The 144,179-nt window shown below is 39.4% G+C and overlaps 8 protein-coding genes across 11 annotated transcripts in view; 4 read left to right on the top strand and 4 right to left on the bottom strand.

Moving 5' to 3' along the window:
- LOC134646710 (plexin-C1-like) overlaps positions 1-3,694 on the bottom strand; it is an 11,411-nt gene extending 7,717 nt beyond the window's left edge. The window contains exons 1-7 of the mRNA XM_063500566.1: positions 2,690-3,694; positions 2,014-2,136; positions 1,023-1,157; positions 848-948; positions 666-771; positions 421-586; positions 58-160 (exon numbers count right to left, since the gene is read on the bottom strand). Coding sequence (XP_063356636.1) covers positions 58-160; positions 421-586; positions 666-771; positions 848-948; positions 1,023-1,157; positions 2,014-2,136; positions 2,690-3,694 — 1,739 coding nt within the window. The remainder of the gene's footprint in view (positions 1-57; positions 161-420; positions 587-665; positions 772-847; positions 949-1,022; positions 1,158-2,013; positions 2,137-2,689) is intronic.
- A 5,689-nt stretch (positions 3,695-9,383) lies between these two features.
- On the top strand, positions 9,384-13,231 carry LOC134647133 (uncharacterized). The gene is made up of 7 exons (XM_063501327.1): positions 9,384-9,701; positions 9,950-10,620; positions 10,713-10,758; positions 11,171-11,262; positions 11,630-11,740; positions 11,862-12,138; positions 13,009-13,231. Exons 1-7 carry the CDS (start codon positions 9,660-9,662, stop codon positions 13,216-13,218), a joined length of 1,449 nt encoding a protein of 482 aa, XP_063357397.1. The 5' UTR covers positions 9,384-9,659; the 3' UTR covers positions 13,219-13,231.
- Positions 13,232-13,537: 306 nt separating this feature from the next.
- LOC134646709 (uncharacterized) lies at positions 13,538-16,778 on the bottom strand. Its single transcript, XM_063500565.1, has 5 exons — positions 16,737-16,778; positions 15,174-15,196; positions 14,940-15,084; positions 14,011-14,131; positions 13,538-13,842 (listed from the first exon to the last, which is right to left on the bottom strand). Exons 1-5 carry the CDS (start codon positions 16,776-16,778, stop codon positions 13,538-13,540), a joined length of 636 nt encoding a protein of 211 aa, XP_063356635.1.
- An 8,120-nt stretch (positions 16,779-24,898) lies between these two features.
- On the top strand, positions 24,899-26,990 carry LOC134647140 (C-C motif chemokine 20-like). Its single transcript, XM_063501333.1, has 4 exons — positions 24,899-25,019; positions 26,124-26,235; positions 26,382-26,470; positions 26,558-26,990. Exons 1-4 carry the CDS (start codon positions 24,956-24,958, stop codon positions 26,563-26,565), a joined length of 273 nt encoding a protein of 90 aa, XP_063357403.1. The 5' UTR covers positions 24,899-24,955; the 3' UTR covers positions 26,566-26,990.
- Positions 26,991-41,451: 14,461 nt separating this feature from the next.
- LOC134646708 (macrophage mannose receptor 1-like) lies at positions 41,452-43,769 on the top strand. The gene is made up of 4 exons (XM_063500564.1): positions 41,452-41,455; positions 41,652-41,927; positions 42,509-42,736; positions 43,423-43,769. Exons 1-4 carry the CDS (start codon positions 41,452-41,454, stop codon positions 43,767-43,769), a joined length of 855 nt encoding a protein of 284 aa, XP_063356634.1.
- A 17,323-nt stretch (positions 43,770-61,092) lies between these two features.
- On the bottom strand, positions 61,093-67,930 carry ttc22 (tetratricopeptide repeat domain 22). Its single transcript, XM_063500563.1, has 8 exons — positions 67,659-67,930; positions 64,241-64,541; positions 63,774-63,829; positions 63,586-63,701; positions 62,735-62,853; positions 61,998-62,159; positions 61,715-61,867; positions 61,093-61,632 (listed from the first exon to the last, which is right to left on the bottom strand). The coding sequence occupies exons 1-8, from the start codon at positions 67,928-67,930 to the stop codon at positions 61,093-61,095; spliced, it is 1,719 nt and encodes a 572-aa protein (XP_063356633.1).
- Positions 67,931-73,981: 6,051 nt separating this feature from the next.
- Positions 73,982-93,253, top strand: lurap1 (leucine rich adaptor protein 1). The gene is made up of 2 exons (XM_063460164.1): positions 73,982-74,687; positions 85,811-93,253. Exons 1-2 carry the CDS (start codon positions 74,469-74,471, stop codon positions 86,681-86,683), a joined length of 1,092 nt encoding a protein of 363 aa, XP_063316234.1. The 5' UTR covers positions 73,982-74,468; the 3' UTR covers positions 86,684-93,253.
- Positions 93,254-107,479: 14,226 nt separating this feature from the next.
- On the bottom strand, positions 107,480-135,573 carry lepr (leptin receptor). Of its 4 annotated transcripts, none has more exons than XM_063460158.1 (21): positions 135,512-135,573; positions 129,959-130,016; positions 128,412-128,464; positions 124,328-124,558; positions 122,958-123,075; positions 122,338-122,513; positions 120,542-120,687; positions 119,813-119,954; positions 117,992-118,152; positions 117,769-117,868; positions 117,397-117,496; positions 116,469-116,677; positions 116,210-116,364; positions 115,557-115,710; positions 115,288-115,370; positions 113,761-113,974; positions 111,589-111,783; positions 111,409-111,492; positions 111,217-111,310; positions 110,572-110,647; positions 107,480-109,413 (listed from the first exon to the last, which is right to left on the bottom strand). In XM_063460158.1, exons 2-21 carry the CDS (start codon positions 129,970-129,972, stop codon positions 108,502-108,504), a joined length of 3,417 nt encoding a protein of 1,138 aa, XP_063316228.1. In that variant the 5' UTR covers positions 129,973-130,016; positions 135,512-135,573; the 3' UTR covers positions 107,480-108,501. The 4 variants fall into 4 exon arrangements, with proteins under 4 accessions (XP_063316228.1, XP_063316227.1, XP_063316230.1 ...); XM_063460157.1 differs by lacking the exon at positions 135,512-135,573 and adding an exon at positions 132,439-132,619; XM_063460160.1 differs by lacking the exon at positions 135,512-135,573 and adding an exon at positions 132,439-132,619 and having other exon boundaries at positions 124,328-124,555.
- Positions 135,574-144,179: the final 8,606 nt, after the last annotated feature.

The following is a 144,179-nucleotide window of genomic DNA, read 5'->3' as shown; positions in this document are numbered from 1 at the left end:
ACTTCAGTCTGTCCACAGTCTGAGTCGTTGAATAATTTCTGGTATTTATGGACTTACAACATGAAACTTGGTGGTCCACTCATGTTAGAGCAGTCGTTTAACCTCAGCTGTTGTGACAGTTGTGATGTCCCAAGTCTGAATTTTACTGTGACATGCAGACCTGTACATTAAAAAAAAAAACCCTTATAATAAGTGTCAAAGTCTCTACTATTACAAATATATATGTTTGAATGAGCTGCGCCACTATAATAATAAACAGGTAGAATTTGTCAGCTGGTAAAGAATATTTCATCTGTCAGAGTAGCTCTGTCATTAATATTTCTGATTCAGTTTTCTTGTTTTGGCAAATACTCCAAATGAATAAATAACTTTTGTTGTGAAGTATTTAATTCCTGGAATTATTTATGAAAAGTCACTGACCATCAGCAGGAAGTGTACGATCAGACAGGATGCAGGTGCATTGTGGGAAATGTGGAGGAGGGTTATTCGAAGCACAAATCGAGCTGGACCTTGCAGCGAACTGACAGGCAAAGTTAGACGGCCCTTCCTGGCCCACAGTCAGGTGTGTGTGGATTTTTAGTAAAATCTGAAAATGAAGATCATAAGTGAACTATATTTGAAAACCAGAAATGATTACAGTCCCGAGTGTGTTTGTGAAGCTGTACCTGTCCGTTTGTGTCCTTTTCAACTTTGTGGGAAATCATTTTGTGTTGGGACTCATCAGGAATGGACAGCCAGTCTGAATCTGTGCAGTCATCTTCAAATGTGCAGCTAGGAGAAGAAGAAGAAATGATCACCAAGTTCAGAATTGTTTGGAGACGTCAGCTGTAGATGTTGTTTCTCTCACCTGCTTTTAGAGCCACACCAACCACAGTATGGATCCTGTGCAGACCAACACTCCTGCACATTTGTGTACGTGCTGCAGTTTGACACAGGAACTCGCTTCATCTAGAACAACAACCACTTTAAAATGCAGCACAGGTACATGTGACATTAAGATAATTAGTAAATAATATAAGTACCTGGTTTCTAAATGGCACATACACATGTTTACGATCCACTGGATCCAGATGTAATTTGGGAAACACTTTGCGGTCATCACTGGTCCTGTAGAGCACCGTGGGACAGGCAGCGTGAAAGTTCCTGTCCACAGACAGCTGACAACAAGAAGGAGAGACTGTACTGGTTGTTTATGTCAGATCAGAAGCAGTGAGAGTGATCAATCTAGTTACAACCTTGCTTTCAAAAACATGGGACTCTAGCAAGAATGTAAAAAAGAATAAAGCTGATAATCATATAATTAAGATCACAAGTGTTGCAAAGACAATGAATAAAAATTTTAATGTTAGAATTTACACTAAAAACAAAACTATACAGCCTTTACAACCCCCCCACCCCCACCCCCACCCCCTTACCCCCCAATTATTTATTTTTAGGCATCTTTGAGATGTTTTCAGCCAGGTCTAATCTGGTCTTCCTGTGCCCGAATATAAACAATGGTTTCCGTATATACATTCCTGAAGGTGTCTCTTGAGCTCACAGTTTGATAAAGGACAACAAAACTACTTCTCCAAGGGTGTTCTTGGGATTCCAAGGTGCTCTGTAGCTGTAAACTAATAAAACACTGCTGCAAACATCCACATCGGTTGTCTTCTGTACTTGTTCAGACTCGTTGGATGTTCTTAACCTGGAATGTTGATTTGGCTTCTCCTACAGGCTCTGCTCTCTGTCTGCTTTCTTTTGCTTGTTCAGCCTTGACTCTTCTTTGGTGCCTAATACGTTGACTTCCAGCGAAATGTTGCGACATAACGAAATTAGGCCTCAACTGACTGTGAAAATGGCAGCCTGCGTATAAAAATGGCTGTAATTCCCAAACAGTTAATGCAATAAATTTGTTTAGTTAACAGGTTACTCAATAGACACCCTACTGCTACTAGATGGCCTCTGAAATACTGAGCATTAGCTTTATTTCTTTCTGTTAATAATAACTGATGTATGATAATTTATACAAACCTTAATGAGCTGCCCGTCTCCTATCCCAATATAGAAAACCATCCAGCCTCTCTGCCTCAGTGCCAGCACTGAGGTCATGTAGCTCTGCCTGAAAATCACTGCCTTCGGTTTGAGGATCTTTGGCTGAGAAACAGGAAAACATCAGAATTAACTGACCTGAAGAACTGAACATCAGAAGTACTGAAAATACTGAAGCCTCACTGAAGCATGTCTGTTGCTGCATTGTCATCAAAGTCAGTTGAATTTCTTGATTTTGTCATTTTAGTTTGAAATATGAGGTTCAGAGATGAAGTGTGGCCATTAGGACATCCCACAGTTGGCTTAATAGTTAAACTGGCTCATAGATAACACATTGTTTTGTTATAGTATGTGTGGAGAAACAAATATATGGATTATTTTATCACCAATTGTACAAAAGTCTTACACTGCTCTCTCATCTTTCTTCAGTCTATGATGCTCAAACATGACAAGATTTTTCAAGCAGCTGAAATGATATTACAAAAATAACTCTATTAAGACACTCAAAAGAACAAAACTTTCTTTTTGTTGTAGTTAAAATGTATATTTTAGTTCTTTTATTCTTTTTTAAAGGGATATTTAGCTAACTTTGCATGACCAGAGGATACTGGAGCCATTAAATTAACAACCATTAAATCAGAGTTTAAAAAGCTCTCACCGTCACTTCTGATGGCACAGAGGTGTAGAAGTCTGGATCTCTGTCGGCATCACTGCTGTAATCAGGGCTGATGTCAAACACCATCAGCTGGGTGTCGGTGTCTCCTCCATCCACACTGAACACACCGCTCCAAAGCACCGGCTGCTCCCCCGGGATGACCGAGGAGGCCACGAGTCTGCTGCTTTCACCGTCAGAGACACTGAGAGTCGCGCCCCGCAGAGACTTGAGTGTGTCAGTTTTGCTTTTTTCGCCTTCGAGCCAAATGAGACGGACTCTGTTTGTTTGAGCTGAGAGCGCGTTGGAGAACAGATAGATGGTTGAATTGATCTGAAACGCATCAACAAACTCCACATCACCTTTACTTTTGATCCCAGGTGTGCCTGAAGCGCCATCGGTTAGAGAAAATATACCTCCACCCTGTTTGTTATCTGTATCTTGAAGGTTGACAGTCTGCTGATTAATACCACACTTGTTGTTTTCGGGCTTTTCTTTGTTTTGTTGGATCGCGGTCAGAATGTAAGTGTCAGTCTGAGTTTTCTTCTTCACATCCACCAGAAAGCTGACTGACCTGCTGCTGCGCTTCAGAGGCCCCACCTGGATGTGTTCTCTGTGCAGAAGTTTGGAGATGTTCTTCAGGTCCAGAACCTCGCAGTAACTGCAGTCATTGTCAGTCACACCGCAGCTGATCAGAGAGTCATTCTTTGTGAAAGGCAACAACACGTTGATGCTGAAAGTTGCGTTCCACTCAGCTGTGTCAGAAACCCGGTAAAACTGCACATCATCCTGCTGGTTTCCGGTCTTTAAGATTCCTCTCTGGGTCAGACTGTTGATCAGAGTCAGGTCGTGGCTCAGCTGGTACAGCCTCTCTTCTGTGGCGATATAAAGCATGTTGGGAGTCACGTCGACTTGGCGGATGTCTCCATCAAAGGTGAAGCCTCCATCCTCCTTCAGACACAGACCCAGTTCTCCAGAGAGAACAGAAAGCAGAGCGAGCAGCAGGATCATCTTATAATAACAATAATTCTAACTGGGACACGCTCACACAGCGATGCTCTGCGTGGCACTCTGCTCTCTGCGTCTCTAAACTGGTGTGTAAAGCGCAGCGCGCGCAGCGCGCGCAGCTGAAAAGAGAACTGCTGGAAGCAGGAGGGCTGGAGCGTGCCAAGCGAAAGTGAAAATATTTGAACATTTTCACTCAGCTGCTTTAGTCTCATTTTCACCCCGTACCTCTGTACAGGCCAATGTTACAAAAAAAAAAGCCGGATATAGTGCGTCCCTAAGCAAAATCACCGCAATTACAGCCCTCAGCTGTATTAAGGCGTTTTCTTTAAACCTTTCATAAATGTTAGTGTAAAGTCAGATTTGGCTTAAATCAATGGAAACATATGACCTCAGAAATGATTCTGACACAAAAGCCATTCAGTCCCGAGTTCAGGAATGTAACGGAAACTCTCAGCTAGGGACACACTTAGGAGCTGAGACGTTGTTAACAAAGACACAATACTGTGCGGTGTATCTGGATCTAATGATCTTTCCATTAGTTTTGAACAAAGTATCATATGTTCTAACAGGAGGACAACAATGGTGACATCTAGTGTCAGCTCTGGGGTCTCTATCATACATTAAATGTCACTGACCAAAAAGAAAGATTTTAAAAACTTTTTACTGTTTATCCTCCTGAAACATGTCCTCCTACGTAGGCAAAAGTTAAACAAAGACACACTTTTTCCTCCGGTTCCCAGGAGGACATTCAGACAGCATCCAGCATGAAGTTCAGTGAGACCCACTAAATCCAAGTACAAACACACTTTTAGTTTTAATCTTTGCTGCATTTCTATTCTTCTTATTGTTGTATGTCTCATTGTCTGTGTTATAAATGTCTTTCCTTTACAATACATGTCTTGAGGTGACTGTTGTTGGGATTTGGTGCTACATAAGTAAAAGCTGAATAGAAAATTCTGAATAAAGCGATAATCATCAAGTGACATGTCTCCCACAGAGCTTTTGTTTCTGTGGCTCCCAGACTCTGGAACTCTCTTCCATTGAGTTTGAGATCTGTAGACTCTGTCAGTTCTTTTAAAAAACTGTTAAAAACCCATCTTTTTAAACTTGCCTTTGGTTGATGTTGTTTTATGTTCCAGCTTCTGTGAAGCAGTCTGTGATTTTATCTTAAAAGGTGCTGTATAAATAAAATTTTACTTTTACTTTACTTTACTACTGTATGGAGTAGAAAGAAAGAAAAGTCGCTGTGCTTGACCCTGAAACCAGAACCACAGGTTATTCATTCTAAACAAAGGCCTAAAGACAAATTAATGAAGTGCTATTATGTTTTTAAAAAAAACAATACCAGATCCCTCAGTAAACAAACCAGATGAGCTGCAATCAGTGATTTACTACAACTGCTTTTTCAGCGAGTGTTGTTTGTAGCTGAATCCTGGCTTCGTCCAAACATCCCCGATGCGTCGGTCGAGGTACCGGGCCAGACTTTACACTGCCATGACGACAACAAAGTCTCTAAGGGAAGGGGCCTAGAGCTCTGTGCTTATGTGCTTCAGGGTTGGTGCCATAACAGTAGAATTATAGACAGTCACTGCTCACCGGTCTTAGAGGCCAATGTGGAGGGCGTCCATATTGTTCCTGAGGACTTTAATCAGGTATGTTTGAAATCTGTACTCCCCAAATTCTACCAACATGGTAGTGTCCTACCAGGGGAAACAGGACACTGGACCATTTGTACAGTAACATCAAGTATGCCTACAGAGTGACATCTCTCGCCCAACTGGGACAATTTGACCACCTCTCTCTGCTCCCCATTCTCCCAACTCCAGGCCTCAAGGGCCGGTGTCCTGCAGGGCTAAATTACCTCCTCAACATGTCTTGAAGTTCTCCAGAGTCCTGGTAATGAACTAATCATTTGATTCAGGTGTGTTGACCCAGGTGATATATAAAACCTGCAGGACACTGGCCCTTGCGGCCTGGAGCTTCCCACCCCTGTAATACACATTTTGAGACAAAGAGGTAACTTTTTCTCAGTCACCACCAGTCATACAGCAAATTCCCTGCTGACTCGGCCTCAGGATGTCTATAGGAAAGAATCAAGCGCACCCATAGGCAATGAGTGCATCAGTGGTCATGTGCGCAGCACGCAGAGGGAGAGTGAGAGACCGAAGGAGCAGCAGCAGAGCATCACAGTTGTAACACGGTTTTGTGTGATGACGTGTGCGTCAATGAACCTACATCCAAGCTCATATTCATATATACTGTATCTTCTACAACTAGTTCATGTATGGCTGCACCACATTTGGATTACACATGGCAAGCTCTGATGTAACCAATTCTTCTGTGGAGCTTAATTAAAGACAGTGAACTCAACTCCTGGACTGCTGCAGTCTCTGTGACTGAAGACTTAGGCCAGACTTGTATATCCAGCACTTCTAGTATTATAGGTTATAGTATTATATATTCTATATATAGTCTACTGGCCTGGTTATAGAATATAACCAGGCAGCAGTCAGAGCTTATTCATTTCAGTTGTGAATGTCTTCTGCCAAAGTAAGATAACCACCAACACTGAAAGACAAAGAGCAGCTTATATAAACACAGCAGAAAACTAAAACATCATCAATAAAGTTGAGTAGAAAAAATGAACTACATATCTGCTACGTTTAATTTTCTGAAAAGAGTTGTTTGAAATGTAAGATCAATTTAAAACAACATTTTATTTGATTCAGGTTTAGGGTACAACATAAAAAGCAGACAGAATCAAATCACTTACCAACAATAACACGAGGCATCAGGAGGAAACGCTGTATTTGAAGGACCTTGTGTAAAGAAGACTGCGGCCCAAGTCTTATTGTCCTGCCACCATACTTTATCTAGAAAGAAGTTAAAGGAATGTCATAGAGGTCAGCAGAGCAATGGGTGAAAATATTTACTGCATGTATGAATACTATTAATACTAAAAAAAAAACTTAGACAAAGTTTATTTTCCCCATCATGTGTATTGCCTCTTATGAACACATTAGATTAAGAGCTCTGTGGTTATTAGAGATACTAATTTCATTGGGGTTTTTGTTTTCTGTTATTTGCACTTTCTGCAAAGTCCTTTGACTAAAAACAATGTGTCATATTTTAACTTCTCGTGCTGCACTTCAATTCAATTCAATTCAATTTTATTTATAATACTTATAATGCTTCCTATTTCCCAAGTGTGTCAGTTTATATAAACTGTCTGTGGCCCTACCCTCTTCTTGTGTTCTCCCTGCTTTTTAAGATATTTAGTTTCTTGATGTTCTTCACATTGTAATTTCTGTGTCTACAAGTCCTCAGGACCCTGGAATATCTTTGGATGTCTGTGTTTCTTTGGGGGACCGTGGTGAGGTACAGTCCACATCATGCCTTCCCAAAAGTGTTGGTGAGGTAAGTTATTTACAGTTGTGTGAAAAAGTATTTGCACCCTTCCTGATTTCCTATTTTTTCTTGTATGTTTGTCGCACTTAAATGTTTCAGGTCATCAAGTAAATGCAACTATTAGACAAAGATTACACAAGTAAACACAAAATTCAGTTTCTAAATTATAGTGTTTATTATTGGGGGGGGGGGGGGGGGGATCCAAACGTACACGGTCCTGTGTGAAAAAGGTTGGCTCGTCCTTAGCAGCAACAACTGCAATCAAACATTTGTGATAAATCTTTTACCTCACTGTGGAGGAATTTTGGCCCACTCATCTTTGCAGAATTGTTGTAATTCAGCCACATTGGAGGGTTTTCCTGTATGAACCACAGCAACTCAATCACATTTACACCGGGACTTTGACTAAGTCACTCCAAAGTCTTCATTTTGGGGTGTCTGTAGCTCAGGTGGTAGAGCAGGTCACCTACCTACTCACCGGAAGGTTGGTTGTTCGATACCTTACTCCACTCTGCATGCCAAATATCCTTGGTCAAGATACAAACCCCATATTGCTCTCTGATGCAGCCATCATACTGTGAATGTTAGATAGAAGGTGCTTAGAGCCTAGAAAAAGTCCTTGGGTGAATGAGACAAGTTGTGTAAAGCGCTCAGAGTAGAAAAGCACTATATAAAAACCAGTCCATTTACCATTTTGTTTTTCTTAAGTCATTCACAGGTGGACTTGCTGGTGTGTTCTGGATTATTGGCATGCTACAGAACCGTGCTTCAGCTTGAGGTCATGAACAGATGGCCGGATATTCTCCTTCAGGACATTTTGGTAGAAAGCAGAATTCATGGTTCCATTTACCACAGCAAGTCTTCCAGGTCCTGAGGCAGCAAAACAGACCCCGACCATCACACTACCACCACCTTATTTTACTGTTTGTATGATGCTCCTTTTCTGTAATGCTGTGTTACTTTTACGCCAGATGAAACGGGACTCAAACCTTTCTAAAAGGTAAACCTTTGTCTCATCAGTCAACAGAGCATTTTTTCAAAAGTCTTGGTGATCAAGAAGATGTTTTTTTTGTGGCGAAACTGGCATGAGCCATCATGTTCCTTTTGCTCAGCAGTGGTTTTTGTCTTATAACTGTGCCATGGACACCATTTTTGCCCAGTTTCTTTCTTTTCGTGGAGTCATGAACTCTGACCTTAACTGAGACATGGGAAGTCTGCATGCAGGTTTGGATTTATTTAGAAACTGCATTTTTTGTTTGCTTGTATTGTCTAATATTTACATTTTTTAATGATCTGAAACATTTAAGTGTGGCACTGCTTTCCACTCTGGATGTCTGTTTATGTTAAGCCTTAATTATAAAAGAGTCCCTTCTCCAACCTGTTCTATTTTTAAGGTGTTGAATATAAACATTATTTTGTGCTGATATTGCACTTCTTTTTTCAGAACCAAAGAGTTTTTGAAATCTGCATAAAATTGCATTTTAAATTACTTTTTGAATATTACTTGAAATACTTTATTTGTTTTTTTAAAGTTCAGCTAAAAGTTTAAATTAAAAGATAAGTTTTGCTGAACTGCAAAATATTTTGGGTGCAGTGCGTTTTTTGCATACAGGTATAATAGAATAGCTTAAGTGTTTTGTTTTTAAAAAACTTGAGTATAAACTTCTACAAAATGCAGCAAGACATTAAATAAAAACAGTTATTCATTATGTATTGGATTCATATAGATATCGGCAGATATCCAAATTTATGATATCAGCAGTGTTGGGTGTAACGCGTTACTGTAATTAAATTACTTTTCCACTGAAAAAGTAGAGTAACTAAGTACTGTTCATTTTTAGGTATTTTAATTACAGTTACTTACAATGCACTTGTGTTACCATTGTAAAATAATTAAACTCGCTGAATATCATTATTTAATTTTATGGAGTTTGAAATCAAAAATATGTAAACTGAAAGCAAAAGTCACATTTTTAGAGTGAACTTTGAAAAAGAAAGAGTTGGATTTAAAATTTTCAGATTCAGATCTTTTAAATTAATGTACAAAAAAAAATTCTTCAGGTTCGGATTTTTCTCTCAGCTTCAATTTTTTTTTCACTTTCAAAAAAAATTCTTCAGGTTCGGATTTTTCTCTCAGCTTCAATTTTTTTTTTTCACTTTCAGATCTCTATTTTTCAGTTACAGACTTTTGGCCCTGTTTTGACCTGGTGGGCGTGGCTACACAGAGAGGGGCGGGGAATCATTAGTGACAGCAGACCGCTGCAGGTTCAAGATGGTCCATTTTTCATGTTGCCTTCAGGAAACCTGGGAATGAACATAATTTATCAAACACCTCCTGCACTGTATTATTTGATAATGTTTAGAAAACATGTCATGCATAACTGCTAAAACTCAGTTACTAAAGCTCTTTCAAGCAGTAATGTGTACAAATTACGCCGTAACTGATCAATTATGAGACGTTTTCCCAGCCACTACGTGAGAAGTGGTCATTTCCCATGCTCTCAAAGTAGCGCGCATTGTATCGGGTGGGGGCTGCTGTTAACTTGTCCCTCAGTGAACGATGGCGTCGTCTTCCAACAACACTGCTGGCACGAACAATCAGGTGAGTGTTTAAATTTGGAACAATTACACTGCAGTCTGTGAATACTACGAATTTAAGAAGTGGCTATTGTTACGGTTAATTTTTCGGCTATTCTATTTTTTTATTTTATAACGTTTTTTGCTGAAATGCTAGCTCAACAGAAACGCCTCGCTATCATTTTCGGCTGAAACTTACGTCCTAGTTGATCTGTAAGCTTGGAGAACAACAAAGTTAGTGAAGTAACGTAAAATTCTTTGTATTTAATTTAGGAGCAGCTAAAAAGAGAGATGCTTCAGCGACTACTGCATAAAGTTTCCCAGGTCATGCACAGACAACCCCTCGATGTGGACTATTTGCAGTTTGTTATCGACCATGAGATGGTCCTTTTAAGATCTTTGTCCGATCAGGTTGAGATCCCTCAAAGTATTATAAATGCTCTGATAGAGCTGTCAACTGTGCTCAGTATGGAGGACGTCAATGAACAAACCCCCTCTCAGATGTCAGTGTCAGAAGGAAAGCTGGGACGTCCAAATTACAATGTATCGCCTGTACAGCTCCAGATACTGACAGAAATGTTCTTATCAATCACCCAAATTGCAAAACGTCTTGGAATATCTGTGAGGACAGTGAAACGTCGTTTGCATGAATATGGCATTTCCATAAAGCAGTGCTACAGTACAACAAGTGATGAAGAGCTGGACAATTTAGTAAGATCTATAAAGACAAGAACACCTCATGTTGGATACAGGATGATGAAAGGGATGCTTCAAGCCATGGGCCACCATGTACAGTGGAAGAGAGTGTACTCGTCGATGCACCGTGTGGACTCTGCTGGTATTTTCTCAAGAATGACAAGGCTGGGATTTGTGGTCCGAAGGACATATTCAGTGCAAGGTCCTCTTTACTTGATGCATATAGACACAAACCATAAACTAATAAGGTAGGATGAAGTCTGACAATACTGCTAAATACTGAATTATGTTTTATACCTGTTAATGCCCTAGTTGTTGTTTTTTGTTGTTCTTTTTACAGATTTGGCCTGGTGATATTCGGAGGGATAGATGGGTACTCAAGAAAGGTGATTTTTCACTTTCAAAATTGAGCTGAATGAGATGTTAATTGAAAAGTGAAATACTTGTGTTTTGGTCTACCATAAAACTTACCATATACTGTAATATAGAGATCCTTCTGTAGAACAAAATGTTCCTAATCTGTTTATGTTTGTCAGTATTTGGTGACTATAAATGCTTGGTAAACTAATTCTTCAAGTTGCTAAAAGGATTTTTTTTTTGGGTGAATAGTTGATTACAAGTACTGCTACATCTCATGGCAGCTTGCTACCTTGGGAATTATGTAGCCTGCTTTTTTTCTTGTACTTATAAATATAAAATAAATGTACCAAGCTACAATACCTGATAAACATGTTTCTATCTTTAATTATAGTAACTTGACTTGACCAAGTTTCCACTTAATGACATTTACATCTCTAGATCATGTACCTGGGTGCTGCTGCCAACAACAGAGCATCAACTGCACTTGCTTTCTTCTTGGAGGCTGTACAAAAGTATGGCTTTCCATTGAGGTAAAATCTACACAAAATTAATTTTCACAATGATTGTGCAAATGTGTAAATATGATTCCCCCCCCCCCCCCCCCCCCCCCGATTAGCAGTGTAATTATTTTGACATGCAATATGTAAACTGTAGCCTATATGATCAGTTGTTTATACAGCCCCATACAGTTGTTTAAATGGTTCAAACATTTAGAATTCTTGAAAGGTGTGCTTATACAGAGCTGCACACTGTTGAATGACCAAAACAATAAACTTCAAATAACCAGTCTAAAGTAAAACTATATTAAAAACACAAAGGCTGCAATAAATTTTAAGAGTGACATGTTTTTTTTAGATTTAAAACAAATTGTACTGTCGATGTTTAATTTTGTTTCAGAGTTCAAGGGGATCAAGGAGTGGAAAATGTTGGAATAGCAAGATGCATGTTCACCATCTGGGGCTGTGGAAGAGGAAGCTTTCTGTCAGGCAAGAGTGTTCACAACCAAAGGTATGTGTAGTATTTGTATAAATGTCCCATGGAAATAAGAAAAATGTTCTTATATATTTTTCAATTCAGTGAATTTCTGGGTAAAATTCTGAAAACGTTGCCATATTTTGATGTTGAACAGAATAGAGCGCTTGTGGCGAGATGTGTGGATGGCTGTTTCAAGCGTGCACTATGAAACCCTTCACAACCTCGAGGATGAAGGCCTTCTGGATCCAACTGATGGTGTCCACATGTTTTGTGCCCAACATACATTTCTTCCACGTCTGCAGAGGGATCTGGATGTCTTTAGACAGGGTTGGGATAACCACCCTCTAAGGGCAGAGAGGAATCTGTCCCCACAACAACTGTGGACACTGGGACTCCACCAGAATCCAGTTGATACTCCAGACACAGTGGAGGTACTAAAACAAATCTAAATTATACAATCCCTCTTTAATCAAGTTTCAAAAAGTGCACTTGGAGATGTTGAAAAAAACACGGTGTGCTGTCACTGCAGACTATCAGCTTTAAGTTGAGGGTATTTGCATCCAAATCAGTTAAAAGTTGTAGGAGTTACAACAGTCTGCATGTGTACCCCCCACTTGTTAAGTTACCAAAAGTAATGAGACAGAACATTAATCATAACTGAAACTGGATCGCAGAGACTTCAGCAGATGTTGGGCTTCATACCTGCTGATGCTCTGTCAGGCCTCTACTGCAACTGTCTTCACTTCCAGCTATTATTGAGGCATTTGCCCTTCAATTTTGTCTTCAGCAATGAAACACTGCTCCGTCAGATTCAGGTCAAGTGATTGACGTGGCCACTGCATAACATTCCACTTCTTTTAACTATTTGTTTTTTTTCTGCAGAATGCTTTAAGTGATTGTCCATCTGGACCATCAAGTGCTGCCTCATGAGTTTCGAAGCATTTGGCTGAATATGAGCAGATATATTGCCCAAAACACTTCAAAATTTATCCTGCTGTTTTTGTCAGTTGCTTCACTAAATAAAAGAATATCACATCCCTGGCCATGGAACATCAGAGAAGCCAATTGTTCCATTACTTTTGGTCCCTTAAGTGAAAGGCACATATGAAAACAGTTCAAATACCTCTGCAGTTATAGCCAATCGTGTTAGTTTCATTTCAAATCCATTGCGTGGCATATAGAGCCAAAAGTAGAATTCCCATGTTCCAATATTTATGGAGCTGACTGTTTGTCTTGAATTTCCCAACACTGTTTTTGAATTGTCATTTGAAATATCTTTTTTTTTTTTTAAATCATCACAGGAAATCGAGGATGCGTACTTGGATGTCAACTCTATTGGTGAGCTGGATGGGAGCAATCCTGGAGTAATTCTTCCATCTGTTGAATGTCCTCTATCTGAGGAGGACATGGCAAGACTAAGAGACACTGTCAATGTAACAAGGCCCTCTCAGTCACATGGCCGAGACATTTATTTGGATGTACTTAACTTTGTACTAACTCACCGTTCCTAGGCGGCAACATTTTTATTTTGAATTTTCAACCCAGAGAAGGTTCATGAATAGCTCAGACTTTTATTTGATGTGATATACATGTAAAATGAACCTGCCAGGAAATTTTTATGTGAACACTCAAACATCACATTACAAACTATTTTTTTTGTCTCTGGCACATTTTTCAACAGTAAACCTGTATGTTTTTGTGTGCTTCATGCCACTCATTAAAGAACTCTGGCTGTCAATCTCCAACTTTGAAATGTGCTTCCTGAACATTAAATGGAAGGAGCAGCATTTTGAGTTACACCTCAAAACCATTGATAGACAATGCTATGCTTTACACATTGTTAAATTCCTGGCCAAGATGAAAAGCCTCCAGCAGAACCATTCTGAATTGACTATAGGACTTCATATGTTTCACAGGCAGGACAATGGTCTTAGCACAGGATGACACAACAGGATAGCAGATGCTGTGATTTCCAAAGTCAGCTTCACAATTGTGATTAAATTTTACCACCACAGCAAAGTCCTTCTTTTCTGAGGGGAGGAGAGGAACATGGCCTTGACCGGTGATCCATTGCAGAAACCTGGCAGGTGTGATAGATCTTGGGCCATCTTCGTCAGCTACATGTTCTTGACCTTCTGTTAGGATAAGAGTGAATTTTAAGACGTTTTGAAGAACCCTGGCCTTTTGGACAAAAAAAATATCTAAATATTTGAATTCGATACAAGTGTAACTTTTGTCACAAAAACCTTAGAATATAATTTTGGAATGTGACAACTATAAACTAGACAAAAATAACCATTTACCTTCTGACTCATAAAGCAAGTCCTGAATGAAGTTAACCAGGTCCAGCTCAACCTGATGCTTGGAGGTTCCCTTCTCACTCAGCTGAGGGTGAATGGACGCCATGACAAACTCGGCATTAACCTATGATGATATTAGAAAGCAAAGCAACCCAACGGCTTGATTACTTCAGGGCTGCAGTATTCGGGCCCTAGAACTTTTCCACAGTTTGTCACATTATAGCCACAAACATGAATATATTTTATTGGAATTCAACATAAAAGATCAATAAAAAGTGGTAAACAATTGAGAATTGTAACAAAATTCATCCATGATTCCAAACATTTTTTTTACAAATAACTGAAAAGTGTGGTGTGTGTAATTATTCAGCCCCCTCAGTCAATACTTTTTAGAAACACCTTTTGCTGCAATTACAGCTGCCAGTCTTTTAGGGTATTTTTCTACCAGCTTTGCACATTTACAGACTGACATTCTTGCTCATTCTTCTTTGCCAAACTGCTCCAGCTCAGTCAGATTAGATAGACAGCATTTGTGAACAGCAGTTTTCAGATCTTGCCACAGATTCTGGATTGGATTTAGATCTGGACTTTGACTGGGCCATTCTAACACATGGAAATGTTTTGTTTTTCTATTGTTGCCCTGGCTTTACTGTATGTTTAGCAATCATCAGGAAATGTCTATGGGCAACTGACTACACTGAGACCAAAGGGGGCTGAATAATTACACACACCACACTTTTCAGTTATTTATTTGTAATAAATATTTGGCATCATGTATGATTTTTGTTCCACTTCTCTAATGTACACCACTTTGTGTAGGTGTTTCATTTAGAGTTCAAATAAAATAGATTCATATTTGTGTCTGTAATGTAACAAAATGTGTAAATGTATGTAATACATACATGTAAAACTGAAAATACGTTTGTACTCACTTTCACATCTCCCCCAAGGACGAAGAGAGGCTGGCAGATTTCTGGGTATTGCTTAATCAGCAGGTGGAGGCCATACAGCTGCAAACCCTCCTTGAGTTGTTCCAACATTGGCTGCAATCTAAGCACAGCATGGAGTGTAATGGCTCTGTGGGTACAAAAAAGAGATTAAACAACATCTTCAGATGCTATTTTTCTTACATTCATATAGAAAAACGAAAACATGTCACAGCATACCGGACAATCGGTTCCTTGTTTTTCTGTAAAATCATATGACTATGTGACTGTAACTTGTAAATTTAAATCATGTTTTTATTAAGTACTCGGTATCGGCATCAGCGTGTACTGAAATGCAAGTACTCATACCCGTACTCGTTTTCCAAAAAAGTGGTATCGGTGCATCCCTAGTTAAACATAAATAAGTATGCATCAGCATGATAGTGTATAATGCTAGCACAAACAAAAATCTGGGAGACACTCAAGAATGTTTGCTTCCACTTAATTAATTCTTGTTTTTAATGGCCTTTCATTTTCTATGTGATGACCAGTGAATCACCAGTGCTGTTTTCACATGCTCTAAAGTAATAATTGCAAATAACATGTTGACACATCATCAAAAAAATTAATTGTATTAACAATAAATGTAAGTATATAGGGCTTGGCATTACGCTTTGAATTCTGGTATGTGGGAGCCATGTTAATTGTGTAAGAAATGTAAATAAACCATAGAAACAAACAGTACATCAGAGAAACAGCCAATTTAGAAGAGGGAAGGTAAAAACAACATATTAAAATTCCCAAAAGTATGCTGCATATGAATACGTGAACGAGGGAAGCCTGGAATTTGTATGTGGACAAAAATCTGCATTATGTACAGGTTGGATCTATATGAAACAGCCAATAATGAGCACATAGACAGAAGAAAAACTTCTTGCCACCGCAGTTTGCTCTCTCTCTCTGTTACGTACTAAATTGTAAACTCCTTTAGTAGTGCCTTTATTACTTAATTATTTTTATTTTTATTATTATTATCATCATTTATTGTTATTTACTTAAACATGACACATAGTTTAGGGAAGATTTTGCAGTTGTGTCATTTCAACTGGAATCATTCAGCTGCACATTACTTGGGGGAAAAAAGGCCTTCTGAAAAAGATCTCTTACTTCTTGCTTTAGAACATGATACTATTATTGCTTTTTATCTATAACTCACGCATATGTATATTGTAGGAAAACCGTGAAAATTTGACACGTTTTTCCCTCGTGATAATTTGTAGCATCGCAAAGGCGTACATTATTGAGTAATAACAAATCAAATGATTGATTTGATTAGATTTAAGCATCAAGACCGAGAATGACCAGCACACTGTTTGAAGAAACAAGGATTCCTCCTGAGGAGCAGGCTAAAGTGGCTGGGGAGAGGGTAGTCTGGGTCTATTTACTGAAGCTGCTGGCCCTGCCAGCGGAGCCCGGAACCAGATAATGGATGGATGAGAGTCTTGCAACATTGCCGTAGCGCAGGTGATGAAGACTGCATCCCAAGCCCGATTAGTTATGGAGTCTTTTAAAATGTTTTCCATATTTTTGGGGAAGGATCAAATTGTTAATATTACTTTACCTTTCGAAGTAAGTTTCAGCCGAAAATGATAGCGAGGCGTTTCTGTTGAGCTAGCATTTCAGCAAAAAACGTTATAAAATAAAAAAATAGAATAGCCGAAAAATTAACCGTAACAATAGCCACTTCTTAAATTCGTAGTATTCACAGACTGCAGTGTAATTGTTCCAAACTTAAACACTCACCTGATTGTTCGCGCCAGCAGTGTTGTTGGAAGACGACGCCATCGTTCACTGAGGGACAAGTTAACAGCAGCCCCCACCCGATACAATGCGCGCTACTTTGAGAGCATGGGAAATGACCACTTCTCACGTAGTGGCTGGGAAAACGTCTCATAATTGATCAGTTACGGCGTAATTTGTACACATTACTGCTTGAAAGAGCTTTAGTAACTGAGTTTTAGCAGTTATGCATGACATGTTTTCTAAACATTATCAAATAATACAGTGCAGGAGGTGTTTGATAAATTATGTTCATTCCCAGGTTTCCTGAAGGCAACATGAAAAATGGACCATCTTGAACCTGCAGCGGTCTGCTGTCACTCATGATTCCCCGCCCCTCTCTGTGTAGCCACGCCCACCAGGTCAAAACAGGGCCAAAAGTCTGTAACTGAAAAATAGAGATCTGAAAGTGAAAAAAAAAAATTGAAGCTGAGAGAAAAATCCGAACCTGAAGAATTTTTTTTTGAAAGTGAAAAAAAAAATTGAAGCTGAGAGAAAAATCCGAACCTGAAGAATTTTTTTTTGAAAGTGAAAAAAAAAAATTGAAGCTGAGAGAAAAATCCGAACCTGAAGAATTTTTTTTTGAAAGTGAAAAAAAAAATTGAAGCTGAGAGAAAAATCCGAACCTGAAGAATTTTTTTTTGAAAGTGAAAAAAAAAATTGAAGCTGAGAGAAAAATCCGAACCTGAAGAATTTTTTTTTGTACATTAATTTAAAAGATCTGAATCTGAAAATTTTAAATCCAACTCTTTCTTTTTCAAAGTTCACTCTAAAAATGTGACTTTTGCTTTCAGTTTACATATTTTCGATTTCAAATTTTTCTTTTAACTAACAAACATTTTGGCCCTGATTTAACTCCATACAAAACGTGATTTTACTTCAGCAGCACAGAAAGCGTCTGAAGGTGAGCTTAAAAAATGACTGCAGGCTACATCGCTGGACTGGCCATCGGGCATACCGGGCATTTGCCCGGTGGGCCGATGGTGATTTTTCGTTTTTATGGGCCAATGGGGGTTTTTTTCTTCGTTTTTTTCCGTAGCGGTATAAACACTGAAAGGTGGTGGATTGGCCAGATGAAGGGAGATGTGTAAAAATAACTCAGTTGTTTGGTGGTGGCTATTGCGGAGCTTCTACAGATTCAGTAACATTAGCAAGTGGTGGAGGCCAGCAGATGCAAGACGCTGGCAGGTGGATGACGGAAAGGCAGGAGGAGCAGAGACCCGAGGCGGTGAACTGAACTTCAGGTAAGAAGTTATGACCTGCAGTCAGGGCTGGACTGGGACAAAGAATCAGCCCGGGCATTTTGACTAGTGACCGGCCCACCATTGTATTATAGGAAAAGCCATAAAGCCTTTATAATAAACTTAAACCTACACCATCCTCCCTATTCTGGTATTCTAAACAGTACTTAGCAAAAATATGAAAACAACCTAATTTATAATTACATATACCTAACTAATAGGGTTGCCAACTCCCAGCAAAAAAAGAAAAGAAAAAAAATAGGGAACCACTCCCCCACCCTCTGCCTCAAGATGCTTAACTGACAAAACCGATTTTAATTTAATGCATGTATAAAACAAATGCACAGAAATCTATTATTTTTCTCCAGTAATTAAATAGATTCAACATCTTTCTTCAACAGAATTGCAGACTGCACAGATGGTACCTTAACAAAGGAAAGAATACTATAACTTACTTGGGTATATACTAGACTTAATATTTACTGAATACAATAATGGATTTCTATACATTATACATCAGATGGAAACTTTGGTTGTAAGATTCAGATAATTGTTTATTAAAAGCTAGACATTTTAAATAAGAATAAGAAAGAAAAGTATTTCTTTGTGCCCCCCCTTTCCCTGTTAATGCCCCCCTGGCAAAACTTTGCTAGACCCGCCCCTGCACAGTTACCAGCTGTCAGCTACGTAAAAAAAGGATCCTGGTGTTATTTGTCTCTCAGAAACAGTTTATAACTTCCCTTCAACTCATTCATGTCACCTAAAAGGTAAACCTGTTTCTCCATCACCTGTTCAGCGCTGATGATTCAGTAAGGACATCTCCTGGTTTCATCTTCATGTTTCCCTCTCACCACATATACAAACGGTTATCATGACCAGCAGCTTTACAGCTGTGGCTCCAGCAAACATCAGCTGATACTAGAAAGTAATATTAAATAAATTCTAACAACAGCTGATCAAGCTTAAACGTGCTGCTGTTTAGCGCGACCTCCGCTGGTTTCCTCTTTCTGGCGCAAAGTGGGCGATAAACAAACAAGAGAGAAAAGCCGATCAGCTGATCATTGATCAGTTTCATGATTGAATTAGCAACTTTCTAGCTGAAGTAGTACGGGACAAATCGCGTTCCTTTTCAACTCAACTTTAAAGTTCGACCTCCTCGGCTGTAATTGGTCCAGCCCAGAGTCGATCATGACCAACTGGCCAATCCACCACCATTCATTTATACCGTTAAAAAAAAGAAGAGAAATAAAACCCCATCGGCCCATAAAAACGAAAAATCACGAGCGGCCCACCGGGCAAATGCCCGGTATGCCCGATGGCCAGTCCAGCCCTGCCTGCAGTCTATCTGGGTCAGATATAAACCAAGTTTAGGTGGAGTTCATTTTCGTTATGCTGACTTTTTACAGTCAGTTACAATAACTCGTTTCTATACTGCTGGGCGGGTCCTATGATATTGATGTTGAACTTGTTTTATCTTATTTATAAGCTTAGTTATTAGAGTTTCCAACGGTCCCGTAAAAAACGGAATCCTCTCGTATGCAGAGAAAATATTGCGCGTTTCGTATTGAGGTGAAAAGGAACACAGTTTGTCCCGTATTTCAGCTACAATGAAAAAGACATAAAGCTGGAGTTATTCTGTGTCTTTGCTGCACAGCTGCCTCTTCTCCTCTCATTCTCTCCCCCTCCCTCTCCTGTTTCTACTTCAATCATGAAACTGATCAGTGATCAGCTGATCGGCTTTTCTCTCTTGTTTGTTTATCGCTCTGAATCTTACAACAAACGTTTTCATCTGATGTAAAATGTATAGAAATCCATTATTGTACATAGTATTTTTTTAGGGTCCCATCATAATTTCTTCAGAAGTAGCTAAGTACTGTATATGATGCCAGCATTTTCCCACATTTTCTAGATACTGTACCAGTACTGTATGTAAAATGCCATCAAAAAGTCAATTAAGTTTTTCTTTCTCATCTGTCTCTCTGTCTCCTTTCACTTTTTAAAGGTTGCCATGTTAGAAAAAATATTTTGCCCTGCCATGCTGTTTATTGATGTGGTAAATGAATGGTTTATGAAAATATATCTAAATCTGTCATCAGTAATCAGTAATGATCATGTCTCACCTCTAGTCTTCTCTGTCTTAATTTCAGGTTTTCACCATGTGTTGTAGATAGTTCAGGAGGTTAACTCGACCAAGCAGTCTACTTTCGGGTACTGTTTAGAATACCAGAATAGGGAGGATGGTGAAGGTTTAAGTTTATTAGACTGATACATATATACCAACAAGACAGTGTACATCACTGTGACAACAGTGTTTGTTTTCATTCAAAGGCTTTATGGTTTTTCCTATAATACCTGGTGGGCCGGTCTCTAGTCAAAATGCCCGGGCCGATTTTTTTGTCCCAGTCCAGCCCTGCCAGGCTACATTGTGGAACAGATGCTACCGCTGCGTACTGTAGAGTGTCCGTCTTTAAAAAAGTGTATTTATTATTTAAAGAGTTTAATTTCTATTGTTTGTCCACTCAAGGTTTATATGGATTTTAAGAAGTATTTAGTTAAATACTTATGTAGTACTTAAGTTACTTTTCTGACACAGTAATTAGATAAGTATTTTAAATACAATATTGAAGTAATTAGTAATAGTAATTAATTACTTTTTTAAAGTAACTTACCCAACACTGGATATCGGTATCGGTATTGGACATAAAAAGGTGGTATCGTGCCATCTCTAATTATTATCACTGATTATCAGGGTTTCCACATGGATCATTCTGTGCTCTCATCCTGCAAACCTGCTAAAACTGGGCACACTTGTGTCTCGCCATGAACTTTGTGTGACAGAGAAAGAAATGCAGACCGGTTACCTCCACTCTTGCATTGGCAACGGACACAACAAGAAAAGCGATCCTGTACCTGTGTATCTGTCTCCTTAATGCTCTGTGTGTTAGTGTAACAAGAGCTGAAAAAAATCCCTTCAATGACATTTTCGATCCTCCACTGTGACTGACCTGGGCTGGGGAGTCACGAGTAGGATTTAGGTGAGTACTCAGGCTTCTCTGAGGCTCCTGTTTGTCTTTCCCTAATGAATTTAGTTATAAGAAAGCTTCAGATGAGGCCCATTTTTTCCACATGGCGACAATATCATATACTGGTGCACAAGCTGTTTTTTCTTGATGCAAAAGCTTTATTTTTTTAGTTATGTAACTAAAATATCTCTTTTTGACTTGACATATGAATTGATGAAGCATTCGTCATTTTACTTTGAGAAAAAAAAGTGCTCATTAAAAATGCTGTTGGATGGCTGCGTGAGGTGTCCTGTATTATAGCACCTTGCTGCTTCACTGTCCTCTCTGCTAGGAAAGGCAGATATTGCACAGTCCAGACAAATTACAATAAACAGAGGTGGAGTCATTCATTTTGTTTTAAAGATCATTCTTTGCATTGCAATGCCGAGAATGCATCTTGAAAGAAAAAACTAAAGTTGTTGGGGATTTAATGATCAGGAGGTATTTGCAGTAGAGTTTATGTAGTTCCATGTCATACCAGAAGGTGACACCAGAGCCAAAGACATGATGTAGAGGTAGAAAAAAGAAGAAAAAAAGTGCAACACTTAGGAGAGCTAGAATAGCTGTGTCCGGTGCATTTTGCTGCTGAATCCTTTTCAGAATTTCTGAATATAAAACTTTTTACTGCCTTTGATAGTGTTTCACTTGCAGGCCCTGAGTACTTTCTCTCAAACTGAAAACTCTTGAATGATAAAATTATTTTAACATTACTTAATAAGACTGATTCAGGAAAGATAATTAGTAATTTTAAACATTTGTAGCAGTCCTTCACGAAGGAGGAACAGTCTGTCTACTCTCTGCAACTCTCAGCTGGTGCTGGTTCTTCCTCACACACTGCTGAGTTTGTCCTGGTGGATCATCGGGGTGCAAAGCCTCACAGATGATGTGCAGCAGTGGGTTCCTCAGTCTGTCCTCACTCTGGACACTTGCAGTTGTCACACATGGAAATCAAATGTGTGATAAGCTGCAGGATTCAAACACAAGTGTAACTTATAAATACATGTTCATACTTTTATTAAACAATCAGAGAGAAAGAAAAAGAGAAAGAGAGTGCAGGACAGACAGACAGGTGACAGGCTCGGGCTCAGCTCGTTAAAACAATGGTTAAAGTCTGTTTGGCTCGACGCCACCGAACAGATGCAGCAAAATAACAGTGGAGTGAATCCGTTTTGTGGCGTGATATTCGGGACTGAAAACCAGGCAGCCTTTACAGACTTTCAGCTTGTTCTATTAGTGGATGGTAAATGGTAAATGGACTGATTCTTATGTAGCGCTTTTCTACTCTCACGGAGTACTCAAAGCGCTCTATACAACAATATATATGGATATATTACTAACTTTAATTATCCATAAAATTGCCACATTCTCTTCAATATTAAGGTCAACTATTGAACGGTGTATATTTTAAAGTTCTCCCAATGGCGTTCTCTGTTGGCCATCGGGGGCGGGGGGCCGGTAGCTGGAGTTGGCCGTCTGGTCGGGGTCTGAGATGCTGGGCCTCCCTGCTGCTGCAGGGCCAGGGGCAGTCTGCTTGTTTCCACTCCAGTGCAATGGGCAACATCTTCTGGTATCTGGACCTGGGGGTATGAAGTATGTTTGGGGAGTGTGAGTGTGTGTACAGTGTTCATTTCTGTTTGTCTCCATGTTGGGTGAGTGCTGAGTATTTGTATGTGTGCATGAGGGTGGAATGCATGTTTGTGTCTGTGTGTGCCTGTTTGTCTATGTCTCTGTGTCAGGTCTCAGACTCCACCTCTCTGGGAACGTCTCAAAAGTAAAAAGTAAAATGTTCTGTTTCTGATCCTGTTTAACAGTGGTTCCCTGTTTTCTATCAATGTGTTAAATTTGCATAGATGGGCTTCTTTTAGGTGAAAAAGTAAGCAGACTGATTATGAAATTAGGATTCAAAATATTAAAATCTTAAACTATTTACATTTTCAAACAGAAAGGGATATCTGATGCCAGTTAAGGAAAACCGGACTTGAGAACACACTAGATCTGAATCTAATTCAGATCTACTTGTACTCTCTTGTACTCTAATTCTTCTTCTTCTATCAGTAAGAAACTTGTACAGATGATCAAGATCATTTTCCGCAAGAAGTAATTCACACCAACACTAGATGGCGCACTTGAGCCGTTCGAGATTCAAGATTCTTTATTTGTCACACGCAACACGCAGTGAAATGTATCCTGACACGCTCCTCGACTGTGCAAAAGGGGAGAGAAGAACATTATATACATTAAATGAATATATACAAGGGGGACATTATGTGCAGCAAGTAGGTGAATTATGTACATTAAATTAATTAAATAAATGAATTAAATAAAATCCACTGAATGCATCATGTTGCCATGTGTCTTTTACGTATAAAATCAGTAATTACGATCATTATAGCTGTGAACATATGTTGGACAATTTTTAAGGAATAAAATAATATATAAATAAATAATTATATCATTTACAAACATTTGCATTCATAGACCAGCGTAAAACCTTTATTATATCACTGTTCACTGTGTGAGCTGTTGAGTAAGTAAACCATTAATAGGAGAGCAGACGAGGCTTAAATCCTCCAAGTATTAAAAACTTTCATACTTGGATGGAAACATAATATTTAAAATGATGTTTATCCAGTTACCTTTGAGTTCCATGCTGAAGAGTCGAAAGGGAAAAGAGAGAAGTCTGACAACAATGCCACATATATTGACAAGTACGTATGTGTGGCTGGAAAGCTCTAATGAGTGGCTGGATGTCGGTTGTTCTAATGAACATTCATTGTTTAGCGTTTGGTTTTGGAGAAATCCATAACTGCCATCAGACCCAGACTACAGGTACTGCCAGACAAGTTCTTTAATGTGTGAACTGGATTTTCTCTCTGCTGAAACCCTTTTTGATCACTATGACTTAAAAATTAATTTTATTGAATAATTATTTAAATAAGGATTTAAATGGAAACAGTTTGTACATACAAATAAGATAAAAAGGTGAAAAGATTTAGATGGAGCTCAGAATGTAACTTTCTCAGTTTATGTGGGACAAGCCACAGATTTCCACAGCCACAGTTACTGTATGTTCTGTCTTTTTATGTAGTATAATCTGTGACTCTAAATGTTTGTCTAAGTATTAAAGTTAATAGTGTTAACGGTTGTTCTAGTGCTACTGGCTCTTCTCCGAATCCCCAAAGATTGCAGCTCAAAGGCTTCCCCAATATTTTACACTGATGTCTTTTGATTAATGGCTGGATCTCATGTTGGCTTCCTCTCACACTCCAAATGCATGTTAGGTTAACTGGCAGCCGTGTAAATGTGAACAAGAATGTTTGTGTCTCTCTATGTTAGCCCCGACCTTTCCAGGGTCTACCTAAGCTTCGGTCCCTCTGCGTGCCTGAAATAGATACACTATTACAAAAATGGATGGAAAAATAAATAAATAAGATACAATATTTTACATTGAAAAAATGTCCCTCAATTTAATTCATCATCCTCGCACGACTCCAGTATCATGTTTATGACCTTTGATGATGACCTTTGGTCATATTTCCTCTTTTAAAACAATTGAGCTAGCCTTTCACATGAAAGCTAGATTATCCTCAGTTTTTAAAGGGGACACTTGCTGATATAAATATTTTTTATAAATTTTTTTTAGCTAATAACTCTTTCTTTATGTATGTCAAACTGTGTTATCTTTGGGATTTTTTTGTGTTGATTCAGCTAAAGAAACAAAAAGTAATCCCTCCCTCTGTGCTCTTTCATAATAGCACTGAGGGAGGGATTTGAGGAAAAAAAACTATATATTTGCCCAACATTTTCAAGACAGTGGGGGTGATAGATTCTGCCTCTGACGTTCTGTGCAGTGAGCAACACAAGAACAGCAGCAGCAACCATGAAGTTTCATGCTTTTGTTTTCATGCTGCTCTTCCTCTGCACGTACCTGAGTCTGGCACAAGGTAAGTGAAACAGAATTGTCTGGTTTCAAATCACTACTTTAACATTTCCACTTAAAAATGTATTTTTAAGAGAATTCACAGAAGTTTAACCATGCAGCTCTTCGTGGTATCTCAAAAGCATTTTTCTGGACAAAGCAAATTACTGAAAATATTCACCTGAGTTCTTCTTTTTATGCCCTGTCTTCGTTTAACCACAGCTCCTGAAGCCACATCTCTTTGAAACTGTGAGGACAATTTTTCAGTGAATGAGATTCTGTTCAAAGCCGTTTATCACAACTCTTTAAATGCACATGTATTCAGTCATCTTGCTTTTATAGATCACTTAAATGTGGCAATCTGCAGAATTTTAAAAAGGACATAAGGACAGCTGTCACGTGTACATAGGCCTTAAATAATAAATGAAATTCTAAAAACGTTCCTTAAACAATTAAATTAATAAGTTAGACTAAAACAAAATTATTTCATTAAGTACTGTATGTTTATGTCTAAAATGATTGTTTCTTTGATGCAGCTGCAACGTTCAAGGGACACAGACATTAATCATGAACCAGTAATGTGGGTATGATTTTGAAATGAGTACTGCTTATCTGACTAAATACTATTGATACCTTTATACTGTAGTATTGCTACTTTGATTAAAGTAAAGATTCCTAAAGGATCCAAATACTTTTCATGTAAAACCAGCCCTTTCATGTTCAAGTGCTTTCACTTTTTTCTGTGCATGCTGTGAAATTATTTGCAGCTGCTGCCAAGTGCAACAGGTCTACACACATCATATTATCTCAGTATTTGTGTAAGCTGGCTTTGTTCAGAGGAATTCTCAATCAGCAGCATCAGTTCAGGCAGAGATGGTGAGGTTAAGGTGAAGTCAGCTAAAAACAACAATAAAACCAAGGAGAGGGGTGAGCGGTGGAGCGGTGGAGCGAGAGAAATTTGCTGAAATAGATCCTGAAATAGATGCCCTAGTAAGGGGATGTGGGAATCTTCCTGGACTGCTCTGGCAGGCGTTCAAATTTATTCAAATCGTCAAAATGGTCAAATTCCAGTGAGATTCTGAAGTGGGCTGGTTTATTTGATCATAATTCTCTTCAACTTTCTCTCCAGGCTCGTATGCCAACTGCTGCCTCGGCTACGTTAATGAGATAAAAAAGAAGAGATACCTTGTCAGTTACACTATGCAGGAAACAGATGGGGACTGCAACATCAGAGCAGTTTTGTGAGTATCAACTGTGAAGTCCTTTGCTTTTGGCACATTTTGTTTCCCACACTGTCAAATTCCATCATAATGACTTGGCACAGACCGAGGAAGTGACTGATCCCCATTTATCCACAGATTTTTAATAACGATACTCATATGTGTAGGTTTAAGTTGAAGAAGAGGGAACAACCTGTGTGTGCCAATCCAAATGATCACTGGGTCCAGAGGGAGATGAGGAGGCTGGATTTATTAAGTAAGAAGTTACACAACATGCTCTTAAAATTGCATACACTTTCACAGGTTATGTACATGAATCATCATAACTCCTGCCTCTTTACAGACCGCTAAGCGAGAAAAGGAAGATCAGAGAGGACAGCGGACGCTTCAACGAACTGTCAGACATCGTATATCATCCTTTAGTCATGTGCACAGTTTACCAATACAGAAAAATACTGTATCCTAATCCTTTTAAAGGCTGAACCATAAATAACTGTCAGAAAATTCTAATTATTTTTTGACACCCACGTATATATCAGATAAGTTACTTTTTCATTAAGACGTTAATGTTGGAACCGTTGTGGGAAAAATGAATGTATATAAAACATATATGATATTGTACTATTCAGCTTTGAATCATGAGGGAGTACAAAGTGCATCTCTGAGAGAAACATACACTTTGTGTTTTTTTTCATTATATACAACAGGTTTGGTAATTTTTGTATCAGCACTATAATTGTACTTTGTGTTTTTCTATTGCCAATAAAAAGCAAATCCATACAAAACCTCTGTTGTCCTATAAAAGTTTGTTATTAATCAGAAAAGCCTGGATCTGTTTTAAATATCTAATCCCTGTTCTGGTGTTTTCTAGAAGGCCCAGATGAAGTAAAGCAACCAGCCTTTGATTCAGTAATCTCTGACATATTCTTTTGGCAGAGATTTGAGCTGTTAATTGTCTATGTGCTACAACTGTAAAATACATTAAACAAGGTATTTGTTCTACTGTACACTTAATCCAACATTCAGAGTTGAGTTAAAAGTGAATGTGTTGCCTTAACTAATCAATCCAGTTGGGATTAAAGGACAGATTCAACATATTTCACATCTGTCTTAAAGCAACAGTCACATGCACACATTAAAACTGGTTCTGTTAGCTGCCAGTGCTCCATTATAAATGTGTTTCCAACATTAGTCATGTGTCCACATTACTCACAGTACTCCTACGAAAATGTATTTATTACATTTTATATTACATTCCTACATACTTGGTACATTTTCCACATAATGTATATCAGAAACTTTTCCAAAAGTTTCTTTTGGAGATTTACTTTCCTGGATGATTGAGAATGCATCAAGACATCAGAAACTTTTGACCTGCTGGGATTTTCCACACGGCCATACAGAGAGTGAAAAACAGAAAATATCAGCAGTTCTTTGTGTGACTTTGTTGATGTCAGAAGTCAGAGGAGAATGGCCAGACTTCTCTAAGCTCATATGAAAGCAACAGTAACTCATATAAACACTCACTACAACCAACTTATGCAGAAGAGTCTTTCTAAATGCACCAAATATGGAACTTTAAAGCAGATGAGCAACAGCAGCAGAAGACCACACTGTGTGCAGCTGGGTGTTCTGTCAGCTAAGAACAGGAAACTGAGGCTACAGTTCACACAGTCTCACCAAAATTGGACATTAGTAGAGTGGGTAAACATTGTCTGGTCTGATGAGTCTCAATTTCTGCTGCAAAATTCAAAAGTAGGGTCAGAATTTGGGATAAAAAAATATGACAGCATGGATCCATGCTTCCTGATGGTGGTGGGGATGCAATGGTATAGGGCAGCAGTCTCCAACCCCCGGAGTCGTTTGGCACCGGGCTGCGAGAGTTGAGGCTCGGGTGTGAAATTTATGGTTTTCTGTGTTTTTATTGGTTTTTACCGTTATTTTATTTTTTATTATTTTTTATCGTTAACTCGTTTTCCCTGGGTCTTTTCCTGTGTGTTATGAATAAATCTTCTTTTTTTGGTACCAGTACTAGTTTTATTTTGTTGTATTTATCCACGACACCTTTAAGGCCAGTCCGCGAAAACATTTTTATAATATATTGGCATAAACCGTTCCGTGGCGCAAATAAGGTTGGGGACCGCTGGTGTAGGGGATATCTCAGATTATACCAAATTGGTTTCCAGAACAATGGTCTCCACAGTCATCAGATTCCAGTCCAACAGAGCACCTTGAGGATTTACTGAAATAAAAGATTCACATCATGGATGTGCAGCCAACAACTCTCCACCAACTGTGCGATAACCAGAATGTCTGAGGATTGTTTCCAGCACCTTGTTGAGTCTGTGCCATGGCCAAATGTGTGCCAAATGAGCACTGCACCTGGCCAGGTGAATCTGGAAGTTCGGATGTTCATCCCTCACACATCACAATGCCACTCATTTATTAGAACATGACAGATGTACCGTGAAAAGCCCTCAGATGTCAGCAACAACTACAGGGTATACTGGTAGTCTAAAGGCAAAGACGTGGCCCATCAAAACAACATGTCCTTGATTGATATTGCAGCCAAGAACCTTTTCATCAGCTTCTTAATCCTCCCAAACCCGCACCCTTAACTGGCTGTTTTTTTAATGTGCAAAAGAATTTGTGCTGCAGTGTGTGTGCAGCCATGTTTTGCATAGATTTACAACAAAACAGGACAAAAAGAAAAGCTCTGATTGTTAAACTGTTACAGTAAGCAGCAGCATTTTTCTCCAAAACCATCATACTGATTTCCCCTCTGCCTGGTCTCTGTGTATTTCTTCAGGTCTGATGCATACAAGCAACAGTTTAGATAGTTTAATTTCTTCCAGCTGGGTGAAACTCCTCCATCTCCTCTGTTCACTCCAGTGCAGGATACAAAGGATTGAAAACTGTTTTTGGTGTAAATCTTTCCCAGTGTGTCAGTCTTGTTGGTTTTGTCATCCTGCCTACAGCTTAGTTTCAGAGTGCACATTGTTGCCCTCTAAGGTTAGCTTGCTCACTAGCTTCACTAACTAAAGTGGGTGTGTGAGCAGCAAGCCACTAGTTGCTGGTCCTTTCGTTTGTGGACTTCTTACAGCTTTCCTGCACTATCTCAGGGATTACATTTCAGCTGATTTAGGTATACAGACGCAGGTGGGGAGGTTTTTGGCTCAGAGGAAGCTGTTGGTTTCTGAGTTTTTTTTGCAAAGAGAACATTATTCTTTGCATCTTTGAAAAGTTTAATGAATAATTGCGCAGAAAGTTGTGAAGATTACAACTTTCTCAAGTGGAAACGATAACAGAGACACTTCAAGCAGTGATATTGAGCAAGAACAGGATTCCTACACAATCAGCAAGTTAAGACGCATTCTTGGCACTTATTCCAACGTTAATAACCCCTCTTTATGTTTGCTCTTGCCCACACAATGTGTTCACATTCTTGTGCAAACAGGCTGCGGGCTTAAAACCCTTATTGCAAAATATTAAGTTATAGTGCCAAACTCTCATAAGAAACAGAGCCAGTGTGTGCACATGGACACTGCCAGGTTGTGTCACGCACAACACTGACTCCTAGTTCAGAAAGACTTTTGCATCCTAAGTGTAAGTGACGGGAAACTTGCACTTTTTGGTGTGAAATGACATGTTACACAAACACAAAGTTTTCATCATTTTCATGAAAGTGTTTGATTTGATTCCAAAATCAATTCCCGGGAACTGACTCAACATTCACTAATTTGGAGAAACGGTTCAAAACTGTGAAAATATCTATTCTGTTCAGTAAATCTGGCCTTACTCGTTGTAATAATTACTGACACAGAGTGGCTTTAAGAGCTTTTAATCACGCAAATGCCTGTGATCACCTTGTTAAGAGCCACTATTTAATTGAGCAGCTGATCTTCAGTCAGTGCTGGGTTGCTGTATTACTGCAGTGAGTGAAATCACGGCTCCTTTTATTACCTGCCACAAAACGTACCTGCTCTTTCTTGTTTGCAGGAATCTGTGGATCAGCGGTGTGGATGCTGTGGTGAGAAATCAGAAATACTGAGTGAGTGCAAATAAATCTAATGTTTTGAAGAAGTTCTGTGCCTGGTGTAGAAGATATTTGCTGAAAAAGTTCAAAGTTCAGATTTAAGTTCAGATTTAATGCTGACCGACAAAGAACTCCTCAGTTTAACTGAGCATTTATTGGATGTAGCAATACTGCTTCGCTTCCTCTCGTTATAAGTTACTGATACACTGGTTTTAGAGAGATTTTTTTTATTTAAATTGGACCTCTTCTGTTCATTTCCTGTTTCATATGTTGTTATTCTTGGACTCTACTAAAGTAGCTTTGCATGATTCACAGCTTAAAACAATTCTTGTTTATCACACTTGGATTTAAAACAGAGCAAAAGAAGTGAGATCAAGATTTAATGAAAGAGTACCATCCCTCCATAACTGGGAGAGCCTACAAGCTTTAATATCATCCAGATCTGAACTCCAACTGGAAAAACAGAAAGACTAACCTTCATCTCTGAATTTAACCACTGTCATCAGCAGCTTAACAATATGAACTGCAGACACTGGCACACTCTAGAGGCTGAAGCATTGCTGAGTGCTGATACTGGAGCAACTTCCCGTCTTATTACTTTAAGGAGCTCAGACAGTTTGGGATCATCTTGTCAATACTGTTCAGCCAAATAAGCTGAACGATGCTTCAGATGTTTTTTACTCATCCACACAGTGGAAAGACGTCACCTGTTAAACAGTTCACAAACTGCAACACAACATCAGTTATCTGTGTGCTCAAATACCCCGGTGGTCAAGCTTGTACTGGACACACAAAGAGAGCACTTAAACAAACAATGAGTATGCCATAGCCAAACACTATTATGAGGCTAAACACGGCTCTCCTCGCACCCTGCATTTTACTGGTATTGAGCATTAGACTTCCCACTCTTAGGGGAAGTCTATCTAAGGTGTTTTCTCAGAGAGAGACGTGTGGGATTTCAGATTTAAGCGTGTATGACATATACGAAAATACAGAATGCTTATGATAAAACTCACACTCTCAGCGCACTACTCTGTTTTAAGATTCATAATTTTTCTTATATCATTAAGATGATGGATATGAGATTAATGAGAGATTTTTACCATGTGATTCCTTTAAACCAATCATAGATTGCTTCACGGCGTGATGAAGGCCACACGGCTGAAATGAGAGCATTTTTGTGTTTGTGTGTGCTTGTTTCAGAAGGTCTAATGCTGTAGCATAGCAGGCTAGTTGTAGTAGCTGAAGGGGACTTTTGCCACCATGTAATACTCCTTTAGCTTATTAGACACCAGGCATGACTCTCTGAAGCAGGTCCATGAAGGAGGTGAGACAGATGGCAGAGTGTGGATCAGCAGCATCTGAAACAGACACTGGATGAGATCTAAATCAAAGTAATATGCAGGATATTTCTGCTGCTGTAGACAACCCCACACTCAGTAGTACAATCACACACCTGTAATGGAATATCAGACTCAAGTAGCACTATCTTCTCACTCCAGGAAGTAAACCTCAAGTCAATGAAATGGTTAATGAGTCTTTTATGAATGAAACATCAAAGATCTCATCCTTTTGGACCCCAAGCAGCTAAATTTAGAATAATAGTTAAAAACCATCATTATATATTATAATAATATGAATGGTGAATATGTAGCCACATTTAAACAGAGTTAGATAATTATGCTCTCCATAACCCCATACACAGAAAAAGATAAAGCAGATGTTATCGAGTTCTCTGGTAGCTTGAGCATTGTCCTCAATCAGCAATCAACAGGTTGTCCAATAACAAGCACAGTTTTGATGCCATATGCCATTTCTGCTAAATATGTGGAAGCAACAATTCATTTATAGCTGAGAAACTTAAGTGTGAACGACAGCTTTTATTAGTGACCCGATACAAGTATAATTCTGTTCTTCACGTCTGCTTTGGGTCACGCAAGATTCCAGTTCCAGAGCACAGAGCTGCAGTAGCAGGACTGGCCACAAGAGGGCACAAAGGTACACCCAAAGGGCCGGGAAGAACAGCAGGGCTGGCACATAAACACAAAAAGGTCCAAGCTGTCACAATTAACTTTGAAAAAGAATATAATTACTGGACCAATGAAAGTTCTTGACATTGTTAAAGAGGATTAAGTGTAAATGATTTCTCAAAACCACACACTGAATTTAGTGAAGTTTTTTTTTTTTTTTAAACAGAGAACTCTGCACACCTGAATCAATGACAGGTGCACAGAGGAAAAAACTGTAGAGAAATACATATAATCTGCAAACATTTTTATTCAGTTTTAACATTTCGTCTGTGTGACTTTCATCAGGTGCAAAGAAACAGTGTTCATGCACATTTGCACATATACACACACATTCAGTAAGATTCAGGCAACTAAGAATTTCTGGCTATTAGACATCTCAAACGTGTGCTCTATCAGTCAGGTAATGAGTAAACTTAAAATGTCAATGCTGTCATCACAACTGCAAATAACATTTAACATCATCACCTGATCCCAAAGCCGGACCATTCATATCTCCTATATTTTTTAATATTATCACTTAGATCCATAAATTACCACAGGTATGAAACCAATTCACAACAAATGTATAGTGATGTATAATGTTTTAAAATGCCAACATTGCAATATATACAACTTACATGTGGATGAAAGATTTCCATATACATGTAGAAACTGTTCTCACTGAAACAGAAAATACGTGAACACAAAAGTGCGATTATCCAGTGGCGGCTCACTTTAATGATATCAAACATGATTTTGTATCTTAAGATTTTGTGGCATTGAACATGTTCCATGACTCCCATGACTTACTACTGAAGAGAGGAGAGGCCTTCTGGATATTGGCTAATTCTGGATATTTGTCACCTTAAGGACTGAATGATGAACTTTTACTCGATAATTGTAGTTTCTTAATGACAAACAAACTGTTTTGGATGTTTTGGGTTTGATGTGTGATTTCTATATATTGTGATGTTCAAATTTTAAAACATTGTACATTACTGATTTGACTTAAACATGAATATATTTTCATTTTCAGTCAAACCCTCAGACTCAAACTGAGGCAAACATCATGCAAATACATAGGATATAAATTTAAGGAAAGTTTCTTCCTCCTCTGCTGCAACTTCTGAATCATGCCGTTTCTGCTCAGACTTAAAAACTTAGTGGTCAATGTGAAATCGAATGACTGCTTAGAATTTGTCGACAATATGTCAAGTGGGTCCAACTACATTTGTGAGTAAATTTGATTTGTTGAAAGGGTATTGGGAGGTCCCGCTCTCTATGTGTGCATGTGGAATCTCTGTATTTGTTGTTTCATGTGGGCTGAATAATTATACGATCAGTATTTTTTTTATAACCTTCCAAAGAACCTCCAAAATACATCCCCAATAGTAAAGACATGCAGTTAGTTTAGTTTCATTATAAGGTTTGTTATATATACGTACCCCTGAGAGAAGGAAGCATGTTGTTAAAGTAAATTATTTCAAATAACACCATCTGTTTGTTTGACATTATGTAAATATTAATATTATATTACCTCTTTTATGACCATCATGTTGGAATATTTAAATGCGTACCATAGAATGATCTTTGTTGAAGTGCAGTTTTCTTTAACACAACACGCAGAGGCATCGGACTGAAGCGAGGAAAGAAGAATAATCAGATGTAAGTTAAAACTTTAGTCTCAATATAAATTTTTACCTCAGCACTGGCTTTACATTAAACTTAAAGTATTTATTCTTTCTTTCTGCTGATTTTTAAAAGACTCAAAAACATTTTTAAAGTAGCTATCCCCTCATGTGTAATGTATTTTTTTTACAGTGCAAAAGAAACTGGATGTTTTCTTACTCAGATATTACCTTACCTATATTACCCTATTATCTGTGAAAGTGGTGCAGTTATATTAACTTTGACGGTTGTTTCTCTGTCTTTTAAATCTTAGTTTCATCAAACAGAGGAAATATGCACCAGAGGCTTTTTCTGCTCATTCTGATGGGTGAGTCGATCATTTTACTTCTAAAAACTGCACATTTGCATAACTTCAGATGAGTGCAGGATTTCTGTGAACTGCTCAAAAAAATGCCATCAGTAGATTTCTGAATAACCTGTGTTTTTTTTGTTTTGTTGTTTTTAGGTCAGTGCTCCTTGATTTTATGCCAGCGCTATGAGTACTATTTTATTAAAGAGCCTAAAAGTTGGGACGAAGCTCAGCACTACTGTAGAGACAGATATAAAGACCTGGCCACAGTGCCTAACATGAAATATATGGAGACACTGTACACAGATTCTACAGAGAATCAAGGACACGCCTGGATTGGGCTGTACAGCATCTCAGGAAAAGAAAACAGGAGGTGGCACTGGTCTCTGCCAGGAGTGGAGTTCAATGATAAAGACATGAAATGGAGAGCAGGTGAACCTAATGATGGAGGCGGACATCTTGAGAACTGTGCAGTGATTGACAGCTCTGATGGGTTGATGGATCTTAGTTGTTCTAATAATATCCCCTTTATCTGCTATAATGGTGAGAATATGTGACAATAATTGTGTTAATTAAACAAAGTGTTTATATTTAAACATATCTACAGCTCATCTCTAATGAAAATGAGAAGATGTGATAACTTGGCTGCTGGTGTTTTAGCCACTGTGTGCTATCCTGTTCATTTGAATACCCGTCCTCCCACAGTGCTTTCTCTGCCTCTCATGTTACACCAGGACACTGTTCATTTGCTTTGCTGCACCATCTCGTGGTGCCAAATGTCATTACACAAAATTTCATACCAGACCTTTGATCAGAAAACTGTTTCTCTGCCACACAGAGCAAAGTCATCCTGAGCATAATGTCACAGCAGTGGTTATTCCCATAATGTTGATAGTTTGGTTTTGAAGGTTTTGAGCTACTTAAAGTTGTGTCTTTAGAAAATCAATTTAAAGAAACATTTAAAGATAGAAATGTACATTTCTTATGAGTCTTGTCTTTCTCTTTATTCCACAGAACAAAGCAAATCACTCCATTTCATTGACTCTCAAAAAGTATGGCGTGAGGCTCAGAGCTACTGCAGAGAGCACCACACAGACCTGGCCAGTGGAGCAGAACAGTTAAAGGAAGCAGTCAGTAAATTTAAGAGTTCTGATAAAACACGATCATGGATCGGCCTGTTCAGAGACACCTGGAGGTGGTCAGATGGGAGTAATTACTCTTATAGACACTGGAGAGATGTTGGTGAGTTACTTGAAGAGATGTCTAAAACTGACAACGGCACCAGGAAATGTGCGATGACTGAATTAAACAAAGAAGGAAAATGGAAAGCTGATGATTGTAACACCAAGAAACCGTTCTTCTGCTATGATGATGGTGAGATTTGCAAAACTTCATTTTTCACATCTGGTTTCTGTCAGTTTTCTTACTGAAGGAATAAATGTTAAAACTAAACTATTATATTTCTTTTCTCACTTAAAAAGTGTACATGAAGGGGCTGGTATATGTTTCATCATCAGGCTACATAATGCAAGCTGTTATGAAGATAGAGCTACACCCCAGACACATAATGCAGCCTCCTTATAGGAACCTGAGTCACAGGGGTCATATTAGTTTCTAATAATACTTGTTTCTGAATTCTTCAGGGTTTTCTTTTCCTTTTTTTTTAAAGGCTCACTTATACACAAAAGATTTTAGGTAATAGGACTTTAATAAAGCAAATTAGGAAAAGTTAAAATTCTAAATTGGAAAAACTTACAGCAGGAAAGTAAAAAATATGTCCAACTCTTATTATTACTTATAACACCAATAAACCTTTCTTCTGCTATGATGGTGAGATTTGCAAGAATTCATCTTTCACATCTGGTTTCTGTCAGTTTTCTTACTGAAAGAATAAATGTTCAAGCTAAACTAATCTTTGTTATTCTTATTGAAAAAAGTGTACATGAGAAACACTAGTATATGTTTCAGAGAAGTCATCATCAAAGCTAAATAATGCAAGCCAATATGGAGATAAAGTTATACCCCAGACGCTTAATGCAGACTTCTTTTGTAAGGAACTTAAGACACATTAGTCACATTAGTTTCTGTCAGTGAGGGCCTGTAATGCAACTTACATGTAAATAATTCTTAAGAAAGAAAGAAATCTTCTTGATAACTTGTGGTGGTCGGGGTATATTCTGGGTAAGAAGTCATATGACATTAATGATTTTACCACAGGTAAATCAAGAGGAGTAAAGATTTGAAACAGAAAACACTTAAATTCTAAAAATACTGATGAAAGCTCAGTTGCTAAACTCGTATGTTTACTTATTGTTGTTAAAATGTTTTTCTTTTGTTTTTGTCCTGATTTGTTTCCTTTTAACCGACCATCCTGTGTTTATTCATGCCAGAAAAATTCATTCTGATCAAAGAAAACAAAAAATGGGATGAGGCCTTAACTTACTGCCAGCAGCACCATCACGATCTGGTCTCTATCACAAATAATGAAGAGGAAGAATTAGTGAAGGAGAAAGTGAAGAACGCCACCACACCGTATGTCTGGCTGGGACTGCGCTTCAGCTGTGTTTTTCAACTGTGGCTGTGGGTCAATGACCGGGTTGTCTGTTATGAGAACTGGGCCAATGAGGAACACACTGGACGGTGTGGCATGTCTGTAGCCATGGAGACAGGAGGAGAGCATAAATGGTTCACAAAAGATGATGAACAGGAGTTTAATTTCATCTGTTCAGTGTGATAGGCTTTTAAACCAGTCTAAATGATTGCTTATAGAGTTGATGTTTCTCATAATTATGAAGTAAAAAAATAAAAATATGTCAAAACTAGAAGCAGATAACATATAACAGTGATAATTTCTCTTTGTGTTTATTCTTAAGGGGTTTTTTTTTTGGGGGGGGGGGGGGGTTGCATATTGTTTACTACTACTTACTACAGAATAAGAATCCATGTTTTGCTTTTTTCAAACTTAAAAATGTTTTATTTGTTGAAAAAGGTCAGGTCACAGCTTTCTGGGTGTTTACAGCAAAGTACACCACAGCATTTATATGCTTATAATAGCTAATGTGTCTCAAAACCACATATATGTAATTATTAGTTTGGTGTCTAATATGAAGGGTTTATGATTCTGTTTCTGTCTACTTTTATTTATTTTTTTTTCTATTTTTTTTCTTGAACACTAGATGGTGCATTCGAGTCAGCCAAGCCACTGAAAAATGTCTAAAAAGTCGTGTGCTTGTACTTAAATGATTCATGTTACCCAGTTTGGTCTTTTTGTGTAAATCAACAATAAACAGTAGCTCTGAAATTATGTTGGACTATGCTCTTGTTTTAACAAATATGAAAAACTGAATATACTTTTCATAAAGTTTTGTATTCTTAGACAGTTTAAACTTCATTTTTATGCTTTTCAGAGAGAAATAGACAAATATATTACAATCATATAGTAAAAACCAGGAGGGCTTTGTGACTGAGCTCCCATCTTTTTGTTTCCTTTTGAGTTATTTTCAATTGATGTCCATGTTAAACCCTAGAAGGTCTTTTTCTTTCTTTTCAATGTTGATGGTGGTTAAATTTATGATAAAAATCTAAGAACATGAAATGTAAAATAGAAAAATGCAAAACTATTGTAAATAAGAGATTAATGCTGCAGTCACTTGCAAATGTAGCGACAGCTTAGAGAATGGTAAAATTTAAAAAAAAAACTGAACTGATTTTAAACTGAAAACTTGAACACACAACCTGCTCTCAACCAGGTTGTGTGTTCACCATAGGTTGCCATGGTGATTTAGCCAGGTATTACGAGCAAGTTTCATGACACAGAACAATTTCTTTTCCCCTAACTATGATTTTTAAATATAAAATCCAGTGTGAGCATTTTAGTTTATCTCCTACAGAAGCGTCTTTCTGTAATGTGACACTTTCTATATTTATTTCCTGGACAGCCAACAGTGCATGTTTCACTTCTTCCTCTTTTCCATCATTTAGTTTTTTAAGAAGTGACACGAGCTGTCACATTTCACTGTGTCAGTGAGGAGGACCGACACTGCACACGCAGGAGGAAGAGACTGCAACAAAAACCAAGTTTAAAACAAACAAACCAGATATACTTCCAGTAAACACAAAGTCCCAATGTTAAACCAAAAATAGGAAGAAGGAAGAGATGTAAAATGAATGGAGAAAAATGGTTGAGCTACTAGGAACCTTAGTTAACCTTTGACTCAGAACTCAGAATCTTTAAATGCAGTAATCACACAGTGTGCAGGAAAGTCGAGTAGACTTTTGTTTTCTCTTTTTGTATTTTTTGTGCGAATCAGCCACATTTTGAGTTTATGTTCTGCTTCCGATACAGACTGATGAGCACATACAGGCCTATTAATTGGCTCTTTCCTTTAACCTCTCCTCTGAGTCGCTGCAGTGGTGAATCAGCTCCCCACTGTTGCTTCAGCACACCAGCACACCAGCCTCTGCAGTGGCCCTGCTTCCCCACTACTTGAGTCCCTTGTGATGTGAGTGGGTTGGCCCAGTCTTTGTCTGATGTTTCACTCACCAATCCGTGAGCCAGCCAGTTCTTTGTCACCATTACCGCCAGAGATGGGCAGTACAAGTAACGCGTTACTGTAATCCGATTACTTTTTTCAAGTAACGAGTAAAGTAAGGGATTACTATCGCAAAAAAGGTAATTAGATTACTGTTACTTTCCCGTAAGCACGCTGCGTTACTGCGTTACTAAAACCGTGATTTTTTTGTGAGTGTCTCATCACAATGACATAAACGAGTGCGACGTTCGTGGCAACAGCTGTGTGCAGATCAAGAATGGATAATATATCGAGTGCGGGAGAGAGTATGAGCGTGCAGCGTTTAAAGCGTGGAAGTACTGACCTTACTTTGAGTTTGATTCCGTAAAAAGTGACAAAAACATTAGCGTCCGCTGTTCACTGTGTGGGAAGAAAACTTCTTTTTACAGCGAAAAAAACCCTAAACTTCCGAGCAAGCACCGAGTACGCTACCACGGAATGGGAAATTCACAGACACACTCGCAGATTCTTCCACTGACCGCTGCGGCACACCTGCACCAGGGCAAACCTCCGCCTGCCCCACTCCTGCTATACAGGTGAAAATAGAGCAACAGGACCGCTAGTCTTTGATTTTATTTATTTTCTGCTGTGTTTTACTTGCATCTATTTGATAGACTGAGTGTAAACACAAAAACATATTTTATTTTATGTGCAGGAATGTGCAGAAAATAGGTTTAAATGTTAAACAAATTTCTTCCAGTCAGAGAATGTTGCATATAATTTAATTTTTCTTGATGCATAAAGTTAAAAGATTAAAACTAATAAAACAAATTTTAAAAAGAGACTTTTTCCATTTGATTACATTTTATATGATGGATTATGCAGAATGTAGAATTGGGCTGAAAGATCTATTGCTTTATCACCTATTCAGGTTGTAAATCATGTTTTTAAAAAGTAACTAAGTAACTAATTACTTTTGAAAATAAAGAATCCGTAAAGTAACAGGATTACTTTTTTGGGGAAGTAATCAGTAATTAGTTACTGATTACTTTTTTCAAGTAACTTGACCAACACTGATTACCGCTCAGCACCACGCGTCTGAGAGCGTGACTCTCCAGGCCGCCTCCATCCAAATTACTTCTTTAGTCACTTCGATGGAGATGAAACTTTTCCCACTAAAAAAAAGTTACTTCCAGATGAACTGAATCAACTTTTTGGGGAAACAGTAAAATAGTTAAAATTGTCTAATGTTTACACACTCATACCTAAAACTGGAACAAGTTCCCAATGATGACTTCACAAAGCCATTTGTTCATCTTTTAAAGTCTGCAAGTTAAATCGACTGTGAGAGCTGCAAGTCCTTCTATAATGTATTCTGTGAGGACGCGGCAGAAAAGCAGAAAGCCTTCTCTCCGAGCTCTGAGCGAATGGAACGGTGACTTTAATAAAGAGACTGCAGACTATGACTTTGCGTGTTTGTGGTTAATGTAATTTGATAAATAAGAGGGGAGCAAACCACAAACAGATTTTTAGATAAAATGATACCAATGAACCATCCTGCATAAGGCCAATGAGGACCATAAATAGAATATAAAGTACAGTCATTGTTTACGTTTACAGCCAGTTATAAATCTTAATGGAGGCCATAAGTCCAACAGATGGAGAGAATGAGCAGAGTCAGTTCATGTAAATGATATCATCATAATCCAGGATGGGTAAAAAGATGGTAGCAACAAGCCTTTTCCTTCCAGTGAAAGGCTGCAAAATGCTGCCTGTTTCTGTAACAGGTTTTTAAAATGTGACTTAAAGGGAAAATTACCATCAGTCACAATATCTGATTGTATGAGGCCATAGTTTCAATAGAAATACTTTGAGCAGATACAAGAAAGAGAAGTGCTGCATGGACCCATTTTTATTTGAGAACTACATGTCCTTGGATTCTGCATTTCTACATTTAAAACCAGTCTGAGCTGACACAGCTTTGACTGCCTGCTATCAACAGCTTTAATTGTTCAAAAACCCTGAAGAAGTCCCAACAGCAGGAAGGTTTTTCTTTTTTTATATATATTTTGCATCCAAAGTACACCAACTGTTTGCCCTGCATGCATAATATAATGTAAACATATTATTTTTTATGGCTCATATGACCCGCTTGTACGTCGTGTTTGAATATTTAAATGCGTACCACAGAATTCTCTTTGTTGAAGCAGAGTGGGATATTTTATTAAGTGCAGTCTTCTTTAGTGCAACGCACAGACGCATCGGAGCGAAACACAGAAGAATAACCAGATGTAAGTTGAAACTTTGTAATTGAAATTAAAAATTTTACCTACAATATTTATTTCTTCCTCATTTACTGCTTAATATTAAAGCACAATCGCATTTTTAAACATTTTTAGTTTTAGAATGAAAATGACTAGAATTTTTTAAAGTAGGAATTCCCTTAATTTTTAATAATAATCTTTTTTTTAACGTAAAAGAAACTAGATCGAACCTTTAATTTCTTTTTCATATTATTTAGAATTGTCCTGCTTGTCGTGGTTTCTGTTTACAGTTCGATTTTTTTATCCCTCTTTTACTGGTCTTGCTTAGAACTCATCGAACTCAAACATCTAACTATATTAACTCAAAATCAACACAATTAAAATCTTAGTTTCATCAAACAGAGGAAATATGCACAGGAGGCTTTTTCTGCTCATCCTAATGGGTAAGTCGATCATTTTAACAGTAAAAACAGTGAACTGCTAACAAAACCTGTCAGATAACAACATCCAAAACACAATTTCTGTGAACAACCATGTGTGAGCAGTCTATATGTGACCTCTGACCTCCGGATATAATTTTATTAACAACATTTTTGCCATCAGTAGATTTCTGAATAACTTGTGTTTTGTTGTTTTTAGGTCAGTGCTCCTTGATTTTATGCCAGCGCTATGAGTACTATTTTATTAAAGAGCCTAAAACTTGGGACGAAGCTCAGCACTACTGTAGAGACAGATATAAAGACCTGGCCACAGTGCCTAACATGAAATATTTGGAGACACTGTACACAGATTCTACAGAGTATCAAGGAAACGCCTGGATTGGGCTGTACAGCATCTCAGGAAAAGAAAACAGGAGGTGGCACTGGTCTCTGCCAGGAGTGGAGTTCAATGATAAAGACATGAAATGGAGAGCAGGTGAACCTAATGATGGAGGCGGACATCTTGAGAACTGTGCAGCGATTAACGGCTCTGATGGGTTGATGGATTTTGGTTGTTCTAATAATTTCCCCTTTATCTGCTATAATGGTGAGAATATGTGACAATAATTGTATTAATTAAACAAAGTGTTTATATTTAAACATATCTACAGCTCATCTCTAATGAAAATGAGAAGATGTGATAACTTGGCTGCTGGTGTTTTAGCCGCTGTGTGCTATCCTGTTCATTTGAATACCCGTCCTCCCACAGTGCTTTCTCTGCCTCTCATGTTACACCAGGACACTGTTCTTTGCTTTGCTGCACCATCTGGTGGTGCCAAATGTCATTACACAAAATTTCATACCAGAACTTTGATCAGAAAACTGTTTCTCTGCCACACAGAGCAAAGTCATCCTGAGCATAATGTCACAGCAGTGGTTATTCCCATAATGTTGATAGTTTAGTTTCGAAGGTTTTGAGCTACTTAAAGTTGTGTCTTTAGAAAATCAATTTAAAGAAACATTTAAAGATAGAAATGTACATTTCTTATGAGTCTTGTCTTTCTCTTTATTCCACAGAACAAAGCAAATCACTCCATTTCATTGACTCTCAAAAAGTATGGCGTGAGGCTCAGAGCTACTGCAGAGAGCACCACACAGACCTGGCCAGTGGAGCAGAACAGTTAAAGGAAGCAGTCAGTAAATTTAAGAGTTCTGATAAAACACGATCATGGATCGGCCTGTTCAGAGACACCTGGAGGTGGTCAGATGGGAGTAATTACTCTTATAGACACTGGAGAGATGTTGGTGAGTTACTTGAAGAGATGTCTAAAACTGACAACGGCACCAGGAAATGTGCGATGACTGAATTAAACAAAGAAGGAAAATGGAAAGCTGATGATTGTAACACCAAGAAACCTTTCTTCTGCTACGGTGATGGTGAGATTTACAAATTCTTACTGAAGGAATGAATGTTCAAACTAAATTAATCTTTCTGTTCTCACTGAAAAGCTGTACACAAAGAGGCTGGTATATTTTTCATCATCAAGCTTAATAATGCAAGCTGTTATGGAGATAGAGCCCAGACACATAATGCAGCCTCCTTTCATTAGGAACCTGAGTCACAGGGGTCATAATAGTTTCTGACTGTGGGTATCGCTACTGTTTCTAATAGGTCCTAGATTTACAGCTATAATGAGAAATAATCCTTGTTTTTAAATCCTCCAGATTAAAAGAAAATTAAATATAAAAAAGGCTCACTCCAATTTAAATAATAAGACTTTAGTAAAGTAAATTAAGAAAAGTGAAAATTCTAAATTGGAAAAAACGTATAGCAGGAAAGTAAATAATATGTCCAACTCTTATTTTCATGAAATTTGTGACTTGTTTTGTTGTTTGTTTTTTCTTTTATTTGCTCCTCACATTTTTTTATTTGAAAATCTTGCAACCTGATTTAATTTAATTTGAACTGAACATGTGTTTGTTCATGGCAGAAAAGTTGATCCTGATCAATGAAAGCAAAAATTGGGAAGAGGCTGTAAATTACTGCAGAAAGCACCATCTTGACCTGGTCTCCATCACAAGCCTTGAACAGCAGGAACTGGTGCAAGAGAGAGCCAAGAATGCCAGCACATCCCACATCTGGCTGGGACTGCGCTACAGCTGTGCTCTTGATCTGTGGTTCTGGGTTAATGACCAGCTTGTCTGCTATAAGAACTGGGCCGATGAGACAGACACTGGAGACTGTAACCTGGCTGTAGCCATGGAGACAAGAGGAGAACATAAATGGTTCAAGAAAAATGACACAGACATGTTTAACTTTATCTGTTCTTTATCATAGGCTTTGAAACCATGCTAAATTAATTGTTTTAAATCTTATATTTCTAATAAGTGTTGCAGTCACACTTAATATATTATTCCTTTATCCAGTTTAGAGATTGATGGGATATAACAACAAGAAGCACTCTGAGTGCAAACCTCCACTCTGGACAGGATTTTTGTTTTATAGAATATCACTGGATTTTGCATGTATTCAGTAATATATATATATATATATATATATATATATATATATATATATATATATATATATATATATATATATATTTATATATATATATATATATACGTTGTGTCCTATTTTAAATACATCTATTTTGTGATACTTTTGAACTCTGATTGAAAGTGCGCCACATAAACTACAACAATAAACTGGATTGTAAACTCGATATTTGCTGAATTATGCTACTTTATTGAAACTGTCAACTGTGTGAAATGTGAGAAAAAAAAATAAAAATAAGCAAGAACAATGAGTTAATTCATTGGATACATTCACTATTGCCAAATTCCTTACTCGGATTTTAAAGCCAGCGTAAAATAAAAGTGACTAATGTGTTTGTACCACTTTAGTATTCACACAGCAGAGAGTCAAAAAGTGAACATTTTTACTAGTAATAAAAGCTGTCGGATGAACATTAGGTATCATTTGAAAATAAATTAGCAAAGATCATTGTTTATTCTGAAGGAATAAAAATTGTTTATGTTTATGTACCTATTGTAGTTTCATTATATGTAGCCTCAACAGAAGAAATGACTGTTTTTTTTTTGTTTTTTTGTTTTTTTTGGGGGGGGGGGGGGGGGGGGTTGATCCAAAGTACACCATTGTGTTTGCCCTGCATTCAATGATATGATGCAAATATTGTTATTATAGCACTGTTTGTCTGATGATATCCAAATGCACACAATAAAATCCTCTTTACTGGAGCAGAATGGAATATTTTACCGAGTGCAGACTTCATTAGCATAGCACACAGAGACACATCATGAGCGCCTCTGTGTGCTCATCAGAGTTTTTGAGTTAAACCACATTGACATTTTTTTCTATGAACTGACTGAACATTTGTGTAAATGGTGCCTCTTCTGAGTGGAAAAGGGTGACCACTATGATATTATTGGGTTAAAAAAGTTTACCTCTTAAAGATTTCCAGCAACAGCTGTTAGCCATAATTTAACCTTTGACTGCCCATCCACAAAATTTTATTTTTCTCTATATCCTCAAAAGATTGATGACACAAATAAACTCTGTCCAGCGTGTTGGATTGTAAACTTTCCATACGCCTTTAGTTACATGCTACTTTCTGCTACTACTAGTATTTAAACCATAGCATCATTAAGAAGTTTTAGTTAAAATAGATATGAACACATCTAGAACACAGGAAAGTGTTCTAGATTTATGAATATAAAATTAAATATCAGCATGAATTTAGTTTATCTTCTACACGAATACTTTCTTGTTGTTTAACTTATTGGATGGTTTTGCGATTGACCACAACCACAACTACAAAGAAAAACTAATCTCAAGTATTAAAAACATTCAATTAATTTAGTCTTTTACCATTGCTCTAACAGAAAGGATGTTTTTTATTGTGTCTTTCAGCATGTCAAACAGCAGGTTTGGCCTCTTTTCTGTCCTGTTTTCCATTTTATTATGTAAATATTGTTATTATATTGCCCGGCATTTGGCTAGCTTAGAGTTCTTTTTTGCATATTCAAATCCATTCAACAGAGTCTTCTCTGTTGGAGCAGGATGAGAAACTTTATTGAATGCAGCCTTCATTAACACATCAAATAGAGACATCAGAGGGGATGTCCAAATTCATGGGCTGCATCCTCCTGAGGACGCATTTGTAGACCGATTACGTCACAGCGACGCGCCGAAGGCTGTCCAAATTCGTAGACTCCTCCGAATGCAGCCGACAAATGCGTTCTCCTTTTCCCCAAATTTGAAGGATGGGTCGGGTGTGTCCTTCGTGGCCTACCATATCCCAGAATTCATAGGGCCCAGCCAAACTCCAGTTTCCGGCAATGGCGGCTGCTACTAGGTTTTAAAATTACTCTTATCACAAAATAAACTTTTAACATATTTTCAGGCGAGAATGAGGGTGTGTAAACTTCAAATATCTGCTCGGTTTATCAAGATATCGCATATTTGCAAAAGTGCTTCGATGTTTTCAGAGACATCTCTTACCCACCAGCTCGATAGCTAGCCGAGAGAAGGCCGGGTCCTCAGGAGGATGCAGCCAATGAATTTGGACACGACTAGAGAGAAGCAAGGAAACACAAATAATCAAATATACATTGAAATTTTGTATTGCTTTTTAAAATTTATAATATATAGGTTGAAGTTTAAAGTAGTTCTTCTTTCTTTCATTGTTCAAAATTAGAATTTTTTTTCCATATAGTTTCCACAGAGTAAGAGCATTGCAATTAGTCAGTGGTTGTTGAAGCATGTATTCATCTGATCGTCTTTGTTTATACTTAGCTGCATTATTTTCATCCATAATGTTTGTTCTTTTTTGTTTACAGGTTCCATATTTCTGTCATGGTCCTGCATCGGTGACCCAGCGTTTTGTGTTGTTTATTATTAATAGTCTTTGCTTTTGTCTTATTTAGAATCTCTAGTCTTTGGTTTCAGTGTTATTTAGACTGCTTAGTCCTTTGGTTTCTGTCTCTGTGTTCCACGTTTGCTGTGTCCCTTTTCAAGTCTGTGTCTCTGTGTTAGTTTCCTGTTTTACTTCGACAGTCTGTGTCCTGTGTTAGTGTATTCTGCTTTGCTTCCTGTCTTGTAATGTCCGATTAGTCACAACTGTGTCCAGCTTTTATTGATCCATGACAAAAATTACAACAACATTTCCAGTTAACATATTAGTTTCAAAAACATGCAGTGCTGGATTGCCTGCTCATTCTGATGGGTAAGTAGATCATTTTACCAATAAAAATTACATATTTGAATCACCTTAAATTGTGTAGTCAACAGCTCACAAAACCTGTCAGATCTTAACATTTAAACCTCAATTTATAAACTTCAGCTGTAAATTCATCTGTCCATTCTCTTCTGCTTGTCCACTTCAGGGTGGGATGGGGCCTGGAGCCTATCCCAGCTGGGATAGGCTAAATCTGTCACGGGGCTAAGACAGACTGATGACCATTCACACTTACATTCACAACTATGGGCAACTTAGAATCACCAGTTAACCTAACCACACTGACTGTATGTCTCTACCTAAGACCTTCTTGCTGTGAGCCAACATTGGTAACCACAGAGTGACTGTGCTACAGTAAATTCAGTCATGAGATAAATGTATTGCTCCAGAAGTGTGTTCCTTTCTCAGATTTACTCATTCATAATTCAGTATGAAATCGAATTTTAGTTTTTAAAGTAAAACATTTTCAAGTGAAATTTTCTGTATTTACTTGCTGGATAGCTAACAAGGAATAGTTTCCTTCTGTTTTCCCTTACTTCCTATATTACAAACATGGAATAGCAATTCACTGAGTGCATTGTTAATTGAGTATAAGGACCACTGATGCTGATATGGCAGGCAGAGATTCCTACAAAACTTAGGTTACGCTCAGTTTCTAGTACATGTAGTAGTCCATAGTTCCAGCCCAAATGATAAACCAAAAACACAGAGAGATACTGTTTATTTGTTTATTGTGTCTGATTGAGCGATACTTACATGCACACGTTATTAGCCATAAGATTTATAGCCAGGTAGATGAGTAACAGTCATAATATTAACTTTGTACCCAAACATAATTCAGCAGTGCAGTACAATTTTCAAATAGTTGAATCATAATTACATTACATCGTATTTTTATTGTTTTGAATAAAAATGTTTGTTTGGACAACAGAAAGTCACTAAAACTCTTTATTGTAACAGAAAGTAAGAGAAAGGGAAATACGTAAGTACATGAGGTGCATCTATTTTAATTTTATACTTTTTGGTTACAATTACTTTCCACCAGTGGCTCCAGGTTGTGTAGTCACAGGATTCTGAGATAGCACAGTAGAGCTACTCTTACGACGTTTTAGCTCACGATCAATCTGACACCAGACACATAGGTTGCAGAAACAAGTGTGTATGATGTCTCTCTGGAGAGTGCCCTATGGAGGAAGTAGCTGTTTGTTATTTCTATCCTTTAATTATAACATAATATTTGCATTATAGATAACTGCACTTAGTTTTGCAATATCACATTAAAGGTGGTTTTTTTTCACATAGTTGGTTATTTATTAAAATTATTTTGTGTAAAGATTTTTATAAATCTGCATTTCTAGATGAAGAAATGCATCTTATAAATGGTATCTGTTAAAAAATTGAAAATTGTTTTATTGGTGTCATACCTCAATTCCATATTTCTTTCTCATGGTAATCCTGAATGACAAGGCTACGGGAGCAATAAACAATGGTATCCCGAGGATAGATAGTGCCCCAGGGGAGCACATGTCCAAAATCGGGAGAAAAGGGTTCTCTCCAAGTAATTTTGAAATGGTGATCGCATAGCATGGCCAGCACCAAAAAGCATAGCAACCTGAAAATCATGACACAAATAGTAAAATTTTGGCATCTTTTACACGTATCAAAAATACAAATTAAAGTCCAGTATTGATTCTTACAAGACAACTTGTCTTCCATGCAGTCAAAGAGGCCAGAGCCCCACTCTGCTGATGACGGCTCTGTCATTGGGCTGCTGATGATGACCCGATTAGATCTGAAAACCGTGCTGTATATGTTAACTATAAAAAAAATTAGAATAAAGAACAAACACACAAATATAAAACACTCTCCATGCTCCATGTTTCTAAATATCATAAATATGGTTTCATGTAAATCAGGTTTGCCACTGTGGATCCTTCAAGAAGATATAACATTGTACAAAATGAAATCAGTTTACTGTGAATGTATCCATATGGAAATTCTCTGTTGGTAAGTAAAATTCATTTATAAAGCGCTGTGCACAGAAAGAGTAGACTTGATAAGAGCATGATGTTCCACAATAGCCAGTAAAAATACAATAGACTCAATAAAATGAACAGGTTGTTTTTAAATAAATAATAATTCAGTAAAATGTGGAAACAGAAAGCCTGTTTACATTTTTAAAAAGCAGCTACGTTCCAAGTCCTTCATTTTAAAGGTACACTATATAAGGTTTTTAAAAAGGCAGGGACAAAATTTGCTGTAGTGCATTCTGACTCATATGTGTGCATTTATTAATATTTTAATAGGGATAAATCCCTTCATCATACTTATTTATCCTCCAATCCAAACTATAGCAATTTAAATAACTTTGAAACTGAAAAATAATAAATTAAAAAAGAACTTTTTTTCCTTATTAAAAAACACTTTTTGGATAAATATCTATCATTACTTATAATATATAAACATATATATACTTAAACTATAAATAAGTTGACATGTAAAATTTTAGTTTGTCGTACCTGATGTAGATGGAAGTGTTGTTGTCACCTCTTAGGCTGCGAGAGAATTAAACAGTGTACTCTGAGGAGCGGTACTTAAAGCAAATTTCCTCAGTTATCAACTATCATCAACATTTTTTTGTAGACCCACAAAAATGTTGACAGAAGTCAATATAGAGGGAAACAAAAAGCTGTCAAAAATATTTCTATGGAACTGAAACAAATGAAGCTGGGTCATTCACTTTGTTCTCACCTTACACACCTGTAAAGATGTCTTACTGTTGTGTTGCCAAAGTCTGTCCGTGAGCACACAAGATAGTGAGAGACCGCTGCCGCAGTGCTCAGAACCATGATGGCCCCAACGCTGGTGGAAATGTGCATGTGCTTTTGCAAAAACTGTACAAGGGGGAATTGTTGTATACCTTAAAGTTATGCATAACCTGCAAAAAAATCCAAAATACTGGCTTGACACTACGTAGATGTTACATGAATATACACACATACTTCTTGTGGTTACCTGACAGATGTGTTTCTCTTTCAGTTGATATGAACACATCCATTCTCTAAAATGTCATCAAACACCATTAAGCTGGAAGCCTTGTGTTTATCTCCACAGCTGTGAAAACACTAAAGTGTTATCGGTTACACAGACATGCTGCAAAACCCAAATCCACAGACAAAATGAAATAATGAGTAACTGTTAGATGACTCGTTATGCTCTACTACATTTCCAGTTTACCCTCAGGTCTTTTAAAAAGAGAAAAAAAGATAAGAAATATGTTCTAAATTATACTTCAAAATAATGAACATTCATGTATATACCACACTTATTAAAAATCTTTTACGCATCCATAACTCTGCACAATTTGAAATCTCCCTACATTTTCAACATTCAATTACTTTATGCTTAAACAACTTTTGTTTGAATGATCAACTTTAAGGGTGCATTATTTTTCTTCAATTTTATTAGAGTATTTAGTGTAAAGCTTAAATATGCAGTCTTGGTTTTATATTACTTACTCGGCTTTCCTAACCTACAGTGCAATGGTTTGAAAGCATAAAGGCCAAAAAGATGAAAATAATAAAGGTTAAGAAATCTGAAAAAATAAGACATTCTGCTGACTTACATGATTATGGAGTTTAATCCCCAGTAAAAGGTAAATGGACTGCTCCTTATATAGTGTTTTTCTACTCTACCTGAGCCTTCAAAGCACTTTATACAACATTTGTACTCTGATGAATGTATCAGAGTACAAATGTTGGGAATCTTGCCCAATGATACCCGGGCATGCAGACTGGAGATCAGGGCAGCCGATCGATAGATTTCCATCCTCATACTCTTCATGTTTGATAAGATCTGTAAAGTCCAGTTCTTGCTAAATGGCTTTATGTGGAAAATGTGCCACATTAATGTCACATTAAGTTCATCTGTATATCTAGCAGCCTGAGCCTCACACTTTCTCACTTTATTGACTCAGATGTCCGAAACTGCTCTGCTAACACAGCTGAACTCTCTGCTTCCTTTAAATGTGTTGTTTTTGTGTGTTTTTGCAGCGTTTTAATATGTGCTGGTGTTTTCTTAAGTTGCAGTACATTTGAACTCTTGGGACCACCGTACACGGAGGACGATTTTGTTGTGTAACTATTTTGTCTGGGATGGTGTAGTTGTGCAGATCCTATGCACAGCTTTGCAGACTGTCCATCAACACACAACATTTGTACAGAATAAGCTGACATGAAGCCAAAAACAATGAAAATTCACACTGTAGCCGCTTGCTTGATCAGTTTCTGTGCTTTTTTCCCTTTTTTCACACTTCTTCCCTTTGTTGTGAATTCTTGTTTGTCCCTTTTGTGTTGAGGCCTATTTTTCAACCACTCAGAATAAGACCTGCTTCTGTGTTGTTGCATGCACAACAAAGGACTGTGCAAATTTTCCATAACAAAAAAAGAGATACAAAGTCTTTACATCTGTCTCACGCTCCAAAGACAGGATTTAAGCAGTTGTGAGAATGATATCTAAACATGAAGTGGGTGTATCACATCACTCCCTCTTTCTTACACCACACCCTGGTGTTTAAACTGCAGTTATAAACTCTGCTAACCACTCACTGCTTCTGTCAAGTTCATCGATTTACACTGATTGCAAAATTATGGTAGCTCATAACTGCTTCCATATAAGGAAACTAAAACTATATGATATTGCATCTTGCGCCATTGTGATGCTGTTGCATAAAACATATCGTGGCCTCCTGCAGCTGCTTTAAATGCATTCATTTTTGTGGTGAAGAAATATTTTCAATGCAATCAAACACCATTACACTGGAAGTTTATCTGTGTTTATTTTGATGCTGTCTCTCCTTGTCTGTGACACAGATATGCTGCAAAACCTGAGTTCAAGGACAATGAAATGAAAAATAATTGTCAGGAGTGTTATGTTTCAAAAGTGTCGTGCATACTTTCAGGTGTATGACTGCTGAACTAAAACAAATGCTGCCTTTAAAAATAAACAGGTATAATTGTGCCTTCGTAACAGTGTAAGCTAGTTTTTCTCAGCAACAGAAGATTGTCATTGATTATAATGTTGAATGGTTACTACTGAAAATACTTGTTTTTCAGTAGGAACCAAAAACATTAGATTGATGCTTCTATTTCCAAGCTTTATCCTGAGTTTAGTTTTATAAGGAAAATATTTTAGCACAGTTTAGCAAATATGTGTAGTGTTAGCTTGCTTGGCTAGTATTTTTTACATTACCAAAGTAAACACTTGGACAGATTTTTCATTATGTATGTTCGACCAGCTGAGCCATACTTGGGTGCATAAACAAATGACAGACATTTACTTTCATCATTGCAGTGTGACTCTGTTGAGTTGCTGTCATATAATATTTTGTTGATTTTAAACAGATTCTTCACAGGAGCATCAGTCTGGTCTGGTTCTGCTTTAGCGGGCCTGCCACAGCTAATTTTTTAGTTTTGTTTTGGTAGCATCTTTGTTATACAAAACAAATTTCTTTCACAAAATAGTAAAAAAAAAAAGGTTCCTAAAAAGTTTTTACTATATAGTTTGCTTTATCTTCTCTGTAACCTCAAATTTTTCCTTTCTTCTTCTACTACCCACCCATGAGTTTTTTTGCTACAGAAAATTACATGCTAAATTTATGGGACAAACACCATAAGTCGAGGGCTGTGTTATGAAGTGTTACCAAGGCCTCTTACAATCCTAACAGCGCAGTGCTTTCTTGGCATACACCAATACAAATATAGGGATCCAGTTTCCCCAGGCCCAGGCTTAAAGCCAAAACCCAAAGCAAGGAGCTGGTCACTGCCATGAGTCTGTTATCTCAGGTGGCCTCAGCAGAGAGGTAATGGTTGTAATCCATTTGAAATCAGCTGTGTTTCTGCTCCTAGGCTCTTAGAGACATGTCAAACACAAAGATTCATTTGGTTTGTGAATGAATGGACATCTGTGTACCACGAATCTTTCTCAATACAATTGTATAACTGTGTTAAACCATTTAAACATTCTTAATGACAGCTGAGAAATGTATTGTTTATAGAATACACCTCCAAAATACAAAGATTCAATCATTGACTTTTCTGACCTTTGGTCTGTTATTTTGCTGTTTGCTGTTGCTTTTCTGGATGATTGTAACGTGTACTTGGGCCAGTCCCTAGGATGCCTCTGTCCCTGCAGCAGACCTCAGTCTCGCCCAGCGGTCAGGTAGACCTCCAGAACTGTTTTTGGACCTTCAGTGCTTCACGGCTTGTCTTGCTCTCTCGTCACTGTTCCCACGTTCTTCTCTATGTTTCATCCTTTGTCTCCCCAGTCTGTCGTGTGTTTCCATGTTTGTTTATCCGCATCTTAGCTTCAAGCTCGCATGTCCTTACCTGAGTCTCAGTGTTCGTGCTACTTCTTCTTTTATTTTGTTAGTCCTAGTCTCATGTGCATCGTGTTCAGTTTCGCTTCCCGTGCCTTGTTAATGTCCAATTTTGTTCCTTCCGTGTTCCCTCAGTGTATATATTATCTTTTGTCATTTGTCAGAGCATCTGTTTGTCTTCCTGTGTCTCTCAGGTTGCGTGTGTCCAATGTTTCTCAGGTTCTCCCATTTTCCCCAGTTTAGCTTTTCTGTGTAGTTCCTCATTTCAGTTCGGTTTTCTTATTTTGTACTGTTTTGAATAAACAGCTCGCCTTTTGTTAACGTTCTGTTCCTGCCTACGTTGTCATTTGGGTTGAATGTCTTCTTGTCCATGTCCACTATAGCTCTACTTTAATCATTTAGCTTTAATGATATTAGTTCCTAACATATTTAAGAACAGCTGTGCTTGACTAAAAATATCAAAAACGTCTGTTCCATGTTATGGACTTTTTCATGACAGGAGATCCATATGCTGAAACAGTTATCATTATCATGAGGATCACAGAACATTTAGCGTTTCTGCTAAACTGTAAAAACATATTAAAGCATATTGCTGACTGTAGCTTGGAAAATAATATGATAAATCTAATTTCTTCGCCTGTGAAAGATTATTTCATAAGTAACCATCCAAACCATCAATAATATCATAATTAATTACAATTAAATAAATAACACAACACAAATTACCAACAAATTTACCCTACAATTCATAACCAGCATTGGTCTGTTTCCTAGCTAGTTAGTTTAAACTAAAATTTACACATTTACATTCTGTTTCTGCTCCACACCAAGAAACAAACAATGGAAAAGCAGGTTGTTAAAGGGTTAAGAGAAGTTGTTTTGTTTTTTTTTTAAACTAAGCTGTCATACATCTGACGGTATGCTTTCTTGGAACATAGCACAGTTATTTTTATTTCACTTTGTCTTTGGCTCAACGTCTTAAAGATGCAAAGATAAACACAAGGCTTCCATGTAAATGTTTGATGGTATTCTGAGATGGATAACTTACACTCACAAAGAACACAAACTGAGTTTTCAAAAACGGGCAAAACATTATTCAAATGAAGTTTCTGAACATCTTTTAAATCAAATTATATGTTACAGTAATAGATGAATAAATTTCTTAATTCATCTAATAATTCCTCACTTTATACTACTTAATGTGCTCATCTGTGGGAGCCCAACAAGCAAGTAGCAAACGATTGCAATACCAGGAGCTCCGTTTTCAGGTGTGTTTACACACAATGTCTGTTTTCTGAAAAGGTTTTGCTCACAAAATGATGTCACAAAGATGGTGCAGTACGATAAGGTTTTAGTTTTCTTCTCTATGAAACCAATTCTCTTTGGGGTTACTATCATTTTAAATGGGCAAACAGGCATATTTTCATCAGTAAATCAAAGTGCAAAGAACTTATGTGCTAGAAAGCCTGACAGAAAAAAGTAACAGGCTGACATAGTTTAACAAATGTTAAATAACAGAACAAGGGAAGATGTTAATTCAGTCCTCTACTCTAACACAGGAATCCACCATCACCTTACAAAAAGAGCTGGAACAGTCACAGAAGCTCAAATCCTTCTATTGCTGTTAAAAAGCTTCTGTTTTAAAAAAGAGGTACAGTGTCAGTTTTTTGACTGAAAGTTGTGAATAGGGGTATTTATTTTTACTGTACTTTACTGCAAATCTCAGCTGAAAAAATTCCTGTCTTATGCCTGTTGTTGTTGTGATAGTTGCTATTTTGAGGGGAGAGGTTATCAGAATGAGTGCATAACTGGCTGTTTGGATGGCTCAGTGAGTCGTGAGCTTAGTGTCACATATTTGTCCACGTGAACATGTTTGTGTATTCAATTCAATTTTTTAAATTCAATTCAATTCACTTTTGTTTACATAGCATCAAATCACAACAACAGTCGCCTCAAGGAGCTTTATATTGTAAGGTTGACCCTTAGCTGGTTCCATGGAAGAGGGGCCTGAAAACTGAAGGCTCTCCCTCCCATTCCACTTTTAAAATACTGCAAGAACAACAAGTAAGCCTGCAGTGTGAGAGCGAAGTGCTCTAGTTGGGTGATATGGTACTACAAGGTCATTAAGATAAGATGGGGCCTGATTATTTAAGACCTTGTATGTGAGGAGCAGGATTTTGAATTCAATTCTGGATTTAACAGGAAACCAATGAAGGGAAGCCAATACTGGAGAAATCTGCTCTCTCTTTCTAGCTGCAGCATTTTGGATTAATTGAAGGCTTTTCAGGGAGTTTTTAGGACACCCTGATAATAATGAATTACAGTAGTCCAGCCTGGAAGTAATAAATGGATGAAGCTTGCCATCACCAGTGTGTGAATGTGTGTGTGAATGGGTGGATGACTGGATGTGTAAAGCGCTTTGGGGTCCTTAGGGACTAGTAAAGCGCTGTACAAATACAGGCCATTTACCATTTTAATTGTTCGGCTACAGTATGTGTTGTCACTTAAATCATGTATTACAACGTAAAACTGCAGATGTTTTCAGGCTGCTATGGTTTCTGGTGCTGCCTTGCCTTGCCTGCACAGTTGTAGGACAGATGGGAGACCACCGCTGTGTCCCATTATGCGACATGTTCAGCACAGCTGTGATCTCAGCCATTGGGATACCAATTGTTGTACCTCCTGCTGCCTTGGCCGTTAGGGTTGGGATTCGATATAAATACGGCATCAAGGTAAATTTGTCAAAGAAATTCTTGTTAAAAATTTCTGCTGTTTTTTACATTCCCACAGTCAGAAATAAAGAGAATCTGATGCTCAAGTATTAGTAATAGTTCAGTTCAGTAATAGCTAATTCAATCCAATCTTTTTAAAGGCACTTTATTTTTTTAAGGTAAAGACCCTATAATAATAGAGAGAAAATGTCAACAATCAAATGACCCCCTTTGAGCAAGCATTTGGCGACAGTGGGCATGGATTTCTTTTTAACAGAAAGGAGTTAGCAAAGAAAAGCGTCTGGACTTCTTAAAGTTGCTTGAAGACATTTCACCTCTCATCCGAGAAGCTTCTTCAGTTCTAAGGTCAAATGGCCGAGAGTCCCAGATTTAAGAGTCGAGAGTCAGAAAACGACTACAAGAAGACAGCTCCTTGGAAGACAGGACCAACTTCACACCCGATCAGATCTGCACACTGTTAGACCTCTGCCTTACCACAACATACTTCAAACACAACGAAGGCTTCTACAGACAAAAACATGGCTGTAAGATAAGATAAGATAAGATAACCTTTATTAGTCCCACACGTGGGAAATTTGTTTTGTCACAGCAGGAAGTGGACAGTGCAAAAGTTATGAAGCAAAAATTAGAATAAAATAAGAATAAATACAGTATACAACTGTACAGAATAGAATAAAATAAAATACTATATACAGTAGAATAAAATAGAATAAAATATGCAATAAGATAAAAATAGAATAGAAGTGCTATATACAACTCAGTAAAAATACAACGATGCCAGAAAAGATTATTGCACATTAGTGTTATTGCACATGTGTGAATGTGTGTGTTGATCAGTTGGAGTCTTTGTTGTGCAGTCTGACAGCAGTGGGGAGGAAAGACCTGCGAAATCTCTCCGTCCCACACCGTGGGTGCCGCAGTCTCCCACTGAAGGAGCTGCTCAGTGCTGTCACAGTCTCATGCATGGGGTGGGAGATGTTGTCCAGCAGGGATGACAGCTTAGCCACCATTCTCCTGTCACTCACCACCTCCACTGGGTCCAGAGGGCATCCTAGAACAGAGCTGGCCCTGCGGATCAGCCTGTTCAGTCTCTTCCTGTCCGCAGAAGAGATGCTGCCGCCCCAGCAGACCACACCATAAAAGATGGCTGAGGCCACCACAGAGTCATAGAAGGTCTTCAGGAGTGGGCCCTCCACTCCAAACGACCTGAGTCTCCGCAGCAGGTACAGCCTGCTCTGCCCTTTCCTGTAGAGGGCGTCTGAGTTATGAGTCCAGTCCAGTTTGCTGTTCAGATGAACACCAAGGTACCTGTAGCTGTCCACAGCCTCAATGTCCATACCTTGGATGTTCAGTGGTTGCAGTGGAGGATGTTTGTGCCTGCGGAAGTCTACCACCAGCTCCTTTGTTTTACTGGCATTGATCTGGAGGTAGTTCAGCTGGCACCAGTCCACAAAGTCCTGAGTCAGTCCTCTGTACTCCTTGTCGTCCCCATCAGTGATGAGGCCGACTATAGCAGAGTCATCAGAGAACTTCTGCAGGAAGCACTGGGTGGAGTTGTGGGAGAAGTCTGCAGTGTGCCATGGGCTCCCCCGTGTCACCGATTGTAGCCAACCTTTACATGGAGGAAGTGGAAAGGAAGGCTCTTGGCTCTTTCAAAAGAAGAGTACCCAGCCACTGGTACAGATATGTAGATGACACCTGGGTCAAAATCAAGACACAAGAAGTGGAATCCTTCACTGCACACATTAACGCCGTGGATAAAAACATCAAGTTCACCAGGGAAGACACAAAGGATAACTGTTTGCCTTTCCTGGACTGCGCTGTGCACATTGAAGAGAATGGCAACCTCAACATCGAAGTTTACCAGAAGCCCACACACACGGACCAGTACCTCCTCTTTGACTCCCATCACCCTCTGGAACACAAACTTGGAGTAATCAGGACCCTACACCACCGGGCAGAACATGTTCCCTCTAAGTCTGAGGGAAAAAGAAGGAACACACACACATAAAGGAAGCACTCAAAACGTGCGGTTATCCTAACTGGGCGTTCATAAAGTCAGCAAAGAGGCACAGAAAAGAAGATCAGACACCAGCGAGGGAGGATAAGAAAGACAGACGCAACAACGTTGTTATCCCCTATGTAGCCGGTGTATCAGAGAAACTCAGGAGAGTTTTCTCCAAGCACGACATCCCAGTGTACTTCAGACCCAGCAACACACTCAGACAGAAACTGGTTCACCCAAAAGACAAAACTCCTAAACACAAACTTAACAATGTTGTGTATGCTGTACAGTGCAGCGAGGAATGCCCAGACCTCTACATTGGAGAGACCAAACAGCCACTTCACAAGCGCATGGCACAACATAGAAGAGCCACCTCCACGGGACAAGACTCAGCAGTCCATCTGCATCTTAAGGATAAAGGTCACTCTTTCGAGGATGCCAATGTTCACATTTTGGACAGAGAGGACAGATGGTTTGAAAGAGGAGTGAAAGAGGCCATCTATGTCCACTGTGAGCGACCATCTTTGAACAGAGGCGGTGGTTTACGACACCAACTGTCTGCCATCTATAATCCAGTTTTGAGTTCCCTCCCCAGACGCCTTAATGCCCACTCACATCCTGGGCCATCTGACCTCAGGAATTCACACGACAAGGTGGGGCCAGGTTTCACAATGAGCACACCCGAAACCCTGGCTGATTAGGTCCCACACCCGCTTTCACACCTTGGCTCATGTGATTAGAGGATCACCAGGGGGTCCTTTGTCCCTCTTTGGGGGGATACTCCCACTGGGTTTAAATCTGGGACTCTCGGCCATTTGACCTTAGAACTGAAGAAGCTTCTCGGATGAGAGGTGAAACGTCTTCAAGCAACTTAAAGAAGTCCAGACGCTTTTCTTTGCTAACTCCTTTGACTACGATGACCTGGATGACTGAGAACCTTCACAGACATATTTTTAACAGAAAGAAATCCATGCTCAGGGAGGGGCAGCTATCTGCCACAACCGATTGGGGTGGTGGGAGGAAGGAGCTATAGCTATAACTACTGACTGGATTAAGTGGTAAAAGTGTATAATTACCAAATATTTCTCTACAGGGCTCTATCTGTAAGGATATCATGAGTTCCTGTTTCTGTGTGCGGTGCTCTTGGTGTCAGATGCACCGTGAGTTAAAAATTCGCAAGAAAAGCAAAAGTGTCATCAACATGCAGCCTGCACCAGTTACGTCCGCCAGGCAAAAATGAGAGTCTGTTATGGCTTCATGCCATGGTTGCTTTTCATTGGTGTGCTCTGTCTTTAAAAAGGCATTTGACTGAGTTTAACTATGTTTGGTGTGACAAAGTGAACTGGTATTTAGGTACTTTTTTTTTTAAAGACCTGGTAAGTGGTTTGCTTTGATGAGCTAAAGACAAGAACAATATGTTTTATTCATGCATATTTTTAATTTAATCCCTGTTTTAAAGACCTCTGACTCATCAAACACATTTGCAATAATAAAAACAAGAAAAGGTCAAAGGCCTTACGATGGGGGATCAGACAAATTGTAACACAAATCACTATCACAAATCTAACTTTTAAAGAAAGCAGAGTTAAAGTTTGTCTTTGCCTTAGCTTCACACGTATGTAGGAAAAATGTGTAATCATTACTCATTCAACGTTCAGTCTAGGTTTACTTTGTGACTTTCAGTCTTCTTGTTTATGATTTGATAGAACTAAAAGATTAATAACATTTTGAAATCTTTGTGTAGTTCTGTAACTTTTTTTTCACATTGTTTTTGTACTTCATGTAAGTTTCTCTTTCTGCACCGGCGCTCAACAAAAGCATTTTTCCTTTTATGTAAAAATTTACAATGTGATTTTCCAACGGGGATTGCAATGTTTTATACTTTTGAATGAAATCCGTCCTGAGCATCCTGTTATATGGAAAACAAAATTTTGTAAACAAGTTCTCAGGAGTCCCCAGTGTAGTGGCAGTGAAGTCAGTAGAGACGTCTGAAGTGCGTCACGACAAACTCAAGGCTACGTGAACATATTTGAATAACAATGGAATGGAAATCCATTTTGGCTTCCACAGAAAGGTGGAGACTGCTTCAGCTGCTTTTGCAAATACATAAATACATACAATCACTCACCTTCACACTTGACTCATTTTGATATCTTTGGCAAGGCAAAAAAGAAAAAAAACATATATAAAGGTTTTGCTAATTTGTATCTTAAAAAAAAAAAAAACAACTTTGGCAAAAATTATCTTTCCAATTATCTTCTTTCCAGACTCTTACTTTCATTTTATTTTCACTTTCTACTGTACTTGCTTGTAAGTATTTTTAAGTATAGAAGATTACACCCCTAATTTAGAAATGTACCTTTCAAATATTGGGGGGAAAAAAACCCTTAAACCAGCTGTACTTTCCTTAACGGTAACTGAGGCTTGCGTATATGTTAGTATAAAAAATACAGAGTCCCAACATTTCTGTGTGATTTTATCCTTCAAACTGCAGCAGGATGAAGCAACAGGTTTGCTTTGTATATGTCATCATAACTTATTCATTTAACTACAAATTAATAGACATGTATTTATATTAAGGAAAATATCAACAATTACTGTGTCAACTAAATGCTTGTACCCCCTCAAACCTCTGTCAGTATCATTCTTTTAACATTTGCTTAAACTTGGAGAGTCTCTCCTGCAGCCTCTTGAGCCTTCTTGGTGTTACAAACACTTCTTCTTTTTTTTCATAAGCCTTTTTTTGTAGTGGTGAAGAACTTTGCTTTACGCAGTGGTCCAAAATCTTAGAAAAGTGTTACACAGGATTGAGATTCCACATCTGCAAGAGTTGGTGTATTAAGTGTTCCAAAAGTAATTATTTTATTAAATGCAATTGTAAATGTCCTATAAACACTTACATCACACTTCTCAAAGGCTCACGATACATTGTTGCCAACTCTGTTTTTGGTTCAACAATCTTATGGTATATACCCCCATCTGCAGGTCATTAGTGGTAAAACATCTACTAAATGAGAGGTAGTGGGACAGTGTGTGGGTTTTGCAATAGCTACTCAAATAGCAGTAAGACTGCTTAAGATGTAAAACTACTCAGTTTCCGAAGCACTCTAAAAAATATGATTCTTTACAGCTATTATCTTACAAAAAACAGAACGATAGATTAATCACAGTTTGGAGAAAACATCCTGTAAATGCTGTATAGACAGCATTTAGTAAGAGTTGTTTATTCAAATACATGAAATGATGTTAAGTCATTCTTTAATAACTGTTCAACCCATATCTTGGCTTCATGTTAATGAGACCGACCTAAAGACCAGTGATCTCTTTTTAGCCAGCTGTTTAGGCACCACTGTATCCAGCAGCCTCCTCACTAGGTCCAGGCGTCCTGTCTTGATCAGAACCCTGGATAACTCTGTAACCTCTGCTGTGTGTGTCGTGTAAAGGCACCTCAGCTCAGCCTTCACTATGTCCTGAGAGTACAGCTCCTCTGCCTTGAGCACCCACATTTCCAGCTGAGTGATGACAATCCCAGGGTCAGGGTCTCCCTGCATGAACAGAGTCAGGAGAGCCTGTAAGAGGCAGCGCAGGGCTGTGGTGTCTCTGCTCCCTTGTTTCTCTAACTCCAGAGCTTTTTTGAAGCAGTCTACGGCGTTCTGCTCCTCGCCTTTCACGAGGAGGCAGCGTCCTCTGAGCACATGAAGTTCCGGTAAGCAGTCTCCCAGCTCAAACTTCAGAGCATGAGACAAACTCACCAGGGCACTATTTATTGCACTCTCATCCACCAAAAGGCTCTCCTGGAGTGCATCTACACCCATGTAGTAGTATACCTGAAATGAAAAACATCAACTTGAAAGCCTTGTTGGGACATGAAACACAGAATTTGACCAGCTTTGCACTTTATGCTTTTACCTGTGCCATCTCCAAATGTGTTCGAAGACAGGGGCGTACACCGAGTACTTTGTCTAAGTCTTTTCTAGCTTCAATTAGCTTCTGTCGGTCTGGGATTCCACCATCACCAAGCTTTGCCTTCTCGAGGTCGCCCATGTACAGGATTATATTGATCTATACAGAGAACATGTTGTCCAAATATGTAAACTTTTTACATGTACTAGCCACTTTAAACTAATACAGATATTCTGGCCTTAAAAGGAGTTGTCATAGCAACTGACTTGATTAGTCATAGCTACAGTACCTTGGCACGGGTGCAGTAAGCCTGCCAGTTGAGTTCTGGATCTGGCAGCACATTTAGGGCCATATTGCAGATCCCTGTAGCCATGTCATGTTTACCCAGCAGAGAGAAGACTCTGGCCAGGAGGTTCAGGATGAATGCATCGTCACTGGCCATATTTATAGCCTGGAAACAAAGACAGATCTGTTATTATCTCATCTTAAAAGGGAACAGTGCAGCAATTAGTAAAAATGAGTTAATGACTTGGTCAGGAGTTTTTAGTTGAATAAAAAAACCTTCTGTTGCCCTAGTTAGATACATATTTTTCAATCTTTTGAACTGAAAAGTCTTAAATAAAACACATTTCACTCACTGGCCCTCATTTTAGGTTTGACAGCATTTTAGCAGATAAAGGTGAATGGCTTAAACATGAATTGAGCTGCTGTTTGGGGAAGGCCTCGGAGAGGACTGGCAGCGGCTCCCGGGCCTGGAAGATCACCATGTACTAAATACAAGTGAAGAAGTGAAAGAATTGAAAAGGGAGGGGCACAAAAACGAACAGCTTGTAGAACTGGGGGAACAGATGTAGATAAGAACTGGAAGGAGCGTGCTCGGAGGCGTGGTCCCGCTCCTGAAATTCAGATACTTTATCTCTAACAAAAGTCAGATGACAGGCTGATTGCAGAGGTTTAGTCCTAACAGTTTGAGTGAAAGTAACTGTTTTTGTCCTAGCTTGGTGAGAGGTGCATGAGTTAACTCACAGTTCCATAACAGGACAGAGGATCCGAAGCCGAGAAACCGCAGTCATGTATGGACATGGGCACAGGGGAAAACTCCTTCTTCCTTTCTAACATGATGCCGACATAACACCAAGCTAGAGCTGATGGGAGAGATGAGGAGATGTGGTTTTTCAGCTTTTATTTTTTGTAAATAGCATGTAGTTGAGGAAATAGACAAACGAACTGCCCTGCAGTTTTAACAAAATGATTTCAGCAACAAAAACTAGTAGCTAATTGATATGGATAATACACCTTCACCGACTTACAATCATAAATAAATATATTTATTAATGTAATAATCATAATAATGATAATAATCATAATGAAACTGTTGGGACTGTGTTGAATGTTTTTTCCCTTGTGCAATGATTGACTTTGACTTTCCAAATTGTTTGGGAGTGACCTCTTCAGACTGACACGTAGACAGAATTGGTTGTGTAAGATCATTGTAGACGTTCTTTTAGAAATATATAATGTCATGATCTAATATGTTGTGTGTTGTTGTGTTAATCTGAGACCTTTAAGGACCACATGAGGAACAGATTTGCATTTCTTTTTTCTCTCTGACTCTATGACTGAAAGCATTTATCATGACTGTAATGATCTGTCTTTAGTTAGTTTGTATAATCAGATTTTAAATACAAACACCTGTTTGCAAAATTATGCACAAACTAATACATTTATAATTAATCTCTGATTATTAAAGAGTCTGTACGGCCAGTCTTCATGAGCACCTTTAATTTTGATACTTTTTGCTGTACTGAAACTTGAACATCTGTAAGAACTGGTACATGTAGTGGATTCATTTCAATACAATACTGTCACATGTTTACCTTTGTGCTGTGTTTTCTCAGATTCCAGTGTTTCTTTCAGAAACTTGAGTCCTTTATTGTAGTGCGAAAGTCTGGAGTACTCAGAATCCTCTTTTGTCTTTACTATGTTGTCCAGCCTGCAGACAGAAAATAACTTGAATATTTTCACACTGTGTGGTGATAGTAATCTAAATCGTATCACCCTGTACCTTATGTAGATTGTTGCCATTTTAAAATACCAGCTTCGTTTTTCCTCTATTGGTATCTGAAAAACAGCACCACAAGTTAAGTAATACCCCACCTAAATGCTCTCTACAACGTGAAACAGTAATTTAAGAGCTCTTATCTGCTACTAAATTTGTGATTTTAGACTACAACAAAATAAAATGGCCTCATTGTCTTACTGTGGGTAATCTTTTGAACATTGCAACATTCCTTCAGTTAATTCTTGTGGGAAGAAATGAATCACACAATTAGTCAGCAATGATTTCAAAGCCATCTAATTACCAGTGTTGCTTAGTAAAATACCATCCAGTAGAAAAGCTAGAATGATGTGAATGCTCACCATCTAACCAGTCATTATATCAGTGCTCCACTTTATTTTTACACTCTGCAATGTGATTCTTGGCAGTTAACCACGTGTTGTCTCTTTATTTAAAGTAGTCATATCTCTCACCAGGTCACCCCCATAATGCAGGGCTCTGTTGTAAAAAGACAGTGCAGTGCTGAGTCGCTCTCTCAAGTCGTTGTCGCTGTCCAGCTCTATATCGTAGGGAAAGACGTAGGCCTGCTCGACCAGGCAGCGTGCAGCCATAATCCTGATCTCATCCTGAGATGCCTCACCGCCGTCTAAGCCCATGAGGTTGGACACTTTGTCCACACACTCCCCTGCATCCAGCTCTCTTCCCAGCTTGTCATACACGTAGCCCAGGTTTGCCCAGGCATTCAGATTCCCAGGGTCCTCTTTGCAAATGCTCCTGAAAGGCCAGAACACACAGACGGGGGGCTTAGAAACAGGTCCACATTAACATAAAGAGCTATCAGATCCAGCAGGCACTTAAAAACATTTCACACAGCATCTAACTAAAAAAATAAGAAATGGCAGCTGTGAGTGAAGTTGGAATTTAACTATAGAATTACCAGCTACTGCAGTTATGACTATGTTGCAATGGGATAATTATCTTTTCTTCATTTTCTTGTTTCTTGTACTGTGCAGTAAGAACTGATAATTGTATATAGTGACATATTAAAAAAGGAATACTTGTGGATAGTTATAGTTGAACAATTAAAGTTCAATGTATAAAAATGTATGTATTCATATATTTATTTATATGTGTTTACACTGTATAATCAAAACAGACATGTATGATGAACTAGCTAGGGGTAGGAATTAATAAGCATTTGCTTCCTCCCACTCTTTTTTGAACTGGGAGTGGTCAGCATTTTTTTTTATTAATTTATTTTTTTTCCATGTGAATAGGATGGCTTTTAATGATTTCATCTTTATTAGTTTTTTTGTCCATTATTGTTACTTATATGTTCAAAATATAGATCTGATTGATTCATTACGATAGGGGTGGACACAGACACTAAAACTACCTGGCCAATTGCTGTGCCAGTTGAATGACACCTCCTGTTTAGTCTTTAAGTGAAATTTTACATAGCTTACATGAACAAAGTTCTCATAGTTGCAAAGATATTTATGGATGGATGGATGGATGGAAGGATTTAATGGATGGATGGATGGAAGGATTTAATGGATGGATGGATGGATGGAAGGATGGAAGGATGGATGGATGGATGGAAGGATTTAATGGATGGATGGATGGATGGATGGAAGGATTTAATGGATGGATGGATGGAAGGATTTAATGGATGGATGGATGGATGGAAGGATGGAAGGATGGATGGATGGATGGAAGGATTTAATGGATGGATGGATGGATGGATGGAAGGATTTAATGGATGGATGGATGGATGGATGGAAGGATTTAATGGATGGATGGATGGAAGGGTGGATGGATGGAAGGATGGATGGGTATACACCTTGGTATTATTGACAAAAACTGGCATTTCTGTCACCTGCAGCTGTGAATAACACTGTCAAGCAAATGCTAAGGTGTTAATGTGACAAATGAGTATTTCTGATTTTCATTATTTACCAATCCTTATTAAAGATACTTTTGACTTGTCTCTTGTCACAAAGGGTTATAGCAGCAGCTAATACCACATAGTTTTGTATTTCTGTCTGGAATTAATAATAATAATAATAATAACAATAAACTTTATTTAAAAAGCACACTAAAAAACTAAGGTTATACCAAGGTGCTTGACAAAAAAATAAAATAGGAAAAAGGAGATGGGAGGGAAAAGAGAAAGGACCTGGCACGTATCAATTATAAAACCTTGACAATCATAATACATAAAAGTAGTTAACAAAGCATAACGGATTAAAATGTATCAACGCAAACCAAATACTAACTAGGTGGAAAAGCAAGATTAAATAAATAAGTCTTCAGCCGTGATTTAAACAATGGCATAGAGTCAGACGCCCGGATAGCAACAGGAAGATTGTTCCATAAGACTGGGGCAGCTACAGCAAACGCACGGTCGCCACGAGACTTCAGCCGAGAACGAGGTTGCTCCAGAAGAAGTTGGGTAGCAGATCTAAGTGCTCTGACAGGAGTGTGTAACCTAAGAAGCTCATTGAGGTAGGTCGGCGCCAAATTATTGATAATTTTGTATGTGAAAAGTAGTATTTTAAATTGAATACAGTATTTAACTGGCAGCCAGTGCAAGCCAGCAAGAACAGGAGTGATGGAAGAAAATTTCCTGCTACCTGTCAAAAAGGTGTGCTGCCGCATTCTGGCCAGTCTGCAATCTAAGGAGAAGGGAGGAGGAAAGGCCAATGTAAAGAGAGTTGCAGTAGTCCAACCTGGAAGTCACGAATGCGTGAATAAGTTTTTCCAGGTCATTATGCGGAATATCGCGCTTAGCCTTAGAACTGAGGCGCAGCTGATTAAAACTAGACCTCACTACGGCAGACACTTGCTTGTCAAATTTAAACGAGCTATCCAGTAATATGGCCAAATTACTGGCATAATCAGAAGGGGAGCTAGCAAAAGGCATCAGAGCAGCACACAATTGGTTGCGGGGGATTTTACTATCGAACACCACGATCTCCGTTTTCTTTTCGTTCAGGACAAGAGAATTACTCTTGAACCAGTCTTTAACCTCACCCATGCATTCACGAAAATAGTGAAAAGACATAGCAAGATCGTCAGTAATCTCAAAATAAATCTGTATATCATCAGCATAGCAATGAAAGGCAATATTATACTTCTCAAAAATTGCTCCAAGAGGGAGCAGATATAGTGAGAAGACAATAGGGCCTAATACAGATCCTTGAGTCACACCACAGCGTACAGGTACCGAGGAAGATGAAAAGTTGCCCAAATTAACCGAGAATGACCTGTCAGCAAGGTAAGATTTAAACCAGTTAAGGGCAGTGCCTCTTATACCCACAGTATGCTCAAGTCTTAGTAGAAGAATGTTATGATCCACCATATCAAAAGCAGAGGAAAGGTCCAATAAAACCAGGACCACAGAGCGTCCAGAATCAGTGCTTACAAGAAGGTCATTGAGAACTCTAAGCAAGGCCGTTTCAGTGCTGTGCCGTGGCTTAAAGGCAGACTGAAATTTCTCTGCAATGTTAAACCAGTGTTCTGTTGCTTGCAGAAAAATGGGTTCAACTTGCAGCACCATAAATGTGTCGCTGAATCATACGATAATAAAAGTGTCAATAAATAGTAAAAATTGGACAATCAAGCAGCATTTTAATGTCTGAAGTCTGCAGAGAGCTAAGTTACTTGAATTAAAATAAAAATGTGTATGATGTTTTTACATATATAAACCTTGTCATCTGTCTGATGTTTCTATTCTGCACAAGGCAGCAAAAACAAAAGAAAGAATAGAAAATGCAGTCAAGATCTCTGAAGAAATCATGTATTTACTGTGTATCAAATATCCTTCCTCTGACTCAGTGAATTTTCGGCATATTGTTCCTTAAAAAAAAGATGGCAGTGAATATTCACCTGAATATTTCCTCAGCAGTGTCCAGCTGTTCCAGGTTAAAAGCCAGCAGGCCCAACAGATTTCGCACAGCATATTGCAAATATCCAACTTCTGCTTCTAGCTCACCTCGCAGGCTTTCCTGTCTTAAATAAGTGTCCCGATGTCTCAGCTTCACTGGCCCAGTAGGATCACAGTTAAGATTTAGATCCAGGTGGAAGTGACCAGGGATGTAGTCCATGTCCTCCATGAGAGACTCAATGTCCTCTGTGTTTTCCCTTTCTGTGGCCTCCATCTTCTCTTCTTTAAGAAACGTTAAAAATGCTAAAAAATCATCTTAACCAGGGTAATGGTTAAGGTAGCAGAAGATCCTACCTAAGAACACACCTTGTCCTCTTTAGTCGACTTTCACATAAGTCACTCTTGTGCTCCAGGTTTGGACAGGTTGAACAGGTTAGGCTTGGGAGTGACTGGGAGTGGAAAAGAATGATAATTGAAGATAGTGTGAAGCTATTGAAAAAAATATGTTTGCCCACCTTTTTATTCTTATTGCACAATCAGAATTCTTGAATACATGAAACCATCTATATTCATGTTTATTGTCTGGAAATAAAACTGCCACGCTTGTGAATTGTTCAGCTATGTTTCTTTGCCTAATTTGTATGTGCGAGCGTGCGTCTCTGTGTGTCTATATGTGTCTGTATGATGTGTGTGTGTGCGCGTGTGTGTGCGCGTGTGTGTGTGTAGGTGGGTGGGTGGTAGGGTGTATTAAAAGTCCCTCGTGACAGGATGATTTAATTTCTGACTTGAGTTTTGTCTTTGTTTTGAGAGATATTTGAGATTCTTTAGCCCTCCCTCTAAGCCTGTTTTATCACACACAAGAATGCAAACCATCACGCTCAGAGTGACTGAGGAAACAGTCAAACCCAATCTGTGTTCTTAATCATTATTTGGGTAGTAAGTATGATTTGAAAATAGTATTTTTTTTCAAGGCATAACAAAAAATGTTCAGTTATAAAAACAAAAACAAAAAAGAAAGCGTGTGTATTGGAGATGTGCAAATACCTTCAACAGTTCAACAAAAGCAGTGAATCCCTGTAAATCCTCACCTTATCATTCTGTCTTTGAAAATCAGATAAAGATGTGGTGAGCACTTTCTGTTACTGCGTGCTCCTGCGAACAAAACCAAACTCTTCCACTAGAGGGTAAACTTGCGTTGTGATAAACCGGCCTGATGGTGCAACAAAAGGAGCATGCTGTGTTCAGTGTTACAAGACTTTACTGACACTGAGTGCAACATCACTTTTATCAGAGGAAAAAGTCTTATCATATAACGTAGCTAAAGGAAAAGATCCAAGCTTGAAACAGCACAGGAATGGGTGTCATAGTCTCAGGATTATGTGCTGTGTCTAAAACTTGAATCTTTAGTTAACAAATGTGAGTTTTGGATTTGTGTTTAGGTTTTTCTGTATTTGAATTTTTTTATTTTATTTCATATTTTATAATACTGAGGCTCACTTTTATTATAGTACACGAGTTCTAGCTACAGTTTTTTGTCATACCTTGTGTCAATTTTACTTTCTTCTTTGCAGTTGTCTTGATTATTTTCACCATGTTTCCTAGTTACCCTGTTTCCCATTTCCAGTCAACCCTCAGTGTGTAACTAGTGTATGCTTTTTGTTGTGTTACGTGCCTGTTGTGCCTCCCTGTAGTCTTTGTGATCTCTACTGTTTGTTTAATCCTTTGTACTCTGTTTTGTTGCATCTCTGGTTTTTGTGAAAGTAAATTCCAGTAGTAACAAATCAATATTTAACATGAACAATAAAAATTTAAGACACCCAGGAGGAGCTAAAGTTAAATAAACTTTATGAGTTTATGAGTATTTTTACCATAAACTGAGTTAAGTTTGATAGGATAGCTTTCCAAATTAAGTTTTGAAGGTTTCCCTCCAGATCAGGGGTCACATTTGTGGAAAATGTACTGTACATGTCTGGTGTTGTAATGGTATTTCACCACTCCTCGTAGTGGCCAGTGTTACTGCAAAATAAGCAAACTAACATTAAAATCATTTGCTGTGGTTCTGAATTGCAGCACTTTTGAAAAACAAAGAGGGAGCGTTTACACAAAGGTCAGCGAGCAAACTATCCGCAGTCCTAAACATGCAGATTTTAGTTTGACTGGAAACTTGAGCGCTTGAGGCGAACCCACGCAAATAAAGAGAGAACATTCAAACCCACATGCAAAGGCCTCAGTCAGGTTTGTACAGTGCTGCTGCCTCTGAACGACCTATCAGAAAGTGTTGTATAACATGCATTTGGTACTGTAGATCTCCCTTAGTGGGCAGCCCTTTTTTCCATTTGTACCACGTGGGTGTGCAGAAATCAGAATTTTCTGCTCTCAACAACCGTTGCCATGGCGGTCATCATGGATACCAGGCTGATAGCATGGCAACATAATGATTATAGATGCCTGTTTGTATGACTGTACGCCCTAAAGAAGCAAATTTAAAGGCATTTCTGTCGTAAGTGACCACATGATAGTGATACATTTTGAATTCTCATCTAACAAACACAAAGAGGTTTATAATAGTGACCTGACCCCCCACAACACCCATCTGGCTTTTGTTGTTTACTCCCACCTAAATTGAGATTATAATAGATGTTTCAAATGCAACATGTTTTGCTTGTAGACTAACACCCTGTTAACCTCCTTAATTGTTTTGATGTCAATCTTAACCTCATGCACAGACAGTGTATTATGACTGACATATGCAAAACCAACACTCAGCCTGACAAACAGCATCACATTTTTGCACAAAGCAACATTCATTCGAATATAACATTTTTTGTGAAAGCTGCACCTGTATACATTTGTGTTTACAGGTGTGCAACCATTCCTCTGTGCTTCCGATTAAATGCAGATGAATGGGAAGAAGAGAAACCAAGCAGGAGCCTTTCATTAAGGGTCTTTAAATTCATTTCTGCAGTCGAGTTAGGATGCTTGGAGCCTCCAATGAGATGTGAGACTGAATACACAGGAAAGTGTCATTAAACCAGAGATCTCTCCAAGCTGCTCTCTCCTGAGCCTTTGTTAAACCATTACAATCAGTGCAAAATACCGGTTCTAGACACTGTTACAATCAACGTAGCTTAAATAATGAAAAGTAGACTTAGTCTTACATCCAAGCTTAATCTTCATGCCATTTCAGAAAGAATGAGACAGCCTTAATCCAGCTATTAACCCATTTTTATTTGCTACAAATTTTGCCCTCCCACCTTTCCTAAGTAGAGTCTTCCATTTTGTCCATCTGAGACAGACATGCACAATCACTAGCTGTTAATATTTGGAAACCCCTGCCTTTGCATCTCACTTCATTGCTGTCCGCTACAACTGTATTTCCATTCACAGTCAGCTTCGTCCTGGCAGCCCGAGCAAGTGTTCACAGTGAAAAGCATCTCTTCAGCTCTCCAGAGGCCCTTCCTGACTGCAGATTACGCCACTGAATGTGTCTTTGTGGTGTCTCTGGTTGTGACAGACATTTGTAATAAGAATGAAGCATTTTCAGTAAGTTACAGCAGAAAACAATTACTGAAAAGGATGACTATAATCATTCCTTTCTTTCTTACATTTTTTGATATGTATCTTTATTAGTTAGCGCCTGGAAAACAAAAATCCAGTTATACATCCAAAGCCATAAGGAAAACAAAAACTCGGTGGAAAACCTGTGCCTGCTTTGGATCTTATTGAATTGTCCTTGACAGCAGCATTTAATCTCCTTTGTTCCAAAACATTGACCCACTGGTCTTTTAACCACAAGCTTTAACCTGAGCTCCAGTTCCACATGAGGTGGTCCAGGCCCGTTAAGGAAAAATCTGCCTGGGCTGAGTTTGTGTGGGCTGGGAAAAAGTTGCCATATAGAGACGCAGGGAGTGAGTATGTGTGTTTAGTATATTAAGAGTAAAGTAATCTGGCCTTTGCCACAGACAACTGTTGTATTTCATTACACTGATTAGACTCTTCATTCCTTCTCTTGGGCGGTGACTCATGTTAAAAGCTTCTAAGTTACAGAGGTCTAAATTCTAAAATAAATTATCAAATACATTATTAAACATTTGAACAAATATATTTGATTTAGTTAATTTAATTGAAACCATTTTTTTTTAAATTATGTAATTAGTTCCCATTTTAATTATTTAATGCATCATTAATTATATTTTGAATTCATTCTGGCTCTTGGGGTCCTCCATACATAGGCACACGATCACCTGAATACAGTGTGCAGATTTTAACTGAGGTACTAAAAGTGCTGTGTTCAAAGAAGAGCCTTGCTTTTCTTTTTAGTGCACAATGAACAAAACTATGGGTCCACACCTTTTAATCTTTGAATTCAGGTGTTTTAACTTTATGAAAGCCGTGCAGTCTGTCTTTACAACCATTTGTGAGAGAATGGGTCGCTCTAAAGAGCTCACTGAATTCCAGTGTGGTGCTGTAACGAGATGCTGCCATTACAACAAGTTCATTTGTGAAATTTCTTCCCTCCTAGATATTCCATGATCAACTCTGAGTGGTATTATTACAATGTGGAGACATTTAGAAACCACAGCAACTTAACCATAAAGTGGCAGACCACGTAGAGCAAGGGAGCAGAGTCGACGACGCTCACAGTTGTAAAAGTTGCTAAACCTCTGCTGACTCACTACTGCTGAGTTCCAAACAAAATTAAGCACTGGGAGCATCATGCCATGCGTTTCCATTACTGAGCAGCTCCCTGGGTGTAATGTGTCGATGGCCCACTGCTTTTGTCTTTTTAGAGCATTTCAGATGTTTAGATTAGTCATTTTTAATAGTTTATTAATGCACAACCTCTTAAGCCCCAACGCCCCCTGATACGGGGGCAAAAGGCAGGAGATTAGTTAGGCTTGGGGCTTAAGAGGGTAATTTTTGCATGGAGGAAAAGCTATCAAGTTTTTCACAAAAAGGCAAAAGCAAAAATAACAGCTTCATCTTGTCCTTTTGTCCTGTTGCCTGCATAAATGTGGACAACAGACAGATGGTTACAGACATCACATCTTCACCCCAAGGTCACCCTTCACAGACTATGTTTAGATTATGTCACATATGTTTCTGTTCCATAATGTTCACACACAGTGTTGGGAAGGTTACTTTTAAAATGTATTCCATTACAGATTACAGAATACATGCCCCAAAATGTATTCTGTAACGTATTCCGTTATGTTACTCAATGAGAGTAACGTATTCTGAATACTTTGGATTACTTAATATGTTATCATACTTTTTACAACTACGTGAATGTACTATTGCTGTGATTTATTATTGTTACTGAAGGTCCGCGGCTCCGAACCGTAGTAAAGGGACATCTGGCTAATGCGGCGGGTTCCGTGTCGGGCTCGTTGTCTGGGTCAACTTTGCTTGCGAGAGACAGAGAGAGGCGCTGAAAGGCTGCTCCAACGGAACTTATTGTTTCGGAGGAAAACACGAACACAGCGTACAGTTGAGTCTTAATATCTTACTTACAACTGGGCTCGTCAGACACTCTTCTTGGCTGCAGTGGTTATTATTATATTTACATGCTTCCAGCTCCCGTTTCTGCTCGGTGACAGCTCGGACTTTTCCACTCGCCTTTTTCTCCCTCCTGGCGCTCACAGACACATAAGGAGTATGGCAGTCCATTCTCCCTGCAGCACCGACTACACTGCCCATGATGCTACATTCTTTAGAGCTAAACAACAACAAAAAGGCGCTCTCTCACCCAGGAAACATGCAGAGAGAGAGCGTCACCCTGTAACCATGGCAACCGTAACGCTGCCGCCTGGAACAACAGAACATAGCTGTCAAACAAACCCAAACAGTCCTGACCCGCCACAATATGAAACAGGAAAGTACCTCCGTGTAATCCATTTATTTCAACAAAGTAACTGTATTCTAAATACCACCTTTTTAAACGGTAACTGTAACGGAATACAGTTACTCATATTTTGTATTTTAAATACTTAACGGCGGTACATGTATTCCGTTACTCCCCAACACTGTTCACACATATAACTGGTTGATGTTCACATATATAACTTGATTGGAATATCAATGTTAACAAGCTTATCTTCTTCTTATAAAACTCACAGAAGTCTTTGTGCAGAAAGGAGGATAAAATGACTTTTTTTGTTGTTTTTGTTTTACTTTGTGCTTGTCGTTTTATTTTGGTAGTTCACCTTTTTCTCCAGTACAGAGCTTTCACACAGATTGTATTTTGAAGTTTTCCCGGAAGCTACCGAGGGTTATCGCTGGTGACTTGACGCTATCGGGTCTCCTCTCCCACTCTGCGGTTCCTGATCGCTGTCATCATGCAGGTGGAATCTGCGCAGTGTGGCTCAGCGTACAGATCCCAAACACCAGCCTCACCGAGCTGCAGCTCAGGACTCGGGACTCCGGAGATCAGACTGCATTTACAGCTGTAAAGGAACCAATCAAGGAGGGGAAAGCAACAAATTGGATTTTTTTTCTCCGCTTTCACTTGATGACCATCAGCAGTTTAGATACAGAGGCTTCATTAATTTAACACAACATGATGACAGAGTTAAAATAACCCACATATCGAGGATTTCTCTCTGTATCATACTGCTGGAATAAGCTCACACTGCTGTGTTGATACTGTCAAACAGTTTTCCTTCCCTGGCGCAGTCCAACTCAGCAGCAGTCGCATAGGATGCCATACAAGCCTATAGGAAGTGACTCTCGCAGCTTGACAGGGAACAATCTCCGAGAAACCCGAAGGACGTAATCTTTGTCCTGCGGATCTTATCGGTGTAAAAACACTCATGGCGATGGACGAAGGTACTGTCAGCGAGACCATCCCAGACCTCAAAGACATAGAGGCGAAAATCGGCCGGAAGACCCCCGAGGGTTTGCTCAGGTGGATGCGGGAAGAGTCGTCCTCTCTCCGGGCAGACGCCAAGCTGGCCCTCGCGCACGACACCGGTAAAGAGACCGGGATGAAGAGTTTGGATGAAAAGATAAGAAAACTGAAGATGGAGATGGTAAGAATCCACAGTTCTCATATATGTGCCCGCAGGATGCGTGGCAGACTCTTGTTTTCCAGGATGTGTCATTCATGAAAGTCAGCCAGGTAAAGCGCTGTCATTATGACGATGAATGCTGAGCCCGGCTCGGCTCCGGCAGACAGCGTTGTTTCGAGTACTTGAACATTTATCAGCAGATCGGGTTGTCATTGCTGGGGTGTATCTGAAATTATGTGCAGGTAAAAAAGCCTACACAACACCTGAGACCCCAGAGACCGAGGTACTTAACGTGTTATCTGACTATACAGCATGCCATTTTTAAAATTTCCTTACTTCTCTTTATTAAGTTCATGTTTTCTGTTGAACTCTTTATATTAAAATAACTGAATGTATAATTAACAATCCATAAAGTAGTATAACAGTATAATTTTGACCAGATGAACCTAAGCCACGTCATGTTCACATGACCACTAGCCTAACATTATAAGCTGTAGTGTAACGCTCCACTTGACAGCGGAGAATAAATAAATGACTGTGTTTTATACTCCAAGTCGTCCTTCCTGCTCCCACTGTGCGCTCAGAGCCCACAGTGGGACTCAATGCGAAATGTCAGCATTCTTTAAAATGACCAGAAAATCTTTATTTCAGAAGGTGCTAAATGCCAAAAAAATTCTCTTATCCCGTGCCTCTGGTGATGAATGGTACTTTAGGACAGTGAGATTTAAGGATGCTTTTAGGGCCCCTGCTAATTGTTAGGCCTCTGGTAAGCTCACTAACCTCAGCTTTTTGGATATTCCTTAATTATTGTGTGGGCTCACACATTTAAAGCTATAATAAGTAAGTGTTTTACCTTAATGTTGGGAATAATAACAGCCTCAGCATGATTTCTGAGTTCGCTGACTCGTAACAGCACCAGTAGCATCTCATTTGTTCCCACTCCTTCCCTCAAAAGCGTTGTCTGGCTGTATGTAACTTGGGAGAATGTATACAGTTTTCCAGGAAAGTACATTTCTAAGGAGACACTGAGGGCAGAGCTCGGCAGATTATGCCTACATGACACAAAATCAAGTGGTTTAGCTGCTTGTTAGACACAAAGCAAGAACAGGATTACTTTATTCTAATAACTCTCATGGCTGTTTGTGGCTAAAATTTTCCTAAAGTTAAGCGGATGAAGAGTAAACCAACAAATTCTGTTCCATATCGAGAAGACGATTTTGTGTTTCACGGCACATGGGTGCCCCTCCCTGAGCCTGGTCTGCTGGATGTTTCTTCCTTTTAAAGGGGAGTTTTTCCTTCCCACTGTCTTCAATTCCTTTCATATAGTGGGGTCATCTGATTGTTGGGGTTTTCTGAGAATTATTGTGGGGTCTTTACCTTATGATATAAAGTGCCTTGAAGTTACTTGTATTTTGATTTGGCACTATACAAATGAAACTGAATTGAATTGTTCGTTGCGTGAGCAGCTGCTATGATTTGTTTCACTACAATTCAATACTGGAGCTTAAAAGACTCCAAAGTCCAGAGGCCTTTTATTACCAGTTGAAGCCACAGGGGCTGCTGTTATCACTGAGTAGCAAACGTTACATACGCCTGCTTTAAGAATTATACTTGCCAATGGATGTTTCAGCTTTTGGACAGCTAAATGTTAGCATCAATCTCTCTTTAATGTCTTAGATAACATAATTACTATGTTATCAACATGTCAAAATTAGCCAGTTAGGTCAGTGAAGTATTATGTATTTTGAATCCAGCATAATTAAATTTTACGTTTACACCCAATGCAACACTTGCTGTGTCTTTCTGTACATTTCTCGTATTCTTTGGTAATGTTTTCAATTAGGATCGCCATAGGAGGTAAAATTAAAGATGTGACATTGACTTTGCTGTCGCTGTACGATTGTGACAAAAATGAAGAGTCAAAAATTTGTGGACTAATTCTTATATAGCACTTTTCTACTCTTCCAGAGTACTCAAAGCACTCTATACAACACGCCACGTTAACTTTCCTTAAGCTTAATGCTTTTTCTAACTACATTCACACTCCGATGGATGCATTGGAGAGCAACTTGGGGTTAGCATTTTGCCCAAGGATACTTGACATGCAGATTGGAGGAGCCAGGGATCGAACCACCAACCTCCCGATCAGTAGGTGACCTGCTCTACTTCCTGAGCTACAGCCTCCCCTAACATGTATACAAACTAAATTTTAATATGAACATTGCTCTTATTATTAAGTAGTATAATACTAAGTAGTATAAGAAGAAAATCAGGAGTCTACATTGGACTATTAAAATGAATGATTAATGATGAATTTGATTGTGACTAAATGCAACAGATGTAATTTTACTTTGACTGGACTTGAGTAATAAAATGTGAAGGCCCCTCGTATCCACTCATTCAATAATTCAAGCTGCTCTTCACTCTGCCAGCAGCTGCACTTTGTTTGGAAATAAGTGGAGGTAAAAATGCACACAGGACCATGGTCAAGCCACTCTCTTCCTATTGTCTAGCTGCGCTTGCACAATTTATAGAAAGTAGTTTTTAACATATTGCATACATTTCTATATTCAGTCCACTGGGCTTAGTTTTGGTGTGATACATACTCATATCATACCTCTGAACAAGACTGTTTTTCAGTTTCACTTATTGAATGATTCCATCCCTTGTTTATCCACCGCAGGTCGCTCTGTGTTTCTTCAGAAGTGATTATTTCTTCTACAGCAGAGCTTCCGTCAAACAAATACTTCTCTGTCTTCTTGTTTACATCAACCCCACCTCGCATCAAACTGTGGAGGTCTGTAGTAATAATGCACCACTCTACAGTTGCCCCCCCTCAACCATGCTCATGTATCTGCCACATTCCTGCGGCAGATGCAGGCATGCACCCCGTCTCCCCATCTGTGGTTGTGACACAAGAGCGTGTGCGCTGCCACAACCGAACTTCCAAACCGAACAAGCTGTTTTCTGAAAGAGTCGCTCCAAAACATATTGGTTACATTCAAACATCCAAAAACACATTAGCAGTTTGGTCGCATGGTAGAAATAGAAGCTGATTTCACTCCAGGACTCATGATGGTGGCAGCATGTGTCTTAAGTATGCTTGCTTGGTGTAAACAAAGTTTTCAGAAAGAAACATGATCGGCTGTCATCGTCACATTTGTTTAGTATTTTCTGCCACGTGTCTTTGAGTTTGAATCAGGCTCGTATTCCTTGAGCCTGTGTGTGTGTATATCTTAGTTTAGCTTAAATAGCTGGTGAGTAATGAAACGCTCGCTCTTTGGTTGGTGTATCAGTTCAGGGCTTTTGGTGACGGGTGTGGTCTGAGAACTAACTCACGTAGCGGCTCGTGTGAATCCATTGGAAGATGGATCACAAAACCTTTTTTTATTTTTTCAAAAGTGGTGTGTGAATGACTCAGATTGTTTTTTCCTTTTTTTCCCACAGAAGTCTTAAAAACCCTTTTTCACATCACATCTGGGCCAAGTGCATATGTAGTCCTACATCTGAGTCATATCTGATCTCTGGACATGTTGACCACTATGTCAACGGAAATACGCATACACGGGAGGTTTAGTGTGAACATCACATGGATTCTGTAGTTGCAGCTTGCCTGTCTGTAATTTTGTGACCAGAAAGGCGCATCATAATGGATGTGTTAGCTCTAAAAAGCAAAAAGTCTGAGTTTTAAGGTGTTTTTTAATTTTTTCTTCTCATAATCCATATATGTATTGTAAACATGGCAATATTTAGATATAAATCAGAATATAAATGAATGAATGAGTGTTAGTGGGTTAGAGGGTTAGTGTGTACAGAAAGAAAGCTCAGCTGCTGTTGTAGGTTGTATAGTACCTAACCTAATTGCATATTTAGCCCACATTTGTATTCACAAAGCATCCAGACTGGAAATCTGTTAAGACTATAGAAGCAGGCTGGACTGTTGGTAGTTTTAGTCATTTATCAAGTTTTTTTGCAGAAGCGGGAGGACAGAGAGAGAAGTGATAGTGATGAAGAACCCTTTTCTAACTGTAAGGGAGTGAAACTTTCAGTGCAGCTCCGGGCTGCTCCAGTATGTGTGTGTGCTTGTGTGTGTGTGTGTGCTTGTGTGTGTGTGTGTGTGTGTGTGTGTGTGTGTGTGCGTGCGTGCGTGCGTGCGTGCATGCATGTGCATGCACGTGTGTGTGGTTATTTCATCTGTGTGAGTGGTGCTGTGTAATGAGAGTGCAGAAGAAGAGATGGGAGCATCATCTGAAATCTGCTTAGTAAGATGTGCAGTACTAATGTGTGTGCACAGAGGCTGCAGGAAGATACTAAATGGAAGAGCTCTCTCGTGCACACAGTCGTGCACACAGCCTAGCAAAGTCACCGTGTTGTTTTCTTCCCCAACATTTTCTGTCATGCTGATAAGCTCAAACGAACAGGCGGGATGTTAATGAGTCGGCTATAAACTGCTTCTTTTTCCACTCTGAAAGTGTATGTTTGTGTGGACCCTTCTGTTCCTCATTCATCTGTTACTTTGTATCCATAACCACACTGTGTGGCATTGGTGGGCTGCAGCATCTGCCTGTGTAAGATCAACACTCTGCATATATGTGTGTGTGTGTGTGTGTGTGTGTGTGTGTGTGTGTGTGTGTGTGTGTGTGTGTGTGTGTGTGTGTGTGTGTGTGTACGTTACCACTAATACTGAAGTGTTACTCTTGTTAAATGGCAGGAAAAACAGGAAGTCATGTTGCATTTCTAATACAGTATGTCTTTGATTCAAACAAACATGTTGCATAACTCTCAAGTAAACTTCCAGAAAAACACACTGATTCGATTGGCCTAAAGTACAAAATATAAATCAAAACGAAACTGCAGATCTTTAAAATTAGCCTTTAAAATTGTTCTGGTCATTAACATCCTATTTCCTGTTATTTGGATGATAGACATGGATCATCAGAGACTTTTAAGACAGCCAGCTTAGAGTCACCGAATAGTGACGTAGGATCATTATTCAGGAAAGCGAAAGATACGGACACGTTTCTTTGCCCAAATGATACCCAGCTAGTTCAAAACCTAAAAACAATACAGTTTAACAATTAAGAAATCTGAAAATCACACAAGTGAACCTGAGTTGGCAGTTACTATATTTGTTCAAGAAAACTGTAATACTACAAATAAACGAACAAAGAATTCATCAAATATTTGATGCAGCTGCTCTAAATGATTTATTATACTGTAGCTGTAGTGTGATTACTGACTCTAGCAGAGTAATGTGTTATGTAACTGCTTCCAGACAAATGTGTTCATGTGTTTGCAGTAACGGGTGACTTCAGAACACGTTTGTCGCCGGCTCGGCTCATGACTTGATTTGGTGGGGAAAGAACTGAAGGCAGATAAATGTTGCTGTGAATGATTTTAGTGCTGCTGTTCATCTCTGCGGGAGCAGTTTGAAAGCATCTGTCTTTCGCATTCGTCTCCAGCAATCTCCACTCTCCACTTCACTGATCTAAACAGATTTACTGGATAGAGACACTCCTTTAAAGCCAGAGAAGACTGGCACTAAGCCTTACACACACACATACACAGACACACACACTGAAGGGCCTTTTATATATAAGCTGCTTTGTGCATTTTATTAATGATCAGCATCTGTATTTTAAGCTACCAAAGGGCAAATGTTATGCTGTTGCTCGAGGTACGTCCTTACTTTTTGCTAACTCCTCCTTTTTTATTCACTTTAGCTTTCCCATGTCAGCCTCTCTCTGTCTTCCACCTCTGGGCAGATGAATGTCAGTGCAAAGTCAGCTCTCAGTGCAGAGCTGAGCTGTAGGGAATCAAAATCCAGTCTGTTTAATCTCAGGCTTCTTTCTCTGACTGGTTACTGGCTATACTGTCACAGATGTCACAGTCAGTACAGGGTTTTGTTAAATTCAATTATTCCTGAGTGACCTGCAGCTCTTTTATTCCTCCACCACAATTTTGTTTCCTGTTTTCTCTCCATCTCATTTTGTTGCTTGTAACCATAATATCAATGAGCCTGGTAGGTCTTCTGTCCAGGCTTCATTTCTTCTTATATGACAGCAGGTTTAGACAGTAATGTTTGCAGGAAGTAGATGGACAAACAGAGAAGGGGCTGCATCAGCTTTGAAGAATGAGCCTCTGCTGCTCTTTGTATCCATTGACTTGCATATTATGTTCCATGAGAGCCAAAATCCAGGATTTCTTTGTAGTTTGCGTTGCTATTTCATAAGATAGTGATCTTCACTTGGCTTGACTTGTGCTGTACGGTGAAATCCCGCATGTTGCCATTCAGCATTCTGTCGTGTAGTAAGAAAGAAGAAAAGGAACAGAAAGAATGGCATTCAGACGTGAATGCAGACAGATGGAGCAGCTGGCGAGTTATGGAGGGCCGGGGCTGACCTTCTGCTGCCTAATGGAGACTAGAGGGTCTCTGCAAGGACGCAGTATGTCTGAGGGCCCGAGTTAGATTGGGAAGGTGAAACAGCAGACACGGGCACCAGGGGATACGAAAGAGAGAGAGAGAGAGAGTGAGCAGTAACTGTGTTTATGTTGCTGGTATCCCAGCTGGCAGTAATTCAGCAATCTGTTAGGTTGCTGTGAGATGATAGGAAGCCACATGGGACAGTGTGCGTCATGGATCATACCCTGTATATGTTAACACAATCTACAGGATGATGATGATGATGATAAACTTTAATTTCGGACATGTAAAGCAAACAAACGAATAAATGCACATATACATTCATTTACTCACAAACAAAATCAACATAACATGAAATACCAACTCAATCATCATGTCTGAAATAGAACAGGAAGAAGTCTGTACCTGCGTATTAATCCCTGCGCGTGCTCAACACTCTCATCCCCACAGCTTGACAGAAAATGGTGTCCATAAAAGTATTGAAGGAAAAATACAAAGTCAAAAAGGTGAATATCTAGAGTAGTAAATTGTCCAACAATTAGAACGTGTTCTCGTTGTAAGGTGCGGAACGCTGAAAGCATTTCGGGGCTGTCTGGCACATTGCGGTTCTCCACTTGTTCTGTTGATTCTGAAAGGGATCAAAGCAAAGTCAGAGAAGGAAACCCTTCAACAGTTAAATTCCCTCAGATGAGATCGCTCAAGTGTTGCCATCAGTCGTCTTCTTCTGTTGATATTCTTAGAGCTAAAAGATTTTCCTCACGTCCCACTGTGGCCACCGTGTGCTCCAGCTACAGTATTTGCACATTTAAAGCCCACAAGTACTCATTTACACTGTTGGTTTGTCTGTGTTGTGTTTTTTTAGTTAATTAACTGATCAGATACCAGAAACACGTCTTCAAGTTGTTTATTTCACTGTTTAATGTAGAGAGCTAAAGATAAAGATACCTAATGATCATCATCCTATCACTGTTATTATGACGTATATTTTGACACTTTATGAAGCAGCACTTTTTGTGCTTTCATTACACAGTGAATTATCTATAAATATTTCCTGAGGTGGATAAATATTTATTTAAATAATATACAAAGATTTTAGCAGGTATCCAAAACAAATGAAGTCTTTCTTCTGCACCAGAAATCTTTTAATATGAAACAACGAGTTTGATTTGTTTGCAGAGTGCAGGTACTTGTCTTATTTGATAATATAAAAGGCAGGAAAATTAGCTTTCCAGAATCCTGTGGGTCTGCCAGCTGGTGCGTGGCCTCATGCTGAGTAAGGAAGCAGGAGCGTGTTTGGTGGTGTACCGATGTTTCAGGAAATGCAAAAAACATGATTAATGATATTAAATCCTTAAGGCTGTTTAGTCCCATTCACATTAAACTTTGTTGGCCCCACTTCGACCTTTTTCATCCTTTCTTTGATGTGCACGCTTGACTTTGTTGTGTAATTAAATGCTTCAAATCAGTCTCAAAGTAATGAATATAATGGGGATTGAAACAAGTCCCTCTTGAAGAGCAGCAGAGCAAACAAAGCAGGAAACAGCTGACACAAACATGATGGATTTCACTTTTAGCAAAAAGCTGGAACATGTGGCTGCCATTGTTTAAATTTAATTACGAAAAAACGTTTGCATATTTTAATATGTTGATTTGTAGGCAACTAATCTATTTTGTGACCTCAGTAAAGAAGGCATGCAGAGTTGAGATGACAAAGATGATTTCTTTTACTTTTTTTTTTTGAAGATTTTCCACTAACACTTTCTGAGATATTGTGTTAAGTGCAAATGCCATATATCTAGTTGTATTTCAGAGACAGTAGCCTTACAGAAGAATTATTATCCCCCCAAAAAAGCTAACGTGTGGCAGCAAGGCCACCCACAGATGGTCCCTCTGCTTGTGTAAAATTACATACTCAAATGCATCTCTGGTGTATAACTTGTTTTAATTTCATGCATTGGTGAATTTGGTTAATGTACAGTATAAAAATATAATCTCTAACCAACCGCCCAAGTTATCCAAATTAATATCGCAGAAAAAAAAAGACCTGTTGCGACAGCAGCAGTTAAAGTCAGTGTAGATCTGCAGCAAAGTGTTCATAGACTGGTGGAGCTCATAGCTTCGTTAGCATTGTGCCACCTCAGCGCTGACAAACACGGAGCTACTTTTATTGCCACCCTCATTAAGCACTCGGTCTCTGCCAGCCAAAAACCTCAAGCCTTGAGCCCCACCCCAAAACTTGTGTGTGCCAGGATCCCACATATTCATGAACAAAAAGCTGTATATATATGTATATATATATATATATATATATATATATATATATATATATGTGTGTGTGTGTGTGTGTGTGTGTGTGTGTGTGTGTGTGTGTGTGTGTGTGTGTGCATTACAGCTGTGTCTGCCTGTGTAATTTAGCATAACCACTGACTTTGGCTTCAGCATTTACCAGAACATTGACCACACAGCTCAATTCTCCTCCAGTAAAGAAAATAAAATGAAACCCTTCTATTTCATCTCATATCCACATTTTTTTTCTTCTGAAGTGTGTTGCCTGTGTTTACTTGTGATAATCAACAAAAAAGCTGGTTCCCATAAGTTCAATCTTGTGTGTTTTCTCCACAGTTAAAATTACACTCTGGGTAAAGTCTGGTTATGGTTTAGTCATGCTGTGGTTATGTTCTACAAGTCACGTGAGCCATTTAAATCTTTCACGGCACAGACTAAGTAAAAGGTTTTTGAGCAAATGTGGTAAGCTCAAAGAGAAAGTTAGTATTCTTTAGGTGATGGGAAACAACCACCTTTGACTGTGCAGTGATTAAAACTGCTGCTTCCCATTGATGAGTTTGACAATTGTTGGTTACGTTTTTTTAATCATGATGCACAGAGCCGGACTCTGTGGTTGGCCTGTGGTGCAGCCCAAGGTTCGAGCATGTTGCTGCATAAGAAAGGGAGACTGATGAGCCAGTGCGTGACAGCTGTGCCAATCAACCCACCCTGGCTCTGCTCCCTGAACCATCCTGCCCTACCGCTCCCTCCTGCAGCTGAGTCAAACCGCACTTTTACAAAGATTCAAGAGGTCAAAGTATTCAGCATACTTAGAGGAAAAAACGGGGCAAAAATGATCTTTTCTTAATACCCAGTTTAGAAACCACTGATGTCGATCAACTTCCTGCTGCACGGTTTGATTCACCACAGTGAGGTTTGATACTGGGGAAGATGGAGGAAAACCACTCAACATCAGTGGATTGAATTTGCCATAGCTTTTTCTTTCTTTCTTTTTTTTACCAAGCAGCCTGTGGTGTGGTCTTAAATAGTGAATGGCTTATCCAAAGGTCAGCCACTACCTATGCATAGAAACGAAGTATGAGACATATTAATTCATGCTCACGTGCACCATTTACCATCTGAATGGAAGAACGTCAGGCTTTTAAACACCCCATAGAGCGGCTTTCTTAATTCTTCTGCCAGTGTTTTCATCAGAACTGATAAACATGAGTAACTTAGTAGGTTGGATCAATCAATTCATTCCATCAGACTGATTTATTGATTTATAAGAATTAATTAAACTGTTACACTTAAACTCCAAAAGGTCAGAAAGGTCTTAGTGGCCTGAGGCCTCTGCTAACAAAGTTAACTCTCAGAGTTTTTTGGGGTGTTAAACTTACTCAACACTTTATTATCCCAATGCTGTGTTAGCGCTGGAATATACATAATGTTACACTTGCAGGACTTTCACTTTTCACAGTGCGATGTAGTAAAATAAAATATAAAAAGACTGTAAAACTATAATTGTATATTTTGTCTGTCTGACCCAAAATTATCTGAGATGAAATACACAAATATGCATAAATTACCATAAATTTTAATGATTCCCAAAAAGGGATACAGCCAGTCTCCCGGGGACCAGCAGAAAGTGATACACAAGGAGAAAACTGAAGAATACTTTGAAATCAAAGGCTCAAAGCCGAGGTGATCTCAGTGGTCAGAGCTTTGAATGTTGTTGCCATATATCACCTCTGGGCTCTGCACTTTGCTTTGCTTTGAGAACTTCTGCAAATGTATTCTAGGGAAGAATTTTCCATGACTGCAGCCATCTTTCTCCTTCTAAGTCACCATTTAGCTTTCTTATCCTCCCACACACATACTGTATTTGAAGATACCCGTGGCTGCTAGAGGCCCGCTGAAGCAATTATTGCTTTATTTATTTATGACAGAAGTCGTAGATTAACTTTTGAATCCTTTGCACCATTTACAACATTTAAAAGTCAGCTGAAAAGGAAAAGAAGTCAAGCTTTTTCTCGACTTTCTTTACTAATGCGTCTTACTTTCCACTGTATCAAATTTCCATCTCTCACTAGCTTCTCCTACAAACTCAGCTTCAGTCACATTCCCTTGTAATATCCATCTGTAACCTTGTTTCCCCTCCACCTTTACTTTATTTGTTTTCCATTTTTAGTATTGTGGACTCCAGGCAGTTTCTGTTATTAGTTTCTTCCAATTAGGGTAATCTGAAATAGTTTAATAGCATTATAATGGTGTTTGCACTTGTCCCTAGAGCCAAAGCTGACAGCTTTACATAAATATGTGCGGCCTCCTAGGTTCAACATCTGTTTAGTTTTCTCTTTTGTTGCACATTGCACACTATCAAAACATGACCACTGTGAAAGTAAGCATGCATCATTATGGTAAATTTAGAATATCTCCTTTTTTGTATCCACAGGCTCACTTGCGCTCGGTGGACGTTAAGATCCTGCAACAGCTGCTGGCGGTGCACGAGGGCATCGAAGCAGTGAAATGGCTGTTTGAGGAGCGCAGCACGCTGACCAGCCGCTGCAGCAGCCTCACCAGCAGCCAGTACAGCCTGGGGGAGGGACCCGACACCTCTTGGAGAGGCTCCTGGAGCAGCTTGCAAGACCCCAATGACAAGCTAGACAACATCTCCATTGGCAGCTACCTGGACACGCTGGCAGACGACATGGATGAGTACTGCCCTTCCAGCTCCGAATCCGTCATCTGCTCCACCACACCTCTAGTTTCGGAGGCTACTGCTGGGGGCCGCATGGCGGGAGGCTCCGTGGCCACAGTCACTGCAGCAGTGTCAGGGTCCGTATTAGGGCTGAAGTCTGGGTCTAGTGCTGTGGGAAGTGAGAATGGTACTGGGGTTGGAATTATTCCAGAAGTGAAAGGTGGACCTGGGAATGTTGCCATTGGGAAGGAAACTGGAGGAACTGAAAGTGGGAAGCCAGCAGCTCCTGGCAGCTCTCCACAAGCCAAGTCTGAGGGACTCAAACAAGGTGCTCCTATCTGGACCAAGACTGCAGAGAAGGATAAGGGAAGCCCCATTTTCAAGGTCAGTACCCCAACGCAAGGCCTTAAAGCTAATGGTGTCCTAGAGAAATCAACCACACAAAGAGGCAGCCCGACCCGCACCTGCCTCAGTGAGAAACTGGCAACCAGCCAGAGCCCCAAAGTTAAACCTTACAAAAATGGAAAGATTGACTTGGACACGTGCAAAATGAATGGCAAAATGCATCTGGAGTACGATGCCCACTGGCGCTGGGTGCAGTCGCAAGAAGATGTGACGTTTTTGTAAGAAGGATAATCACAGAGAGGGACTAAAGCCACTATTGAACACTCCCTCTGCAACATCAAAAACCAGATCACTGAAGATTAAAAGAAGAGTGCACTGCTGTTGTGAAAGGCACATAATGGGGCATACCCAGTGAAAGACACTGGGTATGAGAGACAATTACCTGTTTCTTCTTTTGTTCCCTCCTGTAACTGCACTAACTTCCTGTAAAACATTGATGTCAGTATTAAGGGATTTTGGACCATATATAGCCAAACAGGGGTGCCTCACAAAATCAACTTTAAAATCCTGTGTCACAGATTTTCCTCAGGGTCTTTTTAACAATCCCTGATATTATTTCAGTTTCTTTTCTTTTATGTTATTTTGTTTTCCTGAAAAATAAAGCACAGTGAGACGATCTGCCAGAGAGCTGAAACATGACTCCAGATGGTTTGACACATATTTTATCGGCAAGTCAAAATTGAAACTTTGCCTTGACTTTGACTTTTTAAAAATAATCTAGGAACAATATTGCCACCAATATATTAATTCTGAACCTTTACAAAAACTAGTTATTATTAGTTACTTTGTATAATCAATTTAACATTTTGTGGATTCTGTATGAAAGTAATTCCCAACTTTTTATCTTTGATCCTCTTCAAATGAAAGATTATTCAGTTATGGTGATAGTTTCTGGGTAATAAGGTAAATGTAGCTGTGCCAGATGATAAAAAATGTACTCCTGGACCAGTTTGTAGAGGTATTAGAGCAGAAGATTTAATGCAATATATAGACAAAAGTATCGGGCCACAGAGTCTCTTAATCCTTCAGGTGCTTTTAGTTTCATTGTTCTAACTCTATAACATCAAGCACCTAACCATGCAGTCTTCCTTTACAAACATTTGTGAAAGAGTGAGTTGTTCTAAGGAATTCAAGCGTGGTACTGTAACAGGATACCACTGTACCACTGTTGCAATACGTCAGGTTGTAACATGAAAGTGTTTAGGAACCACAGCAACACAGCCTCAAAGTGGTAGACCACATAAAGTTACCAAGTGCTAAAAGTGCACCTGGTATAAAAGTCACCAATGCTCATCTGACTCAGCAGTTGCAGACTTTCAAATCTCCTGTGATATTAACATCAGCACAACATCTGTGTACCAGGAGCTTCATGGCATCATTTCAAAGGCTGAGCAGCTCCCGTTGGTGTAATGTGTGGGTGGGCCGGTACTTTTGCCCATATTGTGTGTATTTCACAAATCAAAAGCAAATGTGTGATGAGAAAAAACCAAAAGCTTTGTGTATTTAACTCTTTTGTTTCTTCTGAGCTCTTCAAATTTACCTCAGGGCCCATTTGAAGGGGCCTGACCCTGAGGTTGGGAATGACTACCGCACTCCACAAACAACAGCTTTTATGAACTCCAGTGTACTGCATATAAGATAGTAGTAGAGTCCGTTCTCACTCTCGACGCGTAATATACTGACGATTTGTCACGTCCCCAGGCATTCCATGGAAACACGAAAGGTGACCTTCTGCGTTTCTAAGCTACGCGCCAGATTGTGCAATTTAAAGAAAATAAACATACATATGTAGAGTCATTCCAGACAGTTCTCATGTTTTCCGAACTTGTAATATAGGGACGTGTTGGGCGGCCGAAAGCGTAATTTACTGACGATTTGTCACCTAGTGTAAAATGTTACGCTTTGGGAGTGAGAACGTGTTGAGCAGTCATAGTGTAAAATCAACCTCTCATTGAAATCCCAAATAAAGTGTGCTATATTGATCCTTGTTTATGGATAATATATCACTACTCTTCCAGTGGTTAATGACCGCCTTATTGTTTCAACAAAAAAATAGAAAAAAAGTATGATTTTCTCCCCAACTGTTTATCCCCAAACACCTTCCTGATCAGCACTAGAAAATATGTCAAACTTGCAATAGAAGACAAAGCACTGAGATAAAAGCTTAACACATTAAAAAACAAAAAAAGTGCCAGTGATAGCATTTGTGTCTTTGTGAAGCTAATCCCTTCAGTGCGTTACCAAACATGTGCACGATTGTATAGTCACTGAGTTGTAGTACAGCTACTCTGTGCACTGGTTACTAGTCGTGACTGGTTATAGGCAAATCTTGACTTTGGATGAAAATCTTTCTTCTGTTTTGACAATTACGCTAACCTGTATTAGTTTTCTTTAAAGCAAATGTTGTGCCTGATTGGTGTAAACCTTAACTACATATGCCTGTTTGTTCCCTGAGATGACTGCACTGTTGTGATGATAATCTTTTATTAGTTTTGCCTCTCTGTGGGCTTTGCTTGCGTGTACAAATGGCTAGACCAAAAGTCTGTGTGCTCTTCAGTATCGACTGGTAAATGTGTTATGCTGGCTGGGTGGATATTGCTTGCCCTGTGCTGACATCTTTATTGGTTGATTTGTGAGCATACGCGGAAGACTGAACACAATCAGTGAAGAAAAGCAATATTTCCTGAAGGCTGTCTGCTGGCTTACATAAGCAGCCTCTTCTCAGCAACTGAAATTTAATAATAATGTCTGATCTTCAATAGATGACAGCGCTACTGAAGAAGGAATTGTTGTGCGTTTTGTTATGTGCATGTGCGAGAGAAAGACACAGCCGGCCTCCCAGGTATGAATAAGAATAGATGAGTCCCAAAGGATCGCAGATATTTTCAGCTTACTCATCACAATGTAACTACATCGCTCACCAGTCTGCAGTTATTCATGTTAATGGTGCAGGGATGGTGCAACACATGTGGTAAATGGAGGGGAACATATTACATAATCTGTCCAGTTTCTTTCAGTGCCTGGAAGTGTTTGAAACTATTAAATATGAGTGTTGATAAAATATGAGCTTTGATACTGGTTCCAACACAAATGGGCATTTTTCATACTTTCTGCACATTTCAGTCATCTTGGTTCCATAACAACATAACATTTCATTTTTCTTTTAAACACCCAGATGACTATTCACGCAGCCATTTTGTGTCTGAATGGTCACAGATTCTATTTTCACATGCCACATATGCAGTTTGGGGCTCAGATACACGAGAGTTAGCTTCTCATTTCACTATTGCTAGCTATAATTAAGTTAATTAAGTTTATAAACAGAATGAAAATTTTTCTGCACTGACCATAACACTATGACTTACTTATTTTGGAAAAAATATCAAGTAAGGAGGGGTTTAAAAATGCACATAGGAAGCTACATAAAGGCTCAGTTGCACAGGCCTCAAGCCTGGTCAGTTCCTTGCAATTCCTCTGGTAGTTAGCAGGCTCCTGCAGTTCCTTCCTCTGCCATACAAACCAGTCCATGGTTTGTATGGAAGACACAGACTGGTCTGCAGTTAGTTACTTAACCACCAGTGGTAGGGAAACTAAAAAGTGCCATGGAGCCAGGAAACTGAGAATGCTCACCTTCAAAATAAAAGCTTTGCCTTATCGCTGAAACCAACATGTGACAAAAGGGACAACTTTTACTTTGAAGGTGAACAGTATTGTGTGTGTTGCACTGTTCAGTACTGCTCAGCAAGCAGCAAGTGTTTGCAGACAAGTTGGCATTTCACATGCAAATTAGAGGTAACCATGGCGGTCTGCATGTGACCAAAGTAATCGCAAGGTTTTAAATGCAACAACATGTGTCTCTTTGCAACCAATTTAAAAGCAACATCAAGCAACCTTGTTCAACCATTTGTCAAACAGCAACCACAGCCTGACTGTTCAACCATTTGTCAAACAGTCAGGCTATAGACGTTATAGTCCAATGACCCGAGGAACTGGCCGGGCTCTAGACCTGCGTAAGTGCAAATTTAGCAATAAATACTATGTACTATAATACTATGAAACACCCATTTTTCTTGGTTGTCAGCAAGTGGTCTGTAGGCCTGTGTTACTGAGGCCTTGGATAATATTGGCTGTAGATGCTGAAGGCAAAAGTTCATGACTAACTGTCATAGGATAATAATAAAGAGTAAACGTGCAAGTTGTGACCTGAGCTTTTGTACGTAACCTGCTGCCCTCACCCAGTCAGTGTCACTTTAGCTAGATAGGACAAGTTTGCTTTCTGGTAGAAGCTCTATTTTCGTTGACGTAATTTAGAAAATACAGATTCTAGATTAATGAAATGATATGTGATAAAATAGTCTATCTGGCTCAAATCTTGGATACAAAATTCTCCCAAGTGTACTATTAGAAAAGAGAATGTGATGACTTGGCGTCAATTACATCCATCCTAATTTAATCATGTTTTTAAGACGTTAAACTCAACAGCTCCATTTGTTTTAGCCACTGAAGTGTTTCCTCTCTCCTCCTGCTTTTCTTTTCATCCTACTTTCCACCACCACACTGGTTTCATGGAAATGTTCAGTCAGTGCCAACACACATCATGCGCACACAATGCCTTCTCGTTGGAGACAGCACCATACAGCCGGCACCACAGACGCAGTGACTGTAGGCTAGTCCTCGAGACTAGGGAGGAAAAGTGAGATGAAGCTCAACCTTGAACTGACTGTGAAGATGTTAAAAATCCCAGCTTTTTTATCCCTAAAGCCAAGCAGAGCATCTATCCATCTCAGGATAGTTACTTCAGCCATGGTATATCTTCCAACCACAGTATAGACATGAAGTCATTTGAAACCATTTCCCTTTTTAACATGTGCTGGCTGTAAAGCTATGCAACATGCCAAAAAAATGTCTGCTCCGCCAGTTTGTGGTTTTCTTTCCAAATTAGCGGAGGCATATGGAAAAAAAACTACATTTAGTTCAGGGAATGAGCCTGTAAAACACATTATATAAAGCTATAGTGTGTCTTTCTGAAGTTATACTCTGTCCCCTAATGGTTTAATGTGTTTTTTCACTGGGCACAGTTGGAACATTTGGAAAATGGACGATGTTTTAAACCTCTCCTTGGCAGAGAGTGTTGACAGTTTAGGTGCCAGGAGGAGCTGCTTGTGGTCTGACTGTTTTTTAAAGTGAAATGATAACTGCTGTGTGCATTAGCAACAATGGAAGTGTTACTAAGTTCTGAAAATCTTGTGAAAAATACTTTTAGTCTAGAATGAGAGAAATGTCCTCTTTCTTTCTAGAATTTTTCATAGGGTATGAAGGTGAACACCACTGGGCAGATCGTAAATCCTTCTCTTCTGCTCTCTCTGTGTCCAAGATTTATCAGATGGTCGGTGCGCGACGTGTTTGCATTGGCTTCAGGTGCTTTTGGCTTCAGAATACCTCCTCTGGCTATTCTGGGTGCAAGACAAACAGTGTGATTACATAGACGAGCGGATACCCACACGAACATGGTTGCCATGACAATGAGGCCAAGCAGGCTTCAGCTCTAGTGGCTACATAAAACAATGTTTACTGCAGTGCCAGTAACAGCATAGCAGTACAGTCTAAATGAAAGCAGGTGAGATGAAATCTGTGATAAATGCAGACAGCAGACATCCAAATTATTTGACCATTATACGTAAGGTCAGATCATAAAAAAAGTATCAAATGTAGTTAGTAACAATGTAAAAGATTTTTTAAAATATGATACTTTTTAAGTGATTCTGTTTTAGAACTCATTTTTATTCCAGTCTGTCGAGTACCAGTGACAGACAACACGGGCAAATGAATGATATGCGACACATGTAATCATTTTTGACAGCCCCCTATGCATGTTAAACACATGAACTGCAAAACACAGATCTTTCTCACTGTCTAAAAATTGTGATCTGTATTTCCCAGTGATAACCACATCAAAGCCCCAAAGTCCATTTTTAAAGCAGAGAACAGAACTTTTAGTGTCCTCAAGAGGCAAAAATAAAATTCAGTACCACCCATTCATTGCTCTTCTACTACTTTAAAAATGATAAGAATTCTGCATTTTGGGGGGAATGCTGCAGAGGAAATCGCTCATTTCTTTTTTTTGACACTTCCTGCTTCACCCTTGGTATAAAGCTCAGCTATCCTCTCTTTCAGCCACCTAAAATTCTCCCAAGAGGCCTTTTGCTGCCGTTTTTTACCCATTTTTGAAAAGTGAGAAGGCAAACTGGTGTGTCTCTCTGGAGGCAGAGTCAGGGGATAAACAGTGAGCCGAGTGCACAGCGTGCAGCTAAAAGGAAGCTTCCACTCCCAGAGTCCTGCTGTTTTCTTCCTTCCTCTTATGCATACACAACACCCAAGCACAATTTATCCTGGGACTGATATGGGTCTCTAGATAGCTGACAGCATTTCCTTCTTTTAAGGTTCTTTTATATTTTATTCTCATGTTTCTGTGTGTTTTGTTCACATCTCAGAATGTTCAAAGTAAATGGAAGGGAACTGAATCAAACCCTACTGGGTGCATGCTGGGTGCTGACCCAGGTCCAAAACCTAACTTAGGCTAAACAAAATCTAGAGGATTAAAAGACAAAAGCCAGAGAGACTGACTGCAGTTCAGCTGAATCAATAAAGTTAAGCTTTATTTTGTTATGCAATATGCCTTCTAGAAAAAATGTTTGTCTTTTTTTCCTTGTAAAGTCAAAATGTTCAAAAATTAACAGATTATGTTCATTGATGTGGGCGATATATATTATGAAGTATGTAAATTATACGAGTGTGTCTAATAATTAAAGCTATTTTAAATGTTTGATTCGTGCTATCATTGCATTTTATTTAGAGCATTTTGAAGATCACAGTCATCTAACGCTGTTTTTCCCTGAACACTCATTTGGGATCAATTTGAGAAACTTTTCAGTTTATCAGATTCCACCAATGAGAACAAACTAACTGGAAATTCAACACCAGAATCTCCCTGATTAGCTGCTATTTCAGCTTAATGTAAACTACTGAGTGCTTTCAATAGTGGATTCCTGATCAATATTTAGCCCGACCAATGAGTGCAGCGAAGATCCATTAGCACTCAAAGCATTCATGGACTCCATTCTCAAGAATGTCATCGACCACAATACTGGCATCCATGAAACCACCAATACTTAATATATGCATAGCTCTGTAGATGCACTGATATGTAACACACAAGAGAATCTTAGACATTTCAGCTTCACCTAAATACCAACAGAAGATACCTGCATTTGAAGAGCGAAGTTCATTACTACATTAGACTGTGATGTCACAGGCCTAAACATATTGTTCAAGGGTAGAAAGCATAAAGAGTGTATACGTGCAAACATCAGCCCATACCAGAATTCAGCAGTTGCTATTAAGTAGAATATGCAAGAATGTAATCACTCATTTTAGTGCCGCCCATACCTGCAACATTTAGCTAAATTCCTTCAAGAAAAAAGCCATGTGGTAACCCTTTTAGCACTTTTCTAGCTAAATCAATCCAATATCACACTCAGAGAGGGAAAGTATGTGGGGAAAAATAAATGTAATTTCAGTGTTGATTGGGTTTTATTTAAGCAAATAATAACATAGAATCTTACTTGATCTAATAAACTAATAAGTTTGGCGACTTTGCCTTAAAATAAGGTTGGAAAAGCTTTCTAAGGTTATACTTCTATTACACATTAGCCACACACAACTGCTTTGCCTGCACAAGCTAATTTTGTATTCCCAGCTGACGTAAATGTAAAAAATATAAAAAGCATAGTTTACAAAATTTTACACCTTATTTCACAAGAAGATAAAGTTGTAAAACCAATAATAAAAACTAGTATATAACAAACCTTATTTTTTCCCAATAGGGCACAGCTTTTGACTGTTTGTGGCAAACCCATTTATTTCCATCCATCCATTCATTCATTTTTCTAACTGCTTATCTGAATCATGATCATGAGTAATGACGGCCAGCAATAACTCACAGCTGCGGGAGAGTAAACGTTGTAGATCCCATCAAAACTTTTTTTCCATGGACCATGTTTACTAAGAAAGTCTTTCCGAGCTAGATCATGGATAAGGGAAGGCTGGGAAACAATATAAGCTAGTATCGACAATAAGACGGTATGCACAGACACAGCAGTGCTTCAAGAAAAATGCTAATATTAGCATGCTAACAATGTCGGTGCAGACATGCAACAACAAATGCTGGTGAACAGCATAAAATCAAGAATTTTTAGGATATGAAGAAATAAATTAAAAGTATTGGTTGAAAGAATGCTGGCCTCTTGATGGCACCAGATAAAAAGGAAGGTTTTACAAAAGGTGTGAGAAACTATCCTGAAAAAAGGGGGGAAAAATCACAGCTGCTAAAGGGTCAGGCACAAAAGCCATTACTATGATTTTAGGGGGTGTCAAAATGATTATGTAATTTTTAACAGCTTCATAAATCAGCCAGTTCAACATGTATGAATCCACAGGGATGTATGTATGTAGTCCTTTATTTAGAAATCAAGCATTCTTCTAGTTTAGATCCACCAGAGAGGACAGGGATGTAGTCTAACAGCAACCTCTGAGCTCCTGTTTGCTGAACATGTTTAGCTGAGTGGATTAAAATGATGGCAGTTGTGTGTTCTCAACTGATGTAAATGTAAAGCTGGTTAGGCTAACAGACTGAGGTGATGTTAGCGAGGTGTGACGATGCACACTGGGTTGGTGAGCACTGAGACACCCAGCTGCCAAACCGCAGAAGTAGATTAGTTAAAAGTGGAGCTTGTCTAGACCAACAAAAAATCCCTTTAAAACCTTTAAGAACTTTAAAGCTTATTAAAATATTTTAAGCTTCTTTTGTCTACATTTTTTCAGTGTGTAATTTCCCTATCAAGTTTGTCCACTTTTTTTGCACAATATCGATTAGAGAAATATCTTATCAGTTTCAACTATCACTTACGTGCCCAATGGGTGCAATCCACGTACTATAATGTACTAATAATGTAATATTTACATGGTGATGACATTCTAATATCGTTGCAGATGTGTTTACTTTTTTCAATACTGTATACTTAAAAATAAAATAATTAAATTCAGATATACTCATATCAGCCTTCCGCGCAATTCCCACAGCAATTCTCACACCAACTCTCCCACGTCTGTGGTGCTAAAAGTTAATATCTACAAGGATAGCGCGTGTAATCTGTTGGGCTGTGTGGTAAAATTCCATCATGAAAAAGAAAAATGCACAAACGGGACAAAATCATCCACAGAACCACCTATTAAAACCACTGACAAACATGTACATAATTAGAAGTGAATGTACGGCATGCCTGAGAGTTTGCACATTAAAATTTCCCTGGTAAGTAATAAAATCATTGCTCTCACGTCCAGAGAAACCAAAGCTGTGTTGATGACGTGGAGCTCTTACGGGCTGCTACCAGTGTCAGTGTCAGCCATTGATTTTCCCTGTACAGGAGACAGTGGTTTCGTTTGGAAATGCACATGTCTGCTAATTCAAGCAGGCAGTGTTTGCGGCTGGTGTTTATGTCCGTGTCAGCAAGGACTTTAATTTTACAACCTACAACTGCAAGAAGCCCCACAGATCCACAGATGCTTAGAAGGCTGTAGAGAGGCAACTTTTAGCTTGCAGTCAATCGACTGATCGTGTTAACCTGTATTCAGAGCCCTGACACGGTCTCTGTTTTTTTCCACTTGAGCATGTTTTCTTCCACAGTGGGTGACTAGTGTATAGACTGCACATAGATAATGTGCGATGCCAGAAAGAAGGATGACTTCCTGCTTACACTGGCGTGCTTAAAAAAGAATCTTCTTAGTATATTGTGTTTGTTATCCTGCTGGACATGAGAAAGTTGTTACCACAGTCATTTTAGAATAAAGCTAGAGGTACAAGGCTGTTAGCTTAAACACTGAAACAGAGGGACATAACAGAATCTTCCCTCAGCAAGGAAATAACTCAACAGTACATAACTCCTCCTTAAATTACAACTACTGCTACTTCAAGTTTTACTTTTTCAAGTTCCATATTTTTATTCCTGGACTCTGCTAGAGTATCTTCACATGGCTCACAGTTCAACAGAAATCTTATTTATTTTATGCCAGGTCTTGTTTCAGCTCACCGTCCTTCCTCCTGCCTTTGATCTTTCTTCTGATTGGCTGCCCCTCTTAAAACACGAACACGAGACATCTCACTGATATCACATAGAGACATGAAAGCATTTGGATTTGCTTACATAGACTACTTGTACATACAATGATGTCATCACCTGGACATTAGACACGTTTAATGTGTGCAGCTACCTTTTGTAACATAAAATAAGGAAAAGCATAAAACGTGCTCTACAAACTTTGTAAAAGCTGTTTTCCTGTTTCATTTGTTAAAATTGTTTTATTTTTCAGTTCATGTCGTCTCTAAACTAACTTTCTTTCTCATCAGAAATATATGACGGTAGTAACAGGTAACGAGAATCCATGATCCACATTTCCCCAAATCTTTTAATGCTATATGGAAAAATGTTTGCAATCAGAACACATGAATAACAGATTGACAACTGCACACTGTTAGTATATGTCTCTCATTCCAGTAATAATACTATTTAAAAAAAAATAATATCAGTAAATATATTAATGAAGTTATGATGCCTTCTGACGGATAGTGCGTGATTTTTTTATTATTTCTGTCAGCAGACAGTGATTTCCGGTTTGTATCCAGTGAAAACTGCTCAGCCCTGTTATGTCAGGAGTACAATCTGAATTAAAGATAATAGTTATAATGACCCACAGACCCCAGCCACACAGCATCACCAGTGTCCTCAAGCACCACTCGATTTCATGACAGCAACCATTCAAAATACTTTCAATCTTCCAAAACCAGGAAGAAAAAGCCCACAAAGTTTCCCTTTTTTCCCACTCAGCCACAGTGCGGTGCGCGAGGAAACCACAGATCAGGACTGCTTCATCTTTTCAAACCCAAAAAGTAAAATATATTTATAAGTGAGAGTAAATAAAATACTGATTTCTAAGTAATTTATCTACTCTTACATGAAGACAGAAAGAAATCTGCCCATTTTATTGTTATTATTCTGTTTTGACTCCTACACTCACTGCAGGTTAACACATTATACCTTTCATTTAAAAAAAAAAAAAAAGTAATTCGCTTGTTATTCCCCATTCTGTATGTGTGATCTTTTAGTTTTATATCCACTCATGTCTTCCTGTTAACTACTACTTGGACCCTGTGACAGTTTGTTAGGACGTTTCCAGATGCTGGAATGTGCAAGGACGTCCCACGAGCTGTTTGCTACTGTTGAGTGTTTTTCCTGCAGAAATCTCTGGGCTCTATGAGACACCGAGGGAAGAAAACAAAGGGGCAGAATTAGGCTGTGGTGTTCCCACAAAGTGACGTAAACCAGAATGGGTCAAGGTCACCAGAGGCCAACTATTCGGGAACTATGGTTCATGCTTCTGATGGCTACACAAAGATTTTGCGGTGGAGTAACTCGTTACATGGGATGAGGCCATCTGTTTTGTGTTAACGTCCCTGTGTGTGTGTGTGTGTGTGTGTGTGTGTGTGTGTGTGTGTGTGTGTGTGTGTGTGTGTGTGTGTGTGTGTACTCTGCAGGTTGCTCTTGCTGTTGTTGTTGTTGTTTTGTCATTCCATCAAAAGAGACAGGAACAGTGACAAAGGATATAAATATGATATTACTTTGTGGTCATCTGATTGTAGGAAACACAGACAGGCAGAGAGCTGTAATATTGGACATTTCTTTCATTAGACAGGCTTAAAATGTGTTTTACATAATAAATATTCCCTTTGTGAATGTGCATACAGGCTAACATGATTTGAAGTTATGGATAAATAAATAAGCAGTGGACTGTTCTGGGGGTTTTTTTGTTGTCAGTTTATACTCTGTAATGAAAAAATGTCAAACAAAAATAAATAAAAGAAAATGAATGGTTCATATTTCACATTTTGCTTTAATTTTCAGAGATGTTAAATGATAATTACCATCCATTTCTTATCCGATATGATCATCTTAAATACATCTTATTGTGTTCAGGTCTTTTGACGCAGAGTCTTGAGTAGACTTTATTAAGTATATCTGTTAAACTTTAAGCCTTTATTTTCATAGTAAGTGAAGTAAGGTCGAGTAAAGGTTCCCAGGACAATATGAGCTAAGGACATTTGCCGAAAAGGAAAAATTGCATATTTTTTTAGGAATACAAAAAGTATATTTTTAAACAGCATGTTTTTTGGTTTACATAGTTTAGTCCCCCCCTGTCCACATAGCTCCATCAAACCCTAACCCTATGCCTTTATAATGGAAATACTAAATTAACACTATCAACATATTGGAAATAAAACTGCCTATCCCTAGCCTTGTAGAGGAGTTTAAATGTGCAAAAGTGAGGCTTGAGATGTCACTCACGGACTCCCGGGACCCCATAGTGAGAGGCACTGCTCCCACCCTAGCAACGGGGAGGAAGTGGACCCCAGCTACAGCTGTGCTACAGGCCAAATTAGGGCTGGGCCATATCATACCGTTCACAGTAATACCGGTATAATGTCGGGCAACGATAAGAAAATTAAATATCGCGATAGAATATGGGTAAAACGCGTATGCGCAGTGCCTTTGTTTTCATACGTACATGGCGGAAAAATGAGAAGGGCGAAAGCGGATCGTTGAATGAAACGGATGAACCAGAATTGGTTTGTAAAAATGCTGCAACTTCAGTGGTGTGGAACTGGTTTAGCTTTCGTCCGTCAGATATACAACAAAGCACTATTTTTGGTAGCGCATGCTAGCGGGCCGTCGTTATTACCGTGTTTTTTGGAAAATACGGCACACTTCAAATCAATCCTTTGATTTTTCTGAAAATCGACAGTGCCCCTTATAATCCCATGTGCCTTATGTATGAATTCTGGTTGTGTTTACTGACCTCGAAACGATTTTATGTGGTACACGGCGCTCGAAAATCTGTCAAATGTTTTAGTACGACTATGCTAAGCTACGAAGCCGCACCGCTTGATGGATTGTCGGAGCATTACGGCTATCGTAGGCAGGCGCCTCACGGAGTGATACGTACTGTGCTTCAACATAATATTACCGTATTGTGTGTGTATAACCTCTTTTTAAGTTTTGTGGATATTATACATGGTTATGCTGAGGATATGTCGGCCATTTTCCACTGGAAATGCCTTTTGGTTAAACTGTCAGCAAGGAATTTGCATTTGCACTGTTAAATTTTTATATAACTTTAATGCAACAGCTGCTTGTTTAAGTGAAAATAAGTTTATTTATTTATTTTTTTGCACGAATAAAGTTGTGGACTTGTAAAGTATTTTGTCTAGTGTCAATTATATCGTCAGTTATATCGTTATCGCAAATTTTCTAATGTATATCGTGATAAATATTTTTGGTCATATCGCCCTGCTCAAGGCCAAATCTGCTCTTCGGCATCGTGACGTGGTGGGTCACGTCCAACGGGGCAGAGGAGGATTTGGTCTTGGAGCAGTAACACCTCGGTGGCAACAGGCATCTGTAGCCGAACGTCGAAAAATGGTAGTGGAGGAGGTGGGAAGACAGGAGGAAACAGCCAGACATGCTAGAGCCGTAGCGCTGGCCAAGCAGGGTCGCTGGATGAATTGGGAGAGTGTTGAAAAGAGGAAACTCTCGTCGAGTGAAATCTGGGGAATGGAGTCTAATAGACTAAGTTTCATCATCCGAGCGACATGCGATGTGCTACCTTCCCCAATAAATCTGCAGATGTGGTTCGGAAAGGACCCAGCCTGCCCCGTGTGTACAGTCCCAGCCACACTCAAGCACGTCTTGGTTGGTAGTAGGACTAGCCTTAGTCAGGGCAGATACACATGGAGACACAACCAGGTCCTCAGGTGTCTAGCCGAGAAAGTTGAGCGCAAAAGAAACTCCATTAACGCTCAACCTTTCACGAACCAAGAGGAGCGTCAGTTTTCATCAATATTTGTCCGGGAAGGAGACAAACCTGGGCCCACTGAAGGTTGCCAGGGATTGGCAGATGCAAGTGGACTTGGATCAGAGGCTAATTTTTCCCACAGAGATCGTAACAACTACTCTGCGACCAGACCTTGTCCTTTGGTCTAATTCCCAAAAACTTGTGTATGTCATTGAGCTGACGATACCATGGGAGGAAGCAATTGAGGAGGCATTTAAGCGTAAGAAGCTGCGGTATGCCAACTTGGCAGCTGAGGCAGAGGACAGAGGCTGGAAGGTGTGCCCAGTGGAAGTGGGGTGCAGGGGCTTAGAGAGATTGGGATCAGAGGACAGGTGCAACAGCAGGCTATAAGAGAATTGGCTAACACTGCTGAGAGGACCAGTCACTGGCTATAGCTAAAAAGGGCTGACATCACTTGGGCAGCTAAGACAGTCAGCTAACCGCGATACACATGCCCAGGATTGATCGACCCGTGGTGGGCCTGCCTCAACAGGGGGCGTCAAAAGGGTAAAACATAACATTAGAAGTTTAGCTGGTTGACTGATACAGCTGTCTCAGGGCCTCCTGGAGACTGTGCACTACCTCATGGTAGTGAAACTAAAAGGAGGAATGAAAGAATAGGAAAGAAAATGTTCTGCTCTTCTCCCCTCTGCTCTTCTTCCCTTTTCTGGGAAGCAGTGGGCCGGATTGGGCTGTAGAGCGTACAGCCCAATCCGGCGGGGAGGTGTGGAAAGCCAGATCGGGCGCCCCCCTTCCGGCTTTCCTCTTTGCTCTCTCCTATCTTATCTTACTTACTTGTCTTACTTCTCTCTATCACCTTTTCTGTCCCTTTGAAGAAATGAGGCTCCATAAATGTTAAAGAGGTAAGTATTTCTCACTAGCAGTCAATAGATAGAATAAAATATAGAAAACTAAATTGCAGAAAGAAGAAGAGAAATAACAATTTTAACATAAACCTGTGACACACTCCGGGGCCTGATCAACCCTGGCAGGGCCTCCTTGGATGAGGGTGTCTAGTAATAATGGGCGAAACACCCGATGAATCCAAGGTCCACTACCGACGATGTGTCCCAAATTTTAATATGATAATTTAGATCAGATCTCTAATCACGAAACCTAACCAAGGAAAAAAGGCAGATTAGCTTGGGTCAAAGAACGAAAGTTGAGGCACACAATGATGTGTGCCATCCAGTTGCTACATCTGGATGCTAACACAGTGTTTGTATTATTATACATTATTATTATTATAAAGCTATAAAGCTACTGTTAAACTAAAATATATTATTAGCCTACTGTTAACATTAATTGCATGTAAAGAAAGTAAACATCTAAAAAAGAAAATGGAAACACACTTATTAATCATCGTCTTTCCACAGTTTAACGCGTCAGATCTGCTTTTTGTTAGCAGAAAACTTTGTAGATACTTTGAGTGTCAAGAAATCCTGAAGTATAACATGCCATACTCATGATGTGCAGGTAAATGTAGTGCGCTGTGAAATTGTCTTTTTTCTTCTGTGCAGTATTAGTTTTATAATACTCTGTCTCAGGATGATGCTAAAAAACTAGTTTGGACATATGCTACTTTAACACTGAGCTGGTCTAGTACTAATTGTGCCTAATGAGACCGATGTTATTTCTCCCAACATTAGCTTCTCTTTAATGTCTTCCTGTTGAGCTGAGTCTTAAATCTTTTGTCTCACATCCAAAGTCCTGAAAGATCAGGACCCATTATGTCTTAAAGATCTCATAGTACTATAATACTATAATATCCCAACAAAGCACTTTGCTCTGAAACCACAGGTTTCACACCACAGGCTTACTTGCAGTTCCTCGACACACACACACACAGACACACATAAAATATAAAGACAAATTAACTGTGCTTATACTGTGGATCCATATTAGCGCTTGACTACATATTGTCACGTGTATACCAGTGATCCTAAGGTATTACTCTCAGTGCCCATTTAATTTGGGATTCAAATGAAATGTAAAAACACTCAAATTTGTCTCAGACTGCTGCCCATCTTCATGGAGAAATAGGCTGCCAGCTCCTTGGTCTACAACCTACTCTGTTTGCTCACAGATCAAAGGGATATTTCTGGAGGGGGGAGTCAGAAAATAGGGAACAAGTGCACGGAAGCCTGGGGTGTTGCCTTGCTACATGCCTGCATGGACCCCAAACCAATTAGGTTTTAATTGAGTGTCAGAGTGTAAAAAGGGGGCCATTCAGCCGAGCCTCTTTCACCCTGTTAGCTAGAGACAAGCATGCTTTGTGACACACATTCTGACTGATGTGGAGGCATTTCGTTTATCCGACCCACTTATAAGAGACAAAGCTGGGTGAAAAGGCTGCCCCAGGTCACTTTCAAAATCTCATGCGCATCTCACGTTTTCGCCTACAAACAAGTGGACAAAAAGGTTTTGCAAAAGATTGGGGAAAATTTGGTTGAATGTCTGTGCGTGCCCTGTGAATATGTAGGGTAACGGTTGTTTTCCACTTCTTCAAAGAAGCAGAATAATGGATCACAATGACAATGAGGATGAGCTGCTGGATGATATCCATCACTTTGACATTTTGGAAGTTTATGATCACGAAAGTCCTGGAATCTAGATGTGCGGTCTGAAACCAGCAGAGCTTTAATTACTAGGAATATGGGGTATTTAACCGAATTCAAATTACTCTCGGGAGGGGTTGTTTTGGAAGGGGGGGATGGGGAGCATGTTTGTGAGAAGGGGGAAAGGCTAGACAGCCATGTGGCCTCAGTGGACTTGCAATGTGGCTGAACTTTGGCCATTTATAGTTTGGTCAGTGTATAGCAGTCTCAAGTGGGATTACATGCATATTTGACCATGTTATTTTCTGGGATTTTTAAAATGTTCATCCCCACCCACAGAAGATATTACAACAGTTTTTTAGTAAACGTAGTACTGCTTTTCAATAATGTGGTGTAAAATGAGGGAAAATACAAGAAGTTTCTCTTTGAACTAGAATGTGCAAAATAAATATTTATGTACGCAATGCATTGGCGATCCGGCACCTCTGGAAACTCTAAAGCGAAGATAAAATTCTTGAGGAATTAAGCATGGTCTCTAGTTCATCTGTAACACCTGCCCTATTGTATCTAGGCTCTTGAAGTTGTATACAGTACCTAAGATAGATCACTGGTAAAATTCTTGCTCTGAAATATCGCCAGGTGTTCGACGAGATAGCAACGGGCAGCAAACAGCTTGGAGGGCAGCACGGCTTCTGTCCACATGCTTTCTTCCTTAGTCTGCTTTCCCTTGTTTGCTCTGCTCTGTTCACCTGTTGTTACACATATTTTTACCACATTTGTTTGATGTTTCCTTATCGATCCTCACGAATGTTGATAACGCTGACTTTATATCATTGAGCTCTCTCTGGAGATTACAGCAAGGGAAAGAAAGACATTCCTAAAAGCCCAAATCTATTCAGCATGCAGTGCAGCGGTTTCTGGCAACCAAACCAACTTTTCTTTTTGGTCTCCCGTTTGTTGAAATAGAGATAATATCCAATGCAAAGCACACACACTCTAAACCAGCAGATTTGCCTCATTTCAGTTGTTATCTCCTTATTTTTTTGGTGAACTTGTCACATTTTGACCTTTAACCCAGATGTTAAGACCTTCAAAGCCAACTTAGGCAAACATCGGTGGATAAAGCCTGTCACGATCAGTGCACAAATGAATGCCAGGCAATCAAAGAGGGATTTACAATGAGGAGCTGCTAAATCGTTCTCCCGATTCACATTAACAGGGTTGATGACAACAGCTGGAGCATGAAGAGTGATGTCAGAACATGCAGACGTACTCGCAGTTTAGAGCAATCTGTCAGTTCACTGACGGTCAGGGTGACAAGGCCATGGTGTGCAAAACCTTTTCATAAATCTAATAAAGTCATTCTATTATAGCAACGTAACACATCACAAGTAATAGTATCAGTACTTTGTCTAAACAAAAGTAAACATTTCATGGATTGCCAGCTTAGTTTTTATTTTCTTAATTTTTCTTTTTTTCTCTCTTTTTGGGCACACTCACCGGCCATCTGGCATTATACAAAATGACTAATTGTAACCGCTCTGTCTGGGAAAATCCAGAGGATTTTTGTGAACGCTTGTAATTAAACAACAGTGGGTGTTTCCTAACCACAGTTAATCACTGTGCATTGCATCTGCATTTTAGAAGCTAGCTCCTACTGGGCTAAGCATACCGCTGACACCATTTGAATTTCTCTTAAACCTCTAATGTAAAGGTTTCAGCTCATTATTATGCATTGTTGCTGGTTTTAACTGTTATGTAACTGTACTGTTTATAAGGTTTGGGAAACCTGCTGTCAGTTGAGACAAAAGGAGGCTCAAAGTGTGATCAAAAATTTTTATCACTAAAAATCTTCTCCCAAATATGCCAACTTGAAGAATTAGTTTGGTGGCTTGGTGACTTTCAGTTTGCAACCAAAAACCTTAAACTGGACAAATTCTGGTCAGAAGTTTTATTAATGTAGCTCAAAAACACAACACAACACAACAATCGACTTACAGAGCTTGATATTGTAAGGTAAAAACCCTACAATAAGAGAGAGAAAACTCCAAACTCAGACAACCCCCTGTGACATGCAGTGAAAGAGAGCCAGAGATTAATAATAACTAATAACTAAATGGAGATTTGTGTTTAAGCATATATTGAGTAAAAAGAAAGGACTCACTGTCCATCGCGGGGAAGCTCCTGATCAGGTTTAACCATAAGAAAAGTTTTAAACCAAAGACTAAAAGTAGAGAGGGTGTCAGTCCCCATGATCCAAACAGGGAGCTGGTTTCACAGGGGATACTCTGCAAATGCAAAGCTGTTTGAAGATGAAGTCTGGTCAGACTGCCAATGCTGACATCTCAATGGCAGGATGTAATGTACAAGAAAACCTTTTCTCTGCAACCGATTCTCCATTAGACTCCTACATGTTTATGTTTACATATACTGAAGACATCTGAAGACATTAGGGAGGCAAAGAAGCATCTGTGCAGGATAAGAACAAAATAAATGTTCTACATGTTATTTAGGATTACATATATTATCATCACAGCCACTGTAAGCATGACTGTTTCAGAGGGAAAACATATTTTGAAAAAACACTTTATGCGTTCGTCGGTTTAAATTTTGCGGTCATGACTCTAAACAGACTAATTTCTGCCAGGAAAGTCCAGCATCTCATGCGACCTTCAAAATTTGAGTTATTAAGCATAATCTTATTTTTCTACCAGAGTCCACTTTACCCCATTTTCCACTAATGAGCAAAATCTTGATCTCAAGGACCAGATTACATAGTCCTACTTTATTTAGTGTGGTGTGATTTCAAAGACTTAATCAGCTTGTGAAATCTTCTTTCTATACAGTCTAAATCAAGCTTTAGTTATGATCAAAAAGCATTTCTGTTCTAAAATCCGTTTCTCGTACAATTTATTACAGTAAGGGTTTCTTGGTGGGCAGTCAGTCACCTTTTTGAACGCTTAGATGTGTGGTTAATGTGTCACAGCTGAGAGATCAGCAGGGCACCACAGAACGTTCACATATGCAGCACTTTCCCTTCAGGCCTTTTTGTCTCACACCCCCTTTGTAAAGCAGCTGGTTTGCAGATCAGGAAGCAGATACTGAGGTCCAATGCTGGGGGGCTTCTGGTGAATCTGGGTCATCTGGCTAGACATAGCATCACTCTGGTAGCTTGTATTTGACTTCAGATCGGTTTGATCATAAGTGGGATGTAGTTTTTTGAAGCCCTGCAGTAGCTTCAGATCAGCAAATAGAACCATGAACAAACTAAATAACCATATATGATGCATAATCATATCCACAGTTTCTCCGCTATCTGATGGTTCTGTTACTCTATCATAATCTGACATGGCCTCAGTGCTTTCAAAAGCATCTCCTTGCCAAAGCTAGCAGCCATTCTCACCACCATGTCCTTCTTTGGGAAATACAAAAGCTTAAAGGGCCTTTAAGGATACAACCTCCCTGACATCACTAAAGTAGCAGCCCGCTGAACTCCTTCCACAGTGCTTCTCTGTCTCCTTGTGGATGAAAGATGCAACTGCATTTACTATATATTCCTTCTTGACCACAGATTCTTCATGAATTTGACGACTCCTGCCTCAATCTTCAGGCTGTTTTCAGGCTTTTGGTCATCAGATTAATTATGGTGCACATTAGTGCAGTTTTTCGCACTTTTTTTTTTTTTTTGCATTTTTAAAAGTTTTTTTACAGGTTATTACATTTTATTTATTAGACGATCAGTCTGTGTTAACAGCTCCTGTGGTTTATAGAAAGGAGAAATCGACTTGTCTGTGTTGTGCAGAGGTAAAAACAAATACCTTTCAAGTGGGACTTTTTTGGTTTGTAATGTGACTGAATACAATTTATTTTTAAATGAATCAGGTAATCATGTTGGACAGTAAAAACCCTCTGTATGGCTTATATATTTTGAATATGAGGACGGTATTGAATGAATTGATCAGCAAATACTGTCCTTCATTAAAAATTTTGAATACTGTGTATTCATTTCCCATTTTTGTCTTGAAACTATCAGACACCTAGTAATAACTTCAAATTGTGTATATGAGGACAAACAGCGATCAGGCTGGAGAAGTAACATGACTACGCATACAGACCCTTCTTCAACAGCTAAAATATTAACAAAAGTTATCACATTTAATTTATGAAATTTACTGTGTGTGGTAGTTACCTATATATTTGACTGAAGTGCCACACAGACTTGAGCCTGATGTAATTTTAATGTATTTACTGGTTCCAGCCACTAGGTGGCAGACTATTACTGCAGTTCTGTGGTTAGCGTGTTGCGTATTGATGGGAAAAGTGTATTTTTGTATCTGTAATTCCATGCAGTGTGAACATTATACCAGTCCCTGTGATACAAAAAACACACTTACAATAAATACTTTATTTCACCATGAAAAATAGACAACATTCTCCATTTAGAACAACAATTTCTGTCAATCATATTTTTATATTTTCATTACTTTTCAATTTAAACATCCTCTGGATTCTCCTTCTTTAATCTTTTTCATTTTCTTACAGAATAAAGAAGCTGTCCAGTTAAGTTGCCAAGCAAAACTATAGCATGAAAATAGACGACACGTTTCTCACATACTGGAACAAACTCTCAAACACATTAAAGCACAAAGTGCAAAGAGGCTTGATGGTTTGATGGCTGAGATAGTCCATGCAGATGTTGATTCAAAAGCTGCACTGCAGTAAATGAAAGTGTCCAAAAGCATTGCCTGCAGTAATTCATCACCTTCAGCTGTCATCAGCTGTTCTCATTTAGTCACACCAATAGCTTTGAAGCAACATCCAAGCATTGCTTTTACTTTACACTCAAATGTGTGCCAAGAAAGCTGAAAATATGCAGATGATGAGCCTTTTTTCTCTCTCGCTTCCTTGTTTTTTTTTTTTTCATTCTCTGTGAACCTCTTTAATCTTTTCGTTGAATGTAGCAAAAAGGAATCAGTAGTGAAAATGAAAAGACCGGTTTTCTGTAATATGGCGAGCGCAAACGTAGGCACAAAGAGCATCCTTTGATTCTGAGCATTATGACCACCTGTGCGTACTCGGTTGTACGCCTATTGTAAGACCTCTTTTTTTCCCTTTTTTTTTCAAAGACCGGTATGCTGTTTGTGCAGCCTTGCCTGTAGCTCGTTTGTTTTTTGTTTTTTTTTACATCAGCCACAGATACGGCACAGTTGCAGTATGGCACAGTAAAATCTGGGTTTTAATGCCCAACAAAGAAAGAAAGAAATGCCTTCTCCTGAGGCTTGTGCCCTCCTGATGTCTTTTCCAACAGCACACAATAGCAGCATTGATGAACATCGACTTGCAATCATACATAACTTGAGGTAATTCTTTTTTTTTTTTTAACTTTTTCCGGCCTCACACCTCGCTATGCCCAAAGGAACAGATGCAAATCAGCTTTGGCAAATGCTGATGCGTGACATGATGGATTTAATGGTGCACACGTTAATCACAGCTGGGTTCAAGTTGTGTGTGTTGCGGTGTGCACGTAGCAGTTCTGAACTGAGGCAGGTATGGCATGGCGAAGCCACACGTCGACGGTGACGGCAGGATCCCGGGCTCGCTCGGGTTATCTTGACCGAGCAAAGGATGCAACTCCACGGAACGGTGCCCTCTGTTCAAAGGGGTACTTTTAAGCAGCTCCACTTTGGCTTCTTCATCTTCACTCTGCCCATCCTCTTTCTCACTCTCCTCATCCTCTGCTGGGTAGTCCATTCCTAGATAATACAAGTCCTTCTCCCGTCTCACGTCATGCTCGTCTTCTTGATCTGATGTTTGAGAAAGCTCCTCCACAGAGTTGTACGAGCAGGAGCGCCTCGGGTCATCCATCTCCAAACCACGACAGCTTTCCAGCTCCCAGAGGCCACCAGGAAAAGATCCCGAAATGTCAGAGTTGTTGGCAGAGAAATTTCCCTCATCGCTTGAGCTGTTACCACTACCATCCTTGTAGGGCAGATGAATGGGGGGCTGCTGGTCCTGACTGGGATTGGAGACCAGAACAGCGGTGTACGTGACTGAAGACTGCCCAGAGTTGTCGGTGCTACCTGGATGTTGGTCCACTGAGGGATCAGCTGGCTGCAGATCATCTGCTCTAGTTAAGGTATCCAGATCAACAGCTGAAGAAGGACCCCCAATAGGGAGAGTCTCATTCTCCATGAACTGATCGACATTCAGGTCAAACTCAGGAGAATGGGAGTCAGCTAAGGCATCTGCAGGGTCTGGAAGTGGGTTTTGGATCAGGGCCGTAGTGAGGACTTTATCCACTATAATGACCTGGGAGATGTTCTCAGAGGGCATGAGCAGCGGCCAGACCGGCAGACCTTCCTGAGGTCGGAACAGATAGTCAAAGGTGTCCACCTGGAGAAAGTTTCAGAGCTGATGAATAATTAAGCATATGGCAACGAGAAAACACTGCAGAAAATCCACTTATGATGGAAAAGACCGTTAAGACGAGACTAAATGCATATTTTCTTGCTGTACTGATCCCTGAGGGTAGCAAACCGCTCACAAGTATTAATAGCCTACAGATGGCGACAAACATACATGACAAACATGTTGTCCACAGGTAGCTACAAACTCATCATGCTTCTGCCTCGTTACTTATCAAGATTGACAGAAACTACTGAAGAACTTGCATGGTAAGTGTTTTTAAATCGATTCATCTCAGTGCTCTTGCTCCTTTTCCTGGTATTTTATTGGTTTTAGTTTCTGCTTTCTCATCTTTTTTTATTTCCTTCATTTCCTTTCTCTCTATCTTTCTGTTATTATGATCGTTTTCAAGTTTTCCTGTCCACGTTATCAGTGTTTTGTGTCTTTTGACTACTGCCTGTTAACTTTGATGGTTTCCTGTCTCATGTTTCTCTTTTTGTATTTACTTCCTGTCTTTGTTTTTGTCTCCTTTGCGATTTTCTGCCACACCTTCATTAGTTCCGCTTGTATCTCGTCCCTGCCTGTGTCTAATCACAAATCACCTCTGCATGTCTGTGTACATATAGTCCTGTTTTCCCCTTTGTTGCCTCACTTTTGCCAGTTTTTGTCACTTTTGCCAACCTGAATTCCTTACCCCATCCTACTGTTCACCTGGCTGTTTCCTTGTGCCTCTGCAGAGTGATTTTCTCGATTAACCTCCAACCTCTGTGCGGCACTTTTTTGAATAATTCTTTTTCCGCTGAGATATCTCTGGTCTCTTTTTAATTGACACAAAATCTAAAGTTAAAAACAATCACTTGTAATTGTAATTGTAACACTTGTAAAACACTTGTAATTTAACAAAAGGTATATGTGAGGTTCCACTCGCTCTTTAAGAAAATAAGATCATGTTAATAAGCGACGGTGTCATTTTCCAGCATGCAGATAGAGAATTTTGATCAGTGTTTCAATTTTTATTTGAAAACAGTGCAAATTAGCTTCTTTCACATGATGTTGTTCTTCAGGGCTAGTATGACCTAGATGTTAATATTTTAGGGTTAGTAAACGGATGAGTCAACAATGACAATCACAGTGTACATTTCATACCTTTTTGAAGTCTATTCCTTTAGCCCAGGAACACTTCCTTGGGTTGGGAACATCCTTCCATACAAACTTTTTCATCCTGGAAATGTAGCAGATATTCACGTTAGACATTTGATGCCTAAACGCTCCTTTTCCCTTCCTCTCTCGGGTCTAATTTTTCCACCTTTTATCAGCCAACATCAAGCGTAATTACACCCTGGTGACCTGTTAAATGTCACACCACTAATTTTTCATGGTCAGTGTCTCTGTGCCCTTAATTAGACTGCACCATAGAAATTACTATCATATATCATTTCTTACAGGTGTCTGTTCGGATAAAAAAAACTCACCGTGTATATTCAGGGTTAGTTTTACAAGATCAAACGGTGAACCCTAGAATTATCATGTTCTGGCTGTGTACCTCTACAAACCAGGCAAGGTACAGTTTACAGTACATCCAGGCCTGTCCAGACAAATGTAATTTACTAATTGACGACTTTTGATTGGTGAGCGCTAAAGATTAGTGTCACAGTCTCTCCTGTTCCTGAGTCACAGCATTGAAAAATGGCCAGAGAGGTTTTTTTGCAAAAAGTCTGAATGTTTTATCGCTTTACCGTCTTACACATTTGTGTCAATTTGTAAATACATTTTTTCTGGAATAGCTCTTACTGGTTTTGGGAGAGAACCAGGGTGACAAACAGGATGATGAAAAGAAAGGAGATGATCATCAGCATCATGTAGGCCTCAGGATCTCCTCTGGTGGCTGTAACACACATCAGAGCTTTAACTGCTAGAACAACAAGAGGCATTTTGTCATCCTTTAGTGCTGCAGATGACACAACCCGTGCGCAGTGAGCATACCTAAAGTGTAAATCGGCTCCCCTTCTCCCTCAGCAAACACAGGGTACAAGAAAAAGCCGTACTCCTCTGAGGCAAAAAAATCACCTGATGGGATAAATGTAAATTGTTACAGCTTAGTTTAACTTAACATAACCAGACTCTGAAATAACAGTGTAACTAACAAAGAAGAGAATGTACTACCTCTCAGATAGACGGGGTATTCGGTGTAGCGCAGTCTGGCCCACGTCTCTGCTCTTGGCCCAGAGTCCTGCTGCTTGTGTGGCAACCACTCGACCACCATGAACAGAGGCACCGAGCTGTTCTCCAGCAGACTCCATGACAGTGACACACATGTGCTGTTGATAAGCAACACGTGGAATGAACGCACGCAGCGGCCTGCAGTGCAGAAAGAAACAACTGAATTCATCCAGGGTCAGATGACCTCGACATTCGCAGTGGCTTTTCTTTTCTTTTCTCTCATCTGTCAACATCAATGGCTGAATAACGCTCACTTCAGCTACCAGCTTAAGGAGCATTCAGGACAGTGATGCTAGCACGTGCATGACTATTTATTTAAAGTTGCTGCTGACAGGAGCATGAATGTGCACTAATCTCACTACACATTAAACATTAAAAAAAAAAAGACTTTTGCAAACAGCTGTAAAAAAAAACTGAGCCAAAGCAATTTTAGTTACCCCCAGAATCTGAATCTGAATATTTGAATTTGAATATTTACAGAGATTTTTTAATGATAGAGGAAAGTGAAACAGCATAACTGACAGAAAGGCGTCTCTTAATTTCAAAGTGGTCGATGTGTCATTTAATTGTTCCTACTGGGAAACGTATTTACAATGCTTTCAAAAATCAGCCACCAAAAATGTTCTTTCAGCAAAGACCAATTCAATTAAGCGCCTTTCCACCTTTTGGAAAAGTGTTTTGTGGACTAATCTCGGAGCTGAAATGTGGAACAGGAACCACCGATCTTCCTTTTTTGCTGTGTGCAAATTTAAGTCGTCCTAACCTACACGACTTGACTTTTTAATTGCTAGAGAGTTTTCGGCAGTTCTTCTTATTCAGTGCCAGCTTGATTATGCTGCTGTAACTCACTGCAACCAGAATAAAGTGAAAGCGTTTATAAATTTGAAGAGTTTTCCCAGTAAAACCTGTTTAATTCAAGTTTGTGGGCAGAAAAAAACTGGCGCGGAAATACAAATGCGTATCCACTTGATGCTTGTCAGTCCTTTTGCTCTGTGTGGAACTCCACCGAAGGAGATTTCTAGGTCAGGTGCTCAATGATTTACCACAAATTTGCTGTGTTCTTGTCTTCAGGTTGCTGCTAATAAAACTCTTCTCTAATAATCAAATCATGAAAACAGTCCAGCTATATGGACAATTAATTTATTCTGACAGTTATTCTCTGAATCATGATTAAAGGAAGAGAAAAATGTTACACACACACACACACGCATGCGCACACGCACGCGCGCGCACACACACACACACACACACACACACACACACACACACACACACATTAGACATCAGCCTTGTTTCCTATGTTCCGATTACTCTTAGCACTCACTGCACTAGAACTAATGGATGTCGGGCATCTATCATGGCTCTTATGAGCTCCCAGAGATAATTATTTTAGATGTAGTCTTAAACTAAATGGATGTTTTTGGCCTCTGCTTTAAGGCCAAATATTTCGAGCATGTGTTATGAGGCTGGGGCAGAAGCACACTGGCAAATAAACACATATAGAAACATGAGTTCATCTTGGGCTTGTCAAAATCTCAACATACAAGCCTTGATGATTATTAAAGCGCTGGCAAAAATGAGGTTTCCAGCAAGTATTTTGCCATGAATGGACACCACTGACCACCTTGTTCTTTTCTTTCCCGTAAATCTGCACCTGCGTCTGTGCACGTTTGAGTGGCCATAAATCTGTAAGAACTGATGAAAGGTTCATGGACTGTTTGCTAAGGATCTTGCCCTTGCTTTTGTGAGCCTGTACATTTTTCAGCGTTCAAGAACGCTTTTGATCTCAGCTAAGGTTTATATTTTCAGAGGAACGTGAAGCCTGAGATTGTTAAAACTGCCTGTCTCTTGATGAAATCCTGGATTGATTTAAAGATATTATATCAATATATGGCTTATATGGTTTATTTTATTCTTTATCTAAAACTTGACAGCCTCCAGCATGATCACACTGAGCTTCTTTTGGAATACTAATATAATAAGGATGATGAGGGATATTATTGATTGATTGATTAAGAACAGCCCCAGGCTAGAGTGACAAGAACATTGCCTGATAGAATAAATTCACTGAGTGTGTGACTGGTCACACTTCCTGTTATATTCCCACTCACTCACCTTTAGGCTGTCTCTCCAGTGTCATGTTTATGTTGTCTGTGGAGGTCCCCAAACTATTGTAGGTTTCCACAGTCACAGTCTGGAGCTCCTGGTTCCACTCGAAGCTGTAGGAGGACATCAGCTCGATCTTCTCCCTCAGCACAGATCCGCTTGAGGATCGACACTGGACTATAAATCCATCCACGCAATAGGAATTCCCAGAAGGTGGGAAATTCTACAAAACAAATTGAGAACATTTAAGCAATAAATGTCAAGTCAATGAACTGCATTGTAAACAAGGGTCAATATGGCCAAAGCTTAGTAGTTCCTACTGAACTTTATTTATAAGAAAATTCTAAATAGTGGCCTTGAATAGCTTTGCATCATACAAATCATGGTTAACACTGTGTAGTTATTTTACCAACACTCTGTAAATATCTGGGAACTTCTAGGAGACCAGCTGCTTGACTTTGGGAGAGGAATGTCCCAGTTCCTGTCTGATAGAGGATTCTAGCTGCTCGACAGTCTATAGCAGGGGTCTCAAATTTAAATGAGCTGTGGGCCTCTGCTGGCACTGTCATGTCATGTGAGGGCCACTTTAGTGTTCAAGCAGTACAAAAAAACCCAACAAGAAAACACCCACAAATATTTCTGAAAATGTAGTGGTTTGTTTGTTGTTGTTTTTTCATTTCAAATATTGTATAACACGACAAAACTGCAAAGGCGAACGCAGATTTGAACTGAAGCCTTTTATTAAATAACCAAATAAACGCATTGGTCCTCTCTTTGTACACGTGGCAGCACTTCTGCTATCATTTTGTTCGTATTTAACAAAATAAAAATGCAGACATAAGTGTTCACATTCGTTTTTGACTCTCTCACTGAACTAACAGAGCCAATCCCTCAGCACGTTTGTACTCTCTGCTCATATTGCCTTCATATGAAATCATTTTTGGCTTTTTAAAGAACTTATTTTAACATCGACCTCAACAGCAAACAAATCCTCCCTAACAGAAAAAGTAACTTCAAGCGCCAGATTGTATTATATTTGTTCACGTCAATATATATTAAATTTGACTTTTGTCTGACCGCAGAACAGTTTCCACTTTGCCTCAATGCAGACAGCAACATTTCTGGGTCATGTTCATATGGCTTCTTCCTCATTATTGGATACTGGATACCCAAAGACCAGAGGCATCCAATAAGTGATTATCACCCTTGTCAATCAGGCACAGAGATTTCTCCCGATACTCTGAATCTTTTGATGATATTATGTACTGTAGATGATGAGATATTCAAGTTCTCGCAATTTAAATATAGTCTTAATAAATAACCTAATAGGGAATAGTGTGGTTTATTGAAGTGTTTTCTTATAGCATTTGATCAAATAGTAAGCTTCACCCCACAGAGGAATAAAAAGTATCAGGTTTAGCCACAGAGAAAATACTTGTTTAGCGTCTTTTTGTGTTTTTAGAGGGACTTGCAGACAAGAAGAATATCACTGCACCTAACTGTTAATAAAAAAGCTGAATACTGTAATGTATGTACCTCAAACAGCAGCGTGATGTTAGACTGGTTTCCGTGTGGATCATCTTGACGGATTCTCCAGAAATCAGGGCCACGTTCAGGAGCTGAGGAGATCAATTAGCAAACATTACATCCACTCGCAGCCTTTACTTTTGTATTTCTCTGCTAGGAGATGGCATTTGTGTGCGCCATGTCCATTAGAGTAGAAATCACATGGTCAGACGCGACTGGAAACGAACATTCGTATCAGAAGTCAAGGCTGCCACCGCTGTTTTGATAACATGTTTTACCTCTGCTGTTTTGCGGAGCGGAGTAGACAGACTCGCTCCAGTCGCTCCAGTAGCCGGTGCCATTGGTGTGCTTGCAGCGCACTTGAACCACGTATACGCGGCACATATCTGGCACGGCGACCTCTGCCCACGGAACCCGCACAGGATCCTGAAGCTGCAAACATTTTTGGAGCTCATTAAAGAAACAACACGCATTCCTAATGGAAAATGTTCGCTCTGCGCAGTACACATCTGCTCACTCTGTCTAGCCTCCTTATTTTATGAAAAGACAGAAAATGGTTTCTTTATATTTTTGGTATTTTGAGCAAATTTTGAGATGAGAACACAAATGAGAGCGTTTGTCCAATTTCCAGGAGAATTTTTCAATCAGAGGACTGCAGTTTGATCTCATAAGAGACACACAAGCTGAGGTTATGTCAGAGCATCCTGTATCATTTAAAGAAATATTTCATTTGGCATATTTTATTCTGGGTGTTTCACAGGAAGCTAACAGTAGTAGAGTCGAAAGTTCTGACAATCATCCAGTATCATATCATTATAGAAATATCATTCATTCCAAACTTTAGAGGCTTTTTTGAATAATTGATTTGTGAACCCACCACACCAAGCATTCAGTCACAGCGTGTGGTTGCTAAACTGTGCGATAAGCTCACCTTCCACTTTGGCTGGGGGCTCACGGTGGATGGCGAGTAGTACTGAAACTGACACTGGAGACCATCGGCTGGCAAAGGCGGAGCCTGCCAAGTCACCTCCAGGACCCCACTGCTGTGGCTCACTGCCTTCACATTAGCGGGTGCGTGAGGCTTCACTGCAGGAAAGACAGAAGTTCGGTTTCTTTGTGGTAAACCTGGAGTAACGGTGCTGCTGAAGAACATCTAATAAGCCTGGAACTCTTTAATCCTTCTTTCTCACCGTGATCTACAGGTGACAGGTAGACCGGTTTGGACCTGATGGGACCCAGTTGCGATGGCAACTCCAGCCAGAGTTTATAGCAGTTCATCCTCAGAGGGTGGATGGTGCACTTTTTCCACCTGCCCTCCATGCAGGCAGGACCCATCTCCCCCAGATTCTCACCCGCTCTCTCCCTCTCCTCCATCTCGTCACACGGCAGGTCAGCCCACCTGACATTAAAAACAAAAAGAAACAGATGAAGTCGTGTTCTTTTTTTGTCTCCACATGAGCTGATTTGCCTGTGCTTGTACTGTTCTTGCACATCATAACGAATGTCGCTCCAGGACCAGTAATGGTCCTGTGATGTCATAGATTTGTTACTTCAAGGAAAAAAAAGATTAAAATATTAAACACAACTTTACCAAGACTAAAGAACTGGTGCCAACTAGAATAGTTGATCTGAAGTCTGAGCAAAACAATCTGATCTGAAATATGAAATAAGATGTTCTCGTCATCTTTAATACAACTTAGATCTGCAGTACATCAGTCAGTTAGAACAAGCTTGCAGAATCGTGTCAGGCCTCGCTGGTTTTAAAGAGAAGAGACTTACTATTGTAGTCTATTGTATTGTATAATACTAACGACACACACTTACAGTGCACTGTTGAAATAAACTTCCTGATATTGCTTCACAATCTCTAGTGCTAAACCCACAGGTCGAGGGTGTGTTCAGTGAACGTGGTGTCCTGGTACACTGTGTGTGTGTGTGTGTGTGTGTGTGTGTGTGTGTGTGTGTGTGTGTGTGTGTGTGTGTGTGTGTGTGTGTGTGTGTGTGTGTGTGTAGTAACTTCCAGCTTTTCATCACACAAAAGTTTTATGAACAATGCAGCATCTTTTAAGAAACATAAACACTCCGGAAATATCAACTGGATTGGAAAAGGTGCTTTACTTGGATTGAAATCTGAGCTTATCCGGCTGTTTGTGAGTCCAACTGCAGTCCATGGCGTCAATGTCCCCATTGGTTACACACTTTATATCAATGTCAGCTCCTGAAACACACAAAGAAAAAGAAATTTAATTTGGGTGACAGTCACAAACACATCACCTGAGCTAGCCCCTGCACACTGAGGTTATTCTGGTTCACGCTGTTGTGCTTTCACATGTCGCCGCTCTACTTCCTGTCTTTGTCAAATGAACACTGAAGGGACATGGATTTCAAGCAACTTTAAAACATCAGAAACTGACTTTCGCTATAAAAATAGGGAAGAGGAATACATTGGATAACACTTAGACTTGTTTTTACTGGTCCAACAAAGCTCACCTTCCACATAGATCTGGCTGTAAGGGATGCTCCACTCTTCGGTACACCTCAGGAGGTCATACATTTGATTCTCTGAAGGACGCACTGTGATCTTGCTGACCTGGTTTGGGTCAACAAAAATATTTACTGTACTGAAGGCTGTACTTCTTTAAAAATAGGCCCACAGAAATGTTCCGAGCATCACAAAAACCTCTGCAGGGAGAGGTTTTTTTGTACTTCTTACCCACTGGTTGACTGGGTGGTACAGGGTGGGTGGAAGCCACTGGTGGAAGTTGAGCATCCACATGGCCATGCTGGCATTCATTCTGTGGTCGTTGAATACACAGTATACTGTTACATTCTCCCCGGGTCTAGCCACCACTTTCTTGGGGATGTAGCTCACCGCTGCACGCAGGGAAAAAAAAACAACGTCATTTTATGTTATGTTTACTGCCTCAAAAAAGAAATCTCATTTTTAACTTTTTATACTTTGAAAAGCCTTTTACAAAAGACACAAAGCCAAATGGATGTCACTAAGATGACAAAAACAAAGACCCACAAACAAATCAAACACATGACTCATTCTCATTCACCCACAGTTGCCAAGTAGACCTTTACAAAAGAAAAAAAACAAACCTTTCTATGGTATTATGAAAACTTTGTCAAAGTTTGCCATTAAAAGAGCGAGAGGGGAGTTATCAGACTCCTGTCACACAGCCACCTGAAACTTCTGTGAGGAGCACTGACTCACTCAAAGTTTAACTTTTGTGAATGCTTCAGCAGGACGTCTGCGGCGTGTTCTTCTGTTCTGGCATCGTTTTAGCCAGAAGTTTCTGAGTCACCCTTCAAGGCGAGACACCTCACCTCATCTCAATTACTGCTGTTTTACAAGGACAACTGTATGGCTCGTTTTAGCGGGATTACTCAGAGCTGCTGAGTCTCACAAACTTTTAACCCCATGACACACACTACTGTACCACTGACACACAGTGCATGGGCAGTCTTTGGGTAACAGTATCTATTATCTAGGAAAAACATCACAAATATGTCTGCTGTGACAATACAACAAGACCCTGTCACTTGTGCAGTGTAAAGCTTTTGGAATCAATTAGCCCAAGCTTAGTATGACTCACTGATCAGCTGACATGAACATGGTTTCTGATTTTAGCTCATGCAAACAATTGTTATGTCTCAGTTCTTGCTCTTGTTTTTCAACTTTCAGTTTCATAATTCATATTACTGTAGAGTCTTTACCTACAATATAGAGCACCTTGATGCAACTGTTGTTGTGATTTGGGTTGAATAACTTAAAAAAAATGTTTTGAATGCACTAATACAGACATTGCTTGACAGATTTATTAGACCAACACTCAGTGTTTTTGCCAAAGCGATCCCATGTTAACAGCACTGGTATTTACCTAAATCAATATTTTTTATGTTAAAATATAATTATTGTTGCTGTCCAAAAACTGTAAAGTCCACTATTATTATTATTTGATTAGGATATCTGATATGTTCAGTTTTTATTTGCCTAATAAATTAAAACATAATTTTCAGTTTTTGACAGATTTATAAAATATTTGCATTTTCTTGTTTTTGTTACAGGTGATCAAATAAAAAGACCTTACAGTAAATAATCCCTTTTATGAGCTCTTAATGTCACATTTCTTTGTAACTGATCATTAACCTGGAGAATGACCTCTGATGAAATACTCATATGAGTTTTTCAGTGACTCAGTCTAATGAGCTTGGATTGGAAGTAACTGCGCTCAGTGCTTGACTCTATCTGCATGAGCCTCTCAGAGAAATGTGAGTTGACCCACAGCCACCAGGACAGGTTTAAAATGTTAGGCTCACTGCAAAAAAAGATAATTTTATACTTATATTATCCTTTACTTTCTGATAAATCTTACACTTCCTTCTTATATGTTCTTATATGAAATGGAGTACAGGATCACCTGATGAATACAGTAGCTATATATGATTTTCAAACAATTCTAGAGAGATAAGAAGCTGGCCCCATGAATAATCTCCTAAGGATCTGCTGTGAGGAAGCAGCTCTTACTATCCAGGAAGATGTGGTGAGGTTCACTCCATTCACTCCACAGTGGAGGCTCTTCCGGGCCGGAGCAGCGGACCTGAACGCTGTAGTTTAGTTTGGGCTTCAGATCCAAAGACACTCTGGGCTCTCCAGGCGCAGACACCACCTGGAGACAGATAAGGAATACTGAAGAACATGCACACATGTACCTACAGCCTGCTGGGTGTGGTCCACTTGGAGTGATGACTAAGTCAAATCTATCGTCACAGCATGGCTGCTGCTTTTGTTTAGAGTCCTTTTAACTGGAACTGCAACTGGAACTGGACTGTTTCTGCATGCAGCATCTGATTCTTATCGTTATGAAGCATGATGCATTTGATGGAGAATTAATTTTAATTGTGAAATGAAGCAGGAAAAAAAAACATGCCTAAGAGTACACAGATGTTACTCAAGCAGATTGTGAAATCTTAGCTTGGCAGAGTGCCCAAAGCAGAGAGGGAAAGTCGTTACATCCTCATTCATATGTGATTTATAACAATCACTATGAATCAAGAATTTTTTTAAAGCCGATATGATCCAAGCAAAAACACTCAGTAGATTAACCTGGGGGACTTGTGGTGAACAACCAGGCTTCAAATATTAGCTGACATTTTACATGCAAAGGTATGAAGAAAAAAACAGGAAATCCTGTTAATTGACGGCAAATTCTCCACCTCTTATATAGTCTTCTAAGTATAAATAGTTAGTATTTACCTGCCAGGCGTGAGTGGTGCCAGAGGAGTATCGGACTTCATATCTCAGTGGACCGGCGTTAAAGTCGGGCGGGTCATCCCAGAGCACGATCAGCTCTGCCTCGATGGTCTGAGTGTGTGACAGGTTGCCTGGAGGACTAGGTTTCTCTGTAGAAAAAGATTACAGCAACGTAAGCTTCACAACACCATCAATATACAGCACATCTGACAAATTACCCGCATTCATAAAACTACTCTGCAGTGCTGTCAGAGTGCATCATCAGGGGTTACAACCAGACAACCAGATTTAGCTCATGGCCCATAAAAAGACAAGGCCTACAGTCTCCTATTGGTACTGTTTGTTATTTACTGTCACTCTGAAACTATTCCACTAGAGCCATGCAAATCTAACGATGGCTCCAATTCTGATTTATTAAAATTAAATAAATGAAGCTGAATGCAATTTACTTTCTCAACCAGGCATAAAAGGCAAGTTCACTTTACACTTTAGTCTAACAGTAAAATGTCATCAAAGCATGCTGCTAATAATCTATAAATCACATGGACTGTGTACGCTACTGTACAAAAAGCTGCTTGTTTCAGGTGGGTTTTTCAGAGGCGTGGACCCAGACAAACATCAGACAGGTGGAGCAAGCCTGATAACAAAGCCCCGTTTCACATGTTCAACTATGACACAAACAACCCGAGATAATTAAGTCTCATAAAACCACAAAAATGCCCAAGGGGCGAGAAGAGATCAATAAACATTATGAGTAACAGCCAAATCGTTCTGCTCCCACACTACTCCGCCATTAGGAACATGAAGTGCTTCTACTCCTCATCACAAAGCCTAATTTGCACATTTACATGAATCAAGATCAGGAAACAGTTACGCCCTCCCTAATATGACAACAACTGCAGCACCATTACTTAATAACACAGTGCAGGTAACAGGAAATTGCCTCGAGTGCCAGTTCCTGGTGCTTCTTATAACTCAGTTGAGTTTGAATAGACTGAATCAACAAAGTGTTTTCTTTTTCCAAGAATACAGAGAAAATACAAAAAGGCAACAGCCACTTTAGCCATTTACATGATGCAAACAATATATAACACGTTTTAAACATATATATACGCCAAATGGAGAGCCTCAAACCTAGAGTTTTGGTTGAGAAAATGTAAAATCGACACCTCATTAAGGGGGCTCTATTTTTTACAAGACATGAATAATACAAGTTTGGTTTCAAGATCACTGAAGTTCAATTAAATGAACCAAAAGGATAAAACTGCAGCAGTGCAGTGAAAAGACAGCAAAGGCCCGACTGTTTCTTTTCTGCTCCGTGCTGTTTCATCTAAGCGGTCTGGTTGAACAAACTCAGCATGCAAAGTGCTTGTCTATTACTGCGGAGATCTCACAGCTCGGCAGCACACACACAGACACACAAGGCCGGGGGCTAGTTGCTTTTAGCTGTATTCCAGTCACGGTGCAGCTATAGAAAGGTCTTTCTCCTTATCTGTCCATCACGTTACTGTTGAACGTCACAATGGAGAATTAACCAATGAAAGGTTCAGTATTACCGTCATGCATAGACTAAATGTATTCTTAGGACCTTTCATGTGTGGGAAAAAAAAAGGAGAATGTTTGGGAACTTGGTTTTTTGATCTCTAACCGTAATACACTTAAAACAGTGTGGTCACACATATAAAACACCAGAAAAATGACCAAATACCTGAATGTCACTGTCTTACAAGGTAAACTTATTAGCTGAAATTATTACTTTAATTAGTGTGACTCCCCACTATGAATCATGCCTTTCTTACCAGGTCGGGCAGGAACTCTAAGCAGAACAGGTGGAGCCACGGCATCAGAGATGCTGGCAGTTACCATGGCGACAAAGCTTGTTGTTGGGTCAAGAGTGAGTGAGCACATGAAGGAATCCTGCGCCTCACAAACAACAGGATTTTCAGATGCGGGATAGTCACCATCTTGCTGAAATCTGTAAACAGACGGTAAAACAGTTCAGTCAGAAAGTTCTGGCATTTCTTGGTATGTTAGATTATCATGTTTCGGTGTGGTGCATTTAGTGACTATTCAATTCACTGTTGTGTTATATCTTTTGTTACATTTTCTTATCTCTTTGTTGACTTGGAGAAAAAAGTACTTTAAGTGCTCAAAAAAATGTCAAAACAGCGAATATTTTAGACTTGAGGAAACCACTGAGTAAAATTCTCAAGTGCTTGTTAGGTCAGTACTAACCTAATCGCATTAGCCTACCACAGTACAAGCCTGGAGCCAGTGAGATAAACACTTAACCCCCCAGTGAGCAGTTGAGACATCGCCAATCAGAGTAAAACACATAGGCACACACAATCAGTCATTCACACACTCTCAACAGGCAAAACGCACATGAAGCCATTAATGAGAGCCGCTTCACACTCACAACTGCCGCCGCAAGCTGACTGCCATAAGACTGTCGGACAGCTGACCACGAGACCGAAGATCACAGATTAAATTTCGCCAGTTTCCATCAATTCTGCAGAGGATGTCCAAACAGGTGCCTGAAAAGAAATTACATTTGCATGTTAGGAGACTGTTGGCAGACCTCCGAACGAAGGCTTCTAAGAAAACAGCGTGGTTTAATTTTCTTAGAAGAAGCCTGAGACTGAGTGGCAGTCTGGTGAGAGGCCTCCTCCAGCCTGGTAAAAAGGAACAAACCCTCTCTGACACTGAAATCCTTAGCTGCATGAACAACCTTGGTCTCTTTGCTCAAGTAAAAGTTCTGAAATACAGTTAGCTTTCATGTCACAATCAGAAACAGAACAGAACATCAAATCTACTATTTGCTGCACGTACACGCTTTACATATATAGGCAAATGGTCATAATCAGGTTTTATCAGGCTGCTGAAAGCAGTGGAAAAACATGAATGAAAGCGGCACGAGTGCGTGCTGTTTGTGTCTGTAAATAAAATGCACCTTCTTAATTTTCAACACCTACTTTGCACTTCATGCTACATTAATCCATTCACACAGCACGCTCTTCTTATCATACACAGTTGTTTTTCTGTTTTTTTACCAGTGTAAATAAGGGTTCGTTTTGGGAGTGTATATCCTGCCCAAGGACACTTTGACAGGTGCCAGGGATCAAACCACCTACCTGATCTCGTCTAGCTCCTGTGTTTTACAGAATGTGAATCACTCCTGATTGTTAGGCATCATAAAGCATCTGGAGACCTTTTAAAATTCACATAAAGCTGGAAGCACTTACGCAATACAGCACCTAATAGATCAGTGCAAATAAACAAATTCTCCTCACCATTCCCCGTGTACTTTCAGATCCATACAACACAGAGAGGGGATTTTATAATTATGACTCCTATGTGCCGACTGTTTTTTTCTCCTTGCAAAAAAAAAAAGAATAAAAACACATGAAATCCTAGTGAGATAAACCTTATGAACACTGACTCATCAGCCACACTGACAGGAAAGTGGGAGCAACATAAGTACACAATGGTTTTTCATCAGATGTTAATTTCTGCATCTACACAAAATTGAAAAATACATCTTTTGCAATTTTGTTTATTTTGTCAAGCGGTTTTAGAGGTTTTGCAAAAACCTGACAACCATAATTTAGATTTCAGTATGTCAACGTACAGAAATGAAATGATCTCATTTACTTTTTGAGCAGAGCCGTTTGGACCTGGACATAATAACGTGATCACACAGATGAGTATCTACACACAACACTGACAGACACTTTGTATTAAGGCCTAATATATGTGTTATGAAACATGTTGGCGCTAAACTCTTACCACCAGAGGATCGGGGATGATGTGAATCAATTCTCGAGCTCTTAAAGGTGCAGCCGGGACTGTGTGGGAGATTTGATTGGGAGAGGTTTGCTTCGGGTGAATTTGCGCTGCCTCCCTCCACACCAAGGTGGGCTGAAGGTGACTCACAGCACAGCTCATCTTGCCACGGGAGGTCCACGGCACCTGAACGCAGAGAGGCTCCATCCTCGAGCTTCAAACTCTGAGCACCTGCTTCAGAGAGGCAATGAAATTAAGCGGGGATGACACACGAGCAGATTTTAAACTAGAGCTTTACTGAGTATTACAATTTTTCCTTTTTTTTCCAAATGTAAAATACGTTTTATTTTATATCTCACTGAAGTGACAGCCTACTTAAGGTCAAAGCCATCTGGAACATTTGCTTCTTTTGACTGTTTCTGTTCCCTGAAAAGTTGTGCAATAGCAACGGCTCTTTCATAGACATCTTTCATGGAAGTTGGATGCTAAAGTAACATCTGAATGTGATGACAGTCTGTTTTTGTGTCTCAGTGACAAAGGCAAAAGGACAGAGAAACAAGAAGTCTTTCTTAGAAAGAAAGAGTAAGCGTAATGCAATAAATAGGGATTTACTCAAATCTTACATAAGCAGAAATTATGAGCAGTAATTGAAAAGATAACAATAATAGCGCCTTAGATAAGACTCAAGTAAGTCTGCTAAAGACATTTCTGTTTACTGATAAATATGAGCAGCAGATTTTATTTCTGCTTCATGTTATCTTTTGATTTGTGTGCTACTTGTACTTGTGTTTATGAAAAGCACTATATAAATAATTCTTCCACACTTCTAGCATGGCCATTCTTCACGCGTATTAATTGGATGCATGCAGTTCTTATGAAAACAGTTTTTCCTCTGTAGGTTAGCAATCTAAAGAAGATAACAATAAACTAGCATATATAAAACTGTTATCTAAACAAAAAAAGAGATAGTGCTTTGATTATCTTAAAATTTTCCTTGACCTAACAAGCCGCTAAAGCTAACATATCTAGCATGCTTAGCATGGTTTTTATGTTTTACTTTTTAGCATCTTGAAACGTATATAGCATTAATAAGGATGTCGGATGAAACGTTTCAATGTCTGTGTCTGAAACCACATAAAACCAATGGAGACATTGGTAACTGTGTGTATTAAGTAAGCACATTGTAGTCTTGTCTATAATTGGAATCATTACAGATTACATAAAGACAAAATTGGACCTGAGTGTAAGAGGCTACATAACCAACTCTGCCATTCATGTCAGCTTCCCACACATTATGTCCCTACAGAAAATTAATTACATCTAGATTTAAAAAGGACATGAAACGCTACATATATAAAGGCTAATTTACACCATTGAGCCCTAGTCTCAAAACCTGACATAGATGTAATCCAAACATTACGGCTAACAGGTGGATTTTCCCGTCTGAGTGTAGCTAGCCAAACAACTATGGAAGCCCGTTTCCGCCACTAAAGAAAACAAAAGGATCCATAACTCGAAATTTCGAGAAAATATCTCGAAATTTCGAGTTATTTTCTCAAAATTTTGACTTATTAACTCGGAATTTTGACTTATTAACTCAAAATTTTGAGAAAAGTAACTCGAAATTTCGAGTTAGCGCTGCCAATCAATAATCTACGTGAATGACCTCCAAAAGTTGATTCTGTTCATCTGGACGTAGCGTTTTGTGGGAGAAACGTTTCGTCACTCATCCAAGTGACTTCTTCAGTCTCAGCTGACTGCAGGTTTCCCCAAATCTTATAAACAGTACATTTGCATAATGACTGAAACCAGCCCACTGAAGGAACAATGGGCTGGGAGGTCAGTTCCTTAATCATAATTATGCAAATTCTCATGACCATTGATCAACAACCACTGACCAAAACCCACTGACCAAAACCCACTGATCAATGACCACTGATCAAAGACCACTGATCAATGACCATGAGTACCATCCACAGAGAGTTGGGGAATGGCTGCAATCACAGCATTGTAAGATGGTGACAGATGTACCCTTAGGCCCCCTCCTCGATTCAGAGATGGTCTTTCCCTTTTCACGTAAATGGCCTCCTTGACTCCGCGCTCAAACCAGCGTTCCTCCCTGTCCAGGATGTGTACATCCTCATCATAGAAAGAGTGTCCACTGGCCTGTAGGTGTAAATAGACTGCAGAGTCCTGGCCTGACGAGGTAGCTCTTCTGTGTTGTGCCATCCGCTTCGCCAAAGGTTGTTTGGTTTCCCCGATGTATAAATCCTGGCAATCCTCCTGGCACTTAACAGCGTACACTATGTTACTCTGTTTGTGTCGGGGGACCCGATCCTTGGGGTGGACCAATTTTTGGCGCAGCGTGTTTTGGGGTTTAAAAGCCACAGAGACCCGGTGTTTAGAAAAAATGCATCTCAATTGTTCAGATACTCCTGACACATATGGGATCACTACAGGTTTTCGCTTGGGCAGCGGTTGTCCTTCTCTCCTGGATCGGCTGGAGCTTTCTTTAGGTGTCTTTCCAGCTTTGACAAAAGTCCAGCTGGGATAACCACATTTACTCAGGGCCTTCTTGATGTGCTGTTCTTCTGCCTCTCTGGCCGATGTGTCAGTGGGGATGGTGTTCGCTCTGTGTTGTAGCGTCCTGATGACACCCGGTACATCTGTCACCATCTTACAATGCTGTGATTGCAGCCATTCCCCAACTCTCTGTGAATGGTACTCATGGCCATTGATCAGTGGTCTTTGATCAGTGGGTTTTGGTCAGTGGGATTTGATCAGTGGGATTTGGTCAGTGATTGTTGATCAATGGTCATGAGAATTTGCATAATTATGATTAAGGAACTGACCTCCCAGCCCATTGTTCCTTCAGTGGGCTGGTTTCAGTCATTATGCAAATGTACTGTTTATAAGATTGGGGAAGACTGCAGTCAGCTGAGACTGAAGAAGTCACTTGGATGAGTGACGAAACGTTTCTCCCACAAAACGCTACGTCCAGATGAACAGAATCAACTTTTGGAGATTTACTTTCCTGGATGATTGAGAATGCATCAATACGTGAATGACGTCATTTCCTTGTTATCCAGAAGCTGAAGCCCTCAGGTACAAATGCTACAGCTAAGCTACCGGTATTACATCCAGTCATGAATGCACAGATTGCTGAGTATTTTCAGTGTGGCTTCAAAAATGATGAAATCATTTCACGTAGATTACTGATTGGCAGAGCTAACTCGAAATTTCGAGTTATTAACTCGAAATTTTGAGGAAAGTAACTCAAAATTTTGAGTTATGTTTCTCCAAATTTTGAGTTATGTTTGAGTTATGGATACTTGGGGGTTTTTTTGTTTTTTTTAGTGGTGGAAACAGGCTTCCATAAACAACAGATAGCCACTTACTGCTAATGAGACAGACAGTGAAGTGGACAGTATATCCTCTGTTTCTTAACATAAAACTCATTGCTGCAGCCCAAATGTTTTCCTCTCAGACTGATTTTTAATTTTAGTGTCCTTATTTTCATATCACTAGTTAGCTAACATAAGCAAGCAACCACGTCGTCTCACGTTCGCAATGAGAGAAGATGGCGTTAAACAAGCTAAAACTTTAACTTTAAGCACTTATTTTTCTAAATCCAGCTTCACAGACAGTGTTACATCTATGTCAGTTTTTGAGAGCAGGGCTCAATGGTGTAAATTAGCCATTATATATGTAGCATTCATGTCCTCTTTAAAAGACCAAAATCTTTCTGCCAAAATCTCATAAAATCAATTGCACTCATTTTTACAGCCTCTTACTGATGTGGATGTGCAGTGTGTAGAAACACATCCACGGATGGTGTACAAATTTAGTGTGCAAGATTGATAAAAGACACATGGTGACGTGTGTGTCTTTGGAGTGTTTGGAGCATACCATTTCCCTAAAAAAACACTTTCTTAAATTAATCTTTCAAAAGTAAACTTTTTTTGTTCTACGCACACCACACGTGAGAAACACTGTTTATTTAAAGGAGAAAAACTCTTCGCAGGCTAGAAGAGGTTAAGCTTACAAGCTGGGAGGTCAAAGATGATGTGCTGGAGGTGGAACTCACCATAGGAGACCAGGAACACATATACAAGGCCTGCCAGCATTACAGACTGAACCCTGTAGAGAAACAAGGCAGGAATAAGAAATAGGTAGATGGAGCGATGGAGAGAAAAAAGAAGACTGAGGGAACATTGAACATACAAAAAGCAAAAATGCAAGCCATGAACAAAACAGGCACAGATGGATCCAAAACGCTAACAAGTTTCAATATTTAGTATTAATATTTTATATTAGAATTTTAATTAGCTATCAAGGGAAACAACAGATGAGATGTTCCTGGGAAAATACTCAAGCTGTTTTAATAGCATTTCTAGACATTCATATGTCAGTTGGTGTATTTGCATGTCTAAGCTGTCTTCAGTCTCATCTGAAAATGCTGAAGGATAGATTTTCATTTAGCAGGAAAACAAAGTAAGGTTGTGCAAAACTCAGTGTTTTATGAGTCACTGATTGATTACTATCACTCAATCTAAAAAGGTTTTTCAAAAACAGATATGGGAAAACAGTGGGAGTAGAAGGAATGCATTCCACTGTGATTAATCTAGTAACAGGGTACTTCGGTTTTCTGCAGGAAGGGCACTGGAAGAACTGGACTGACTTCTCTGCAGACGTAATCATCTGGCATAAAAACCTGTGCTGTTACGACACAAGACAATGACAGTTCACAACCGCTTAATACCGATGAAGTGCCAAGAGGTTGGTGCCTGAGGACAGGTCGAAGGTAGCTTGCATTTACTTTCACTTGCTCCAAGTTCAACATATGTAACCATGAGCTGCTCCAACAAGACACTTTCTCACTCTGACAAACTCAAATCGTTTCTAAAGTGTTCATCTCACAAAGCTTTCAGAATGCAAATAATGACAAAATTAAATAAAATAAGCAAATGTTCATGCCTGTCTGTCAGGTACAAAATTTTTACTCCAAAACAGTGCAAAAAAGGGATCTCGGACTCATTTTGAGTGCAATCTCCAAGTGAGTAGGACCAATGAAACTCCCATTTCTATCAGAGAAAAGACGTTTAACAGCACATTTAATCCTTGAAAGATCTTAGAAGTTTTTTTTAAAAAAATGCAATTTTAAGAGGATTTCTCTGTTTTTCTACATACTGTAGTTAATCTATCAGTATTATTCTTTGGACTTAAACTGTAAGAAATAAATGTGTAAAATTACAGAAATGTTCTGGTAGCTTTTTTCCCCCACTTTGGATCCACTGAATAAAGCTGAAATCTTCCACAGTAGAAGTTTTGTGTCATTTAATTGTTTTCTATTACTTAATTACTTTGGTGTAGTATGAATGTTAATGGGAGTCCTTTATTATTAATAGGAAAAGCAATACAAATGATAAAACTGTCCGAAATTCTTTCTCTTCTTCACATTTGCCAAAGCTGTCCAGTGGCCAAATTCTGGGCCCCGGGTCTTATGTTTGAGATCATCAGACTACAAGTTTGTGGATACAAAATCAAAAACTAGTGTTGCTACTTTTGCATCTGCAGCGAGCTCTTTTCAACACCCCACGAACAGAAAATTAGAGAACAGACAGTATTACTTACATTGTAGCGGTCATCGCGAGAGCATGGTCCACATGGGCTTTGGCTGTGGTGAATCTCACTGAGGACAGAAAAAAGAGACACAGCTGTTTAAGGATGCTTGGATCTCAAACGGGTCTGTGAGTAAGCTGATTTTGACTCGAGTAAGTCTGAGGACTTTGTCGTGACGTGAATAAAAAGTGACAATTAAAAGTCTTTGCAAAAGGCAGAGCCAAGGAGATTCTAAATGCAATTTTTCTATAAAGAAACAAAAAAGACACGACCTACTTGATGACAGGCAGGTCTCTCACTGATATGAGCACCTCCCTCTCTCCTCCCTCACTGATAAACTACTCCAGAACTGCTTTTCATTCATGAAACACACCAGGCAGGACGAATGAATATTGCAAGGAGATCTTTTCTGTATTTTGCCCATGTAACTGTTCACTAGACGTCATGAGTATAGATGTTAGCTAAAAATAGGCAATTTGCTTTGTTTTCTTTTCTCTCTAACAGAAATATAATCGAATTCAGATGTTTTCTGCAGTTATTTTTTCCCATCGTCCATCAACGTGAAGCTTTCCACTTCTGCTTGCTTCGGTGCCAAACAAGAGCAGCGAGGCAGTAAATGAATACAATCTTTTAATTCAGCGATACACTAACCCCAGACACACAGCGCCCTGGTGAAAAACAACACCACAGATGCACAGCAGGCACTGAGTGTAATACACCAATCATTAGCAAACCAATCTTCAAATCTGTGGCCAAATTTGTAAGGATCCACTGAAAGAGAGCAAACTAGCCAACAGGTTTGTTATCTGGTGGAAACAGACCATAAAGGATTCAATGAATCCATGTAAAGCAGAAACATCAGGAGAGGAAGCATCTCATCTATTTAAAGGCACGTATACACCTGCCATCACCTTCATGTGATTCTGGGAACAGCTTTGGGGAAAGTAAAGGTCTGTTATGCAAAGCACTGTTATCACTTCAGTATAATTACTGAAAGAATCATCACAAAGGTTTCAGTTTCACGTTAACCTAACAGAAACCCTTTATGACGATATTACTGTATTTAACTAAAATTTCCCCCCAAAAAACCCAAAATTTTTAATGTTAATCCAATCCAACTGTTATGCTGTGCATTTCCTTTTTTTAAACCAACTTACAGACTAAAAAGGTAACTCAGTTTACGAAACCTATGGTGGGAGTAAGATTGCATATAGTGTATCTCAGTTATTATAAAAACAGTGCTCATGGCAGGGTCAAGAAACTTGAAGGCTTAAATGTTGTTGTAGAGACAGATTTCTCACCCACAGCCATTTGCATGTGAGACGGACCAAATAGTGAAATAGGAATCTGCCTTGCATTTAATACCTGCATCACACTCCCTCACACAGAAGAATTCAACACTGATTTGCAACACCTCCTACAAAGACTTTAGTTTAGTTTAATCACAGATGTTAATAGGATCACAGTCACGGTGTAAACAGACTCACAAACTCCTCTACCATATCACAGTGTACTACCAAGAACCAATCAAAATCTCAAAACCACAAAAAGACTGTTCCAAAAGCATAAAGTAATGAATTCCATGTGATCAACTGTTGCACCATCTTAAAACAACAGAGCTCGCGCTTAAATACAGACCCATGGAAAAAGACGTGAATGTGTTCAAATAATCCTACCTCTGCCCAATGTGCAACCAAACATGTGCAGCTGTGCAGCAGAAAAAAAGCTCAGCTGTCAATAAAGTGATGCTTACTGATCATCATCATCTGCAGGTGCAACTGAGCAACTCAGGGCTGTTATTCATGCCCTTCTTCTTACTCTGAGCACTGTTGTCCCCCCCCCTTCTTTGGAAACAATTTAGATCAAGACGAGCATCTGAAACTATTTTCCACTTGCAGGAATCGTATCCGTGTCCTCCAGGGACTCCACCTCGCCAGCTATTCATCCAGGTCTGACTCACACCCTGACTGAAGCTGCCCTGCACAGAGGCGCGCAGGGGCTTGTTTCACCCCCCCCCCCCCCCCCCCCCCTTCCCATCAGCAGCCACAAAAGCAGGAACATAGTTTCTGCCAAGCTGCATCACAAGAAGTTTAAAAAGTTTGGCTATTCCATTCCTAATGACATTCTTAGACACTTTACAGTAAAATGTACTCTGTAACACGCATATCGTTTAAGTGAAAAAAAAAGCGAGAAATTAAGACAAACTCACAGAAGGATAGAGATGATGCCCAGAAATCACAATCCGAGAAAAGTCTCTTAGAGCTGGAAAAACTGGCATTTACTATAAGGCGGCAGGTACAGAAATGACGGAGGGGGAAACACATGCCACTGAAAAACGTTAAAGCTGTCAGTTTGTCAGAAGTGGGCGAGTTAATTCAGCAGTTATTCCTCACTTCTGTGTGGAAAAATAGAGGAGCGCACAGGAGCGTGAAAGGTCACAGGCAGAAACACGATCGGACGCGGCTTTAGTAATAACGAGAAAGGGTTCTTACGTCGCTGCCGAAGAACTTCATGTGCGCTTCATTCAGTTGAGTTTAATCCTTTCTGAAGATCTGCGCGCCTCTATCACAGCTCACTCCCCGCTAACTAAGACCGACGGTAGCGATCAGGATTTCCCAGTGACAGACGGGCTGTTTCCCCTCCCTCTCACAAAACGAGCGTCTGCCCAGAACAAGACTGAAGCCGGCTGAAGCTGAGCGAGGGAGCCGAGGGAGGAGGGAGAGCCTCCAGCGCCCGGCCCATCGCGATGCGTTCAGGACACCTGCGGGAATCCCACAAGAATCTACTACGCTGTTGCTCAAGGTCTGATAGAGTAGTTTTGAAATTATGTAAACATCCTCCATAGTTATATTGAATATAAAACATGCTTTGTAATAAGTAGGATTCAATTTATCTTGTCATACTTATTTATTTAAAGTTGAGACTGACTGAATCCATCTATCCATGGATTAGTCTAATTTATGCGTCTCTTTAGCCAACACGTTCTCACTCCCAAAGCGTAACATTCTACGCTAGGTGACAAATCGTCAACATATTACGTTTTCGGGCACCCAACACGTTCCTAAATGACGACATCGGAAAAATGAGGAAATATGAGAACTGTTTGGACTCAATCTACACATGTTTGCTCTTTCTCTTAAAATCGCTTGGGAAAACACTATTTCATGTCATTAAAGTGCTGCTTAACCTTAGGAATATGGTTATGGTTAGGGTTAGGGATAAGGTTAGGTTTAGGGCTGGAATACAGGCCTGGAATGTCTATTACCGCGGGACCGTCATTCCACTGGATTTCATCCATAACCCGGGGCGTACCATAAGAACGCGGACGGTCACCTTTCGCGTTCCTCAGGAACGCTGCGGGACGTGACAAAACGTCGGCATGTTACGCCTATAGATAGGGTAACTACTGTATCTGGGAAGTCTTTCACACCGATAACTGGAATACTGAAAAACAGAGCCAGACTTGCACTCTTGGGCCATGAAAATGTGCAAAACGTTAATGACTTGGTTTGCCCTCTCCTTCCAGGTTTTCATTCCATTAAAAGCCCATAAAGTGTGTGAGCCAAGTATTTTTCTGCATATCCAAACTATCTGAGTGGAGCAGTAACTTGCTTTCTCTAGTCACGGTTCCGAAGCAGCACTGTTATTAATTCTTCTGCTGTGAACGTGAATCTGGTCATTGCTAATTAACTGCTGCTAATTAAGGATCAGATCAAAATAAGCATCAGCTCCTCTAGCGAGTTTGAGATATGTTTACCTTACAGTAAGCACTTGTTATCCCCGAGGCACAACACAAACTAAGCAAGGAAAGCATCACACAGAATAAGAGCTTGTCTGATCCCTGCGCTCAGAGGGTCTCGCTGCCCTGAATAATTAAAGACAGAGAATAAGAAATGTTGCACCTGGGAGAAATTAACAGCTTTACAAGAGCACCATCATGAGAAATATCTTCAATTTTTTTCTGGAACCATTTTCAATTTCTCGTCATTTTGTTTTTTGACAGTAAGTTTGTCATTGGCCTTATATGCTGATAAGCAATTTTTTACTCCCTTCTTCTTGAGTAAAAAAAGAAAAAGAAAACTGTCACTAAAGCACAAGTGAAACTGAGTCTGCTGATTGTATTGGTGCAAACAGTCCAGTATTCAGGGTTATTGGGATATGCAGCTTTTTCCTTTAATTTTGAATTACCTTAACAATTTTTCTAGTCGTGGAAAAAAGAAAAACGTTCCCCTGTCCACACCACGAAGTCAGCCTACTTTTCCAAATGCAAACAGGCAGTCTGTTATTTGAATGGAAGGTATGTCTGTATTATGATTAACTAAAGGGCTTTCACAGCAGTGAATGAATTTGTTGTTCTGAGTGATGTGGCACACAAGTGAAAATACAGAAGTTACTTTATATGTAATACCTGCTGTTCATTCATTGCCCCAAATGTGCCCCAAACGGCACACGTGGTAAACACACAGGCATGCTTTATTTTTTTGACTTGGCACTGTTTAAAACTTTTTGCAATACAACAGGTTTCCAGGACATCAGGACACTTTACCAATAATCTTAATTCTGGCTATATCCTGTCTGTCACGTGCATTGCAAATGATATTAAATGTAATGTAATAGCATTCATTAATCAGTGGCTGCCAAACTGACCAAAGCATTGTAGCTACATTTGTGGCAGCGCATGAAGTGCCACATAATGCTACTAATTAGTATTGCAGTTGGAATATGTGTTTATTGAGTTGACTAGTCTGTCTATAGGTGTGAATTCTAATTAGTTTAATTTAGAATGTGAGACATACGATTACTTTCACTGTGACATTTCTTAAGGGGCACAGTGCCTGGGTGTGTGTGACAATAAAACACATGTCCACATGTGACTGTTAAGTCATTTTTCGGGTTCCAGTTTGTTTCTTAGATTTGATTTTTCTAAACTCTGACTAGGCTTAAGTAAGCCCAAGAGCATCTCGGTTTCAAGGTGAAACTGCTAACACATTAAAGTTGATTGTGCAAGCAAATAATTGAGAAATATAGTTATGGTTCCTTGTGACAGTGACCTTTAGTTATCATAATAACTGTGACAGGAACAAAGAAGTAAGTGACAATAAAGTTACAGAGTCGCAGTGTGCATGAGAACCTGGTCGGGGTGGATGGACTGGCTGAGACACGGATGAGAGACGGCTTTTCATTTCCAAATGATTGTGTTACTTTCAGCTGCAATGTTAACTGATTAAAGGCTTTTGGTTTAGTTTCACGTCCTTCAGAGCTGCATGGAGAACTATGACGTTAATTAGATCTTTATTATTGTTATAGCGATGACAAGAAAGGTTTTCTGGTTTTACCCAAACCCTGACATTTAGGTGAAGACAAAATATAGGCAGTAATACACTCCTTTGAATCTTGTTCAGGAAGTAGGGACAACAATCATATGTGAAAGACTCACTGAGTAAGGCTGGAGATGCTTTTCAAAGATATCAATCCATCCATTTTCGCGTAAACACTGCAGAGGAACTTTAGAACAGAGAGGACACTGAAAAGCTAAAATAGGCTAACAAAGACATTCACACTTACATTCTCATATGCCAGATCATCTGACTCGCATGCCTTTGGATTTTCACAGGGAAATGGAGCATGTGGAGGATATCCAGAGCGACATGGGGAACAGATTAAATCTTGTCAGAGACTGCAGCTGGCCCAGCAGCTCCTTGCTGAGTGGCAGGAAGGACGAATGTGTCAACATGTGCGTAGTAGCGTTTGCATCTGGGGACTAAATGACAGATAATCCCCTCACAAATATAGTAGTGCTAGTGTGCATGTGTATGTGTATGCCATAGTGAGATAGTGCCTGCAGTCTCTATAAACCATTATGACGTAAAAAGGATGCGTCACTGCATAAAACCGCCTTTGCAAAAAAAGAGGAGATTAATTTGCAAGAGGAGTTCCTTCATCTGCGTCATGATAGAAGTGCATCACCTCACTTTCACAGCCCACCGGCTTTATGGAGATTGATTTGGCTCATTGTTTTCAGCAGCCCGCGCTGCTCTGTCGCTATACTATACTGCAGGGATGCTTGGAAGCATCTGGTTTCACAAATTCAAAATCCACCCACATGAGCGTCAAACAGGAGTAAGGACGAGAGATGACAAATATGTTTGGTTTTCCTGCTGCTGCATTTGTCTTTAGTTACTTTTTGTCAAGTTAGATTTTAGGAAGTAAGATGAGTTATATGAGAAAACATGTGATTTAGCTGCTTGATGGAAAATAAGCGTAAAATGCTTCTTTTTTTTTTTAGTTTTGGAACATTTTTAAATGTTCGAACAGTGTTATTCACACTTACAGACGACATTACTCATAAAGACAACATGCTTTGGATTCTGGAAAAACAACAAACTCCTGCCAAAGTTAATGGCTGTTCCTGTAAACCCAGATCTCTTCAGCGCTTCAGCTGCAGTTGGGGATATTTGGGGATATTTGACATTTTTCATGGCGGTTTCAAAGAGAGTTAGTGAAAAATGAGATGTGTAGTGTCTGACAATGTACATAAAACTGGGTTAAAATCTAAGGTTCAGTGATTAACAGACCAGTGGAAAGGCAGCCTCACCAACAGCATGACATCATCCTCTGGAATGACATCATGCTAACCTGTGTGCAGAGGTGACAACATCAACTGGTATGCTGGTATAAATAAAAATAATCTAATTGCAAATGTAATTTTTAAAATTATACACAAGCCCAACGTTTGATTAGTGACAGAAGAAGTTTCTTTCTTCTTCTTCTTTTTTACCACAAGGATCCGGTCTGCATGTGCTTTCTGTGCTGGTGTTCAGTCTTTGAGGTGGTTGCTCTTTGTTGTGGAGATTAGACAAACCCTGATGTTCAGTAACAAGAAGAAGAAGATAACTGCTCCTACATGCGTCTTATTACCGTGTGAGTAATCGTTCCTTATACAAACTGAAAGGACCACTATTTCTATTAAACTAATGCACATCACATCATGGAACACATTTTTTTTAATATAATAGAAACCTCAACTAAAATCCACCAAAAAAAAATTCTCTCCGTTGATCTAATTGATCAATATCTTTTAATAGTAAAAAGTTGTTAAAAAACATAACAGAAATGTCACAAATAGTTTGAAGTGACGCCACGCACACTCTCACCAACAAGCCAAATGCTGTCAGAGAAGGGGGGGATCAATCCATGTCAGTGCTGCTTATGTGCACATGAATTTTTAGTTGTACAATATTTTGTATAAGCCTCTAAAAAGTAGGGGGATGACCTGACAAGCGATCTACAGTATCATTGCTGCAGCAGATGAGTCACACACAGTCTCATCATTATGAGTGGATGCTGTCTAACAAACACCCCCCAGTGGCTTGAAGCATAAAGATGCCTCTGCGCCTCACACATGGGGAAGCCATTCATGAATAATTAAACACATGCGCATGCTGAAAAAACCTTTGGGGAGGGGATTACATAGCGAGAGGATGAGGTCATCGTTAAGTCTGGTAAGGATGATGTCACTTGAGGGGAATGATATCATCTCTTCATTTTAAATGCATGATGTACATGTTTTCATCCCCTTCTATGTGAATTCAAATCACATTCAAAGAGTGACTTTAAGTTTATGCTTGCTTTGTACCCTAGCTTTCCATATTAAGCTGTGACCCTTGCATCTATAACTTCAGCATGAAAGAGAGGAAATAAGGCAGGAAATAGGAACAGATAAATCACTATTGTTAGAGAGAGTGTTCCACAGAAATTACTCATCTGTCATGTTTTTTTTTTTTTTTTACAGCTATTCTCTGGAAGGAACCCGTTTGCAGTTGGCAGGAAGGCTGATCTTTCTATAGAAATTTTACACTTCTTCAGTATTCTTAACTGTGAATTTTAAAGGAGTAAAGAGAAGACGTGCAACAAAACACAACTCACAAACATGTGTTGTCTTCCTGGAGCAGCTTTTCCTTGGAAAGAGAGAGCGATAGGGCAAGAGGCCAAATTATGCAGAGCAAGAGGAGCAACAGTAAACTGTGTAGATATGTGCGTTAATTCATTATTTATTTGCTACACTTCTTGTGTACCATAATTGATCTCATGACATAATATAATATATATATACATTATGTAGTTTGCATTGTTGTGTCTATTAGACCCCATTCCCACAAGACTGCTCAAAGAAGTCCTACCATTAGTTAATACTTCAATTTTAAATATGATCATCTATCTCTATTAATGGGCTACGTACTGCAGGCCTTTAAGATGGCAATAATTAAACCATTACTTAAAAAGGCATCACTTTACCCAGATATCTTAGCTAATTACAGGTAGTTGTAAAACAGCTGGCTGGTCATCTGTAGAGGAATGGTTTATTTGAAGAGTTTCAGTCAGGCTTCAGGGCTCATCAAAGTACAGAAACTGATTTAGTGAGGGTTACATGTGGTCTTCTTATGGCCTGTGACAGTAGCAATAAGAAGGATCAAATCTGTGCTTCTCCCGCTAGACCTCAGTGGAGCGTTAGATACTGTTACTGTTGACCACAGTATTTTATTACAGAGCATGCTGTATGAATTAAAGGTACTGTGCTGCAGTGGTTTGAATCATATCATAGACTCTAATTTGTTAACGTTAATGAGGAGTCCTCTTCACACACTTAGGTTAATTATGGAGTTCCACAGGATTCTGTGCTAGGACCAATTGTGTTTACATTACACATGAGGTTTCTTCCTGTTAAAAGGGTTTTTTTTCCTTCCCACTATTGCCAAGCACTTGCTCAAAGGGGTCATTCGATTGTTTGGGTTTTCTCTGTATTATTGTATGGTCTTTTACTTACAATATAAAGCACTTTGAGACGAGTGCTGTTGTGTTTGGTGCTATATAAATAAAATTGAACTGCATTGAATTGTTGCCTTTTAACAAGAAGATCCTGGACTCTAATCCACTATCTGGTCTGTGTGCAGTTTGCATGTTGTCCCCGCATTTCTGTGAGTTGTCCGGCTTCTTCCAACGGTCAAAAGACATACAGTTAGAGGGGTTCGGTTAACTTATGGTTTAAATTGGTCATAGGTGTGAGTGTGATTGGTTATCTAGGCCTGTCCAGGGTGTACCCTGCCTCTCACTCCATTGCAGCTGGGATAGGCGCCAGCCCCTCCTGGAACCCTAAACTGGGTAAGTGGGGAAAAATGGATGGATGTAATATAACTAATTGATTTATTATATGGTATTTTCCACTGGGGAAATTTTTGGCCCATGCTTACTGGAATAAACTTTCCCTTCCAACTCCCATCTTGAATTTTCTAATTCTAAAGATGTGAATGAGTATCTGTGCAGTTCAACACAGAATATCAGATGTTTTTAGTGTGTTTGTGCTCAGTGTGCCGAATATACTGTTGAGCTCTCTGTTTTCATGTTTGTGGAAGGTCCTTGGACTGGACATCCTTGTTTCCACTGGCATTTTGCCCAGGCCACACTATGAATGTCCCTGTTAGAAACGCAGTCACGCCTAGCAGGCAGCAGCCTCGCTACTGAGCAGAAGAAGTCCTGAAAGTTTGCCAAACAAACACCTTTGCCCTCATGGGTTTTTTTTTTCTGAAAAGACACGATCACTCAGTAGCTGAGAGCACATGCTTGTTATATCATGAATTTGATTCCTCATCATATGTGCAGCAGTGTGTACTGACAAAAAAGGAGCGTGCTTTCCCAGTTAACAGCTGTAACACGTGTTTCCTTACGGGATGTGCTGGCAGAAATACAAGCTGACACTGCTTCTGTCATTAGCTCTTGTTTGTACAGCCAAAATATCAAATAAAAACAGGCCAATCTTTGGAAGCCACATCAGCTTAAAAAAGCACCAGGAGTATCTACTGTTTTCTGCTAATTAGTGAACTGAGGTAAAACATCGGTCTCAGAAAACATCAGCATATACGCTAATTAGCACAACACAAAAACTATTGACAAAGTAAAACAAATAACACTGACTTTATAGGTACAATGCAGTGTTCTCCTGGGAAACCTTGAGGAATGGCATTCATGTGAATATTACTAAGACACATGCCACCCACCTGAACATTGTTGAGACAAGCACACACCACGCTGCAAAGGCACTCCCTGATGGCACTAGCCTATCCCAGTGTAGGTAATCTGGAATATTTTGACATTGTTATTTTTTCACTTGCGCTTTATTTTCTTATCAGAAATGTGCAAGTGTGTTGCACAGCTGCACATTAGATGCAGTGTCTGCCACTTCTAAAAGAGAAGAGACGGGCAAAGAAAATAGCCGAGAGGCAGAAAGAAAGTGTGAGTCAGGCAATCCAGCTCAGCCAGTCGAGTATGTGCACAAAGCCCCAGAAACAGCTCTGGGTGCCAATATACTTTCACTGAATTTGCAACAGGTGACGAACCTTTCAACACTAAGGCCCCCCGGCCCACTCATAACACTGTTGAACCATTAAAAAAATAGATTTAGCAAAAAAACAAAACAAAATAAAGATGTACCTTGGGCTCAATGATGTTATTGCAATGTGTTTCTGCTCTTTGCGTTCTTTGATTGGTCGATAAATTGACTAACATTGGAAACAGTCATTTGTTTCTAGCTTTCTGTTCATATTTTCTTACTCTGGTGACCCTCCTGTGTTTTTGTTGAACAGATTTGCCTTTGTGCTGCTACACAGATGGAGCTCGATGATATCATGTGCACAGTTATGACATAATAACCCCACCCGATCCAAACAGGTCGTGTTGTGCGTGTGTGACAGAGAGAGAGAGAGAGAGAGCAAGAGAGAGTATTAGTGTGCAGCCCTCAGGTCTCACAGGAGTCATTGAGAGAGCTGCAGCGAATACATTTAATTCGATTTGTAAAGAACTGTGCTCATCAGCTGGCACAAACACCGCCTGGAAAACAAAAAGAACTGAGTTATTTTGTGTGTGTGTGTGTGTGTGTGTGTGTGTGTGTGTGTGTGTGTGTGTGTGTGTGTGTGTGTGTGTGTTGGGGTGGGGGGTGGAGCGGGCATGATGAAAAACCAGTGACTGCCAGATGTGAGTGGATCCATCTGGCTGTGACACCAGCAAGCGTGGGGTGGAGCTGTTTAGCATCAGAGGCCATAGCAAAGGCCTTGGGGGGCTCAGTTGAGATGAGTATTGCCTACTCATCTTGTGGTCATGTCTTTCCTTTTTTCTATCACCCTCTCTCTCCTTTTCCCTCTCTCTCCTACACATCAGCACATAGTCCGCAGCAGCAGGCATGACAATGTGCTGACATGAGAGCACTGTACTGACTCCCACTTTGTTGTCCATTCTGCCAGAACCACATCATCAGCGCCTGATAGAGTGACTTATAAAACCACAGCCTTTCTCTGGTGCACAGTTTCACTCTTATTTCTGCACACACACACACACACACACACGCACACACACACACACTGTGTTTTCATGTCTTGTGGGGACATCTAATTGACATAAAGCTTTCCCTAGCCACTTACCCTAACCATCAAAAGTCAATGCCTAACCTTAACCCTTACCCTAAGCCTAACCTTAACCCAAATGTAGCCCTGACATTAAAACCACATTTTGAGTCTCAAAAATGCTTTCAAACTCGTGGGGACCAGGATTTTGTCTCCATAAGGGCTGTTGGTCCCCACAAGTATAGTAAACTTCGAATTTTTGGTCCCCACAAAGACATGAATACACGCTCACACACACACGCTGATATACTGAGCTGGTGTGTCGCTGATTCTGTCCAAAGTAAATTATGTTTTTAGACACTCACACAGCTTCTCGCTTACTTTTTCCTTTGAGAGACGAGAAACTCTTTAAAGGAGCATTTCTCTTCTTTCCACCTTCCAGGGCAGAACACAAATATGGAAAGAATTAGTGAGAAAAGGAGAAAAGAGGATTCCCAGAGCAAAACTTGTGCGTCATCAGATTTGATTATCTCGAACCTGGTGCGCTGGCCCTCACGGCAAAAGTGATAAAACAGTAAAGAAGTGAAGTGGAGTCAGGCAACAAGACCAGTAGTTGACTATCATCTGACGTCTAACATCATGACAATGAGTCTTTTGTTTCCTGCAGTGATTTAGTATTTTAAATCTTTAAGTAGACTTTCAGGCTGAATAAACTGAAACAAATTGCCTGTTATTCCCAAGTCATGTTTGATCACATAAGATAATTTATCTGTACTGTTTAAGCACATACAGAACTCCTTGAGATCAAATCAGATTGTCTCTAGCGTCGGTTTTGGCACCTTTAACTCATACACACACGGGGAAAAAATACTCCAGCTCCAAGGGAACATTTATAAAACAGGTGTGTGGCACTGGTAAAAATTCAGTTTGTGCAGCATGAACATTTTGTGAAGCAAGTTCACATAACTCCTCTACTTCCTTCTAACTTAAGGAAGCCTACAGATAGCTGCAAAAGAAATAAGAAAGCGGAAACCGAGCCCATGCAGCATTGTTTCCCTTGGCCTGGTATGTGCCCAGCCAATTTTTACATATTGAGAACACATTATTGTGGACAGAAGGGCTATAACAGAAACATTAGTGGTTGTAGTTGTTTACTGATTAACTAAGACTATCGATCAAACATATCTAGGTGGAAAAAGTGGCAATATGCCAGTGAGGAGTCTTCACAAACAGCCCAAGCAGGCAACAAAACTGGGTCAGAGTGTTTCGTAAAAGAAGCTAAATGTAATTCAGTCACTGCTCTTTTTGTAACACCAGCTCTGTTGTCTGTCTAGTCACTCCCACACTCGTTGGCAGCTTCATTTTCTATGTTTAACTCTAGAACTCTGCTGTCCTACTGCTGGCCTGTTAAACTACCTGCTTTGAAATATTTGCCTGTTTTTGCTCAGCAGCAAATCTTCAGTAAAGCACAGACTGATTCCCTATTTCTCCTTAATGTATTTGAGCATGTGCAGTTTTACTAAGATGGCTCAGATTAACAACAATAGCTCCTCCTTTTTGGAGGATGGGTTCTGAGTGACCAGGCCTCTTTTTTTTACTTTGTTTCAGAAAACACAGATGTTGACGTCTCTATGACGGGTTGTAAATATTCGACCTGAATAATGTGAAACACGTCAAGATGACCTTACACAGTGCGTAGCTGAAAGGTTACATTTGTTAACAAATGGCTCTTTGAGGAAGTTCTGTGAGAAGTAAAGCAGCAACAAACACACAGACATTAATCCAACAAAATCTAATACCAAAGTCTCTGCACATAAATAAATAATATAATCAGATCAACAGAGGAGCCTTCATCCCGGTCATCTATGCTGCTCTGCATCCTGCACCCCTGACTGGATACTAATAGGTAGCTAAGCAACTGCTGAATGCTAATGTCAAACCTAATGTCAATAAACATATCCTGGGCCATTTTTACTGAATACATGACATTAAAGTCTTTATCAACTCAAATTAAACTGGAAAGCCAGGCTATCAGTAAGTGTAAATGATACTCACTCACTCTGTGCTGCTGATTTTGTGTGTGGCAAGCCTCCCATAAAACAGCAGCTTTAGATTGGATATAAAACTGGAATAGACTATTGAAACAGTAAAAGCCAATAAAAAAAAAAATAAAGAAAACCACTCTCTTCCTTTTGCACTTCACATAAGCACCGGAATCTGCACCACAGTTATCATAAAACTATAAGTACTTATAGGAAATTAAAGTTTGAAACAGTTAAACCAGGGGGGGCGAGGAGCTCAGATAAATGCAGAAGTGCTGGAGTTTGTTTTATATGAATCAGAATCTTGTGTTTACCAACAGTTTGGCTTAATGTCCACAATTCCCCCAGTTTTTCACAGTTGCCTGTATGTGAGTTGCTTTTTCATGCTTAAGGTACTCGTGTTAAATTAGTCAGCTGCATGCTGTCAAGCGGCAGGCAATAACATCCATGTGGGTTTCTGTTTGAGTAATGCCTTAATGTCTCACTGCATCCGTTGAGCAGCACTGAGAGCATCACTTTGGTCGTTATAACGCCTCGCAGGGACGTATCATTTGAGATGCAAACTTTCTTCCAGTGCTGTCCTGAATGAATGCTCTGTTCTTTCAAATCAAATTCTCCTGGCGCAGGTCATAGAATCACCTTTTTTATTCCAGTGTTTTCCAAGCAAAATGGCTTATTGAACCTCAAGTTATATTTGCAGTCTGAAGCTGTAAACCATTGAGGCTATCGGTTCAGTTTCAAACTCATTGTCATTATAATCAAGCTTTCTTCCAGGCTTAGAGTGACATTTAAAACATAAAA

Source organism: Pelmatolapia mariae, linkage group LG17 (genome assembly GCF_036321145.2).
Source record: "Pelmatolapia mariae isolate MD_Pm_ZW linkage group LG17, Pm_UMD_F_2, whole genome shotgun sequence".
In the NCBI taxonomy this organism is placed as follows: domain Eukaryota; kingdom Metazoa; phylum Chordata; class Actinopteri; order Cichliformes; family Cichlidae; genus Pelmatolapia; species Pelmatolapia mariae.
Note: the sequence above shows the minus strand (reverse complement) of the source record. Positions and strands in the feature narration are given on the sequence as shown.

Coding starts and splice junctions, on each gene's coding strand:
- LOC134647133 (XM_063501327.1), top strand. CDS start 9,660: ATGGCGTCGTCTTCCAACAACACTGCTGGCACGAACAATCAG. Junction 9,702..9,949: donor CTGCTGGCACGAACAATCAG/GTGAGTGTTTAA, acceptor TATTTAATTTAG/GAGCAGCTAAAAAGAGAGAT. Junction 12,139..13,008: donor ATACTCCAGACACAGTGGAG/GTACTAAAACAA, acceptor AAATCATCACAG/GAAATCGAGGATGCGTACTT.
- lurap1 (XM_063460164.1), top strand. CDS start 74,469: ATGGCGATGGACGAAGGTACTGTCAGCGAGACCATCCCAGACCTCAAA. Junction 74,688..85,810: donor GAAAACTGAAGATGGAGATG/GTAAGAATCCAC, acceptor TTGTATCCACAG/GCTCACTTGCGCTCGGTGGA.
- LOC134646708 (XM_063500564.1), top strand. Junction 41,928..42,508: donor AGACATGAAATGGAGAGCAG/GTGAACCTAATG, acceptor TTTATTCCACAG/AACAAAGCAAATCACTCCAT. Junction 42,737..43,422: donor TAGACACTGGAGAGATGTTG/GTGAGTTACTTG, acceptor TGTTCATGGCAG/AAAAGTTGATCCTGATCAAT.
- LOC134647140 (XM_063501333.1), top strand. CDS start 24,956: ATGAAGTTTCATGCTTTTGTTTTCATGCTGCTCTTCCTCTGCACGTAC. Junction 25,020..26,123: donor GTACCTGAGTCTGGCACAAG/GTAAGTGAAACA, acceptor CTTTCTCTCCAG/GCTCGTATGCCAACTGCTGC. Junction 26,236..26,381: donor TGCAACATCAGAGCAGTTTT/GTGAGTATCAAC, acceptor TCATATGTGTAG/GTTTAAGTTGAAGAAGAGGG.
- ttc22 (XM_063500563.1), bottom strand. CDS start 67,930: ATGGAGGCCACAGAAAGGGAAAACACAGAGGACATTGAGTCTCTCATG. Junction 64,542..67,658: donor ACTGCTGAGGAAATATTCAG/GTGAATATTCAC, acceptor CTGGCCTTTCAG/GAGCATTTGCAAAGAGGACC. Junction 63,702..63,773: donor ATGGCAACAATCTACATAAG/GTACAGGGTGAT, acceptor TTCTGTCTGCAG/GCTGGACAACATAGTAAAGA.
- lepr (XM_063460158.1), bottom strand. Junction 124,559..128,411: donor TGTGTTCCTGGTCTCCTATG/GTGAGTTCCACC, acceptor GCCTCTCTGAAG/CAGGTGCTCAGAGTTTGAAG. Junction 116,678..117,396: donor AAGCTCAGATTTCAATCCAA/GTAAAGCACCTT, acceptor TTTTAATGTCAG/GTGGGCTGACCTGCCGTGTG.
- LOC134646709 (XM_063500565.1), bottom strand. CDS start 16,778: ATGGCGTCGTCTTCCAACAACACTGCTGGCGCGAACAATCAG. Junction 15,197..16,736: donor CTGCTGGCGCGAACAATCAG/GTGAGTGTTTAA, acceptor ATGATTTTACAG/AAAAACAAGGAACCGATTGT. Junction 15,085..15,173: donor AACAAGGAACCGATTGTCCG/GTATGCTGTGAC, acceptor TTGTACCCACAG/AGCCATTACACTCCATGCTG.